The following is a 133,385-nucleotide window of genomic DNA, read 5'->3' as shown; positions in this document are numbered from 1 at the left end:
CCAGAAACCGGGCTCCTTGATATGAGGGTCTCTAGCTGCCCCGATCCAGCCCTAAACGGACCCACGTGCTCTGTCCCCTCCCTTTGTCCCCCATGCAGGGGCCACCCGGAGCCATCTCTCGTCTGACGGAACAGCTCAGGGTCTCCCGTCCACTCTGCACTCCGCCCTCTGCCGTGACTCAGCTCCTCTCTCGGGCCTGGGATCCCAGCCAGAATTAATCCCGGCTTCCTCTCCCGCCAAGGGACAGGGAGCACCCCTTCCCCGCCCGGCTCCTCCTTCCCAAACTCTGTCCTCTTGCAAGACCCCCTCACAGCCCGGCCCCAGGTTGGGAAGGGAAACGGGTAGGCCACCCAAGGTCAGCGTGCGCCTCCCTCCGGCTGCAAACACGTGTGTCGGGCCTTGGCCAACTCTGAGGTAACAGCCCTGCCTTTCCCAGGGCCTCCCCGCGCCCCCGGCACAGGCCTTCGCCCCAACACAGCCCTCGCCACTGTCCTCAAAGGGGAGGCGTCCCAGCAAAGTGTCCTTTCCTACTAGCAATAAAAACAGCAGAGGCCAAGAGCGTATCGTCATAATTACCTGCTCCTAACAAACTTTCTTTGAGAAAGAGAGAAGCGTGTCCGCACGTTTGACTGCACGGCTCGTGGCAGACATTTCTACTGAGCATAGCACTGGCTGCTAATTATATTCACATTAAGTATATTTGTTTCTCACGTTATAGCTGGGTATTGTGGAGGACTGACGTCTCACGCCGTGGGTCACGGTTCTACTCCGTGAGGGCTCTCTGCAGACCTTCTGCTCTAACCCCTTTATTTCACAGCTAGGGAAATCCAGAGAGGGGACGTGGCTTGCTCAGGGTCACACAGCCATTTAGTGGCAGGACCCAGCCTAGGACACCGAGGGCCAGGGCTGTTTCTTTCCACTACCTCATGCAACCTGTCGCTTGGCTAATGGACCACCTCACATCTTGTTAAGGGACAGGAGACCTGCGACCTCTCTCCAGACGTTTCCAAGAACGTGAGAGGTTGGCCTGCATCACCTTCAGGGGCACTGGGGCTCCAGGAGGTGGGAATGGGGTGAAGTTGCTGGGGCCAGGCCTCTGAGCTGACCTGGTGGGGGGGTGCGGGGAGGGGAGCGGAGGCACAGCCGGTGGGTGAAGGCGTCCCGTCCCAGTTGTTCCCCCAGCTGTCCCTGGCTCCAGCCCTGACACTGAACTACTGAATCCCTGGGGGGTAGGACTGAGGCGTGGGCCTATCCTGTGCAAGAGTAAATCTCAGAACGGAGGCCAGGGGAAGTGCCAGCCAGGGGCCTCGATCACAGGAAAGCAGTCAGGGGCTGAGTAGGAATTACCGTCTCTTCTGTTTTCTCTTGGGCTCCCTAAGCGGTGCTCGGTCCCCGAGTTTAGCTGCACCTTCTTTCCCTTTGGATCAGAATGCAGACTTCAGGGCTGGGGGGGGGGGCGTGGCAGGGACAGACAACACCAGGGGCTCCCTCAGGTGAGGACACGAGCCCGGGGACCCTCAAAGGCTCCATCCCTGTCATCCCTAGGTCTCTGCCAAAGGGCACAGCCTTCATCGGAGCCAGGTAGACACTTCCCACGACAGGTCCCAAGACAGTCTCAAGACAGGAATCCCCAGCCTCCCAGAGCTGTGTCTCACGATCCCTGTCTTGGCAGGGTCTTGGGTCTTTCCAGGGACAGGGTACAACAAGGGATGGGTACTAACAGGACAGCAGACCGTTCAGGTATCACTGGTCCCACTGGTCTCAGACCAGAATCTTCAGGCTTTGGGAGCCTCGGCTACCCCATCCTACCCTCAGGACCCTCCAACCTGTCCTCTAAGCTAAAGAAGTAAGGCTTAATGATATAGGCACACAACTGGAAGTCAGAAGGCCCGTGCTCAAGTCCTGACCTGTCGCTCTCTTGCTGTGTGACACAGGACAAGGCTTTGCACCTCTCTGGCCTTTGCGGTTCCTGTCTCAGCGAGAGCTGGGATGAGCCTGGGCCCGCACTTCCCTGTCCTTCCCCACTGGGGCCGCGCAAGGCAGACAATACAGGAAGTCGTCAAGCACCCAGCCTCGTCCGGGGGGGAAGAAGTGCTTCTGCTTTGTGGGCCCAGGATCTCCCCACTTCTGACTCAGGCTTCCTCCACCAGTTCCACATGGGAAGACACAGACCTCGGTCCTACGCTGCAGCCCCGTAACTGGACTCTGCTCTAGAGCCACCTGCCACGTACTGGCCACGCGGGTCCCTGCTCCAGACCACCACCAGAGGTCCCAAGGAGGGAGGCGGGAAAGGCTCCCAGGACGCACTGGGAAGCAGGGGCAGAGGATGCAGATATTCAGGCCCCCATCCCTCCCTTTAAGACATCCGCCCAGTCTCCACCCTGTCTCCTGCTGGCTCTCATAAAGCCACCAGGGTGGAAGGGAGGGGGCAGCATCTGAGTCATCTACCCAGCTGTCATGCCTGGGATGGGGCCCAGCTCCAAGCCTGGACCCCAGTGGGGCCCTGCCTGGTGCTCAGCTCCTCATTCTTGCCACACTTAGGTGTCCAAATGTTTCAGACTCCAGAATAGACAGAGTGTGTGTGTGGGGGGGGGGGGACTTGGGGGTGTTGTTTTTGCTTGGAGCCTATAACCCAGCCCAGTGAGAGGGCACCCCAAGCCCCTGGGTGTGGTCAAGGTACCAGGCTGGGCCAGGGATTGCCACAGGATCTTACAGACAGCTTTGCATCCCAACCGGAAGCCTGGCCCTGAACTCTGAGCTCTAATTAAACATTAATCCAGACAACACCTTCTCTCTCGGCTTTAGTGGGGAGGAGTTAGGACAATGCCTTTCTTCCTCTCCCGAATTCCTCATTCTACTCTCCTCCACTTCACCCTGAGCACAGCAGACACAAAAAGAAGCCACAAATCCTGGGTCCTCCGGCTGGGGACACGGAAGGGGACAGACAGCCCAGCCTGAGCCCCCTCTGACTCCAGCCTGCCTCCCATCAGCCTGAGATCCAGGTGTGCAAGCCCACCCCCCTTTTCCGGAAGCCCAGCCTCCCCAGCCAGGATCAGTGGGGGAGAAAGAGAGGCAGGTGGCTAAATATAACAAGTACACACACCACCCCCGCCCCTGCCCCACGTGTGCGCACACCCGCCTGGTGTCCCAGGCCCGGACAGCTGCACCAGGAGGCAGAGGAGACAGACTGGCGTGGCTGGGTTAGTAAGGGATCACAGACTCTGCTCATCCTGATTCCCGATCAATGTCCTCCCCACAGAAAGGCCTGCTGAGAACGCCCGGCACAAGAATCCACGAGGGGGGCTTTGCTGAGTGGACTAGTTTCGTTCTCTGGCCACCCCCCAGCTTGCCTGTCTGTCCGGCTAGCTAAGTCGGTCGTATCACCAGGAATGACCTCTGTCAACAGTCTCCCCCAGAAGTCAACCTGTCTCTGCAGTTTCCAGTCACCCTTCACCGGGGCATAGCAGAACGAGCACGGGACACAGAGAGGCTCCGAAGAGAGCAGTTGTTCGGAGAATAGGATCAAAAGGGAGGTAAAGAGAGGAAGTCAAGCCAGGGGGGCCCCCGGCCCAGGGACCTCAAGCACCTTTAGGGCCCTTTGGCTCGGGGGTCCTCGGAGAAAAGGGGAGGAAAGCAAGTTCTCAGGGGCTAGGGAAAGAGGGCCTACACTCCCAGGCTCCAAAGGCCTTTTTGGACAGGAGGGTGGAGTCAAGTAGGGTGGGGTAGGGTGGGGCAGTGATGGGTGCGGTAGGAGTGGCCTGCAGCTTCCAACGGCTGGATTTCAAAAATGTCACCGTACTCCAGCAGTCTCATAAGGCAAACATCAAGAAAACGTCAGTGGCCCAGCGGATAGGCCAGAGCAAAGACTACTGGGCTTGGCCGGGAAACGAAAGTGGCTCACCCCAAGCAGGGAGGCAGGGAGGGGCAGAGCCCTGAACCTCCGGGACCCCAGGCAGAGGGCTGAGGCGGGTGTGGCAGACCTGGGCATAGCACGACCTCCTGAGCCCGCGCCGGCGGCCCCTGTCCTCCGTCTCCCTCCCTCTCTTGCATTCCTGGGCCAAGCAGGCCAAGGGCTGTGGGAGCTGCGGGGGAGCTGAGCTCCTGGAGCTGTTCCGTGGGCCTGTCAGGGCCCAGAGAAGGTCCCAGACGTGAGGCGGCGAGGGGAGAGCTTCCCGACTCTTAGAAACAATGCCGCAAAGAGCTGTGCCCGGTGGGGGGGCGGGGGGGGTCACCTCCGTGTCCCTGACTTGGTAACCTCTCTCCAGCACCACGGGATATCTGCCAGCACGGGTGCTCGGTCTTAGTAGGCATCATGTGTCCAGAGCCGGTCTGGGCAGAGTTGGCACAGTGCCAAGCCCGTCAAGAAAGTTCTAACAGGACCCTTTCACCCACTCCAGTGTGTCCTGAGGAGCCCGATTTCTTAGACCAGCAGGGCCAGCTGTCCTTTGCCCAAGCCCCGGCCCCTGGCTCCAAACGGCCGGCAACCCCCAACCGGACTGAACGTGGGCCGGCCGCCCGCCTTTCCTCGGCCCTGACGCCCCCGCCATTCCCTACACACGCCACCCTCTCCCCGAGACCCCTCCCTTCTCTGTCCGGTCCCGACGGTTTCCCTCGGCACTGCCAGTCACCGCTGGGGCAGTTCCGGGGACGGAGGGGGCGGTACAGCCTAGTTACCAGCCGCCCGCCCCCTCGGCTCCCGCCCGCGCGCCGCCACCTGGGCGCACTCACCGCGCTTTGAGCTCCTTGAACTCCTCGCGCACTTTGCTCAGCTCCAGCTGCAGGCGGGCGCGCTCCTTGGCCACCGAGTCGAGGGTCTTGCGGGCATCCCCGAGCTCGGCCTCGTAGGCGGCCTTGATGCCCGACACCTCGCGGCTGACCACCTCCTCGGACTCGGTGATGCGGAGGCGCAGCCCCGCGTTCTCCGTCTCCAGCGAGCGCACACGGTCGATGTATACCGCCAGGCGGTCATTGAGCTCCTGCAGGTCCTCCTTCTCCTGCAGCCGGGTGATGCGCGTAGGCGACAGCGGGGTGGAGCTGGCCTGCGCCCCGCTGCGGGTGGCGCGCCGCTGGGACGGGGTCTCCATGGCCGGCAGGGTGGCAACGCTGCCCGCGGGGCAGAGGTCCCGGGAAGGGCGCGGGGCTCGGGCCGAAGGGCAGAGACTGCTGGGGTCGGAGCGCGCCGGCCGGCTGGCTCGCTCCTGGCAGGCGTGGGGTCTGGGCCGGGTGCTGTCGGACCTCGGAATTCGGGTGCGCGGCTGTGGCTGCGGCGCTCCCGCGGACACTCTGAGTCACCGACGCCGGGCCGAGGCTCTAATAGGTCTAGGGAGTGGGAGGAGGGGCCGCCGCTCTTAAAGGGGCCGCCGCACACCCGCGGCGGGAGGTGAGGGGGCGGCGCGGAGGGGCGAGGGCCGCCGGGCGGTGGCCGAGCGGGGCTCCGCCCGTCTTGATTCTGCCTGCTCAGGGCTCTCGGCTTCAAGCTTGCCCCCACCCCACCGTCTCGGGCCTTCGTGGGTAGGAGGCAGAGCCAAAGGGTGAGAGTGGGTGGGCAAAGAGCAGTGGGGCGGCGGGGGGGGGGGGGGGGGGGGGGAGGGAAAGCGGGTGTAAAGCAGGGGAAGGAACCAGGCAGGCAGATCCAGGAAAGTGGGGGGTGGGGGGGGGTGCTGAGGCTGGTGCCCATCAGGGTGACTCACTCTTCTTCCACAAGTGGCTCCCCCTCTCCTCCCCATAGTAATAGTGAGTCACCCCAACCCCCCCCCCCCCCACGTGGGCAGCCCATTCAAAGCTGCATTTCTGTATGCCAGGGTGGGGTGGGGAAGGAATGCCTGGGTTCCCCGGGGAGCTGGGCTGCAGGGAAGTTCTGGATCCTGAGATCCTTTAACTCTCAACTTTGGGGTCCCTCTTTTCCTATCTTGTGCCCCAACCTCTCCCTTCAAAATCAAGCATTGGGTCTTAGACCCAAGCACCAAGCCACAGGCCCCCTCAGAAAGTCAGAGGAGGACCCAGGCACTACCCCCATCCCCTGCCCCCTTCCTTCGGACCCAAGCAATTGGAAATTGGAAAAAGAGACTGCCTAGCGCCCCGCCCCCCCCCCCCACTTCAGTCCCTTTCTACTCCTTCTATCCCACCCCGCCAACTCCAAGACTGTACTTATTTTTTTTTTTCCAGGACTGTACTTATTTTAACGGATAATTTAAAACAGATACCAGAGCTGTGCATTCGTCACGTTGCCAGGACACCAGGTCCCAGATTTTTGTGGTTCCCAGAGGGGCCTGAAAGGGGGAGCAGGGCAGGGAGCCGGACGGCCAGTGGTGGCTCTCCACCCTGGTTTGAGCCAGAAAGCGGGTAATGGGGGGCAGGACAGCAAAGACGCCACCACCTTCCTGGTGCACCACACTTACCGCTACATCCCTCTCTGACCAGGTCTGCTCCCCCATGGGCTCAGGGAGGGGCCAGGCCCCCTCAGAAAGCAGGACCACCCAGGCCCCCCACCCCAGGTCTCACCAGCCACCCCTCTGATCAGTCTTCTGCTCCCCTCCCCTAATCCTGGCCCCGGCCCCACCGGCCACCTCATCCTCTCTAAGACTTAGGTGGCCGTGCTGAGGCTCCAGAACCCGTGCGCCTCCCTGCCCTGCCCCTGTGCCTCCCACAGTGGAGTCTCTGGTGGAGAACCCAGAAGACTAAATTACGTTGCTAACTCCCGCAGCCCCAGGACATCGGGGTTTCTGTAATGCGAAAGGGAAGCCTGGCTGGACAGGTCCTGTGCCAGGCCTGAGTCCTCGGGGGTTGGACTGGGGTTAAGACAAGGACTCTGAGTGTTTACGGAGGGGAAACCGTGGAGGGGGGATGCTCAGGGCCCTGGGTCTAGGAGGGTGGCTGGGCATTGTGGTGAGAATCCACATGCACCCAGGTGAGGGACCCATGGTATGGCCTCCCCTCCCTGCAGCCCTCTCCCCCAGGGCGTGGCGCCCCACTCTCCGCTTTTCAGACAAAACAAAAAGTCTTGTTCTGCTTCTGCTTCCCAAACTAGAGCAGAGGCGGGGTGGGTTACCCTGAAACGTGAGGGACAGGGCTCATGCTGTTCCCACTGCCTCAGCCCCCCCCCCCCCCCCCCCCCCCCCCGCACTGCCCCACCCGGTCCCAGACAGGCCCCGGCTTCCCTTCCTGGCTGGGGAAACAAAACCACACTTAACCCTTCCTATCCCAGACCTCCCCATCTCTGCAGAAAAGAGGCCGGAGAAGGGAGGGGGGGAACTTAACCACAAATTTCACTCTAGGCTCTTTCCAAAGACCCCCCCCCCCAACCTGCACCACCACCCTCAAAGGCCTCAATCCTAAATCTGAACTTCAAAGTGGGCCTGTATCCTGAATATTCCATCCTCACTCTGGACTCCAAATGCCATCAGTCTGCTCTTCCCCTGCCAGGGCATAGATCCCCAGGCCCAGAAGAAGCTGGAGAAAGCAGAGGAAGCCAGGTCCAGAGGAGGGAGCCTGCTGGGGTTGTGGCCGGAGGTAGCTGGCTGGTGACCAGGTTCCAGTCCTGCCTCTCCCTTGCAGTGTGATGACAGACCTGCTCCTGAAGGCCCTGGGCCTCCGTTCCTCATCTGTAACATGGGCAGAATGCCTAGAAGAGGCACGGGACTGAGCCACCGTGCCTGCCCACAGGGGACTTGCCCACTGTAGGGACACAGAGGGAGAGGCAAAGCCAAGGACAGCGGCTGAAGAGCAGCACAGGACTCTGGACTGGATAATGAGTTCCAGATGGAATCCAGAGGCCCGAGAGCTGGAGCATGAATGAGTCATGTCAGAATATAGGGGTTCAGTCCGAGGGTTGGTTTGGACAGTGGAAGTGCCACTTGCCTTGATGACTAATGACCCCAGAGGGGGGAGCAAAGCATCCTGGGCCTGCCTCCATGACCCTTCCTCCCCAAAGTGCTGTTAGAGGCAGGAGGGACCAGGTCTCGGTCATCTGTGTCCCTAACAAATGCATCTGGCCCTGCCACTTTTCAGGGGAGTGACCCCGGGCAAGCGCCTCAGTTTCCTTAGCTATAAAATAAGGGTGCTGCGGTGATTAAGTAATATGCACGTGGGTGCACTGGGCTGGCTCAGTCGGCGGAGCACGTGACTTGCTCTCGGGGCCCTGAGTTTGAGCCCCACGTTGGCGTAGGACTTACTTTAAAAAAAATCTGGGGCGCCTGGGTGGCTCAGTTGGTTAAGTGTCCAACTCTTGCTTCTGGCTCAGGTCATGGTCTCATAGTTCGTGAGATCAAGCCCTGTGTCAGGCGCTGTGCTGACAGTGTGGAGCCTGCCTGGGATTCTCTCTTTCTTTTCTTTCTGCCCCGTGCACTCTCTGTCATAAATAAATCAACTTAAAAAAAAAAAATCTATGCATTTGAAGGGAGACTTCTTGAAGGAGGTAGATTTAGGAGCTTTAGAGAAATACCCTCTACATAAATAGTGAAGTCACTCACCCAATAAATATTTAGTGGACAACTACGATGGGCCAGGCACTGCTATAGACACTAGGGATACAGCAGTGAATAAAACAGAGAAAAATCCCAGCCCTTACGAAGCTGACATTCTAGAGGAGGGAGACAGTTAATAAACAAAAGAGAAAATTATGGTTTGTCAGAAGGTGGTAAGCGCTATGGAAATAAAGTTATAAAGAGAGACAACGCTCCACAGTGAATCGCTTCTATGTTTCCACACGATTTCATAGCTGTGCGTTTTCACACACCTTCTCAGCTTGGTCCAGAGAACCACCTCACAGCTGGAAGACTATTTCCCTGTTTTACAGGTGAGACTGGCTTCCCTCAAACTAGATAGTAATAGGCTGAGCTCAGGATTGGACCAAGCAGCCAGGACATGCTTCACTCTCTTATGCCGCTTTGACGGGACGCGTGGGAGGTACGCCGTGGCCTGGTGCCCGAGAGGAAGTGTGTGCAGAGGTGCTGGAGTACGAAAGAGCAGAGGAGGGTTGCAGCCTGGCCCGCTGGCCCGAGCAGGGCCACCAGATGCAAAGAGGGAAAGGGTGGGCCAAGAGGGGCACGGAGGCAGGGGCCTGCCGTGGGAATAAGGCTGGGGTCAAGAGGGACAGCAGGGAGGCACTGAGCCCGGCAAGGGAAGAAAGAGGTGGTGGCCCCGGCCTCGACACCAGGTAAGCCAGAGGGAGTGGGCTCAGAAGCATGAAGCCAGGAGGAATTCCGGAGGCATCCAATAATGAGCCGGGTGGGGATGTTTATGGAGTACTTGCTATTATGAGGCACTGAGCATCCGCGCTACCTTGTTGAACCACCACAATAGCTCTATAAGGGCTATCATTAGCCTATTTTACAGATGAGGAAACTGAGGCCCTGTAAGGTAAACTTATTCACTTAAGGCAGGGTCTCTGAACCGTGGCACCGTTGGCATTTGGGGCCAGTTATTTCTCTGTCTTGGGTGGGGTTCTGTGCCCTGTGGGGTGTCTGGCCTCTACCCACTAAATGCCAGGGGCATCTCCACTGCCAGCTGTGACAAGCAAAAATGTCTTTGACATTGCCAAATGTTCCCCGTGAGGCAAAATCTCCCCCACTTGAGAACTACTTGTCTAAGGTCATGTGGTTAGTAGCACAACTGGAATTTTAACACAGGTTAAAATGTGAAAAGCTAGGGAGTGGCGAAGGGTGGGGGGAATGATTTGGAGATTCAAGGCCATGGTCTGGGAATCCTTTAGTGAGTTCTTCATGGAAGGCCGGGGTCCTGCAACCTTGGCTCACAGGGGCTGGTACTCAACCCCCGTTGAAGTGCTGAATCAATCGTGCACAGGTGATCAGTGTAACCTTGAGACTGGAAGGACTCCAGGCGCTGGACTAGGGGCTGTGTGGAGGGGGTCCCATTTAAACAATTTTTTTTTTTAATTTTTTTTTTAACGTTTATTTATTTATTTTGGGACAGAGAGAGACAGAGCTTGAACGGGGGAGGGGCAGAGAGAGAGGGAGACACAGAATCGGAAACAGGCTCCAGGCTCTGAGCCATCAGCCCAGAGCCTGACGCGGGGCTCGAACTCACGGACCGCGAGATCGTGACCTGGCTGAAGTCGGCCGCTTAACCGACTGCGCCACCCAGGCGCCCCGAGGGGGTCCCATTTAATCTTCAGCTCAGCTTTAGGAGGAGTGGGGCCAGGGCTCAGCCATCCTCCCTCACCGCTCCAGCCAGGCCAGGGGGGTGGCGGGTAAATGAGTAGAGAGCCAACCCCTCACTCTCGCACCCAAGCGATGTCTCTGGGGTGACAAGCCTTTCACAACGAAGATGGCTATCGTAACCCTCCACATCTCCTGGAGGTGCACAGAGCAAGCACCATGATCCCCACCATACAGATGAGGAGACTGAGGTTTGGGCAGGTTAACTGACTTGTTCAAGGCTCCATAGCTGAAAGGTGACAGAGGCAGCCCCAAACCCCAGGTGTCTGCCTCCAGGTTAACTACATCCTACTGGACTCCAAGAAGACCAATCCAAAAGCAAGATCCCGGAACCGCCCCGGAGCTCCTTCCCAACATTCCAAACCACTCCCTTCCCCCCACCCCCTGCAAACTGGGCCCAGGTAGTCGTCCCACCCTCGAGTCTCAGGCTCCCGGAACCGTCAAAATACACGCGGCAGTGCACCTTACAGCCACACGCACACCAGACCAGAGCCAGTCCAACAAAAATCCCACACCGCCCTCTCCCTCTCCCCTCCCCACACAGCCCCCGGCCCCGGGCCCCGCCCCTGCTGGAGGTGGGGGAGGTGGGTGGGCGGAGAGGGGCGGGGCCCCGGGACGGGGTTGGGGCTGCAATTGGCCCGGGCGCCTCCGGCCCCGCCCCCCGGCCGCGCCCGGCCCCGCCCCCAGCCCCGAGGCGCGGCCGGCGGGCTGTGCTGACGCAGGGCCTGCGCGTGGGCGGCTGCGCGTGAGGCTGTGTGCGTCTGTGGGCGCGGTTGCCGGGGCCTCCCCGGGCTCGCGAGCGGGGGTTTCCTCTCCCTGTTGCCAAGGAAACAAACAAGCGCCACAAGCCCGGGGCCGGGGCCGGAGCACAGGGTCTCCAGGCCCCGCACCGCTACACGCTTCCGGGAAGTGAGGCAGAAGAGGATTCCCTCTCACCCGCCCCTCGCCCCGCAGCCGGCCAATCGCTGCTGGGGCCCGAAACTGGGGGGGTCAGCGGCCGGCAGCCGTGACTTGGGCGGGGGGCTTTCGGTGCTGGCACCAGGCCGACCGGGCAGTCGGTCTCCCTACATGCTCCTCTTGTTGTTGCGGGGAGGCCCTATTTTGAAAAGTGTGAAAATACCTTTTACAAATTGTCCGCGACTGTGTGACCACCTGGGCAGGCCCCTCCAAGCGTCTTGGAAGCTCCACCTTCCTGCCTGTCCCAGCCCCCAAGCCCCTCCGGGTCCCCTCGGAAGGCTCCCCAGGGCCCTTTAAGTGGGGGAGGGGTGGGGGGGGTCTACTGGTCAAGTTAACTGTGGCAGGGAGGATGCTGGTTAAAGTGCAGATTTCCTTATGGGTGGGGCAGAGCAAGGGGCACTCGCTGCAGAAGCGGTGGGGCTGCAGGGGGGGCAGGTGAACCGGGCGGAGACCAGGAGCGCCAGGAGGGAGGCCCCTAGGGATTGGGAATGGACTGTCTTGGGCCCGTGCTCCCCCACTCACGGCCTAGAAGCCAGAACTTCAGAGCTGGGAGGAGTCTTAGGGCATCATCCAGGCCAACCCCTCTTTTCTAGCCCTGCCTTGGTCCAAGTGCCCAGATTCCCCCATGGCGCTCTCCCTAAGCTAGCCCACGGGCCTGCCGCGCAGCGCAGTACGGGCCTCTATACCCAGTAAGTCCACAGATTTCAGGGCACCCTGAGAGCCCACCTCATTTTGGCCCTGGACCCTCCCCCCAGGGGCTCTTCATCACAGGGACAGGTAATGGGGAAACCACTGGAGGAGGGGGTAGGGCAGCAGGGGGCCGGCTGGGACAGGATGCAAGGGCTCAGGCTGGAGCACTGTCACGCTGCCCAGGGAGGGGCTGAGGGGGCATCTGTTTCCTCTTGGCCATGGTTTTCCCTCAACTCTGTCCCCAGAGGAGGTGAAAATGGTGCTGGCTTCCTGAAGCAGAGCTTCCTGGGGATGGTGGGTGGAGGATGGACAGGTATCCATCAAAACATCCCGCATCCCTTCTCTCTCCCCTTGGAGCCTCGGGGAGCTTAAGCTAAGGCTTGAGGCATGGGGGCATATTCCTGTTGAAGCAGAGAGGTGAGGTCCTGGGACTCAGCACCAAGATCTAGCAGAAGGGAAAGCCAGGCTGGGCTCCCAGTGGGATGTGGCAGGGACCTATTTGGCTCAGGGGTGAGGTCTCCCCCAGGTACCTTTGTGGATCAGGGACAGAAGGTGGATTCAGAGAGGTGAGCACAGACGGCAAGTGGGAATGAAGGGAGAGATCAGAGAGGGTGAAGGGAGGAGCCTGGGAAGAGGTCTGCTGCGAGGGGGGAGGAGGAATGGAGCTTTGGGACAAGGCAGTGGGGGTCACATCTTGAATCCAGGCCAGAGGGCTTTGGAAAGGAGAGCTGGACAGAGGAGAGGCCCAGGAATTGAGGAGAGGGGCCGCTGCCTAGGCTGACACCCACGCTCCAGCCCCAGATCCTGGTGGGGCAAATATTTACCCAGCAACAACGGTTGCTAAGCACGGAGGAAGGAGGAGGGAGGCCAGTAGCTGGAGGGCCTTCCAGGCTCCTCCCTATCCCTCACAAAAGACTGCAGGGAGAGGGTGAGCCAAACCGCTCCCCTCAGCCCTCCCTCCTCCCGCCCAGGCTCACTCCTACCCCTCCATGCACGCAGATCTTGGGGTCACCTCTATCCACCCCCCCACCCCAGGCTGGCCACAGGCCAGGGGGCTGGGCTCAGGGGATTTAATCCCTCGGCTGCAGGCTTTCCCCCACCCTAGGACAGTCCTGGGGGCTCAAACCTTGCAAAAGGCCCCCTTCCCAATGGGCTATTCAGTAGGAGCTGGAAAGGGGGGTGATCCAAGGAGTCAGGATATGTTGAGGGAGGGGTCACTGAAGGATGGAGTCCAGATGTCCAGGACTTAGGAGGTGGAAAGGAGGGGAAGGAGCCAGTCTGCCACTGTGAGGGGGCAGGACAGCAAAGAGGGGTCCTCAGGGGCACTCCCTGCTCAGGCCCCCAGGCAGAGAAGGGGGAGGGACAAAGGCGGGGAGGATGTGCTCAAAGGGAGCCAGATGTGGCCCATGTGATGTGGGCTGTTGCTGGCATGGGCACAGGGGGGCAGGATGTGCTGCCCTGCCAGGAAAGATTAGTCAGACGCCGGGAGGGTGAAGGGAGGGGGACAGCTAGTCCCAGACCCCCGTGAAGCAGACGGGCGCTTTCAGGAAGAGCAGGAGGGCTCAGAACCTGCGAGGAGGCACTGGCAGGGCAGGGCCGCCCTCCTCATCCCTCTGTCCACCACCCTCAGGGCTCCCACCCACTGTCATGGCTGAGTTTAGGAGTCTGTGTGCAGGACAGGAATTGACACCCCTTCCCAGGGCACAAGACCTGTGCTGCGCACAGGACAGACATGCAGCACGTTCTTTCTTACCCACCTCCTTGGGGTGAGGTCTCTGTTCTGCAGGCTTCTCCCTGGGAGTCGGTGGGTTCTTACCCCCAGCCACAGGCCCCGTGGAAACTGGGGTACAGAAGTGGGAGGGGAGGGCACCGACAGGAAGCCGCTGGGGCAGAGAGGAGGTTCCTGGAGCCCACGCTCCCTGGTGCTGATGGTCGCTCCCAAGGGTCGCAGGGCTGGCCAGAGTGACTGCAGGCCCCATGGGTCCGCCCTGAAATGGGGTAGATGGAAGGCTGTTACTGTGCGATGGTGGCAGAGGACAGACTGAAGTCGCCCCAGGAGAGACTTCTCTGGGCCCCTCCAACAGGGACAGCATGGGCCCGGAGGGAGAGAGGGAAGGGATCCCCGGAGATGAAGCAGACCCGAAGGACTGGCCTGGGTGCAGTGGCGGTCAAGGTGAAACCTACAGACACAGAACCAGGAATCCCTGGAGAGCCAGGTCTAAGTTGGCAACCAAAAGGCCGTTGTTTCCCAAACTCCCATCGGAAAGTTTGAAAAATACACATGGAAACATGACTCACTGCCCCCTGCCCAGGCCCCCCTTTCCTGGTTTCTGTGATTTTTCTCCCAGGAGTTAATTCAAATCACATTCTCCCAGAAACCAAGTTTCACGAGGGAGGGCACAGAGCAGGCTGAGGAAGCAGAGAGGCGTGCAGGAGGAGCCTGGAAAGGGAGCGGCCAGGGCTGGGGCAGACAAGGACACAGTGACCGGCCGCTGCAGACCCCCGGACTGGGGCAGAACTCAAGTGCAAGTGGGAACATTCACGTTTCCACCATCGAACTGCCCTTCGGTCCAGAGAGCTTGCCTTCTGGCCTCCCCTTTGCAGCCTGTTCCCCAGGGCCACAACTGAGTTCCCCAGGGCCAGAGGCCGGAAGGTGGGAGTGGAGCTCCCGGGAACTCCCCTGCCCGCACCTCTTTTGGGTCAGAAACACGCATTCCCAGAGCAGGCACCCCGCACATCCTGCCCTGCGGGCTGGGGAGGATCCAGATAGGCCTGCCCCAACGGGGTGTCTCTGGGCCAGGGATTCCCAGCCTGTCCCGGGAAGGCCAGGGAAAAGGCCTTCCCTGCAAGCATCCCCACCCGGGAGTGACCCGAGCCTCCGTACTGGCCATCCCCCCACCCCCTGCATGTACCAGATGGAGTTCTTTGCATCTCCCTTGGCCACTGAGCCCCCACGTCCTGTGGACCCTGCCTCTAGAATCGCTCCCCATTCTAGGCAACTGCTGGAGCCCCCGGGCCAGTCTCCCTGCCTCCACCCCTGCCTCTACACGACCCTTTCTCCTTCCCACACCACAGCCATCTTTCCAAAATGTAAAGCTTGGCATGTTTCCACAAAACTTCAAGTTACAGTGCACCCAACGTATCAGGGATAAAGTCCAAATTCCTTGAACTGGCTCATTAACGCCCTGGGTCCCCAGAGCCTCCTCACTTGCCCTCTAGATTCTAACAATCCTGACCTCTCTGCTGCTTCTAGGCTAACCTGCCTGAACTTGGCACAGGCTTTGCCCTCTGACCAACTCCTCCTCACCCTCTAGGCTCAGCTGAAAGTGCCACTGAGGCCGGGTTAGTTGTCCCCGCTAAGCCCCCAGCATCTCTTGTCACACGTGGTGACACTGTGGATGCCTCTGTTTATCCCCCAATGAGGGGAATTCCTTGAGGGGAGGGCTGGAGGGGTCCTGCCCCCCCCCCCCCCGTACCCTCAGGCCCTGGCACAGTGGCTTACGCATGCTCCACCCACACTTGAGCCCAGCATGTCACCATACTCCTTCCTGAACCTGCACACCCCCCTCTTTACCGCATGCCCTGCAGCGAGGCGCCTCCCCACCCCCAGCCTGGCGGGTGTCGCTGTTTATAGAGCACTCACTGCGTCCGGGCCTGTTCTAGGTTCTTTCTGTTCATTGGCTAATTTGATTCCAAGCAAGAGCTAACGAAAGACATTAGCCTGAGACCCTGACTTGTCCGATGGGTCAGGACCAGTTGCTCTGGGAGCTTAGAACTCAGTAGTCACTGTGTGTAAAGGAGATGGGGTACATGCTGGGTGCTCAATAAATGCCTAGAGCAGGAGGAACAGTATAATTGCCCACCTTTGGACCAGGCTCTATCACTAGTGACGTTATCTCCAGGGAGGTGAACACAGCAGGTTACTATTCTCATTTTATAGAGGAGGACTCTGTCCAAGTGAGCGGGGAGGGACCTGCTTCCGGTGTGGGCAGGTGCACGTCCTGGGGCCTGCGTTGCTGTGGTGCAGGGCGGCAGGTGGGTGGTGGGGGGGCGCATTACTTGAGAGTGAGTGTTCAGGGGTCAGGGCTGCGGGGGAACCTTCCATCCAGTGCTCTCAACCCTCACTGGGCGTCAGAATCACAAGACTGCCAGCACCCGACGTCTCAGATGTTTGGATTCCACACTCTGGGAATGGTCTGGGGTGGGACCTGGGGGCACGTCTCAGTAAACACCACTTCAGTCTGTCATTTTACAGATGAGGAAGCTGAGGTTGGGGACGGGGACTGTGCCAGCGGCTGACAGAGTGCTTTCGTGGCTGGGCCCTGTTCTAAGTAGCACAGGTGCCTTATTTACCTGGCCCTCCGCAGAGCGGGCTCAGTGAGGGGTTGTTATTATCAGCTCCGTTTTAAAGATGAGAAAACAAAGCCCCACGGGTTCAAGGTCACATAACCAGTAAGCGGTGCAGCTGGAATTCGGACCCCAGAGACCCAGTCGAAGCCCACACTCTGAACCGTGACCCCACCGCAGAGGAGCCAGGGGTGGGTCCAGGCCCAGATCCCACATCTCCTCTGGGCAGAAAAATGAGAAAGCCCCCAAGAGTGGGGAAACTGAGGCCAGAGGCACCAGATGGGAGGCCGAGAGGCTCCCGGCCCCCTCCCCCACAGGAGCAGGAAGGCTGGGCACGGGCCCACCCACGGGCCGCCTGCCTCCCTCCCTTCCCCAAGGGGAGCCCTGACCACCCCCGGCTGAGTTGTCACCCTGCCCCTGCTAAGTGATGCAGGGTCTTAAATGCTGAGCACAAGGAGGCAATTAAGTCCAATTAGGGAGGGAGAGCTAATTAGTGCTCAGCTTCCCACAGCCTCTGGGTACCTCCCCGGGTCTGGGGAACCTGCTACCCACCCCCCACCCCCAGGGGAGGAGACTGCTGCTCCTATAGAACACAGCAAAAATCCATACGCCCTCCTTGCTCTCCTGAGGGGCAGGGGGCAGGCACCTTGCTCGTCCCCAGCCTCGGCCCTGCAGGGCGGCTCTGTCTCCCGGTCCCACAGGACATGGCTTGCCTTCCCTGACGACCAAGAACATTCAAGCCACCCCGTAATTCCTAAGTGCTCCCCTGCCACCTCATCCACCCTCCCTGCAACCCTGGAGGTGGGTTAGCCCTGGGGCCCAAGGTCACACAGTCCACTTAGCTCCCCGACACTGACACCCCTGACGTGCACGCGATGATCTCCCCTCCGTCATCTGAGGTAACAAGGTAGAGAGCTGGGGCTAGGTTATGCCAACTAATCTGCCCTCTCTCCCTCTGTTCATCCATCCGCCTGACTCCGTTCTGAGACCCCAGTGCCATGTTCCAGAATATTCTTCCTGGGATCACAGAATGTAGTGTCAGGAGTTAGGGGATCTAGTTTTCTCTTCCAGGGATTCACTCCGTGACCTTGGAAGAACTGCTTTCCTTCTATGGGCCTCCGTTTTCTCATCTGCAAGACAAGAGGAGGCCTGGAATGGAAGAGCCCCAAGGCCCTAACAACCTCTGTCCCTGCCACTGCAGGTGGAGAGATGGGGACTGGCTGGGCTTCCCTCTTGCGTGCCATCAGGGCCTGGGGGCAGGAGAGGATACCCCTTTCATACTGAAATTGTGGGGGCCCCCCGTGGCTTAACAAGAATGAAACTGTCCTGCCAGCAACAGAGAGGCCAGGAACTCCCAGGCTCTAGCAGGGGCCTGGAGGGTAGAATAGGGGACAGATATGACGCCCTCCCAACTGTCCCTCTCGTCCCCAGAACCAGGGAACAGGGAAAGTGATGGGGGACGCTGGCTCGACCAGACCTGGGCACTGCTTTCTGGGGCTTGGAGGAGAGGGAGGGAGGCAGGATGCCCAGTCTCTGGCCCACATCCAGCCAAGCACTGTGCCAGCCTCCCTCCCTATCAGTGTTGGGCTCACACAGGGCAGGGCAGGCAGGAAGGCCAAGGGAGCTGAAGGGCCCTCTCCCGTCTCGTCCTGGGTCTTAGCCACACTCTATCTCCCATGCCTCTGTTCCCTTTTTCTGCTTTCTGGGTCTTCACAAGCACGGTCAGGGTGAGACTAGCCTGGGTTCTAATCCTCATGTCCCACCCATGTCATCCTGGCGCAGGTGACTGCTTCCTTTTCTCTAAAATGGGGTGACAATAGGGGCACCTGGGTGGCTCAGTCAGTTAAGCATCCGACTTCAGCTCAGGTCATGATCTCACAGTTCGTGAGTTCGAGCCCCGTGTCAGGCTCTGTGCTGACAGCTCCGAGCCTGGAACCTGCTTCGGATTCTGTCTCTCCCTGTCTCTCCCTCTCTCTCTGCTCCTCCCCTGCTCACATGCTGTCTCTCTCTCAAAAATAAATAAAGATTTAAAAAAAAATTGTTTTAATGGGGTAACAATAATTCCAGAGGGCCGCTGTGACCACCAGTGAGCTGTGCAAGTGCAGTGAGGAGCAGGGGCTCGGTTCCCCACCTGGCATCTTCCAGAGCCCAGGCCCTGGGGCCGCGCTCGGGGTGCGTGCGCTGAGCACCGAGAAGAAGCCACAGGGCATCCGGGCTGCAGCACCCAGTCCCTCCGAAACCTTCCCTTTCCTGTACTGAATCACTGCTCACAAGCCTGGGGACCCGGGCGTCCCCGGCTTGCCACAAACACTACCGTTGCCATAGAAACCGGGCCTCCCCCTTCCTCTCACTGATTGATTTCACCACATCTTCCCCCACGCTGTGTCTGGTTCCTGGATCTCAGTTTTTGACTCACCGACTGAATGCCCTCTCATTTCACGTCCCCACCGCACGGTCTGTGCCCTGAACCCCTCAGCCAGGCCCCTTTCCCCAGCATCTCCCCCCCCCTCCCCCCCCCCCCCCCCCCCCCCCGGCCAAGTGAGGCTGGACGCCCCGAAGGAAATGTCTGTCCCTGAGCCCGCCAGCCGGGGCTCCTCAGCAAGGGCAGGGAGGTGGCCCCGGGCACAGCCCCGCGGGCGCTGGCGCCACCTGCTGGCCTCCCGACTGGTGCGCCGCGTCCTCCGGGCAGCCGGTGTCCACTCCCTCGCTCGCTCCTTCACCGGCGTTACCACCTGTGCCCCGGCGGGCTCGTGCCCTCGGGGACCACGCACGTGCAGTGAGCACCCCGAGCCAGGCCCCCCCTCCCCCCAGGCTGCATTCGGGAGGAAGGGATGACTAAGGTGAGCCCTGAGCATTTAGGAAGCACCTTCTGTGCACTAGACGCGGTGGGAGTTTACATGCCTCCTCCCACCGACCAGGCAACAACCCCGGGAGGTAACTGCTGCTATTATCTTCATTTTATAGAATGGGGAAACAGGTTGAGAGAGAGAAGGAATTTGCAGAGGGCCCGCAGGCAGTAGGCACCTAGAGCCAGGATCGGGGACAGCCACACCCGGGGCTTCCGCTGGGACAGCTGGGCAGAAAGGGAGCCGGAAGCGTGTGACAGAGGAAGCGACTGCAGGCAGGGGATCCACTGGCCGGTGACACAGGAGGAGAGGTGGGCAGAGGAGACGGGAGAGGGGCACCCAGTGGCGGGGGGAGGGAATAAAGAGTTTGGAGGAGGAGGGTGGGACCAGCAGGGTCAGGGGTTAGAGGTCAAGCGAGAGCAAAACTGAGCCTGGACACAGCCCCTGCTTCCAGGCAGCCTGGGTCAGGTCAGCGCAGTCGGGAAAGTGGGGCACACAAACACGGGGACCCGGCACAGTCTGATGTCAGGGCCTGGGCCAAGCCACCGGCCTTAAATCGTCTGCAAAGGCTGCTGGGGAGAGTCACAGAGAGCTGTCCGCCCGGAGGGCACGGAAGCGCCCTAGGATACTGGCAACAAGGGCACCGGGCGGCCCGGGTGCAAGCGTCCGGATCCCGGGACTGGATCTAAGAGATAATTGGGGGTGCTGGGGTTGGCGACGAGGGCGGGGAGCAGCCTGCCCCCCTCCCCCCAGGCTCCCAACAGGGGCCCTCGTGCAAGGATGCGGACCCAGTGAGTGCCAAGGAGGCTCGGGCCCTTCCAGGTCGGCCTGCAGTGGTGAGCCAGACGCGGCTTGCACCTGCTAGTGAGAGCCCATTCACACCGCAGTCGGCCACGGCGACACAATTTACACCATGGGAATTGGCAGTTGCCACAAACACAGGCTCTTTCTCCCCTTGGTTGTTAAACATGTGCAGGCACGTCCTTGTTCCCTCGTTCTACACTCTCTCGCCCCCACTTTACAGAAAACGGAACTGAGGCCCAAAGATGGAGACTGGCCTGTTCAGTAGCATAAAGTAACGTTCTTCCTTTTATTCGCTCAGTCATTCACTCAACAAACCTTTACTGGGCGCTCCCCCACCCCCCCCCCCCCGCCCCACACTAGGCTTTGGAGAGACGCGTCCCATCCTGGGGGGGGGGGGAGGGGTGGCGCTTTCGGTCCGGGCGGCCTCCAGAACATGCTCTACGCTACGTTAACTAAGCGCTAAGGAAGGTGTAAGTCCTGGGCGCACAGCTGACTCTGGAGGCGAAGCAGTCAGCGTGGTCGGGAAGGCTGACCGGGGCACAACGCCTCGGCTCAGCTCTGAAGGATGAGAGGGAGATCGCCGCAGGGAGTGGGGGAGAGGGGGCCCCAGGCAGAGGGAGCAGCAGCCACAGAGGCCTCGGGGGAGGACAGGAGCCTGGCAGGAGGATACGACCCACGTATACCTGGCACTCTCACAGCCTACTGTGTGCGAGATTCCTTTTACCAGCGGTGACCGAGGAGGTTACGTGATCAGAGGTCCGTCCTGAGCCAGCGTCTGAAGCCACACTGGTGGGTCAGTGCCATGACTGAGCTCCTGCCGTGTGTGAGCTCCGGGCTAGGCGCCAGAGGGGAGACCGGTGAAGGCACATCCCAAAGCCCGTGTAGACAGCACCCCCTTGGAGATCAGATGAGGGAGGGCTGTGAGGGCCCCAGTGTGTGTGTGGCGGTGGGGGGGCGGGGGAAGAGCCGGGTATGGAGGGTGACAGGTAAGACGGAAAAGACGGAGACAGGTCGAATCTTTGGTGGGGGTGGAGGGGCGTGTGAATGAGCATGCCCAGCTTCCAAACAGCAGGCATTGAGAACCTACTGTGTGCCAGGCACGGGGCGCGGAGCTGGGAAACAGGAGTGGGCTCGATGCAGTCCCTGTCCTCAGTGAGCGCCCAGTGGGCTGGGGAGCCATTATAATAGTGTGTGACAGGTGAGGGAGCCCCAAAGGGCCCCGAGGGAGATTCCCCAGGGAAAGTGACACTGCATTCCAGTCCTGCAAGATGAGCCAGCATTAGGGCTGCGAAGGGCCAGGGGATCACAGATGGCTCAGCACAGGCTGGGTGACCAGCAGAACGCCCCTGAAGCAAGGCCAGTCTGTGGCTGGAGCGGAGAATGGACAGAGGGCAGGGCCGGATCGTGAACGGCGTTCTAAACACACGGAGGAGTTTGCTCTTGGATCTAATGGCCGTGCGGAGCTACTTCAGGGTTTAAAGAAGGAGTTTCAGGATCGGATTGGTTTTTAAAACGATCTCTCCGGCCACCATGTGGCGAGCGGTTGGGGGGCACCAAGGAGGCAGGAGTGGAGGAGGGAGAGCAGTGGGAGGCGGCTGCAGGCGGGGGTGAGGGGTTGGCGGGGGGGCGCCAGCTTCGTCAGGAGGGTGGCAGCAGGGAGAGGAAATCAGTGGGCTTGGGAAATGTCCAGAGGTGTCCAGGGAGGTCTGGTTGATGGGCTGGATGGGAGGAAGTCCAGGGAAGGTGGGAATCACAGCCGGCTCCAGATTTCCAGCCTGAACCACCCGGTGGGTTTACCGGTGGGTTTACCGGAAGCAGGGAGCTGGCCGGGAGGGGCAGGTTGGGCCGTGTGGCAGGACCCAGTCCGAACACTCTGGGACTCCCGGCTCCCGGCCGGCACCTGTTTCCCCCACGGGGGCTGCCAGGAGAGGGCACGGAGAACGTGGGCCACAGGAAGGGAGCAGGGGGCAGAACGGGCTGGAGCACGGGGAGCAAAACGATAGCGATGGCTACACAACGTCAGTGTTGATGACGTGCCGCTAAGTTCTCACGACGTGACCACCTCTTCCGAAGGAGCCGCCTCACGCCTTTCTACCCCATCTCCCGCTGGACGTGTCTACGTCTGTCTGTCTCCCTCCCCCGCAGCGTATCCGCTCCGCGAGGGTGAGGCCTCCGTCTGTCTTGCTCAGCGCTGTATCTCCAGTGCCCAGAACAGTGCCTGACACAGCCAGTGTCTGGTATATATTAGCTGGATTAAAATTAATAATAATTAACTCCTTGGTGGCTCAATCGTTTAGGCGTCTGACTCTTGATTTCAGCCCAGGTCACGATCTCACGGTCGTGGGTTCGAGCCCCGCGTCGGGTTCTGTGCTGACAGTGCGGAGCCTGCTTGGGATTCTCTCCTTCTCTCCCTCTCTCTCTGTCCCTCCCTCATGCTCTCTCTCTCAAAAATAAGTATATCAACTTAAAAAGAAAGAAAGAAAACCTCCTTATTAGGTACATATTATTATTATTTTTCCCCTTCAGAGCGAGGCCAGCTGGAGTCAAATGTCGGTTTCCTTGGCCTGTTCCTTGAACCGTGTCTCCCAGGGACTCAGGAGGGCAGGTGGGCACGAGGCCAGTTTTTTAAGCAGCTGGAGGGGGCTCAGGACAACCTGAGGAGCTGGTCTGACCAGCCTCAGCCACCTGGGTTTTCACCTTGAGTCGGGAACAGACTGGTCTCCCCTGTGCTGGATGCCCCGCCAGAAAAGGGCAGAGTGGAAGCCCCAGGTGACACCTGAGGAGGCGGGGCTGGGCGCCGAGCCCCAGCGGGCAGGGAAGAAACATCTGGGCCCCGTGTCCAAGTCTAGACCGGAGCGGCTCCCAGCAGTCGGCCTGCAGCGCCACCTCGTGGTCAAGGTTCAAAGACGCGTCTCCTCCACCTGCGTGCCCCACTCAAGACCCAGGCAAGCTGGCCACCTGCCCAACCAGCAGGCCTCCCTGGGCACCTCCGGCACCAACCTCCGGGCATCCCTCCAGTCCTCTCCCTTCAGATTAACCTCCCTCATCCCTCTGGGACTCTGGATCCTGTTCATCCAGGAAGCCTCTCCAAACTTCTCCAGCTTCAGTGATCACTCCCTGCTCAGTCTCCAGACACTCACTGGGTGTCACTATCTTAGCCCTGGGGTCCTAAGCTCTGGGGTCAGATAGACCCCTCTGAACACCGGAGGGTCCACTTACCAGCTGTGTGACCTGAGCAAATTATTTGACCTCTCTGAGCCTTAGGTCCTAATGTTAGGCAGAGGTGTGTTTCCAGCCTCACAGAGCCGTGAAGAGGGTTGAACGAGATCAAGTCTGCAAAGGCCAAGAAGAGGGCCCAGCAGTAAACAGGCAGTCAGCAAAGGGCAAGTCCATTCCCACCCCTCTCTCTGACTTCCTCTTCCCTTTCCTAAAAAAGAGAGCATGACAGGACAGAAGGCACAAGACAGTCATAGGACCTGGGTTCTCCTTCTCTGTAAAATGAGGCCATCGGATAATTGATGAATCTATTCGAATACTGATTGATTGATTGATTGATTGATTCATTCATTCATTCATTCCACTTCCATTCCACCTGTGACATTCTACAGGATGAGTATGCCTTTTATGTCCATTCATTCATCCGTGCCAAGCTGTGTCTAATGCTCCAGTGTCCCCTGTTAGTATCTAGCACAGTTCCCGGCATGGAGAGGGCACTGGAAAAGTCCTTCCTCGATAACCTACCAAGGGCATGCTTGCTGTCGCCCCCCCCCCCCCCCCGGCCCCAAGAGAGCAATCAGCCCAGCCTGGCACCAGGCGCCCCTCCCCCTCCCTCTCCCCAGCCCGAAACCAGAGCTGGCGCCACTGGGTGAGGAATCTGGGGACCAACTGTCACAGCTCCGGTGTCACCCGCCTCCCGGACGCCGGGGTCCAGCCCTGAGTCCCAGAGGGGCCCTGTCAGCCAGCTGTCCTGGGGGACCCTGGCTCCACCCCGGCCTCTCTGAGTTGCTCTCCCTAGGGAAATCAGAGAGTGCAGGGGACCTGCTGGGGGGTGCTGGAGTGGGTGCTGGGGAAGGGCAGGGGCCTCTGTCCAGGCCAAACCTCAAGCTGGGCATCAGAGCCCTTGGAGACGGGTCCACGACAGCGGACGGACCTGTAGCGGCCGCCTCTCTTCTCCGTCCCCGTAGCCCTCCAAGGCCCAAAGACCGTCCTGCCCTCACATGCAATCCTGTTTGACCATGTTCTCTGAGTCACATAGGCTAGTTTCTGTGTCTTGCTGACAGCAGAGATCAAATCTGGTATTTCTTTTCAGCCCCAACGGCACTCTCTCTCTCTCTCTCTCAAAATAAATAAATACACTTACAAAAAAAAAAAAAAAAAAAGAGAGAGAGAGAGAGAAGAGAAGAGAAGGGACAGAGCTCCACACACAGACAAGCACGGTCTGCATCACCCTACCCCACTGCTCTCCTGAGCCTCCACACAAACCCAGGGCCACTCTGCTGTCCTGCCGTGTTTCGTAGCCAGGCCTGTGTGCACACAGGGAGACACACACAGATATACCTGGACTGAGCCACGCACTGCACACACAGCCAACTCAACAGCTCCACGGGGGCCTTTGTTCCTCAGGCCCGCGGCTAGAAGCCTGCCCGCGCCGGCCACGGAGACAGAATTCGCTTGCATCCCAGCACTCGACAGGAATTATTTTTGGAATTATCTGCTGGTTGTTTGGGATAATCTTTTTTTCTACGAGGCCAGATCTAGAACTGGCTTTGAGTGACTCACAGTGGGTCAGGATCTCCTCCAGGGCCTGGCACATCCTAAGAGCTCAAAAGGAAGTAGTTAGCTGAAAGAAGGAATGAATGAAAATTAATTAACGAAGAGCGCAATCTAGCCAAAGTCCACTGCGAGGAGAGAACAACAGGGCCAGAGCGCTAACACGGGCCGAACACTTATCTTGAGTCAGGCACTGCGCTGGGGGCTTGTTTTTCCATTTCAGAGACGAGGAAACCAAGGCTCGGCAGCACCCGACTACTCAGGAAGCATGTCTGCCTCCAGAGGATTGCTCCTTCCTCTCACACCATGAAACTTCGAATATGCAGTTAACTGGACACCCTCTTACTGAGCTTCTGCTCTGGGCAGGGCTGCGTGCTGGGCACTGGGGGGCCAGGGAGGGGGACAATGACCAAGAGGAAAGACAGCGCTGTCCTTCAAGGCCTTGGAGTGGAGAGATACGCCATGCACACACCTTTCTGGTCACAGGCAGACAGTGAGGGGTGGGGTGGGGTCGGCACGGTCGTCTATTTCCAAGCAAAACTGTTTAAGTTAAGGCCTTCGGCCCGAATTCTGGAGCTGGCAGGCAGGCGGAAAGAGGAAGAGAAGGGCCCTGGACAGAAACCTAGCTTGTCCAATACAAGTGTCAGTGGAAGAGGGGAGTCCCCTGAACAAAGGAGGCCATCAGCCTCTGGAAGCAAGAGAAGGACTCAGCCAAACCCCGCCCCGTGAAAACTCTGCCGCCTGGGCAGTCTGGTGGTCCCCACTGTGGGTGGACATACCCCAGACCATCTGCAGGCACACGGTCCTGCGCGTGACCCAAGTGCCACTCACGCACGCACCCTGCCCTCCAGGGGCACACTGTCACGTTGGCCTCTCCTGCCTCGGTTATCTGTCTGGAGTCTCAGTGGGACCCTCAGGGCGACACGTGGCGCATTAACACACCCAGGGCGGCGGGGGGAGGGGGGAGCTGACTCGTCTTTGTCGGCTCAGTGAGGTGGGTCCAGCAGGGGCCTCCGCCTCCCCTGCCCCCCTCCTTACTCTATCGGCGGCTGCCCCCTCCCCCTCCCCGTGCACACACACACTTGTTTCTGTCCTTTGTTTTCCACCCGGGCCAAATCCCCGGGGCTTCTTTGGTCATTAGCCTCCTGCTTTAATTAGCTTAGTGGGGAAGCAGAGCAAATTCAGGGGTGGGTGTCAAGGGGGAATCTCATTTCGGTGGGGACAGGAAGGCTCGGAGCAGCTGGTGACAAAAATGCCTGGCACACAATAAGTCCTATACAAGTGTGTGCTATTTCTATTAATGTGAAAAACAGTCACCTGGTCCACAGAGCAGGAGCCTCCCCCCACGAGAGGGCCCCACGGGCCCCCAGGAGCACAGGTGGCCCAATCCGCGTTCCTGGGGCAGAAGGAGAGGGGACAAGAGCCTACCTCTCCACTCCCTCTGCCGCTCAAGCCCTAAAGCTTGCTGTTAATGTTCGGTCAAATCCCCAGCGCAGGGGGCACCAACTCTGGGGCCCTCCAGGGGTGCCTGGCCGTGGTTCCCCTCCCTTTGATCTTCTGCTGATCGGGAGCAAGAGCCCTGCCCCTCCTGGGATCCTCCACTCTGGCCCCCAGCCTCCTGCTGTTCAAATCTCCTCTTTCCAAGAACCAGCTGAGGGAACTGGGCTTCACCGCCCCGGCCCTCAAGGCCTCACAGTGGCAGCTCTGTGAGGTCACCTCATCTCTCTGTTCCCCGCCTCCAGGCAGGACTTTACCTCACAACCCAGTTCAGAGTTTGGGTTTCCAAGGCCCTGCAGAAAAGGACACCTTCCCACTGTAGCTCACCCCCACCCATTCTCACGAAACGATTTTGGGAAGTTCTTCTGAAAGTCCAACCTCAAGCCCTCGGGCTGCAGTGCACCGTCTCTCCCCTTGGGAAGGGCCCAGGCATAAGAAGGGAGACAAAAGAAATGCTGGAGAGGCGGCGTAGGGAGGGAAAAGGTCGCAGTACACCCCGACTTGCCCCAACTCCCTCTAGAAGTACCCAGCTGTCCAATTCACGCCTTAAAAACTTATTTTTACTTTCACCGAACGTCCAGAGTGCAAGGAGCCGAATTAACGGGTTCGGGGGTGGGGGTGGGGGCAAGTGCAATGACGGTGGAGGCCCGAGAACAGATCACCCCCAAGGCGTCTGCGGGGCCCGGGCCCGAAGGAAGTTCGGGTCCCGAGCGCACCCCGTCTCTCCTCCCTCCTTGGGTCGCGCCCGAAGCCCGGGGCTCTTCCCCGAAACTGTTAAGTCACTTCTCGCATCCAAGCCTTCGCCTGCCTCCCCGCTCGCTGCCCTCCGCCCCCCCCCCCCCCCCCCCCCCCCCCCCGTCTCCCGCCCCGAGCCCCGCCGCCGCTCGGAAGGACCAGAACTAACTCACCTCCCAGTCGCCGCCGCTCAGATCTCCGAGCCTGGGGGGGGGGGTGGGGGGGGAGGAACGGGAGGGCACGGGGGGGGGGTGGTGGCTGGCCGCTCGGCGGGGCGGGGGTGGGGGGGCGGTGAGCGGACCCCGGCTTTGGCCAGGGGGTCCCGCCCTCCGGCCCATCCCGGCCTCCTCGGCGCGCACGGCCCGGCGGCGCCCGCATCGCGCTGCGGGCTTTGTCTGCTCTGCGGAGAGGCTGTCCCCGCGGCCCGCAGCCGGGACGACTCCGCGGGAGGGAGGGGCGCCGAGGCAGCGCGCGGGGAGGGGGCGCGGCCAGGGAGGGGGCCGCGGCGACCCGGCCGGGCCGCTCCCGCCCCCTCGCCCCCTCATTACCATAAGAAAGGGGGACACCCCCCCCCCCGGCCGGCCCGGACGAGGCGGGGGCGGGTGGCGAGCCCGTCTGGGGAGGGGGCGCTCCGTCAGCCTTTTCCGACCCGCTCCGGTTCCGTCCCCCGCGCGCGCCCCTCCCTCGGGGAAACCAGGGACCTCGACTTCCACCACCCCCACCCCCCACCCCGCTGCGCCCCGGAGCCGGGCTGGAGACCGGAGGCACGTCCCCCCCATCCTCCGCGGGGCGAGGAGCCCGAGCCCGCGCCCCCGAGGGCGGGAAACTACAACTCCCGGCATGCCCCGGGCGCCCCCGCGCCCCCCCGCAGTTCCATGCTGCTCCATCCAGTTCATTTAAAACAAAAGAGTTTGAGCGCTGGAAGGGGCTGGGCTCGACTGGGGGCCACTGGGCGCCGCTCCCGGACCGGGGCTCGGTGCGGGAGCCTGAGGGGGGCGTCTGGACGGCGGGGTCTAGAGCCGCCCGGGTCCGAGGCGGGAGGGGTGGGGGCAGAGATCCCGCAGCCCCCCGCCCCCCGTCACCCCCGGAGCGGAGACGAGAGCGGCTTCCTCGGTTTTGCTTCTCTTTCCCCCCACCCCCACCCCGGGGGCTGGGGCGAGGGGAGTCGGGTTACAGGGTGTTTGGGGAGGGGGGCTTAGGGGGAGGGTCTATCTTTCTATCTCGCTTTCTTCCCCCCTCCCCAGTTCTTTGTTCCCCCCTCCCCACACGCCCCCCTCCTCTCCCCTCCCCTCCTCTCTCCTCTTTTCCCTTCCACCACCTCTCTCCCTCTCTCCCCCAGCTTTTGTTTCGCCATGCCTAGTCTAGTGGTATCTGGAATAATGGAAAGAAATGGGGGCTTTGGAGAACTAGGATGTTTCGGGGGAAGCGCTAAGGACCGAGGGCTGCTGGAAGACGAGCGCGCCCTTCAGCTGGCTCTCGATCAACTCTGCCTCCTGGGTTTGGGGGAGCCCCCCGCCCCCACGGCGGGCGAGGACGGGGGAGGTGGGGGGGGCGGCGCCCCCGCGCAGCCGGCCGCCCCCCCGCAGCCGGCCCCGCCGCCGCCGCCCGCGGCGCCCCCGGCCGCCCCGCCGGCGGCCCCCGCGGCGCAGACGCCCCAGCCCCCCACCGCCCCCAAAGGGGCCAGCGACGCCAAGCTCTGCGCTCTCTACAAAGAGGCCGAGCTGCGCCTGAAGGGCAGCAGCAACACCACCGAGTGTGTCCCCGTGCCCACCTCCGAGCACGTGGCCGAGATCGTGGGCAGGCAAGGTAAGCGGGCGCCGGGACCGCGGAGACGGACTGGAGTGGGGGGCACCCCATCCCAGCACGGAAAGTTCATTTCCTCTCTCCTTGCCCGCCTCTGGCTCTGTCCCTTCCCCACAAAGGGGGACCCGCCCCCTACCCCGATTTCCAAGTGCCACAAAGTTCCCTGCCACCCCCAGTCGGGACTGTTCTTCGGATCCTTCCTTCCCCAGGGCTCTGCCTTTAGACAAAGAAATAGCCTCTCACAGAGAGAGGGAAAAGGGAGGGGGATCGGTCTCCCAATCCTGGGAGGCTGTCCGGAGGGGATGTCCACTCCTAGCCAGAAAACTGGAGGAATGCGCCAAGAGTTGCTCAGAAGCCCCTGCTCCGGGATCTGCTCGTGGGCTGGGGAGGGGGCACCCCTGGGACCCCCTACAGCTGGAGTTACAGACTTTGGGGGAGACCTGGCCCGGGAAGCCAGACTGAGTATCTGTCTCTTTGTTGGGCTGAGTGCAGGAATGGAAGGGGGTGTGGCTCATGGGAGGGTCCCAGCCCAGGGGAGAAGTGGGGAGGGGGGCTGCTGGGAGGAGGGAGTCCTGTGGTCACCCACACACCAGAGTTGAACGATCTGTGGGGTTTTGGAAGGGGTGCCTCCAACGAAGTGCCACGTCCTGGCGTGGACCTGTCCTCATCCCTCTCAGGCTTTTGTTCTGGGCTGGCCACGGCCAGGGGCCAGAGGCCTGGAGAGGGGTCTCTGGTAGTGTGAGAGTAGGACAGGGCAGGAGGGGGCCTGCAGGGGGGGTGGTGAGAAACCTTCGGGCGGAGGTTCGGTTGGAGGGCGTGCGCCTGGGTGTGTTGTTGGGGTGGGGGGTGTAGAATTAATCCAGTGTGGTGTGTCTGATACCACACCCTCCTCAGCTCCAGCATCCCTGGGCGGGTGGGGGTGGGAGTGTTGGTGAGGGTCCAGACTGAGCAGACGGGATCTTGGGGACCCTTCCCTCTCCCGGTTTCCCAAAGGGGAGTGGGGGGGGGGCGGGATTTGGAAATTGCAAGGAGGCTGGGCTGGGAGGTAGGGGTGGGGGAGGAGCAGGGGAGGAGCTGTCCCACAGTGGGGAACAATAGAGGAGCTGCTTTCCGGCCGGGAGTGAGGGAGGAGGCCGGCTGCGGGCAGGGGAGGAGGGGAGACCAGCCTGGGGGGGGGGGGCTGCCTACCGTACACCCCACCTCATCCACCCGAACTGCTTGGGGGTTGGGGGCATTTTGCAGGGCGATCCAGAATGGAGGAGGGAAGATGCCACTCCCCTGCACAGCCCTCACCCCCCCTGGGGCGCTCCATCTCGAGATTCCTGGTTCAAAAAGTTGGATTTCCTCTTGTTGCCAGAAACTAGGGACCCCGAGCCCTGGAATTGGGTGGGGACACTGATAGCTCTCCCTGGATGCGGGGGTGGTCTTGGGAGGGCCCAGGATTTCATGGAGTCATCTGCCTCTGCAGCAGACGGATGGACCTGTCTCTCAGAAAAGTAGGGGGATCTCTCCTATTCGGGGAAGAGAAGCCCCCCTCACCCCTGAAGCACGTGGAAGTCCTCCCTCTTGTCTAGCCCCCCTCCCTGGGCCGCAGCGCCAGGACTCCTCTTTTTGACCTCTAGAAAGGTGAAGCCCCGTGGTCTTCCCTTCCAGAGATGCTTCTTCGGTGTTCCAAAGCCCAGGATCCCGTCCACCAGCTCTGCACCTCTGGGCCCCCAGCTTTTCTTCTTACTCTCCTGCCCTGGCCTGTCTGCCCCACCCCCACCCCCCACCCCCAAAGATACCCCATTGCTTCGGCTAATGGACCTAGAACTCAGAGCCCCCGGGTGCCCAGCAGACGCCATGTGAGTGGAAGCTGTAGGAGAGGGAGTCACCGCTCCTCACACCTCCAGGCCTCACAGAAAGGAGGAGCAGCATTTACTGATATTAGAGCAGCAAGGATGTGGGCTTGACAACAGGTAGGACTTCTCAACTGCCAAGAGGCCTGAAGACAAGAAGGGAGGAGCCAGTTCTCCTTCCTGAGGTCTCTTGAAGGTGAGGAGCACTGCCCTCAACGCACCCCATCCTCCCCCCTGCCCAATCTGGTGGGGCTGGAGAGAAGGGAGGAGAGAAAGCTCCCTCCCCCCCCCCCCCAGCTGCCCTCAGACCCGTGGCTGGAGGGCTGGGGCCCAATGGGAGAGCTAGGACCGCTGGCATGGGTTTTGGGGGGAATAGGGCACGTGGTGGGGGCTAGAAGAAAGAGCACAGTATGTACCTGCAGAGCGGTGGGAACGTGTCTCCATGTGCGCGGGGGGCAAAAGTTGTGGGCGTGCAGAGGAATGTGCTGTTTGAGGGCTGCGGGTGATGGAGATGGGAGAGCAGGGTGTGCGAGAGGTTCAGACACACGCAGTCCGTGTGTGAGTGTGAGTGTGCACTGCATTTGCACCACGAGTCGTGTTTAGATAAAGGCACACGGTGCATCACGGCTCTTAGGTCCATGTGTGTGCAAACTCACACGCGTGTGGCATGTGTGCTTCGAGGAGGCACGTGAGCCTGGCTGCGTGTGAAGCCAGGGGGCAGAGAGACAGAACTTGGGAAAGAGGAGAGAGGCTTGGCCTGTCAGCCATCAGGGGGCTGCGGCCTTCAGAGATGCTGTGTCCACGCCAGCCTCCTGGACCCTTCTCTTCCCCTTTGCTGTCTTTGTCTCTCTTTGTCTCGGCTCTCCTCTTTCTCCTCCTGCCTCTCCCCCCAATCTCCCAGCTTTAACCCCCTCTACTTCAGAGCGTCAATGTGGGTGCAGAATACCTTGTCTGTCACCTCCTCAGCGCCCAGCCCATCTCAGCGCTCCTGCCCCCAGGGGACAGTGTGGCTGGAGTGTCCATGGGCTCGGGTGCTGTCCCTCACACGTCATTATTTTTATCTTCATACTTCTTTCCCTCTTGAAACTGATTCTCAGACCCTTCCCAGTCTCCCACACTCCACTGGTTGCTGCAGACGTGCTATGAATTTGGGACCCTCTGAGACGCACTAATGGGTGGAAGGCACAGGTCCGGGGAGGGGGGGGGGCGGGTGATCATAGATCACAGAGCAAATGGGTGTCAGCGGTCCCTGAGTAGACTGGAGGACACGTTTAATGAATGGAGGTCAAGTCAGGAGATTGTGGGGTTATTGAGCACTTTGGGGCCCTACAAGGTCAGTGTCAGCCTTGGGGCGGGGGGGGGGGGGGGGGCGGCGGTGTGATTAAGTGACCTGGAAGTTTGTGAGCAGTCAGGAATCAGTGGAGACATTGAGGGAACAGTACGTGGTTGGGCGGAGTTAGCAGATTTGAGGTTAGCAGCTTGTTCGGGAGGGTCCGTGATTATCTCCCGGTTTCAAGAAGTGATTGAATTTGGAGGGTCCTGGCTGGAATCCGAGCGAAAGTTGGTACATTTTGAAATCTGTGGTGGATAGAGGCGTTGGGGAGACCCGAGACGGGGGACGGTGGAAGGCAGGGGGCATTCGCACCTGGGGGCCTGGGTCTGAGTAAAGATCAGGAGCCGACTGGCCCCAGCACAGACCTTCTTGCCCTGTGAGTTTCCTTCTCTCTCCCCTCCCCCCCCCCCCACCCCCCATCCCAGGCTGCAAGATTAAGGCTCTGAGGGCCAAGACCAACACGTACATCAAGACCCCGGTGCGCGGCGAAGAGCCCGTGTTCATGGTGACCGGGCGGCGGGAGGACGTGGCCACAGCCCGACGGGAAATCATCTCGGCGGCCGAGCACTTCTCCATGATCCGCGCCTCCCGCAACAAGTCGGGCGCCGCCTTCGGCGTGGCGCCGGCCCTGCCGGGCCAGGTGACCATTCGCGTGCGGGTGCCCTACCGCGTGGTGGGGCTGGTGGTGGGCCCCAAGGGGGCAACCATCAAGCGCATCCAGCAGCAGACCAACACGTACATCATCACGCCGAGCCGCGACCGCGACCCGGTGTTCGAGATCACGGGCGCCCCGGGGAACGTGGAGCGCGCGCGCGAGGAGATCGAGACGCACATCGCGGTGCGCACGGGCAAGATCCTCGAGTACAACAACGAGAACGACTTCCTGGCGGGGAGCCCCGACGCCGGCCTGGACAGCCGCTACTCCGAGGCCTGGCGGGTGCACCCGCCCGGCTGCAAGCCGCTCTCCACCTTCCGCCAGAACAGCCTGGGCTGCATCGGCGAGTGCGCGGTGGACTCCGGCTTCGAGGCCCCGCGCCTGGGCGAGCAGGGCGGGGACTTCGGCTACGGCGGCTACCTGTTCCCGGGCTACGGCGTGGGCAAGCAGGACGTGTACTACGGCGTGGCCGAGACCAGCCCCCCGCTCTGGGCGGGCCAGGAGAACGCCACGCCCACCTCGGTGCTCTTCTCCTCCGCCTCCTCGTCGTCGTCGTCGTCCGCCAAGGCCCGCGCCGCGCCGCCGGGGGCGCACCGCTCGCCCGCCGCCTCCTCCGCGGGGCCCGAGCTGGCCGGACTGCCCAGACGCCCGCCGGGAGAGCCGCTGCAGGGCTTCTCCAAACTGGGGGGCGGCCTGCGGAGCCCCGGCGGCGGGCGGGACTGCATGGTGTGCTTCGAGAGCGAGGTGACTGCCGCCCTCGTGCCCTGCGGACACAACCTGTTCTGCATGGAGTGTGCAGTACGCATCTGCGAGAGGACGGACCCGGAGTGTCCCGTCTGCCACATCACGGCCACGCAAGCCATCCGAATATTCTCCTAAGCCCCCTGCCCCAGGCCTCCTGCGTCCCTCCCCAGGGGCCCGCCCTGGATCTGTTTTCCACCGGGGCCTTTTGGAAATCAGTGGTCTGAGGGGCAAGGTGCTTAGAGATACTCGCTCCGTGGGGAGGGGGAGGGGAGGCGATGGTGGCTGAGGAGGGGTAGGCCACTTTCAGAGCCTCTGGTCACCCCAGTCCTGGAATGGTGGGGAGGGGGCCAGGCAGGAGATTTTACGAGAGTTACAACTCTGATACCTCAACACACCCTTCAATCTGGAAGCAGCTAAGAGAAACTTTTGTTTTGCCAGAGGTGACCGTTAAGGCACCCTGACCCCCTCTGTCCACCTCCCCATCTGCATCACACTGCCCCTCCCTCTGCGGAGGGGATGGGGAAAGGGAGGGGGACAGGTTCCATCTGTATCTAGAGGTGCTCTTTCCAGTCCTCAAGCCCTCTCTGGCCCTGACCTTTGACCTCCCAACATGACCCTTTAGACCCTCCGCTGCCATATCCTGTTTGGGAATCTGTTCCTGGGTTTCCAGTGGTACAAGGGGATTGGGGCCCTTTCAGAAGTCTGCACAGATATTCCGGGCGGGGGGTGGGGGGAAGCATGTCAATCTATAAAGGGCTCAGAGCTCATCTCCCCGACAGAGCTGGGTGCAGGGGTCTGGAGAGAGAGCTCCTCTCTGCCCCTCCGGCTCCCCGCCCCCATCTTCCCTCCATTGGGCTCTCCCTTCCCTTTAATGTTTCCACCGGCTCCCCTCTTTGCTTCCCCTTGATGGCTGCCCTTCCCAGCCCTGTCCTCCTCCCCTCTCTTCCCTTCTCCCCCTCCCTCCTGCCCTTCTAGCCCAGCTTTGGGTTCACCACCTCCCCTGGGGAGAAATAGGGGAGAAGAGCATTTGGATGGACCCCCCCCCCCCCATTTAATTCCTCTTCTGGCATTCGGAGGCCCTCCCCACTCCAAAGAAACACCTCTCATTCTTGATGGAATGTATCCCCATTCTCAGTGACAATTTGAGGAGGGAACGAATACTGGGGTACATCAAGGGTCGAACCCCCGCCTCTACCGTCTTTGGGCATTGCATTTGGGGAGCGGTTCTCGGGCTGGATTTTCTAGCGGCCGGCAGTGGTGGAGAGCCAGGGTCGTGTGTGTGTCTGCTGTTCAAGGGGACAGGAAGGAGCCTGAGGCTGGTGGATGGAAGGGCCCCCCCTCCCCCTGCAGCTCCCACCCCTGTGCCCCTCTCTGGGCCTTACCCAAACCCCTATCAGCGGGCGAATCATGAAGTCTGTCCCACCCATTGTGGCTGAGGAGAGAGGCTGGGTCTTCAGAGAGAGCTCAGTCCCAGGCCGGTCGGGATCGTGGTGCCGCAGGGCCCCATATTGCTAACAGGCCTTGCATCCCCCCTCCACTGCTTCCCTGAGGCTCACTTGGGGCTGCCACCAGCCTGCCACCCTCCTGGTTCCGCTGGCCGGGCCAGGAGAGGGTGGGGGATGGGAGTCCCAGGAGATTCTTGTATATAGTGGGGTGGGACTCTTCCAAGTGATCTCTGAGCACTTAGCTCGGGAATCCCATTCTATCTGATGGAGAGGGAGTGCAGGGATGGAGGTACAGGGGGGATTTCCTCCTCTCCTTCCTCCTGTTGTGAATTAACTCACCTCTCCTCGGCCTACCCCTCCAGACCACCAGCCAGGGAGGGGAGAGGAAGGAGGTCACAGTCAGGAAAACTGGCCGCTGACAACTTCCCTCCTTCCCGCCAATGTGAGCCATCCTGAGATGTCTGTACAATAGAAACCAAACCAAATGGGCACCCCCGGTCGCCGAGGGGGGGTGGGGAGGGGGGTGGGAAGAAGGGGTGTCTGTCTGTCGATCCCCCTCCCCCTCTCCACCTCTTACCCACAAAGGCAGAAGACTGTTACTCTAGGGGGCTCGGAAAATTCAATCCCACCCTTACTAATTGAGCCAAACCTAGAAACCAACGCAAAAACACATAGTGAGAGACAAAACAGAGGAGAGAAAGCGTGAGAGGGAGCGAGATAGGCGACCAACGCAAAGGAGAGAAAACAAAAATAGCAAAAAAAAAAAAAAAAAAAAAAGCAGTTCTTTATAATTTAATATTCTATTTTAATAAAGGCGTTTATTACCGTATAAATGTAGCAAAGAACCTGGGCTAATATGAAAAAAAAAGACTTTTTATTAGGTAATTTATTATATGAAAAGGATATTTTATTTTATGATAAAGTGATCCTTAAAAAAATAAAAAAACTTTAGAAGGTTTAGAATATATGTAGGGAGAGAAGAAGAAAAAAAATACATTTGTATTCAGAGTTAAATCTTAAAAAAAAAAGTGTTTTTAATATATGTTCGGGTTTACGTTCCTTTTTTCCCCCACTTTTTTTTGGGGAGGAATGTCATTTGCTTTTCGTGGGGAGCATCCTGGGATGCGTGGTGGAGACAGGGGCTGGGGGAACCTGGTCCTTCTGGGGCCCCACAAGTAGATTGGATTTCACTCCATGGGCCCCCTCCCCGCTCCCCTCCCCCTCGGGGGAGCTGGCAGAGCCAAACAAAGAAAGGGATTAACAAGAAAGGAAGACGCACTAGGACTGAGGATCCTGGGCTGCCCCCCCCCCCCACTTCCCCTGCCCTGTCCCAGGGGCGAGTGAGGAGGGGGAAGTCCAGAGCTGAGGCCTTGCAGGCCTGCGGGAACCCTCAGAGAGGTACAAGATTTAAGAGAAATAGTTTTGTTTTGTTTTGTTTAACCAAAAATGAGAGAGAGAGAGAGAGAGAGAGAGAGAAGAAAAAGAAAGAAACCGAGGGGTTTAAAAGAAAAGAATACTACAAAATAATAATTATTAATAATAATAATTCAAATTTATTTCATATAATCCTAGAGAAAAAGAAAGAATTACTAGTTACTTAGTAGACAATATTCAGATAGCTTAAAGTTTAGTAGCATTGAGGGCCCCTGGGTCCAGTAGAATGTATAAAAGTTGTAACGAAAAAGGAAAGTAGGTGAGGGAAGCGGTCAATTCCACCCTGCATGTGAGAACTCGCCCATGTCCAGGTATCCGGGTGCGAGCAGGTTGCTAGTTCAGGTGGGGAGCTTCCAGTCTGCTGGGGTTGATTCTGAGAATCCTTGGATTTTTAAATTGTAGGACAAATAGATGAGGGGCTCGGTCCCCAGGGTCTTTGAAAGATGGCATTGATCATTTCAACCGCATGGGAGCTGGGCGGGGCGGCAGAGAAGGTGAGCACATTTCTCCTGCTCTGTGCCCTTGCACCTGGGGGCCTGCCATCAGGCGCATCCCTGGTCTCTGCAGAGCAGCCCTTACTCCAAAGTGGGGTGTCCTCTCGGGGTCTCAGGGAGGGTGGAGCCTGCTTCTCCCAGGCCCAAGGAAGTCCTTCTTGAAGAGTAGCCTCCATCCACCCCGCTACGGATTGATTCAAGAGCCTGGTAGGTCATTCTAGAAACAGATTCGCACACGCTTCCCACGGTCGTAGAGCTTCGAGAGGACTGAGGGGGTCGGCACCCCCGTCCTCGTTCCTATCCAATATTCCACGTAGCTTTTGGCCTCCGAGGCGGTGGTGGAGGTCGCAGTCTCGGTAATGGTTCTTTACAGCTGCACTGTGCCCCTTCTCTCCACAGGTTTGCTGTATTGTCTCAAAGAAGTTAGACTCCAAGAAGGACTTCCCACCACTGGGGTATAGGGGAGATGCTGTCCTTGAAGGCCTGGGAGAACAGGGCTCCCAGGGGTACGAAGGCAGGGGGAGGGCAGCAGGGACTTCGGGGGACCCTGCCTCTACCCCTGTGTTTCAGCCCACCCCCAGCTGTGAGCGGTCAGGTAGAGGCCACCCGCCGAGGGGACAGCACCCTCCCCACAGAAGACTGGGGAGCTTGGCTTTTGCATGTAAGAAACCCGCGAATCTTTCTTAGCACTTGCCTTCTAGCGGCCCCAGCTCAGGGTGGGCCCTCCTGTCCAAGGGGGTGGCGGGGGCCCCTCGGCTCTGCTTTGGGCACGTGGAGGCTGCTCCTTGACACCAGTGACTCCGTCATGCCCCTCCCTGGCCCTAGGCCCCCCCCATCACATCTCCCTCTCCCCAATTTACTCTTCTCACCCCACCTAGGGAGATTCCCCCCCCCCTGCTCTTTTTGTCCTAGAAACCCCGCTAGTTCGGGAAGGTAGTCTGGGGTGGGGAGGGTTTCCCCTTCCCACTGGAGGGTGCGGGTGGGGTAGGGTGGGGGGGGAGACGGCCCTGGGGCAGGGGGACAGTCTCTCCACTGTAGAAAGTAGCGTAGGATTGTGGTCAGACTTAATTTGAGGCATCTAGCGAAGACACATACAAACCCACCGAGGAAAAAGATTTCAAAAGCAAAATAAAGGCGGGAAATGAAACGGACCCATGAATAATCAAGTCAAAGTAATGTTGCACAAAATGCAGAGAAACCAAGAAGGGGGAGGGTTAATGTATTAAATGTGCTATTAAGAACTTAATTTTATTAAAAGTATTATTAATTAAGGCTCTGGCCTCTTTCTCTGCATCAGAGTCTGACCCACTGTGGGCTGGGTGAGGGGGTTTTCTCAGGGGTGACTGGGTGCCCTGCCCCCCCGCCCCCCTGCAGTGCAGGGGAGGGACAGCTCCCACTGCTGTTCACAGCTCCCTGCTTGAGTCTCCAGGTGCTCAGTCCCCTCCTGGGGGGTGGGTAGGGGTGGAGGGGTGCATGCACCCTGTCCTGCAGAACAGGGGAAGGTGAGGCTGGGTGACACAGACCCTGCTTGGACAGCTTGGACTCCCCCTCCCACCCTGCCAGGTTGGACACCCCCTTTCCTCTGTGGGTCTGGGGGGCGGTCAGGCGGCAAGCTGGATGTGAGACTTGGACCTTCCACCTCCCAGGCTTCAATCTTGCCCAGCACACGCAGGCTGGCCCTGCCTCTCCCTTCCCTCCAACCCCTCCCCTGCCTCCTCCCCTCACCCCTGGCATTGGAGCGACCTCAGTTCTTGGCATCAGGGCCCTGGGCACCAGATGGTACCTGCCGGTGATTTCCTTTGTCTCTCCTTCCAGATACCCCATCTTGGCCCTGCTGTCCTCCCTCCCCCACCTGCCCTGGGGGTTGGCACAGGGAAGGCTGGGCACCTCCCGCCCCCTTGGCACTGTCCCCAGACCACAGGACTCTAGAGGCAGCTGGCCCCGGGGGGGGGGGGGGGGCAGTGGGTGTGGTGGGGAGGGGAAGGAGGGGGAGGGAAGCCCAGAGGGGCCAGAGGTGAAGGGGAGTCAGGGATGGGAGCAGCAGGATGGCCAGACGTTGGTACAAAACACAGCTTTATTGGAAGACTGAGTGTGTGTGGTGGGGGAGCAGGCAGTGGAGACATGGCAGGTGGGGGGACCGTGCTGACCTCAGGGCCCTGTGGTCTGTGGGGCTGGGAGCAGGGAAGCATCTGCTCTGACATCTGGAACCACCACGGGGCAGGGGCAGGTCCCCGAGGCGGGTGGCGGTGGGGTAAGCCTTGGGGGCAGGGTTGGTGTGAGCCCAGGTCAGAGGCTAATGCAGCAGGCCCTCTTCTCACCAGGGCCCGGCTCCTGCCCAGCCTGGGCACCGCCCAGGGTGATGGCGTTGGTCCGGGTGCTGTTCTGCCTCTGCTTGGACACTTTTGCGAAGATCTCTGAGGGGGCGGAGGACAGTGATCGGGTCAGAAGACTGAGAACCCCTGCTACACACACACACACACACACACACACACACACACACACACACACTCCACACTGGCCTTACTGAGCACTGGGTGTGGCCACACAAGGAGGTTTTGCTGGAAGGAAATGGAGTTTGGGCACCTGGGTCCCTTCTACTTACCTGGGTGAAGGGCTAATGCTTAGCTCCCTACGAAGTGTAGCGTTCTGGTTCCTTCCCCAAGCCTCAGGCTTGGAGAGGAGAGGGCGCTAGGGAGGCTCTGAGGAGGCTGGGGGGCCCCCAGAGGGGCTGAGGGATCATCTGGGGTGGGCAAGGGCTGGGTGTCTGCGTTCCCACTCCTGCCCACAGGAGCCTCAGGGACGGGATGGGGGGGGGGGGACGCGTTGCCAAATGCAGGCAGGGGCTCTAACCTTTGAGGACAGTCTCAAACGCCAGCTCAACATTGGTGGAGTCCAGGGCTGAGGTCTCCAGGAATAGCAGTCCATTGTTTTCTGGCAGAAAAAGAAACACAATAATAATAATATTTACTTAATGTTTACTATGTACATTCGCAATGTGCTAAACCCTTGGCACGTGTTGCTGATTTAACACTTAAAACAACCTGTGAGGTGGGTTTGAATATCATCCCTTTTTTACAGAAGAGGACGGAAGACCAGAAACACCGAGAGCGTCAACAAAGGACTTGCTCACTGTCCCCTATCTAGTGAAGCTGCGCCATGGGACGCCAGAGCCTGCACCCTTAACCGCTGTGTCCTGCTGCCTCTGACCCCATAAGACTCCTGGGGAGGGCGTGACTGGAGATGGCCATGGAGCTCTGGATCCCTGAGTGGCCTGGCCTTTAACACCAATGACAAAATTATTGCCCATAAAGACAATCTTGTGGGGGGTGGGGGGGCGGGCTCATGGGGAGCTCAGTTGGTTAAGCATCCAACTCATGGTTCGTGAGTCCGAGCCCAGAGTCAGGCTCTGTGCTGACGGCTCGGAGCCTGGAGCCTGCTTCAGATTCTGTGTCTCCCTCGCTCTCTCTGCCCCTCCCCCACTTGTGTCCTGTCTGTCTCTCTCTCAAAAAATAAATAAATAAATAAAGACAACGTTGGGGCAAGCGGTGAAGCATAATGAGGGACGCAGGGTCCAGAGAAGGGAAGTGCTGAGAGACTGGGAGAGAGGTGATGGAGGTAGGGGAGCCCACGGAGGAAGTCCAGGCTGGGGCCCTAGAGTGGGAGCAGGGGCCGGGAGGCAGGAGCTGGATGGCACGGGCCAGGCTGGGGGGGCCGGACTGGGTGGTGGAGGGCTCTCACCAGCGAACATTCGGGCCTCTTCAGTGGGCACCTCCCGGGCCTGGCTGAGGTCACTCTTGTTGCCCACGAGCATGACGACGATGGTGGCCTCGGCGTGGTCATAGAGCTCCTTCAGCCAGCGCTCCACCACGGCATAGGTCTGGTGCTTGGTCAGGTCAAACACCAGTAGGGCCCCCACCGCACCTCGATAGTACCTGCGTGGGGGGCGGCAGGAGCGACGGAGGCAAGGTCAGAGCACAGCCCTCAAGCCGAAAGGTCAGACACGAGACCAGAGGTGGGGTCATATGAAAGCTGAGGTCCAGGGACCCAAACCTAGACGGGGCAACTCCAGGGTCCTGCGTCTGATGCCGAGAGCCCTCCGGGTCACCAGTATTGCAGCCTCCAGAGTCACCTTCCTTCCTTCCTCCCGCTTTTTCTAGCCCACTGTTTCCTTGGGTCCTCTGTTCTTTTTTAAAAGTTTATTTATTTATTGGGGGGGGAGGGGCAGGGAGAGAGAGGGAGACCGAGAATCCCAAGAAGGCTCGGCACGATCAGGACGGAGCCCCGTGTAAGCTCGAACTTACGAATTGTGAGATCATCATGACCTGAGCCACCCAGGCGCCCCTTGGGTCCTTCGTTCTGATGTTAGCCCTGGATGGCCACCAAAGAGCACCTGCGCCCCACTCGGCCTCCTGGATGCCCCTTTCGGTGGGCACGTTCCTCACATGGCTCCTGCATGCGCACCGTCCTCTTCTCGCTCACGGCCACCTTTCTAGGACCAGCTACAAGCCCACCCCATGCAGCAGTCCCTGAGGTGACCATCTGAGACACCCCTGCAGGCATCCAGCCTCACTCCTGGGGTGAGATGGGGCTTTTTCAGGCTATGATATCTAATTCTTCCGTTTTACTCATGTGTCAACCGAGGCTCAGGAGAGGCCAGGGGACCAGCCCAGGAGTGGCGAGCGTGCGTGTGACCGAAGCCCTGGACTCCTGCTTCCTGCCTCTTGGCAGGTGCTGTCCTCCGTCACACCCACAGACCACCCCCCTCACGTCCAGCCGGACACTGGCAAATGTCCTGCATGGGTGTCCGGAGGCGGAAGGTCCTCTGTACCCCGAATGTTTGTAAAATGCAGCTGAAGGGTCCAGCCCTTCAGGTCTGTGATGAAATGGCAGCGGTTGCTGAGTGTGAAGCAGAAGGGAGTCAGGAAGGGCTCAGGGGCGGCTGCTTCCCCTGCCACTAGCAGCCGGGGTCGCTGCGTCCTGCCTCCGGCTGCGTGGCTCACGGCACCCATCCGTGTCTCGCCGGGGCCACGGCGTCCCGGGGTCCCCCCAGTGCGCACGGGGCCCGTGGCCTCTGCTCCACAGGCCCTCCCTGACTTCCCCAGCGCCCCCCTCCCCCCCCCCCCCCCAGCCCCCAGGCTCACGCGGAGGTGATGGCCCGGTACCGCTCCAGGCCGGCCGTGTCCCAGATCTGAGCCTTAATGGCAGCGGTGCCCAGCATGACCGTGCGGGTGGAGAACTCAACCCCGATGGTGGTGCGGCTGTCGTGGCTGAACTCATTCCGTGTGAATCGGGACAGCAGATTGGTCTTCCCCACGCCTGACTCACCGATCAGCACCACTGAGGGGGCAGAGAGACAAGGGCTGAGCTCGGGGGTCTGTCCATCCAGAAAGGGAGCTGAGCTCGGGAAACTGAGGGGGACCCAGGGGACTGCAACTCTGCAGGATCCATCCTCCCCGGGTGAAGGGCCGAGAGTCTGAAATGGGCCGCGGGCCCGTAAGGCTTCTTGGCCTGGTCCGTGGAGACAGGACCGCGCGGTCAGCCCCCATTTCTGTGATGGGGTGCCGTCTGTCTGTGGGAGTCAGTGTTCAGGGGCCGTGAGGCTGGCAGGGTGTGTGAATGCGGACAGAGACCGTAGGCAGTCTGGGGAGCGTGACAGCGCCGTGCCTGTGTCTGTGTGTGAGCTGTGAGGACGAGGAGGAGGCTGGGCGTGCACGTGCGCACACGCGTGTGGGGAGCCGTCGTGTGAACGGAAATGTGGGGAGAAGAGTGTTCGGCGGGTGATCCTCACGGAGGGGCACGGGTAAGGACACGATGGGCCGGGTGTCGGACCGGCCCACCCTGACCTCTGTCGTACGACAACTGGGAATAGTGATACTATCTATTTTACTGGTTGTTGCAAGAAATAAGTGAGATATCGCCCAGGCTGGAGTGAGCGTGCAAAAACCCGCTACCATCGTGATCGTTGTCGGCAGGCCGGTGTTATCACCGTCAGGTTTCCAGGGCCCAGGATCCACCGGTGGGGCCACAAAGAGCCTCGGGGCCGGTGGAAAGCGTCCAGGGCCCAGGTTTACCCACCGCGGGTGAGCGAGGGGCTGGAGGAGGGCGAGGGGGCCGATGCAAGCATGACCCGCTAGTTGCGCAACACCGAGCACGCATCCAGGGTGACGGGAGGCCCCCCAGGTTCTGGAAAAGCAGGCTGGCGCCTTGGGAGCCACGCGCTCTGGGCGCCGCTGCCCACTCGGCCTCTCACTAGCTAGTGACCTCGAACAGGTGGCTCAGTCCTTCTGGCTTTCAGTTTCCTTGTTTATAAAATGCGTCAAAGCCCCTCAGACTCATCTCCCCCCTCCCGGTGGGAGGGGCTCAGCCTGTCCTCAGGCCCAAGAGGTGCTCAGGGCAAGGGCTTTGGGGTCCGACAGACCCGGCTTCGCGTACGGGCTGGGTGACCATTTGTCTCGTCCTCGGCTGTGAAACGGAGACGCTGACAGTTCACACGGACTGAGTGCCTACTATGTGCCGGACGCCATCGTAAAAGCTTTACACACGTTCACTCGTGTAATTCTCGCATTGGTGCCACGAGGCAAGGCCAGTATTATTATCACCCCATGTTTACAGACGAGGAAACGGAGGCACTTGGGCTTCGGTGGCTGGCACCAGATGCCACCGCTGGTGTGGCAAACGCAGAGGTGCCCTGCGGGGGGCGCTGGTTGGCCTCGCTTGAGGCCCTGGCGGTCCTGGGCCGCCTGCACCCAGCGTCCGGGCAAGGCCAGGGGCACAGCGCTCCCCGCCCTCGGCCGAGGCTTTGTGACCCTGGGCCGCACAAAGCTTCTCCCCGCTGCTCAGTCTTGCTTCCTCTCCCTTCCTTGCACCGGTGTTGATCCACAATAGACGTCTTATACCCCAGACTTCTTAGAGTCAGCTTCCGGAGACCCCAACCCACACTAACTAGTGACCGACAGAGCTGCCCTCTCACAGTCGATCTGGCCCCTGACCGCTTTCAGAAAGAGAGATGCATTTTGGGGTTGTTACGGTGGCCAACGAGCCAGAGCGGGCACACGCTGAGGGCTCAGTAAAGGGCAGTTTCTAGTAGCACCGTTTGTCCCAGCCTCCCCTTCCTGGGAGAGAGGCCGGGACAGCACGGGTCCCCCGGCCCCAGCAGCCCGAGTCCCAGCTTGAGCGAGGGCGGGGTTGAGGCCGGGAGAGGCGGCGGGGTGGGGTGGCTGGGCCGGGAACGAAACGACGGCTCTGCCAGTGAACCCCGCCCTGGAGGAGGGGTGCGTGGGGGCTGGGGACACCAGAGGGTCCAACGTAGGGGCTGAGGTAAAGGAGCGGGAAAGGTCATGCTCCCGGGGCCAGCCAGGTTGAACCCAGGCGCCTGCTATTGGGCCCACGGGGGCTGCCGAGGGACGACCGACGGGGCCCCAGCCCTCAGTCTTCCAGGTTCTATCAGACCCTGCTCTCACTTTATGAGATCTTCCCTGTTTTCACCCCAAAATGGACAAAGCTCTCCTTTTCTTTTCTTTCCTGCACATGCACCCAGAGAGAGGACTTTCTTCCTCTGGAGGTTGTTTCCTCTTTCTCAGGAGGTAAGTCCTCCCTGAAATCTGACCTCCACCTCCTACGCTGTGGTGGCTGACGACTCTTAGGGACGTGGGCTTCCTCTACGAAGGGAGCAGAGGGGCCTAACTCGGCCCTACGCAGGCTTGCTCAACATCCTTATTTACAGCAGCAGAGCCTTCCCGAAGCCCCAGGACTTTTGCCCTAGTAATCGGACCCTCCCCAACTCCCTGCAGCTTTCTTTCTAATCCAACACGAATGAGGAGCCCTCAGGGGTCCAGGTGAGAGATTAAAAAAAACAAAAACAACAGAACGGGCGGGCGCTTTCAGGCTCTGCTGGTCTCTTTTTTTATAGACCCCAACTCACCCTTGAAGACAAAGTTATAATCTTCCTCGGTTCTGTTCCCCATCTTGGCTCCACATGGAGGGTACGAGTGTCTTCAGGGACAGAGGTGACGGGACTATGCGTTGGCGCAGTGCCCTCAACCCTCAGCTCTCCAGAGACCTGGGTCCGCGCCTCCTCTCATTGGGGGTGAAGAAACTTCTGCAGGCAGAGGGACTGAGGGCGACTTCAGGCTGGGCAGGGCCCTGGAGGCTCAGCGCTGGCAGGTGGGGTGCTGCGAGGAAGCCAAGGGGACGGAAGCTGAGAACAGGAAGAGCAGGCGGCAGGAGACCTGGGGCCCAGGTGGGTGGAGAGACGATGACGTCAGACAGGTTAGGCAGGTTGGGTGTCTGCTCCCAGTATGGGCTCCGGCAGCGGGGCGGGCCGGCAGGGGGGCTGGGGTTGGGGGAGGGGAAGCTGGGGCCCGCACGGCACCTGCAGAGAGCCATGCTGCTAGGCTCCTGGGACCGGGGACCCACCTGGGTGGCCACCAATGAGTGAGAAATAGCCTCTCAGGGAACGGAAACCTATTGGCCTCCTGCATTTCCTTCGGACCTTCCGGGAGGGGTAACTGGGGGCACGAGGGGAAGGGCTGTTGGGGCGAGGGGCTGGGGCTGACGGGTGCCCAGCGCTCCCAGAGTTCTGGCAGCTGCTCCTCCCGAAGGCCCAGGGCCTGGGATGGGCGGTGTTCCCCACCCTGGGTGGAGCTGAAACTCGCCACCTACCTCTCCCCTGGGATGGGTCCCTTCCTGAGGCCCTGGGCTAGGGGCTGGTGGTTCCCTGTCCACGCCTGCTCTAGAGACCCAGGGTAGGGGGGAGACCCGAAGTACACGGAGCGAGGAGTTTGAGTGCCGGGCAGGATCTGGAGATGAAGGGCTTTGAGAGCTTCTGGATTGCTTATACTCCCGCCCCGGGATCTCAGGCCTCACGAGGAAGCCATGCCGTCTGCAAAGGGCCCTGATGTCTGGAGGGTCTGTGTGAGCCCTTGCAGGTGGCTAGCAAGCACTCTTCCAACTCCAAGAGCAGAAAAGGCATTCCACCCCCCACCCCCCACCGCCAAGGTGGGACTGGAGGACACTGGATCTGCAGGGCCCCATAATCTTGCTGACAAGACCCCCACCGGCGCCCCGCTCCTCCAAGATCACTTGCAACGGTGTGACAGTCGGGATGGGTAAACTCACTCCCAGCGGCAGGGCCGATGATACGTCCTGTTGCTGGAAAGGCCAAGGCGGCTAAGGCATCACTGCGGGAGCCACTTGGCTGCCAGAGGGCAAGGTGAGGGGCCGGCAGGAGTCGCAGGCCCTCAGGGGTCTCCAGAGCACTCCGTGCTCCTTCCCACCTCTTTGGACTCCTCCCATTCAAGAAAGCAGCCATCACGCAAGATAGATAGGAGTTCAAGTTTATTCTTGGAAAAAAGTCTCAGCCTCCGGAACCGTCCAGAAAGGTTTCCCCAGGGAGCCCCGCCCCTCCAAATGATCACTGATCTTTTCTGACCCCAGCTCCAACCGAGGCTCGCTATGATGCCGCCACTTGGGTAAGGGGCTCCTCCAGGTACTGCACCAAAGCCTGGGCCTGCAAGAGGGCAGGAGTGATCAGGCCCGCACAGGTCTGCCACCAGAGGGGTCCCAGTCTACGTGGGCTCTTCCGCTAGGCGCCCCGCCCCCACCACACACAGGCTGGGTGACAGGAGGACTCCAGGAAGGCGATGGGGTGGGAGCGGACAGTGAAAAGCCCAGGCCTGGGCCCAGGGCTGCAGACAGAGGGGCACGTACACACCTTGGCCTTGAGCATCCCGAAGCCCACGGTCTCCTTGGCGTACATACACAGCAGGAGGTTGGCCACCCGCGTGATGGCTACACGGCCCTCCTGGTGGGGCGAGATCACGGGATGTAATGTTCTGCCTGGCACCTTTAGCCCTTTCCCCAAGGGCTCCTCTTCAGAAAGGTTATCTTCCTTCCACGCCCTGGGCATGGCAGGAGCTCCAGACCAAGGGCTCTGGCCACAGCCCTGGACGTGGGATCCTGAGTTCAGATTCCAGCTTCAGCACAGCTTTCTACGACTTACTATGGGAAACTCAATCTCCCAGCCGCTTGGTTTCTCTTTCTGCGACCCGCCCCCCGCCCCCCCTCATCCCAGCTGGTAAGGGTACACAGGAGGGGGTTTTGAATCTGCAAAGGGCTGTCCACATGGGTGATGTTTTTACTGTGGGTTCACCCCAACCAAAGACACTGAGAGGAGCTAGGGAGCAGTAGCCTAAGGTAGAGTTCTCTTTTCCCGTGGTAATGTTTCTCAAATAGCAGGTCTGACTCTAGGGTTAGATCAGTTAAGGAGGTGGATTAGCATTTAAAAGAAGAGAAATGGAGTGCGTTGCATGCGGTAAGGGAAGTACTGTTTGGTGAAACTTTTGTTTTAGTGTGGGGGTGGGGGCGTGCATTGGGCTCTGACTTAAAAGGCATTTCTTACAGCTGGGGTGTGGACAAGATGTTGGAAAACCACTGCTCGACAGCACCAACCCCAGGTTAGGGACGAACAAGGAGTCATCAGCTGAACTGAAATGGCGTCCTTAGTTGGGCATGGGGCAAGGATGAGGCAGACAGCCCGGTTACAGTAGGTTACAGCCCAAATCCTTTGGGGAGACTTCACTCTTGGGCCTTTTCGGTTTGGTTCGCGAACTTTCCCTGGCCATCTGCTGTGTGCTGGGAGCCAGGTGCTTCACTTCCTGCCTCTCTGGCCTCACCTCTACTCACCTCCCCCACTCCCATGCTGTACCAGCTACATCAACCTTGTCCATCCTTGACCAGATGCTACTCTGCCTCAGGGCCTTTACGCTTGCCTTTGTCAAAAATGTTCTTCCCCCAGACAGCCACAGGGCTTGCCAACTTCCTTCAGATCTCTAGTGAAATGTCACTTTTCCAGTGAGATGGTCCCTGACATACGCCCCACCTCACTTCCTTTCCCATTGCATTTTCAATACCTAACATCCTAGTTTTTTAACTTAGACGCGTTTTACAGCACACACAAAACCGTGAGCTTCTGTGAGGAGTTAGAGCTGCAGTGTTTTGTTCCATTTGCTACTTTTTCCCTAGTCCTTAGAACACTGCAGGGACGTAAACATTTGTTGGCCCAACAAACACAAAGGTGAGCGAAACAGTTTCTGTCTCCCGGAAATTCGCCGTCTAATGGCTACTTCCCCTTTCTAGACTGCAGCTCTGTTTTCTGTAAACGGAAGGAACAGGCCCAGGGTCTGGAGACTCTGCTGTGCTACTGTGCTTCTGTGAGTCTGCGAATCTGGGATGACTGACGACACTGCACAGCTTACGTCCTTTCTTTTGGTCTTCACGACAACCTGTGTGCATGTGTGCACAGGTAATCGGTAATCGGACGGATTACCGCTTCCACCTTAGAGATGTGCTAGGGAAGCTTAGAGAGGTTGAGTGCCTTACCCGAGGTTCCACAAACGACAGGTGGCTGGCTGACACCAGACGCCCAGTCAGACCCTGGGTCCCTGGCTCCTTCCTCACCACCACTTGAGGCACAGGGTCCTGCCCTACCATAATGCAGCAGCAGACCAACTCTTAGCCCTCAGAGATCCTGTCCCTGCCCCTCCAACCATCCAGGATGGGGTCCAGGTCGCCCCATGGGGATCCCCTTGGGGGACAGAGGAAGTGGCTCTCCTCTCCATACCATGCAGTCCATGAGGATGAATTTGAGATTGTCTTCATTAAACGCTTGGTTCCCGTTCCGGTCGTAGGCGGCCCAGATGTTGCTGGCGATGGCCGCGGTGACCCGGGCGTCCGTATCCCCGTAACCGGAGTAAGCCAGCAGAGAGCCCTCGTTATTCAGCAGCCTGGCGAGTGGCGGCAAGGGGTTCGGACGTGCCCGCGGCGGCGACAAAAACGTCCCAGCTCCCGCCGGGGCGCTTGCAGAAAGCAGGGGTCTGGGCAGAGCCTGTCCAGAACGTGCCCCGGGATCCACGCTCCGGTCTCCCCCCACCCCCATCCCTCCGGCCGCGGCCCCCCCGCCTTCCTCCCCTCCCCGAGATCCTTCCCCAGCGCGCCCCGGGCTCGCCGCTCGCCTGCTCCGTCCGCACTCACAGCGTGCTCTGGACACCGCCGGTGTTGGCTTGGCTTAACACCTGGGTCAAAGCCTTGGGACGCAGCATGCCTGCGGCTCCCAAGCCCCCGCTTCCGCGCCAGCCCCCGAGCCGTCTCCCGCGGGCCTCCGCGGGCACCTCCCCGAGCTCCGGGCCGCTCCGGAACGCCGCGCGACCCGGAGGTCCCGGCCGCGCTCCGCGGTGACGACGCAACACCGCCCCCGCCGCAGGGGGCGCCGGGAGTTGTAGTTCCGTGCGGCTTTGCGGCGCACCCTGGGAACTGTAGTTCGCCTTTCCCCGGGGACCACGCGGTGGAGGGGGGCGGAAAGAGCGGGAGCGAAAAGGACAGTGGCAGTACTGGAAGGACGTTTAACCCCTCCCCGGGGGCAGAAGCGTCATCATGCCCGCTTGACAATCCACGACCAGTAACTGAAAACAGCAATCCCCGTATTTGTCAGGCACACGTTTGTTACTTTTGAAAGCAGTTTCCTACGTTATGCACGGCCCTGTGGGATGAGACCAAGGCTCAGAAAGGCCGCGCCTGCCGAACCCAGGCCCCTGGAGCCGTACTTAGTAACGTCGTGCAGGCCACGACCTTCGGGGGCATAGTCAGTCCTAGAGGTGAGATCTTGGGTGGACGTCCAGAAGTGGGCGAACTCAGCCTCCGAGGCGGGAGGGCCCCGGGAACGGAGCCAACGCGGTGACGGGGACAGCGTTTGGTCCGCGAGCGGGAGTCCCCGCGGAGGCGGCCGGCCTGGGCTGGCTGCCGGCTGTCGTGGGGAGCCCGCCCCGCCCCGTGAGGCCCGGTGCGGCGGCGCGGCCCCGGCTGCAGTGCCCCCCCAGGCCGCCCGGGGCGCTGTGGGCGCCGCTGGTCCGGAGGGCGGCGCGGCCGCGGGGAGGGGAGGGCAGGGCAGGGGGGGTGCGGAGGGGCGGAGGCCGGAGCCGAGCCGGCCGGCCGGGCGGGGAGGAGGAGGAGGAGGAGGAGGAGCCGGGGCGGGCTGGCGGGCGGCCGGGTGGCGGCGGCGGCATGGCGGAGCCGAGCGGGGCCGAGGCCAGGCCCCCCATTCGGGTCACCGTCAAGACCCCCAAGGACAAGGAGGAAATCGTGATCTGCGATCGAGCCTCCGTCAAGGAGGTAGTACGCGCGGCGAGGGTCGCGGAGGAGGGGTCTGCGAAGAGAGGGGTGGCCCCGAGGCGCTGGGGCGGCGGGCGGGGGCCCCGCAGGCTCTCGGAGGGGCGGGAGGCGCGGAGCGGGGCTGGGGGCGTCCGGCGAGAGGGAGCGGGCGAGCGCGACGCGTGCGGCGGACGCGAGGCCGGGGCGCGCCTTGTGGCCTGGGCTGGGGGCGTGGCGGAGAGTGGGGAGGGGGCACCTGGCACCGCGCAGGGGAAGGACCAGGGCCTTGAGGGCAGCGTGCGCCGCGGGGAATGGCCGGGGGGCCGGGGCGCCGAGGCCGGGCGGGCTCCGGGCACGGCGCTGCGCCAGGAGAGCGGGCGGGGGGCGCCTCCGGGTTCTGGGACGCGGGGCGCCGGGGGAGCATTTCCCCGGGCCCGTATCCTTCCGACGCTCCCAAATCGAGGGGGTTACGGTGGGCCCTCGGCCTCTCTGGGACTTACGGTGTGCAGTAGGTGCTCAATAAAAGTGTGTTGAATGAGTGAATGAGGGAGCTTTTCCTGTGTTCGCACCTCCTGTGGCTGCTCCACAATTTCACGCAGGCGGGGCTTAACACAGGCCATCTGGTTGGAAGGAAGGGCTCTGGAAGCTGCGTTTGCTTAGCAAGTGCACTCTTTACTGAGAGTGTCTGTTTTGGTTTAAGTTTGTTTTGGAGGGGAGAGCTGATAGATTTGGGGAGTCTCACTCTCCCAAGCCAGTCTTTAGTGCCATCACTGCTCCCTCTCCCCCCTTATAAAGTGACTGCATTCCAGAACTTACATTCTCTGCCCTGCAAAGCTGAATTTGAAGTCAGCTTGAATTGAGAGACAGTGTGTTTGGTCAAGAGCTGGGGCTTTGGGGTCAAGTCCTGCGTTCCAGTGCAGTTACATAACTGCTCTGAGCCTCAGTTTTCTCATCTTTAAAATGGAGATAATGATTCATACGTATCTCATGGGACTGAGACTCTTAACTCCTGAGGAGTCACTGCTGGGATGCGTTTGTCCTAGTTGTTGCAAGATGGCTGGGCGTGAGGAAAGTTGGGGTCTGAGAAGGAGGCGCGGCGGGGGGGGGGGTGGTGGACAGGGCCTGGGTGGAAGGCTGTTGCAGGAGTTGGGATGGGCAGGGGCCAGCAGGGCAGGGCCCTCACAGGGAGCTGGGCAGAGGGACTGCGGAGGGGGTGGCAGGAAGCAGCAAGGGCCTTCTGGGGTGGGAGACCCCAGGAGTTGAGCTGAGAGGGGACGTCACCGGTTCTTCTCTTTGGTTAACAAAGGGGCCTGCTTATCGCAGCAGGCTGGATGGAGTTGAGACTACGGAAGGGACTTCCCCGGGGGGGCTAGAGGCAGGGTCCCTGGTGGGTGGAGCCCAGGAGCCTCCGCAGTGACTTCTGCCTCCTGACCACAGTTCAAAGAGGAGATCTCCAGGAGGTTTAAGGCTCAGCAGGATCAGCTGGTCCTGATCTTCGCAGGCAAGATCCTCAAGGATGGGGACACCCTGAACCAGCATGGGATCAAGGATGGGCTCACTGTCCATCTGGTCATCAAGACCCCTCAGAAGTAAGTCCAGGAGAGGAGCACATCCAACTTCTGATCAGGCCTCTTTTCCCCCGGTGTCTCACCCGTCACCCACCTGTACCTGGAGGGCCCTGCCGAGGTCCGGGAAGAATTGGCAAGCCCTACCAGGGGAGGGGATGGGACTCGCTTCTCCCAGAATGCCCCGGAGGCAGCTGGTGCTAGCTTCTCCCTCGGCCTGAACTACTAACTGCCCCCAGCATTACCGCACCCCCGCCTGAGGGCTGCTCAGGAGGTGGCTTGTGATAGGGTAGTAGAGGCACCGAAAGTCCTCCTCTGAGATCACCGTCTTCCCTCTGGGGCTCACCTCAGCTGGGACTTCATTTCTCTGTCCTCAGGGCTCCAGATCCAGCTGCCACCACTGCTTCTTCCCCCTCCACTCCAGACCCTGCCTCGGCACCCTCCACCACGCCCGCTTCACCCGCCGCCCCGGCCCAGCCCTCCACCTCTGGCAGCGCCACTTCGGATGCTGGCAGCGGAAGCCGGAGGAGCAGTGGGGGGGGGCCCTCCCCAGGGGCTGGGGAGGGACCCCCCAGCGCTACTGCATCCATACTCTGTAAGCCCTGAGGGAGGAGGTCACAGTCCTGCTTTGGGCTAGGGCGCAGGGGGAGCCAAGAGGAGGCAGAAACATGGTCCCTGCTCCTGGTCTGATGGGGACAGGGAACCCCTGGACATAGGGTTCCAGACATTGCTGCTTGAGCGGAGCAGGGGAGGACATCCGTCTATGAGGGCCTCCCGGAGGAGGGGAGCATGGGTGAACGTTAAGGGGACGGGAGAAATGAGGTTGCGGACGTGGCGAATGCGGGGTGAGGATATTGGAGTTTGGGGACGGAGTGGGTCCAGCAGCAGCCAGCTGGGGAGTGTTTCGGCTCATTCAGCAGGCCATCGCTGGTCGCCGTCTCTTTGCTCAGTGCCGTGCCCGGCTCTCGGCCTCGGCTTCCAGAGAGGTCTCGGTCTGCTGGGCTCCTGTCTCTGCCGGCAGCGGGCCAGGGCTTGGGCCCGGGGAAGGGTTGGAAAGGGGAGATGCCAGAAACAGACAGGGCCCATGGCGGGGAGGCCTGCATTCGGCGGCCGTGGCCAGGTGGGGGCAGGGTTTTGCGGCCGGCCGTGACCCTGGCCCCTCCCCGCAGCTGGCTTTGGGGGCCTCCTGGGCCTGGGCAGCCTGGGCCTGGGCTCCGCCAACTTCATGGAGCTGCAGCAGCAAATGCAGAGACAGCTGATGTCCAACCCCGAGATGCTGTCGCAGATCATGGAGAACCCCCTGGTCCAGGACATGATGTCTAACCCCGACCTGATGCGCCACATGATCATGGCCAACCCCCAGATGCAGCAGTTGATGGAGCGGAACCCTGAGATCAGCCACATGCTCAACAACCCGGAGCTCATGAGGCAGGTGGGTGTGAGAGAAGGTTGGGGTGGGGACGGACAAGACACCGGTGGGACTTTTCCCACCTCGCCCTGCCTTGGCTTATTTGGTGACTTACTCATCCAGCAGCCCTGTTTGGAGCACTGGGGGTGTAGTGACGACAAGGCACAGGCCTAGCTTTCCAGGAACTTCTGGTCTCAAAAGGAAATGGGACAAGCAAGCGCGCAGTAGTAACGTGGTGTGGTTGGTGATGTCATAGTCGCGGGATCCCCTAAGAGAAGGGCTCCTGGCCCTACCCGGGGAGGAGGGGGGGAGCGCTCAGAAGAGGCTCTGGAGGAAGTGTCAGCCACGCTGAGACCCAGAGGAGGAATCATGAGCCAGAGGAAGAAAAAGAGGAGAGTGTTCAGGCCTGAGGGACAGCACGTGCAAAGGCCTGGGTGTAGGGCGTTCGGGGAGCGTCGTGGCTGGGCCGGGCAGGGCTGGTGGCCGAAGGACGCCCGGCAGCGGCGGCGTGTCAGGCTTCGGGAGCCCTGTCTCATGGCCCAGTCCCCCGGGGGAAGAGGAGAGATGACGTCAGCGGAGCCGTGGGCACCGGTGCTGGGTTCCCCTGGAGATAAGTGCCTTCGGAGCAAGGACTTGCGGGTGTTTTCTTCCCTGCCTAGAATGGCTCCTGGTGCGTGGAAGTCACTCCGGAAACACTTAGAGAATGAGTGAATTATGGGGTAAGGAGTCAGGGTCCCGTCTTAGACGTAAAGGTGCTTTAGTGAGCACTTGTGGAGGGACTTGGGAGTAGGGACAGGGAAGGCATCCCAGGCAGGGTGCCCTTTGTCCCCCGTCATGCACTGCTGTCCCCTGGAGTTGACACAGGCCAGCCCTTATTGAGAGTAAGCCCCCATCCCGTCCACGGGTTTCTCAAGGTTTGGCCAGGCCGGAGACCTGGGGGTGGGGTTAGAGAGTGCTGGTCGTGTCGCCCCAACGTGAACCCTTTCCGTCCCCAACTTATGGTCATCTTCCAGGAACCGCAGCGTGGTCTTGGACAGACGGAGTGATCTGGCCTCAAAACCTGGCCCCACCACTAACCGGCTGTGTGTCCCCAGTGAATCTCAGCCTATTTCCTCATCTGCAGAATAGGGACAGAAATATCTCCTTGGGACAATTATCGTGGGGAGCACGTGACTTCCGCTGTGTGAATTACTTAGCTGGGTGCCTGTGTAGCATAGGTGCTCAGATGTGACTCTCCTCTGCTTCCTCCTCCTCATGTCCTTTCCTACCAGTTTCCTTTTGCTCCCTGTACTTCCGAGGGCCTCGGGTTCGAGGGCCTCCTGAACCTGAGGAAGAGAAGCTGCTGACCTCGCCCCCCCACCCCTGGGTCGTTGTACCGCGGCACAAAGCCCCGCAGACTACCCTTGCAGGCAGGGACAGAGCCAAGATGACAGTGGTAGAGGGAGGAAGTTACCTGCCACCCTGCCGCTGTGGGGCAGTTCCCGGGCCCTGGACCCTGGTCCTGGGACAGACCTCCTCCTCAGGGCCCACCCCCGGCCAAGCCTGGTGCCCCCCTGGTTCTGGGGTTCTTCCTGTCTCTCTCCCTTCTCCACCAGACCATGGAGCTTGCTCGAAATCCAGCCATGATGCAAGAAATGATGCGGAACCAGGACCGGGCCCTGAGCAACCTGGAGAGCATCCCCGGAGGGTATAACGCCCTCCGCCGCATGTACACAGACATCCAAGAGCCGATGTTCAGTGCTGCCCGGGAACAGGTGGGACCAGGGGCTGGGCTGTGGGAGGGCTGTTGGGGCTCAGGATTCCCTATCCCCGGATCCAAGTCAGCCTCTTTGCCTACGCAGCCCTCCGACAGTGGGCCTTGGCTTGAGAGCCGTTCTCACAGTACAGGCGGGGGTGGTCCAGCCTGGCACGGGGCGGGGCAGCAGGGTGGAAGGTAGCAGAATTCCCCAGGGAAGCGGGCGGGGTGTAGCGTGCAAAGCGTCCGACAACTTCTTGCCCCGGGGGCTCAGGGGCCCTGGGGCCAGCAGCGTGTCTCAAGTGTGGTCCTTGGATCACCTGCATCAGAATCACCCAGGGGGGCTCGCCGATCATCAGATTCCTGGTTCCCACCTTCGAGCCTCTTCCTGACTCAGTCTCTGGAATCAGGCCCTGGGAATATGCACTTTGAAAAGTACCTTATGGATTCTTCCAAATACGTGAGAAGTGTAGACCAAAGTACAGCATCCTTTCACGTCCCTGTATGTAGGGTCAGTGCCTTTTGGGTTCTTTTTTTTTTTTCTTTTTTAAGTTTAATTTACACTAAGTACGTGATACAAATATTTACACACTTCAAAGTTCCGAAGTTCTACAAAGTAAACAATAGGGGATCCTTCCTTCTGGTTCCATCTCCCAGCCACCTCTTTTCTACCTCAGAGGTGACTGAGTGTTTTCTATAATTTCCTGGGCGTATTTTATACTTGCAAGTAAGGCTTTACAGAAAGAAGTGTAGCTTCATGCAGCCCTGCCCCAGTTTATAGCTCCTTCCCTCTCCAGAGCTGACTGCCACTGAGAAGCTGGTGTTGACCGCCTTGATTCTTTTATGGCCCATGTTTGTATCCGTAAATAATGTAGAGTATTGTCTTGCATATTTTTAAACCTCCTAGAAGTGGCGTCCTGCTGTTCATATAATTTTAACCTGCTTTTTAAAAACATTTCTTACGAATACCTTTCTTGGAGAATAACATGGCTTCAGAAAGGGACACATATCACAAGCGTGCAGCTTGATGCAGTTTCACGAACCGAACACACACACACCCCAAACCAGGCCCAGGCGGGAGGGTGGGCTCTCCTGTTCCTTTTTCCTCGTGGACGAGAGCACCACGTCCTGCGTGGTCTGTGCTGTCCCAGCAGATTTCCTTGTTCATGCCGCCTCCGTCCTACACCAAATCTCCACATATAGGTGTGAGTCTAGCTGACTGTGCGCGGGCCCACTGGTCGGTCTGTCTGTCCTTGCGGTGATACCACATTGTCCTAATTAAGCCTGGGCATCTGGTAGAGCAAACCCCTCACCTTGCTCTCCTGCGTCTTCTTGGTTATTCTTGGCAATGCTGTTGCAAATCTTAGAACGTGCTTGTCGGGATCAACTATGAGTTTTTAACGGAATTTGTTTAAGTTTTATTTAAGTATTTAATTAAAAACGTATATCCAAGTAATGCATGCATCTGGTTAAAAAAAAAAAAAAACAAAAAAACAAGGAGCTGAGAAAGGCTTATAACAAGCCCTCCGGCTAACTCTGATGCAGGCTAAATCGTAAGAACCGTTGGAACAACTAAAAGAACAGACTTTTGGCGTCGGCAAACCTGGGTTCAAATACCTAACGCCCATTTTTAGTGGCGCAGTTTTAAGTTAGCTGCTTAACTTTTCTGAGTCTTAGCGTCCGTGTTTTCAAAATGGAAGTGATATAATAAAGCGGTGATGCTTGACTCTTTTGGCCTCAGGACCCCTTTATACCCTTAAGAATTATTGAAGACCTCAAAAAGGTTTTCTTTTTGTGGGTTGGGTCTCTTGATAGCCACTGTATCTGAAATGAAGACCGGGAAACTTACAGAAGGTTGATTAATTCGTTTTAAAACGACAGTAAATACCCTACACGTTAATATAAAAAGCACATTCGCTTAAAAAATAACTTAATTTTCCAAAACAAAACTTGAGAGGAGAGCGGCCTTGTTCTAACTTTTGCAGACTCCCTTGCCGTCTGGCTTGCTGTGGGACCCAATTCTGCTTCCGCGCTCGGTCTGGTGCAGTATCACATGTCACATAGCCTCATGAAAACAAGAGTGAAAAAAGGCAAATAGCGTCTCAGAATTCTAAAACCAGGGTTAAGCCTTGCAAGGGTCCCAGGACCACACTTTGAGAACTGGTACATTGGAGGGCTACTGTAAACATTAGAAGAAACATGCCTGGTACATAGTAGGTGCTCAATAAATGGCAGCTGTGCTTGCCCGAGGGTGGTCAGAAAGAGATTCAGTCCATAGAGAGCACGGGGAAAACTAGGGGGCCCAGAACTCAGCGGTGGTGGGTGCCAGGCGAGTTACCAGGACGGGAAGTGTGAAACAGGGACAAAGCCTGAGGCTGGGGTACACAGACCCCGGCCTGCTGGCTGTCATCCCAGCAGGCATCTGGTAAGGCGGAGGAAGCCCGGCTCAGAGCTGGAGGGCCTTGGCTGGCTCTGGTCCCCACGACCTGCTCTGAATGAGCAGGAGACCCCGCGGTGACAAGGGGCTGAAGCTGTGCAACTGAGGACCACCCAGGACCTCAGGATGGGGGGCTGGAGCAGGGAAATAGGGCACAGACTCCCTCAGCGAGCACAGTGCTGGACAGAGCTCTTGCCTGGGTGCCGGGGGATCCAGAGGAAGTTCCATTGCCACCTTGGGCAGCACGCCATGTGATGGGGTGCCGACCCTGAGGCCATCCTGGGGGACAGCAGGCAGCCTGGTGCTGAGGGGGCCTATGTAGCTGAAGGAAGGAGGCCGAGGAGAAAGCTGTGCGGGGGAAGCAGCGGAAGGAGGGCATGCTCAGCCGGAGATAAGTGCCCCTGAGGGGCTCCCCTGCGTGTGCTTGGAGGGACAGAATGCCATGAAGAGGACCTGGGCTTCTGGGGAGGTCTTATTGGACCAAGACGGCTGGACAGGGGGACGCCTAGAGGCAGCCCAGGGCTGACGTAGAGAGCCAGCTCCCCTCAAGCCAACAATTATTTATTGAGCACCTACTAGTGTCAGGGGAAAGGTGGGGTGCAAAGGTGACCTTGCCTGTGCCCCTGAAGACCCGAGGAAGACATATGTGTCCTTACGCGATGAGAAGGTGTGTGTAAAGTACCACAGGGCACAAAGGAGACTAGAGACCAAGTCTTTGGAGCCCTCGGGGAAGGTGGGAAGTTTCCAGTTACCTGAGGGGTTTTGTCATCCCCTGGCTGCTCCTGCACTGGCCACCTCCCACCCTGCAAGGTGAGGGTGTGGCTGCCCCGTCTCTAGGCCAGAACTGGAGCTGAGGGCCTCCGGGACCTCCCACCCCCTCCCTCTCCCAGGGAGGGGAGGCTGCTAGGTGAGAGGCGCGGGGGGCCTAGCCCTCACCCTGGTTTGTTTCGGTCCTTAACCCAGAACCTTTCCCTCCTCCCAGTTTGGCAACAACCCCTTCTCTTCCCTGGCCGGGAACTCCGACAGCTCGTCCTCCCAGCCTCTGCGGACTGAGAACCGAGAGCCCCTCCCTAACCCCTGGAGCCCCTCGCCCCCCACCTCCCAGGCCCCCGGGTCCGGGGGGGAGGGCACCGGAGGATCGGGGACCAGCCAGGTGCACCCGACAGTCTCCAACCCCTTTGGGATCAATGCGGCTAGCCTGGGGTCAGGTATGTCCTGGGCTGGAAGGAGCTTAGTGGGGTCACCAGGGTAGTCCCTCTGCCCCAGGACTGAATGGGGCTCGCACTGCTGCAGCCTCCTGAAGACAGGTGAGCCTGTACTGAAGCCCCGGAGGGGGGGTGGTCTGCAGCCTGGGGCAGAAGCTCTGCCCCCTTGGGATGAGGGGTGGTTTGGGCTGTGTCCTGACGTCCCTGGAGCAGCCTGAGTGACGGCACAGAGTAAAGCAGGCCCCACTCCGAAGCGCTCAGCACTGCTGGTACCATCCAGGCAAATGGGTCAACCTGGGGAAGTGGGTGTGGGAGGAAGCGGGCGCTCCCAGGGACAGGCAGGTGTGAGGCCGGGGGAGAAGGATGTGTGGACTTGCCATGGACAGACAGGGGCGGGCTGTGCACAACCCTTGGGGAGGCCCCACTATCTGGACTGTGACCGTACATGTGACCCCGGGGACGTCTCTGGTAGATGCCCCGGTCGGGGAGGGGGGGGGGGAGGGGGCGGCACCTTGATCAGGAGAGTCCCTTCCCCTCTGTGTGCTCCAGTCCCCTTATGACCTGTGGCTTTCAAATTGTACTCCTGAGTCCGGAGGTCCGGACTTTCCCCAGAAGGAGAAAGGACTGAGTGGGAGGGGTTCCAGCCAGTCCGTTGTCACACTTGGTTCGGAGTGACATCTGGTTTAAGGAAAGGGCCTCTGCCACTAAGAAAGACTGCCAACCACGAGCCTATGTGACCTCCGTCAGACCCTTTCCTGGAACGGCCCCGGGGAGGGCGGGGGGGGGGGGCGCAAATGAGACCCAGTTTCCAACCTGCTTGTCCGTAGAGCAGCTGGGAGAGGGGCCGGGCCGAAGCAAGGCCAGAGCTGGGGCCCACACCCCTGAACTGGGGGTGGCTTTTCGTCGCCCCTCTGAGCTCCCTAACGGCTCAACGTTGGAAGTAAGGGAGATGGAAGAGGGGCAGGCATCTGGTTTCCATCTGGACCCTTTTGTCCTTGTCGTCTTCCTCCTCGTGCTAGGAGTGTTCAACAGCCCCGAGATGCAGGCTCTCCTCCAGCAGATCTCTGAAAACCCGCAGCTGATGCAGAACGTTATCTCTGCCCCCTACATGCGCAGCATGATGCAGACGCTGGCCCAGAACCCCGACTTTGCTGCTCAGGTACGCAGTGTGGGGGCAGGTCCTGCGCAGTGGGCGGGAGGCGCGGGAGCCAGACGGCCTGGGCTAGTGTCTCCGGTCCCGGCCCCCAAGCTGCGTGAGCTCAGCCGTCCCGAGCCTCCCAGTTTGCTCACCTGTACGTGGCCGTGGCCGTGGCCCCTCCCTCACGGCGTCCCGGGGGGCGCAGTGAGCTCATACGAGTAGAGCGCCCGGAATGTGGTGTGGTGCCCAGTGCGCCCTGTACTTGGGGACACCGTCAACGCCAGGCGCGGGGCTGCGAGCCCTGGCCCGAGGCCCGGAGCGCGGTTCCGTCTCCTCTCACTGCCCCCGGGAGGCCTTCGGGATGCACGGGGACCCAGATCTCCCACGGCGGTGGGGGTGCCGAGGGAGACAGGCCGCCGGGATTCTGAGGGCGGGTGGGCCCAGGCCTCCCTCCCGCCTTCACCCCGCAGATGATGGTGAACGTGCCGCTCTTTGCGGGGAACCCCCAGCTGCAGGAGCAGCTCCGCCTCCAGCTCCCCGTCTTCCTGCAGCAGGTGGGTGAGGCTCTTGGGGGCCAGGGACACGGGGAATGGGGGGGGGGGGGCAGAGCAGAGCTCCGGGTGGCCGCCTGCGTCCTGCCACAACTGCCTTCCTTTGCCTGTTTCCCGCCAGATGCAGAACCCGGAGTCCCTGTCCGTGCTCACCAACCCCCGCGCCATGCAGGCCCTGCTGCAGATCCAGCAGGGCCTGCAGACCCTGCAGACCGAGGCCCCTGGGCTGGTACCCAGGTGAGGGCGGGGCCGGGGGCGGGGGGGAGGGGCACAAGGCTCTGGCTCCGCCTCCGCGCCAGGCCCCGCCCCACAGCTCTGAGGGTCTGCTCTCCTGCTTGTGCGCTCCGCCTTCTGGACCTCACGTTGCCATCCCTTTCTCAGAGGCTGCCTCCCACCTCTTGGTCTCTCCTGCCTGCAGCCTTGGCTCCTTCGGGATGTCCCGGACCCCGGCGGCCCCGGCAGGCAGCGACACTGGGTCTGCGCCCGAGGCCCCCACCTCCTCGCCAGCGCCCCCCGCCACGCCTTCTCCCAATGCTCCCCAGCACCTCATGCAGCAGATGGTCCAGCTGTTGGCAGGGGGCGGGAACTCCCAGGTACGCGGGGCTGCGGGGCCGGTGTGGGGGGTGGCGGCAGCCTGGAAAGGCAGAGCGGGTTTGGAGCCAGCCGGACCGCCGCCCGCAGGGCTTGGTCTGCCCCTTGCTGGCCTTGGGCCGGTTGCCGCCTTCTCCACGTTGGCTTTTGCGGCTGTGCGATGGAGACGAGAGTAATGATAGAACTTAATCGGGCTCTGGGGGCCGTTCTCATGCCTCGTGTGCGAGAGCACATTCGCTCCACTGCTCACAACGGCCTTGGAAAGAAGCTGCTATCTCTGTGTTATAAAAGGGGGAAACTGAGGCCCAGAGAGGGTAAGTGGCTTGCTCAGAGTCACGCAGCCAGTAAGTAATGAGGCCAAGGTATGCTGGCTCCTGAGTTTACACACCTTAACCACCACGTCCTACAGCTGCTTCCTTCTATCACAGGGTCCTTTGGTGATTAAATCAGCCTCCGCCTCCAAGACTAGCGCGGAGGGTTCTGGGGGATGAGGTAACTAGAACCCTGTGTTGCAAAGTCAAGGCTAGGGGATTGGGTGAGGAGTAGGGTTGACCTCAGGTGAGGCCCTTAACTTTTCTCTGGCTTCCCTAACTCGTCTGGAAGGACCCTTTTGACAGAAACGTAAGCGTGCCTAGCTCTGCAGAAGGCTCTGTTCTACAGAACCCTGTAGAAGGGTTGGACCAAGAGTCACCAAGGAAGGTCCAGTCCGGCTTAGATCCTGCGGACCGTGAGGAGAAGCAGCACCCAACCCTGGAGAAGGCTCTCGTGCTGCACATTAGGGGGCTTCTGTGACCCTCGGCACATCCTTTCCTTCTGGGAACAGTGCGTTCACCCTATCAGAGGCCGGGCGGCCTGTCACTGCTGGGCTCCTTCATGACCAAGGCTAGTGCTTCCTGCACATCCTTTGGGAAAGCATTTCCAGGAGATGTATATAGGAGTGTCAGACACGAAAAGCCTTCTCTTCTGTAAATAATGGTGTTTGTTGATTGGCTAACCGTGATCAAACAGTTTCCTTCTTTCCTGGGGCCCTTCCCTGGCCTTTCCCCTGGCTCCCTGCTTGAAGACTGCCGGGGGCAGGGCTGGGGGTGGACTTTGTGCAGACCGTGCGTCTTACCGAGCACACACCATTTGGCTTCTGGAGCGCCGTTAACCTCTCCAGGGACAGAAAGTGGTTAGGAATATAGGCTGCTCTGGGCCCGTCTGTTACTTCGAAATGTTCAGAAAGACACCCCCCACCTTCTGTTACACAGTCGTTGACCGATGTGGGGTGCAGGCTCCGTGACCCCTGTCTGAGGCTCACCCTTCCCTGCCCACTGGTTGGGTCTGAGGATGCCGGAGAAGACCTACTGGTCATCTGCTCTGCACCGTAAACCTCAGACTCAGAGAGGCCCGTCCTCTGCAGGTGCAGACGCCAGAAGGGGGTGGCCCTGCGCCCCCTTCACAAGGCCCGTCCTCTGCAGGTGCAGACGACGCCGGAAGTACGGTTCCAGCAGCAGCTGGAGCAGCTCAACTCCATGGGCTTCATCAACCGTGAAGCTAACCTGCAGGCCCTGATCGCCACAGGAGGGGACGTCAACGCAGCCATCGAGAGACTCCTGGGCTCGCAACTCTCCTAACCCCCCCGGCCGCGCCTCCTGCCTCTCCCTTCCCTGGGCGCCAGCGCCTGGCTCCTCTGTCGGCCCCTGCCCTTTGCCTGCCGCCCCATCTCCCCGCCCCGTCCTCTCCAGACAGCAGGGTGACTTTAGGGGCACGGGCCTCGCCCCAGTGCCCTGCGCATTTTGGGTTTACTTGTACATCTCTTATGGAGTCTTTGCTCTGGGCCCTGCTCCAGCAGGGCCGTTCAAGTGGTTTTCACAGTGTCGCCGGTCGGCCCCAGCTACTGGCCCCACCGCCTCCTGGCACAGCCTGTAGACCTCTGGTGGCGGTGGCCTGGCCATGCTGGGTGGGAGGAGGGACTGGGGCGGGGTCTTCGTGTGTGCCTCTAGGGCTCTGCTTGTTGTCTGGTTACTTGTGGCGACTCCTCTGTCTCTCCACCTGCAGCCTCACCCCTGCTGGGACCACACACTGAAGCAGGGCTGGCGGTTGGGGGGGTGGGGACAGGCTCTCTTTTCCACCCCCCCGCCCCCCCCATCCTGGTCCCTTCATCCAGGCTTTGTTGGGATGTCCCGTCCGAAGGGGGAGAACAGACATCACCCTCTGTGTGAGGAACCGAGCCCTGGACCGGCCCGATGGAGTTGGGTGCAAAGGAGGGAGGAGATTTTCTGGAGGAGGGGGATGGGAAAACGAACTGAGTCACAGGCTCAGCGGCTGGAACCCGGAATGGACACTTTGGGAGTGGAGGCCCCACGGAGCTCCCTTAGGCGGGGTCCAGGCTCAGGCCTGGCAGAGGGCCCTGGAGATGCTAACGGGGTCTGAGCCGCAGGAAGGGCTCAGGGAAGCCAAGCGACACGGTTCACGGGGGCTCCTGCCGGCTCCGTTTCCAGGACTCGCCTGCATCCCCAGGTACCGGGGTCTCAGTCCCCCTCACGAGACACGAAGGGATTGGGGTCTGTCTCAGCAGCGGGTGTGTATGCGGTGGGTACTCACTCACACACACACACACACACACACACACACACACACACACTCGAGTGGCACAGGACGGCGGATTCCTGGTTGGTTTCTGGTTCCGAGCTGTCTCCCACCAGAGAGAGGTAGGCAGGAGGGCTGGTCCAGGGCAGGAGTGCACACAGTCCAGGGAGCTAGGTCCTGGGCCTCTGGGCACCGGGCACCCCAAGGGCAGTGTGGTCCTGGAGCTGTCGGGGAACAGTAGAGGGGTCTCTACCCCTGCAGCCCCGGCCTTTGGATCCTTCACCGTTTCCTTCCAGGCCAGAGAGTTCTATCTGAGGAAGGGAAGGAGAGGGCAGCGGCGACGCCTTTGGTGTGGAATCGGACGTTGCTGTATCGAGCGCAGGGGAGGCTCCTGTCGCCTCTTCTCTCTGCGGCTTCGCGCAGCTGCTCGGAGGACCCGTGGCCGAGAATATGGAGGCGCGAGGGGCACAGTTGTCTCCCGAGTGGGAAAGCGTCCTGAGCAATCCGGAGAGGGTGTGTGTGGCTCTCCCTCCTGACCTCCCCAACCTCCACACTGGCCTTTGTAAATAAACGACGTGGTCTTTGTTGTCGGGATGTCTTGGTGCTTGCTTTTTGGGGGAGAGGAGGCCGGCCGAAGAAAACTCGGTTTTAGGGGGTTTAATAAAGCAGGACCCGAGGACGTTGAAGGGGGTTCAGTTGCCACAGGTGTTTAAGGATGCCGCCACCCCCACCCCCACCCCGTCAGGGCTGGGAGGCGGGGCATAGGAAGGTCATTACTGCCGATACAGCAAGACTCTTACCTCAGGTAAAAAGGCCAAGACAAAGCGAACTGTTGCATCCAGACCTTCTGCAAGTGAAGTCAGGAGATTTAGCCTTGAACTCCGAGACTAAGCCCGGCCGGTTCTCCCGCCGGAAGCCACAAGAACAGACCTGGCACGATCGGAAAGGGGCCGAGTGGAGTGAGCGGCGTTAGGGTGTCCGCGGGCGACTCGCCGGGCTGGCAGATCCCACGGCGGGGGGAGGGGAGGACGCGGCGGGGGGTGGGGGGCAAGTGGTGGAAACTGCAGGCAGAAGCACGCGGGTCCACACGAAGAAGCGGGCGGCCGGCCGACCGGAGTCCTGGGAGGGGAGAGACGCCGAAGGACAACCTGGAGGAACCAGGTCACCATTACGTTTGGAAGCAACCAGAAAATCAAGACAGCGGGCTCTCGAGGGAGCGGCAGACCAGCGCCCACGTCCCACCCGCGACGCGGAAGCCCACGGGGTGGATGCTGCCTCCCCGCCAGTCTGGGATGCGGCGCCCGGCGAGAGCGTCTTTCCAACATGAAGGTAAGATAAAGGTGTCTTCAGACAAAGCCAAACTGAGACCACCACCGGCCGACTCACGTGTGGGGTGATCTTGGGTCATAAGAAAAAGAAAAAACAAGAACAGAACAAAGAACAACGGTAAACGTGTGTGTAAACTCCATAAAACAAAAGTGATGATGTCTCATGGTGGGGTGTTTTGTTTTGTTTTAGAGAGAGAGCGCGAGCGTGCGCACAAGCTGGGGAGAAGCGTGCGGAGGGAGGGAGAGGGAGAGAATCTTAAGCGGGCTCCACACGCAGCACAGAGCCCAATGCAGGGCTCGAGCCCACGACTCTAGGATCATGACCTCAGCTGAAATCAAGACTCCGACGCCAACCGACTGAGCCGCCCCGGGGCTTCTTTCTCGTGGTGTTTAAAATGCGGGAATTGGGACTTGTGACTCGGCGGCTCCAGAGTCAGAGACGGTGGGGTTGGGGTTAGCCTGCACGCGCGCGGCCTTCGCGTTGTGCTGGTAAAGGACAGAGCGCCAGCTCGTGGTAGCTGCCGCTAAGTCAAGGACAAATGTTTTCTAAGCCACCAAAGAGAAAAACCGTGTAACAACTGCCAAGTGACCGGAAGGACAAAACGAAACGAAGGCGACGACTCCAAACCAAGGCAAGAGAGAAGACACGCGGTCAAGAAGTTACAGGAGGCGTTTCGGGGTGTGAACCGATGCTGCGTGGCACTGTAATGGTGGACGCGTGACACTTAGAGCAGAGCGAACCTTCGTGCAGGCAAACTGAAAACCACGTGTCATCTCGGAGGTCAGGACGGGATGAGGAACGTAACCAGAGACTGTAACTACATTTTGAATGTATGAAATCACTGCACTTGCAGGACGGGGGTAGATGCCGACACAAGTAACTCGGAAACTAGCGGGATCTTTACAACTAAAGGCAGAAGAAACAAAGCGCCACGTTCTTGTTGATTGCGTCCCACGGATGTACTGTTAACAGTTCCGAGACCACCGTGCACGTCTGCTACAATTGACAATTTAAGCAAGTGGGGGACGGCCAGGGGGGTGCGGTTTCTCTCTGTTGGGGTGGGGAGTGGGCAGATGAGCGGGAGAGTGAGGCCGGAATGATTCATGTGGTCACGGATTAGAACACGAACCCATGTTCAGCTTAATACGGATCCGGCTAAAAGTATTTTGTAGATGTGTGTGAGTTAGCACACACGCCTGTGTCCTTGCTGTCCGTGGAGAGGACCCAGGGGTCATGACACCCAGTGGCAGCAAGCACCCTGGTGCCCAGAGATTGCTCATCTGTAGACTCCCCACTCCCACAGTGAGCAAGCAACCATGCCGGGAGCAGCCTTCCAGGGGCCGTGCTGGTGACTCCCAGGCCAGCTGCCCCGTGGGGACGATCGGCCTCCCCGCCGCCTGGACCACATCCCTGCCTGCAGAGCAGTTGGGGAGGAGGGGTAGGGCGAAGACTCCAGGAGAAGCTGGTGTCCCAGAGAGTCATGGCAAGGGGCTGGTTTTAATCACTCCCTTTTAAGCAAAACATTCCGAATTCCCTGCGGGAGGGGCTGGGGGTGACCACAAGACATTTATAGAACATAAGAAAACAGAAAGATTGAAAGTAAAAGTCTGGGAAAAGATAAACTACAAACGCAAGCCAGGAGAAAACGAGGGTACTGTACTAATACTAGATCAGACAGAATTTCAGGCCGAAAGAAACACTAAGAGGTAAAGGGAGGGGGTTCGTTCATAATGATAAAAGGTAACATTCACTGGGAAAACAGACTAATCCTAAGTATTTATGCATCTAATGACCTGCCCTCAATATATAAAAAGAAAAAAAAATTGAGAGCGCTACAAAGAGCATCAGAAAAGTGCTCAGTCATAGATCTGAATACCCCTCTGTCTGTAATTGGGAGGCTAGGCAGGGAGACAATAGCCATAGGGACCAACATATATCATTAATTCTAAGATAGAGATTTTTTGGGGGGTGCCAGGCTGGCTCAGTCAGTGGAGCATGTGACTCCTGATCTCAGGGTTGTGAATTTGAGCCCTGCATTGGGTGTAGAGATTACCTAAAAATAAAATCTTAACAAAAAAATAAGATACATGGGACACCTGGGTGGCTCAGTTGATTAAGCATCCGACTTCAGCTCAGGTCATGACCTGAGGGTTGGTGAGTTCCAGCCCCGTGTCGAGCTCTGCTTAGGAGTCTCTCTCTCTCTCTCTCTCTCTCTCTGCCCCTCCCCAACTTGTGCATGCACAGCACACTCGCTCTCCCTCTCAGATTAAAACAGAGAGACAACATTTTGAATTTATAAAATATTTTAAAACCAAACTATAACAAAGAGTTACCTATCAACACTGATGGAATGCAGTTAAAGCTGTATGTAGAAGAAAGTTCATAGCCTTAAATATATACATTAGAAAAGAAGAAAAATTGAAAAGCAATGAGTTAAGTAGCCATCTGAAGGAGTTAAAAAAAAAAAAAAGAATAGCAAAATATACCCAAAGAATGGAGAAGGGTAGAAAAATCAAGAGTAGAGCAAAAATTAATGAAATAAAAAAATAAACAATAAATGATATATCTGATAAGGGGTTAATATATATCGAAACTACAGTGAGGGATACCTGGCTGGCTGGGTGGGCGGAACATGTGACTCTTGATCTCGAGATTGTGAGTTCGAGCCCCGCGGTAGGTGCAGAGAGGGCTTAAAAATAAAATCTGAATAAAAAAAGAACGTTCATGGGAATGCAAGCTGGTGCAGCCACTCTGGAAAACACTATGGAGGTTCCTCAAAAAACTAAAAACAGAACTACCCCAGGACCCAGCAATTACACTACCACGGGATACAGGTGGGCTGTTTCGAAGGGACACATGCACCCCCATGTTTACAGCAGCGCTGTCGACAATAGCCAAAGGATGGAAAGAGCCCAAATGTCCATCGATGGATGAATGGATAAAGGAGATGTGGTACATATATTCAATGGAGTATTACTCGGCAATCAAAAAGAATGAAATCTTGCCATTTGCAGCTACGTGGATGGAACTGGAGGGTATGATGCTAAGTGATATTAGTCAGAGAAAGACAAAAATCATATGACTTCACTCATAGGAGGACTTTAAGAGCCAAAACAGATGAACATAGGGAAGGAAAACAAAAATAATATAAAACAGGGAGGGGGACAAAACAGAAGAGACTCTTGAATATGGAGAACAAACTGTGGGTTACGGGAGGGGTGGTGGGAGGGGGATGGGCTAAATGGGGGAGGGGCACTAAGGAATCTACTCCTGAAATCATTGTTTCGCTATAGGCTAACTAATTTGGATGTAAATTGTAAAAAATCAAAAATAAAAATAAAAAAATAAAAATAAAAAAAGAACGTGCAGCGAGATTTTCCTCACACCGATTATAAGGGCTACTATTAGGGAAAAAAAACCAGAAAACAAGAAGTGTTGGTGAAGATGTGAAGAAATTGGAACTGTGTACTATTGGTGAAGATGTGAAATGGGAGAGCGTCTGTGGAAAACAGTGTGGTTGGTGGCAGTTTCTCAAAAAATGAAAAATAGAGTTATCACATGATTTAGCAATTCCACGTGTGGGTACAGACTCAAAGGACTGAAAGCAGGGTGTTACGGAGATATCTGTAGACCCATGTTCATAGCATCATTACTCACAGGACCTAAAACATGGAAGCAACCCAGCCGCCCACTGATGGACGGACAGATAAGCAGCCTGCGGTATAGACGCACAGTGGGATATTACTCAGCTTTGAAAAGGTGCTATAACACAGACGGACCCTGAGGACATCGTACTAAGTGAAATAAGCCAGTCACAACAAAGACAAATACTATATGATTACATGAGATACTTAGCGTGGTCAAGATCACAGAGACAGAAAGTAGGTGGTGATCACCAGGGTTGGGAGGAGGGGAACGGAGAGTTAGCATTTAATGGGGACAGAGTTTCAGTTTTGCGGGATGAAGGGTTCTGGAGACGGAGGGTGGTAGTCGTACAACAACGTGAATGTATTTTTCTTTTATGTTTATTTATTTTGAAAGAGAGAGAGCAAGGGAGGGGCGGAGAGAGAGGGACACACAGAATCCGAAGCAGGCTCCAGGCTCTGAGCTGTCAGCACAGAGCCCGACGTGGGGCTCGCTCGAACTCACGGACCGCGAGATCATGACCTGAGCTGCAGTGAGACGCTTAATGGACTGAGCCTCCAGGCGCCCCTACTGGTCAATTATTTTAGACAGGGTCCCTCAGTCTGGGTTTGTGGGAAGTTTCTTGTGCCCGGATGGTTATGCCTTCTGATGAGCCTGCCACAGAAGCCACAGGCTTTCTCTGCACATCACGGCAGGTTGCGTGATGTCGGAGCGTCTTACTGTTGGTCTCGGTAGCCTTGACAACTTAATTGAAAGGGTGTGGTTCCCGCTGGGTTTCCCTCTGTAAAGTTACTATTTTACCTATGTAATTAATAAACATCGTGAGGCAGGGGTGCCTGGGTGGCTCAGTCAGTTGAGCGTACGACTTCAGTTCAGGTCATGATCTTACGGTTTGTGGGTTCGAGCCCCACGTCGGGCTCTGCGCTGACAGCTGGGAGCCTGGAGCCTGCTTCGGATTCTGCGTCACCCTCTCTCTCTGCCCCTAACCCCCTCGCATTCTGTCTCTGTCTCTCACAAATATAAATATTCAAACTTTTTTAAATACAAAATAAAAAAATAGCTATTGTGAGGAAGAGACTTTGAAACTATGCAAATTTCCTGTTTCTCCTCAAATTCGCATCCGTAATTTCACCTCGATTGCCGGTCCCGCTGCAGCAGTGATCGCTCTGGTTTGAGCGCCGGTTTCCGACTTGTTCGTTGGTTGGTTGGTTGCAGTTTTTCTGGACGGAGGGCCGTCCTTTCTCCCTTATTTGTGTTTTTATTTTATGCACTTCGCCATAATGCACTTTGCTGTAATGCACGCGTGCGGCATTTACTGAAGGTAAATCTGTACTGGGAAATACCACAGAGCTCAGTGATTGCTAGAGGTCGCTGTCTGGTCCCCGGGCAGATCCCGCGGCCGGCCAGCACCCACTCTGGGCTCCTTCGGGGCTGCCTGCTCACAGCTCGCAGCCAGTGACCCTGCATCAACCCAGAGCTGCCTTGCTGGGGAAGGTACACACCCCCCCCCCCCAACCTCGGGCAGCCCGCAGTGCTGATATGCCCCAAAAATGCTGCCAATCTTGTGGGCTGACTCTCGCGCCACAGCTCCCTAGACCCCGGCGGGCGGCGAGGAAGACTGAGAAGGCCATAGCCCTGCTCTGCCCCCTTCCTGCCCCGTCCTGCTTCCTCACGGCCTCCGCTTCTAGGGAACCTAACCGAGACGGGCTGTGTCTCCCCCACCGCAGACATGCCCTCTGGACCCTCAGCCTGCTGGGCAGGGGCAAGGTGGGGGGCTCTGGAGGGCCAGGCCCCTCTCCTGTTACTCGGGCGAGGAAGGAAGCCTGAGAGGCCAGGCTTGTTTAGCAGACGGCTGTTGTTAAGGTAGTCTTGTTTGCGAAATGCGAAGCCCAAAGCGTTGCTTTGAGCTGAGGGTCACTAGAAGAAAAGCAGAACTCTGGAGGGGAAACCCTGTAGCAAGAGGACTCCAGGTCAGTCCCCTCAGGCCTCCGGCCCCTTGCTGTCCTCCTTCTTGGAGCTCCAGTCCTTCCAGGGTTTCAAAAGCCTGTCACCTCTCCCGAGGCCTCTGCATTAGAGACAGAAATTCAGACGGAGCTGGAAAGGGTGAGAAAGTGTTCAGAGACACGGGGTTGGGGGGGGGGGGAGGTGGGGAGGAAGAAAGAGGATGCGCGTTCTCCCCAGTCCGTCCATCCATGCGTCCATCCGTCCGTTCATCCATCATGCAGTCCATCTAGAGACAAACCTGCAATCATCAGGCTAGGACCTTCCGGGCCCCAAAATAAACTCTGCTTTATTTACACGGGAGCCGGATGATCCTGTCCGTCCTCCTGGTCCCTGGGCGCGCTCCCGGGAGCCTCTTGCGTGCGGTGCTCGCTGGCGGGGCCGGGCCGAGCCCTCCCCGGGGGGCTCGCCCGCGCCCCCGGCCTCCCCCGCCGCCTCGGCCTCGGCGCCCGCCCCCTACCGCCGCCGCCGGTCGCAGCAGCTGCACAGGTACCGGCGGAAGCCGGCCAGGCTCCAGCGGGACGACTTGGTCTTGGACGTGAGCGTGCTCGGGCTGCTTTCCGAGCTGCCCGGGTGCTCCTGCCGCAGCGGGCGCGTCCGCGAGGACGGGTGGCGCTTCCGCCGCACCCTCGGGGACCGCGCGGCCCGGGGCGGCCCCTCGTTCTCGGCGTCCTCGTCCTCCTCGTCCGCGTCCTCGTCCTTCGCCTTGTCCCTCCTCGGCCGGACGGTGGCGACCTTGCTGCGCTTCCGCCTCTTGGACCGAGCGAGGCCGGGGTCTTCCTCCTTGGGGAATCCGAGAGCAGGGGATGAAGCGCGCTCTCCACTGACCCGTCCCGTTACATACGGGGCTTCGTGTCTGAGGGGGGAAGGGAGGCAGAGAAGCCCTGAGGTCAGAGGCGAGCCTGGGCCGCGGGCGTCGGCGGAAGCCTGCCCCCCGGTGGACGCTCCCGGGCCTCACCGCAGGCTTATCCCAGCGCGCGGTGGACAGCTGGCCTCTTTCCAAGGGTCCCAGGGCAGGTGCCTTCGTTACATACAGACCCACTATGGAAGGCAGATACCAGCCGTCTAAGGACTCTGCTCTGGACCCCCTGGCTGCTCACACTTGGGGCGGGGGGGACGGATACGTCTATTATCTTGATTGTGGCTATGGTTTCATGAGTACGTACACGTCCGCACACCAAACGGTGCACTTTCAATGTGAGCAGCTTGGGGCGCCTGGGTGGTTCGGTCGGTGAAGTGTCCCACTCTTGATTGCGGCTCAGGTCATGGTCTCAGGGTTAGTGAGATCAAGCCCCACGTGGGCTCTGCGCTGACAAACTGCTTGGGATTCTCTCCGTCTCTGCCCCTCTCCCCACTCTCTCTCTTAAAAATTAGCATTTAAATATGAGCGATGTATTGTGTCAGTGACTGCTAACAGAAACAGAGCTGGCATTTAAAGCCTCTCTCAAATAAACCAAGAGCTAAGTTCCTATACCGAGTGCGTTGCGCGCCACGTAAATGTTGGCCGCCAGCGGGGGAGGCGGTTCTGTGTGATACCTCGGCTCAGACACACAGCTCAGACGCTAGCGTCTCTGCCTCCTGCTTATCCGATCTTGGGAGGGTCACTTAACTTGACTTTGCCTCAGTTTCCTCGTCTGAAAAATAGGGATGATAATAATAATATCTACCTGATAGGGAGGCAGTGGTAAGTTCTCAGTAAGTAGAAGCTGCAGTTACTCTCAGTGTTGGTGTTTTGTTCTGGAAGGAGTAAATCTGAGCCGTGTTTAGTAAAGATGTGAATTGGAAGGGTGTCGAGAAGATATGGGAGGTTGCCGCAAGACCTCCTAGAGGAGGTCAGTGAGGTAAATTGCCCGTGTGGTAGCGGGGTAAGGGGTGCGGGACCCCAGGGGAGGGGGCCCGGGGTGGGGTACTCACGCTGGTCAGCTCCTGGCTCCCTTGGTAGCCCACATCATCTGTGAGGTTGTAGATGGATGTCAAGGATACATCAAAGGTGCTTAAGGAGGGATCTTCTGCCCCTGCAGCCCCCCAAGCTTCTCTGGTCTCCTGAGGAGAGAAGGAGAAGCCAGTTAGGAGGCCGAAGCTCTCGGGGCGCCTGGGGGGCCCAGTCGGTTAAGCGTCCACCTCTTGGTTTCCGCTAAGGTCGTGACCTCACGGTTGGTGAGTTTGAGCCCCGAGTCTGGCTCAGCTGACGGCTCAGAGCCTGAATGGGATTCTCTCTCTCTCTCTCTCTGCCCCCCACCTTTTTTTTTTTTTTTTTTTACAAAAAAGAGGGAGGAGCTCACAGCAGGCAGGATCAGCCGTCCTGGCTCCTGCCTCTGCCCCAGCCTGCCCCTTACTTTGGGGTTGGGAGATAAGGACACGTGTTCGTGTTCTTTCTTCTTCATGATCATAAAGTTCTGCGATCACTGATGTGATGAGGCTCTGGCGTGTCCGCCCCCCCCCCCCCCCACAATTCTTTAGTGTTCATGTCCTCACAGAAGTGGTTGTCATGGTAATGGGAGGGTGGGGTCCGGGCCCCTGGGGGTCCCGGGAGGGCTCCTGTGAGGTGCTGAGACAGCACCCTTGCACACACACAGACCCCTACTTCACTTCTCAGCGGGAGGGGGCTGCAGGCCTCACTCCCCAACCCCCACCACGGTGAGCAGGAGGAGGACTGGCCTTAGGGAGGGAGACCGCGGTCGAAACCTGAAAATAGGATAGAACCTCAAAGGGCATCAAGACGCGGCTCATGTAGACTCTGGAATCCACCCTGGACTCCGCCTTTGCTGGAGAGAACTTTAACAAGAGGCAGAAAATAGTCCACCCAAAACTTCGGTGGCCAGGTGCATCTGAGACTTCCAAGGGATCCAAGGACTTAGAAGGGCCCCTTGGTGTTCGTAGGATCCTAGATTCTTCCGAAAGTCATACAGGGCATTTTGGAGAAAACTGATTACGGACTCCACATCAGAAACTAGTATATTATGTCAATGTCAAACTTCGTGGGCGTGATAATGTTACTGTGGTTATGGAAGACAATGTTCTTGTTCTTGGCCGGCACTGGGGTGTGCTCAGAGAGGGGGTCTAAGACACCCTTCAGGATTTCTGCTCACCCAGTGCCAACCTGGCTTGCAGAACCAAGAACTGACGTTGAGTAGCTAGGAAGAAGTGATTGGCCTCACAGAGCCCAGCCAAGTCCCCTGTGGCTCCAGAGGCGGGAAGGTAGAGGGAGGGAAAGGGGGAGGGGCACTACGGGGGGGAGGGAGGAGCCTCTGGATAAGGCTGAGGGTGTGGCCTTGCTAGGGGTGTGGCTATGCTTCTAGGAACCCACAGCCTGAGAGAGCATCGAACGTCTTAGTGGATGCCAAGGAGGAAAAGTTTTGATACCCAAGCACCGTGCCTCTGGCACAACAGGAGACCTCCAGAAAATTAGAGACACCTCTGGAGACAATGGCTGGGGAGCCCCTACACTAACAGAGATTAAGGGCCTGCTACTGTGTAGAAAAAAGGACTGGAAATAGAAACTAGGTTTGATTACAGAAAAATAAGGTAGTTAACATTTCTTGGACATCTCAGTATTTATCCTGACATTTATACTCGTTATTTCAGAATTTGATTTTTTTTCTATGAGAATATAAACATGTATTACTTATGTAAACTAAAAATGAGTTTATTGGGGCACCTGGGTGGTTCAATCGGTTGACTTGGGCTCAGGGCATGATCTCATGGCTCATGAGTTCGAGCCCCACGTCGGACTCTGTGCTGACAGCTCAGAGCCTGGAGCCTGCTTCGGATTCTGTGTCTCCTCTCTCTGCACCTCCCCTGCTCACACTCTGTCTCTCTCTCTCAAAATAAATAAACATCAAAAATATGAATTTATCGCACGATTCCATTTAGATGGGGTACGTAGAGTAGTCGGATTCATGGAAATAGAAAGCAGTGATGGTTGTCAGGGGGTGGTGGGAGATAGGAATGGGCATTATTGTTAAATGGGTACAGATTTCAGTTTGAGACGTTGAAAAATTTCTGGGGACGGATGATGATGTGGTCACATAACAACGTGAATGTGTTTAAAGCTAGTGAACTGTTGGGGCGCCTGCGTGGCGCAGTCGGTTAAGCGTCCGACTTCAGCCAGGTCACGATCTCGCGGTCCGGGAGTTCGAGCCCCGCGTCAGGCTCTGGGCTGATGGCTCAGAGCCTGGAGCCTGTTTCCGGTTCTGTGTCTCCCTCTCTCTCTGCCCCTCCCCCGTTCATGCGCTGTCTCTCTCTGTCCCAAAAATAAAAATAAAACGCTGAAAAAAAAAATTAAAAAAAAAAAAAAAAGCTAGTGAACTGTACACTTTAAGTGGTTAAAAACGGCAAGTTCCATGTTGGATATATATTTACCGCAATAAAAAATGAACCCGGAAAAAGAGAAATGTGGCAGAATTACGGTCGTAGCTGTGATTCTGGATGCTTCTTGAAAACTGGCATGGCTCGCTCACAGAAGGCCCCTCCCGCCAGTTTATGAGCTCCCGGGTTGGGCAGCAAGGCTCTATTTCTGGACACCTGCCTGGCCACCAGCCAAAAAGCAGCTTGCCACTTCCTCCTCAGCTTCGCCACACACTACCTTGGTCGCCCTCTTGTTACAGATCCCAAAAGAGAGGTCGGTGGGCAGCTTGGGCTCTGTCTTGCACATCGGGAAACAGAGCATGAAACCCGTGACCCAGAGGAGACACCTAGGCAGCCTCACGTGGGCTCTGCAAGCCTCTCCGTTCTGGGCACCCGGGTCCCTGCACGTCTAACAAGGCTCTACGTTGGTTTGGTCTTCCTTCGAGGAGGGCAGGCAGCAACTGTATTCTTCCGGAAGTCTTTCAACAGAAACGTTTCCCTCAGCAACTGATTGCCAGAGTCTTCTAGTCAGAATAGATTCTAATGAGGAGAAGTAGACAGAGATGATGTGTCTTCACCAACCCACGCCTTGTCTTGAGACTTTCCATCCACAGTGGGATGTGCCAGGGTCCCGGGGGGTGAAATGGTCCGTTCACACAATTTCCCAGGTTTTCTCTGGTCCTAGAGAAAGAAAGGACATGGGGTGTGCAATTCCAAGGGGGCTGCGAAGCAGAGTCACTGGACGTAGGTCCCTGTGGTAACCAGTGGATGGGAGTATCCTATTCTGTCACAAGCCGGGTGTCTATTTCCTTCTCAAATGTCCACAGTCCAAAGCACCAAGAGGCGGGATTTCTGAGGCAGAGTCAACTGCCTTTTTAGAGAACATTAGAATTAAAACAAAGCAACGTATTCATCAAAAAGACGCAGTGAGGGGCACCTGGGTGGCTCAGTCGGTTGAGTCTGACTGCAGCTCAGGTCACGATCTCACGGGTCGTGGGTTCGAGCCCCGCGTCGGGCTCTGTGCTGACAGCTGGGAGCCTGGAGCCTGCTTCGGACTCTGTGTCTCCCTCTCTCTCTCCCCCTCCCCGCCCTCCCCGCATCTCTCTCTCTCAAAAATAACCCCCCCCCCAAAAAAAAGACACAATGAAGAGAATGAAAAGACAAACCAAGGACCGGGAAGTCCCACGCTAATCTCTTTCAGAGCACCGAGGACAGCGCCACGAACCTGTCCTCCTCCCTGCCAACCCCCTGCAGTTTCAAACTCTTCCACATCAAGTGTGCCTTGTGTCTTATACATGTTTGTTCACCCAGAAACTCGCATAGGGCTGGTGATCGTAAGTGGTCAATAAAAGTGATTTTTTGGGGGGGGCAAAAACTTGCACTGATCAAAAGCCTGAAAGTGAGAAAGTGGACAAGTGAGAGCGGTCTGTGTGGCTAAGAAGAGAGGGTGGTGGGTAGTGGCGACAGTGAAAGGTCTTGACTGTCAGACAAGGGAATTTCATTCCACGGACAATGGGAAGCCACTGATTTGTTGTTTTGTTTGTTTATTCTTTCGTTTGGGTGCTTGACATTGAATTTGCCGTCTCATTCCAGCCTTGGGTATATTTCACCCCATAGCTAGGTTCCAACCTCTTTGGGGGCAGACACCAGGCCCTAACTCTGTACTTCCCACCATGGCCGTCACAGTGCTTGACTGACGTATGACAGGTGCTCAGTAAATGAGTGCCCGGTGTATCGGTGAAGGACCCAGTGGCTCAGCTGGAGGGGCAGAGGCCGAAGGGGCCACATAAACATGGAGCCTTTTCTCTTGTGAACCCAGAGCGGCCCTTCGGCAGGGTATCTAGACTGCGCATGGGGAAGATATACTCCTTCTGTGTGCAGCTGAGTCTGAGAAACAAAAGCACCCACACTTCCCATGACTCCAATCCTGGAGAAATGCTCTGGGAAGGAATAAGAATTCCCGCAATCAGCAATCGGCACCTCCTTTGTGCTCGGCGTCGCTGCAGGACCTTTGGATAAGTGTACCCCGGAGAAATAGCACCTACGACTAAGGCAGCTTTTCCGGGCCAGAAACAATTGGGGGGAAACATTAAACTGGGGTACTGTGAAAAAGCAGTGTAGTCTGGCAAAGTCAAGGGAGGCTTCTGGGGCGGAGGGGGGGGGGGATGGGAGGGTGAGGGGGGCGGAGGGTGAGGGGGGCGGGGACTGGAACATGGCCCTGACCGATAGGTTGGATATGGATAAGACAAGAGCGGATTGGCCTTACAGACAACACCGCCCGGGAACCGCCCATGCCCCCCGGCTATAGTCAACGCCACCTTGTTCTTCAACATCGCCATGGACTGCGAGCCCTTGGGCCGTGTCTCCTTTGAGCTGTTTGCAGACAAATTTCCCAAAACAGCAGAGAACTTTCATGCTCTGAGCACCACGGAGAAGGGATTTGGTTTCAAAGCTTCCTGCTCTCACAGGATTATTCTGGGATCTATGTGCCAGGGTGGTGACGTCACACGCCATAATGGCACTGGCGGCCAGTCCATCTATGGGGAGAAATTTGATGATGAGAATTTCATCCCGAAGCACACAGGTCCTGGCATCCTGTCCGTGGCACATGCTGGACCCAACATGACCGGTTCCGTCTTTCATCCGCACCGCCAAGTCCGAGTGGCTGGACGGCAAGCAAACACGGCTGGACGTGTTTGGCAATGTGACCGAGGGCATGAACGTCGTGGAAGCCATGAGTGCTTTGGGTCCAGGAGCCGCAAGAAGATGACCAGTGCTGACTGGGGACAAATCGAATACATTTGACTTGTATTTGGTCTTAACTACAGGAACATTCCTGTGTAGCTCTGGAGAGCACTTCTCTGCCCCCATCTGCTTGCATATATAATCTTTGTGCTTCCCCTGCAGTTCCCGGGTCCCGGGTTTTCCTTGCCCCCCCCCCCCCCACTAGCTGGATTGCAGAGTGAAGTTTATGATCATGAAATAAAAGTGAAACAACAACAAAGAGCAGATTGGAGGGTGTGTGTAGAGAAGTTGTCATTCATTCCTGGAGTCCCCACTGTGCTCAGGCATCCCGCTAAGCAGTGGAAAACAGAAACCTGTCCTCAAGGAGCTCTAGTGTGGGAGGTGGAAGTGGAGGGGAGGCTAAAACAAACACAGGAAATGTGTATTATTCCACAAGAGTGTTAAGTCCCAGAAAGTAGAAATCTCAGTCCTGTTTGTCACTGTATCCTCGGTACCTAGAACAATGCAGGCACGAATCTGGGGCTCAATAAATGCATGCTGAATGAAGAAACGCTGCCGTGGAGATACGGAATAATAGCAATGTTGACAGTTACCATTTACTAACCACATACTTGTGCTAGAAAACGTGCTCAGATACATAATCTTATTGGACCTCCAGCATTTGGAGAGTGCTGGAGTTATCTCATTTTACAGATCTGAGAACCAAGGCTTCACAGAAATGACGCCTGCCTCCAGGTTACGTAGCCCGTGAGCGGCAGACACCGAATTCACGACTGCAGAACCCCACAGGCTGCCTTGTCCAGAACGCTGTTTGGGGGCGTCTGTCTGGCAGCTGATGGAAAAGTGCAGGGAGAGACCCGAGACAGGGCGGCCACCGCAAGGACACAGCGAACAGTAAGGCGCACGAGCCGAAGCGGTCGCGGTGGCGCCGGCGAAGAAAGGATTGCTGTTCTAGCACCTCGAAGCTCGGGGCTTGGCGACTTCCTGGATGCAGGACCTCGTTTGTCGCCTGGAAGTAGAAAGGATGCCGGTAGCCCCTAGAGAAAGAGCTTTCCCCTGGCTCCTAGCTCGCCGGTGCGCCGACCCCGCCTCCAGCACTGCGGGGTCCGCAGGGCACTGGCCGCCGCGGCCCCTGGAGGTACCGCAGCCCGGCTCGCGTTCCGGGCGCTCGCGGGGGCCGCAGAGCCGGGGGCGGGGCCTGGCCGCGAACTACAATTCCCAGGGGGCATCGCGCGGAACACCGCCGTTTTCGGCTGAGCTCACTTCCGGCCTCCGGGCTGCTGACTCTCTCTTCCGGTCTTGGTGGCCCCCCGAGAGGCCCGTGGGGTGCGCACGGTGAGCGCCGAGCCCTGGGGGGCGCGGAGGCGTGGGTGGCGGCGGCCGGGCGCTCGGTCACGGCGGGCACGGGAGAGGCGCGCCGGCGGGAGACGTGGCTTCCTGGCGACAGGGGGCGCACCGAGCGGGCCGGGCCGGAGGGACCCCCGAAAGGGATGTGGGCCAGGAGGAGCGGGGCCCCGGGGAGGGGTGTAAGGAGGACCCCTCGAGCGTGCGCGGAAACCCGTGGGGCCGGGCGGAGGAGGGGGCGGCGGGGTCTCCGGGGCGGACAGGCAGCCTGGCGGCGGGGTCCGCGCTGGTGGCTGATGGGGAAGGGGCTGCGGCCCTGGCGAGCTGGACTTGCCGAGGGACCTCTGCCGGGAAGATCGTGGAGCCCTTACGTGCGTGGGTCGCCCGCCCCGCTCGGCGTTTCTCTCCGCAGATGAGGCTGCTGGCGGCCGTGCTGTTGGCTCTGCTTGCGGTCAGTCGGGCGGAGGAAGGAGCCCGGCTGCTGGCCTCCAAATCGCTGCTGAACAGATACGCCGTGGAAGGGCGAGACCTGACCTTACAGTACAACATCTACAATGTTGGCTCGAGGTGAGGCGGTCCGGGGCGCATGGGGGGACTTCTCGGGGTTCTCAGGCTTCACGGCTGGGACCAGAGACCAGCACAGCGAGCGGATGTTCTGGACCCGCATTCACGTTAGGTACCGGGGCCATCGGCCACTTTGTTGAGTCGGGAGAATTTCTGAGTGGGGAGGAGCAAGAACTAGGGTCAAACCAGGAGAGGAAGATGCGAAGGCAGAACGAACCCACATGATCCTTTGCTACCTTGGGGGCGTTCAGGGTTCAGCACGTTGCTCCCTTTCTTTAACTTTATTCGCTGTGGTTTTTTCTTCCTCACGAGCCTTAGCCTTCTTTCCCTGTGTACATACACACAGACACACGGAAATTGGGGCAAGAATGAAGTTAGGCCTGTGCCTTCCCGGATATTTGGTGCTTCTTAGCCATAGAATCCAGTCCTTGACCGAGATTCTTTAGTGCGCCGAAGCCAAGTTTCGATGTGATTCCCATCTGTCTTCTGTATTTCTGATATTTTAGGACAAGCAGGCAGATTTAATTGCTGATCACTTTTTTGGTTAAAGATTTTGTTTTTTATGTTTTTTTTATTCATTTTGAGAGAGACGGAGCGCGAGCAGGGTAGGGGCAGCAAGAGAGGCGGAGAGAGAATCCCAAGCAGGCTCCCTGCTGTCAGTGCAGACACACAGGCTCCATGCCACCCACTGTGAGATCCTGACCTGAGCCGAAACCAAGAGTCAGACACTTAACCAACTGAGCCACCCAGGCACCCCTGATTGCTCCTTTTTTTTTTTTTTACGGTGTTTTTTTTTTAATATGAAATTTATTGTCATATTGGTTTCCATACAACACCCGGTGCTCATCCCAACAGGTGCCCTCCTCAGTGCCCATTACCCACTTTCCTCTCCCTCCACCCCCCCATCAATCCTCAGTGTATTCTCAGTATTTAAGAGTCTCTTATGGTTTGCCTTTAAGGTTTTGTTTTTAAGTAATCTCTCCACCCAACATGGAGGTTCAAACTCACAACCCTAAGATCAGGAGTCTCAGGCTCTACCAACTGAGCCAGCCAAGCACCCTAATTATTGATTAACTTTGTATCTGTTACATACTAACCACTTTTGTTCCTCCACTTACAGCGCTGCGTTAGATGTGGAGTTATCCGACGACTCTTTCCCTCCAGAGGACTTTGGCATTGTCTCTGGAATGCTCAATGTCAAATGGGACCGGATTGCCCCGTATCCTCTTGGCGCCGGGTGACAAAGGCTGGGGGCAGGGGTGGGGGCTGCGGGTGTTGGGGATGACACGAACACATTGCCGCAATGAGGTCCCTTCAAACGGTCTGTCTGGCTGTGTGTGGCCATTTGTCCATCACCTCCCTGGATAGGATGGGACGAGAGGAAACTGAGTGTGAGTTAGTGTGGACTTGAGAAAGGAGCTTCCTAAAGTTTGGGTTATGAGGCCCTATGATATACAATACGGGAAGGCGTAGACACTTAGATTTTCTGGTCAGGGTGAGTGTTCTCCTTGGGGTTTTCTTGTTCTTACTCTGTGCTTTCAGCCTTCCTTCGGTTAGTCACTGGAGGTTTCTGTGAGAGTGGCTGCTGTCCCATCCGTAGTACATATTCCTTCAGAAACCTCTGTGCTGGGTACTCGTGAAGAAGCTGGATGTTGAGTGTGCCAGGGACCCGTATGACCCCACACGTTTCGGGCTTAGGAAGAGGTCTGCATAAGTGTCATCGCGGGGTATTGCGGGCGGAAATCGCCATGTGTTGACCGCTCCCTTTGTGAAGGATGCATTTAGTCCGCAGGCGGAAAGGATGTTAGGACACCAGCCTCATTTTCTTCCTTCCTTAACTGTCCGCCCAGCGCTAGCAACGTCTCCCACACGGTGGTCCTGCGTCCTCTCAAGGCCGGCTACTTCAACTTCACCTCGGCAACCGTTACTTACCTGGCCCAGGAGGACGGGCCTGTCGTGGTGAGTGGCCCGGACCTTAGCTGATGCGGCCTAGGTCTGCTTCCCTTTGAAAACTCTTGCAGGAAACCTCCAGGGCGTTTCCTCACTAAATTCTGAGGAAGGTAAGAAGGACCAGAAGCTGGGGCACCTGGGTGGCTCAGTCGGTTGAGCGTCCTCATGATCTCACAGTTCATGGGTTTGAGCCCTGCGTTGGGCTCTGTGCTGACAGCTCAGAGCCTGGAGCCTGCTTGGGATTCTGTGTCTCCCTCTCTCTCTGCCCCTCCCCTGCTTGCACTCTGCCTCTCTCTCTCTCTCTCTCTCAAAAATAAGTTCATTAAAAAAGAAAAAAAAAAAAAGAAGGACCAGAAGCTGGGCATGTTGTCCTTAGGAAAGAATGTGTTTCAAGTTATAAAGATCCAGAATAGAGCGGTTGAAATGGTGGGAGGGGAGCCCCGTAGCCTTCCCTCCGCTCCACACCTACTGCTTGGCTTTAACCTGGGACATGTCATTTGACGCCCAGTTTATCGTCGTCCTCGTCCTTCCCATCCGGGTCCTAGGGCACCGGCAGATCACTCCTGGTCTCTGCCGTTGCCGGCCCTTTCCCTTGCTTGGAAGATGCCTGCCGCATGCGCCCTGGTGGTGTAGCTAGATGCTCTCTGCCTCCGGCTTTCCTTCTGGCACGTTCTGCCCACAGACCCTTCGCCCTAATGAGACCAAGCTCCTCCCCGCCCTCCCTGCCCTCTCTCATTCTTTCTGTTTGAAGTGTCCCCCCTCCCCCACTTCAGCATCCACCCTCCCCAGGCCCAGCCGTGGGCCGCAGCCCTGGTGTCTGTCTCCTTTTACGCCTCGTGCTTTTTTCCTCCTCGCTCTTCGAGCAGACGTTCGCCGACCGCGTGTAAACTTCAGTAGCTCGCACAGTCTGGGCCACCGGAAGGAACGTCTATCTCTGCCATCTCAGTACTTCTTACTTGTTGGTCTCAAGCCATGCCCCACCCCCAGCTTACTCAGTGGCCCCTTGCGGGCCACGGACCTCGTCTTAGATGTCTCTCCGTTTCTCCCATGTAATAGGAAGTCAGTAGTAAACATTCCTTCGATGGGTTGATGAAAAGGTCAGCAGACATTTATTGTGCCCTGGTGGTGCGCTAAGACCTGGGGACACCGAGAAGATTGGGACACTGTCCTGGTCCTCAGAATGCTCAGGCCTTGAATTTATGAAGGCCTCTGACAAGACCGTACAAGCGGCCCATAGGCTACGTGGTGAGTGCACAGTAGGACGGAGACTTCACGGAGTCAGCTGTGGAATAAAACCTAAGATTCTCTGAGCCTCGCTGCGCTTTTTTGAATTTTTTTAATAAACCACGTGGAACCAGGCTCTTGTAACCATGGCTCAGCTCTCACATCTTGTGTCCTTTCTGTTTTCAGAGCCTACTGTGGGACTCTGGTTCTACCTGGTATTTGACAGGTTAAAAGACATGAGATCAAAGGCTCGGCTGCCCCTGTAGAGCGAGCTTGTTTGCAGGGCTCGGCCTGCTTTCCAGGCAGGAATGCGGGCAGCCCCAGCCCCCCTTCCAGCGTGCCCTTGGGTGGGGCCTCATGCTTTTCAGAGTCCTTCTCGTTATTTCGTTTGAGCCTCGTATCACTTGTGAGTATGGAAGCGTATTTCCACTTGAGGAACGGGGGAGCGGTTGCCAAGGGCAAGCCGTTCCATCACCCGCCTCGCCCTGCAGGGGGCTGGTGGGCCTCTCTTTCCGAGTTGGAGACGCCTGAGGAGGGAGGACTGGCTCCGATCGCGGCCGCACAGCTGGCCCCTGTTTAGAAAAGGCCCCTCGGGTGTCTCCTGGCTCCTGATTTACTCCTCTTTGCGACACACTAAGAATCCTCCAACTCTGTCCAGTCCGGAAGCTTTTCCGCGTCTTCTTGAAGCTGTCTTGAGCCTCCGCGCCCCGAGAGTCTCTCCGCTGAGGATTGGGGTGGGCGGGACTGCTCCCCCCTCACGTGAGAAGGACTGGATCTGCCCTGATGCCCTTCTTTTCTCCTTTCAGGTTGGCTTCACCAGCGCCCCTGGACAGGGGGGCATCCTGGCTCAGCGGGAGTTTGATAGAAGATTCTCCCCCCATTTTGTAAGCTCTGCCGAGTCCCCGTACCATTCCCCAGGGACAGGGACGCCCCCTGGTTCTGGGAGCTGTTGGTCTCCTTAGAAGATTTGTGTAGTTTGTGGGTTCTCATCATACCTGTGTTTTTTGGTGTCTGACGCAGCCAGCCAGCAAACGTCCTATGTCCCCGTGGTGCCGGCAGTGAGATCGCAATTGCCCGAGCCGCATGCCTGCCCTTTTTCTCTACTCAGCCTCGAGTGGAGTCCCCTCTTGGAGTCCTGGGTCTCTTTTGAGGCTTAAAAGAGTATCTTAGATTCAGAGAGTTGCAGCGCACTGGGCAGGTCAAGAAGCACTGTTGTGGTCTGGTCTCAGCGTTCTTTGAAGACAGGCCAACTGAGGAAATTCACGTGTGTATTTATTCAGTGAATAGTCGTGAAGTTCCTAATTCTGCGCTCAGTTCTGTGCTTTGCCTTCAGAAGACGGAGGTGATGGAGACACGCGCTCGCTTCCCAGGGGGTAGAGGGCCGTGGGGGACTCAGAACAAGTCCCGGGAGAAACGGGCTGAGACCGAGACCGCAGACAGGGTGTCGGAGCATCTGACCTAGTCTTCCAGAGTCGGGGAGGGCTTTCAGGGGGAGGTGGTGTTCGACCAGCCAGAGGAGGGAGAGAAGGGCAGGCATCTTGTGTTGGGGGAGTAGCTCATAGGAAAGAAGAAGGCCTGACAAGCGGGTGTGCAAGGCTGGAGGGCAGAAGGCAAGGGAGAGGAGTGGAAGAGGGGGCTGGAGGTGTGGGCTTGACTGTCCGTGCAGGGCTGGGCATCACCTCTTGAGACTGTCTGGAAGAGAGAAGCTTCTCTTCGGTCTGGGTCAGGTCAGGTGAGGCCTTGGGCTCCACAGCTCGGAAGACAGGTGGTCCTGTGGTCAGACGAGCCTTTCCGCTAAGGTTCTGTTGAAAGTTTGGGCGGGACTGCTGCCTCTCCCCGTCTCGTCATTCGCCACCCCTCCCCTCCCCTCCCCGGCCCTCCTGTGCCCTGATCCAGACTTGTAAGCAAGGCCCGTGTTGTCCTCCACAGCTGGACTGGGCAGCCTTTGGAGTCATGACGCTTCCGTCCATCGGCATCCCCCTGCTGCTGTGGTACTCCAGCAAGAGGAAATACGACACTCCCAAGACCAAGAAGAACTGAGTGGGGCGGCCACGACCCTCCCTCCCCAGGAGACCCAGGTGCTTTCCGGATTCCGAAGCGGATCTCGAATGCAGTCTCTTCTCCCCTCGCCCCTGCCACCCTCTCCTGGATCCTGTCTGCTCTCAAGCAGAGTGAAGGGCGGGGCCTCCCCTCCATCCTGAAGCCGTACCGACAGGGACGCCTCCTTTGCCTCTGGCCTCAAAGGCCCTCGGGTGCCCACCGTCGAGCCGGGCAGGCGGGCGGGGAGAACTCCGAGGGGTCCAGGAGGGACGCTCAGGAGACTGCGTGGTGCTGCCCACCCAGAAGAGGCTGGAAGACGACGTGAAGGCCGAGGGACTCTCGAAGGCATGCCCGGTCTCTGCTCTGGGTCAGGGAAGCTCTGACCAAATGGGGTTTTCTAATAAAAACTGATGCCACACTGCCATGTCTGCTCTTCCGTCCCCGGGGTGAGCTTGGGCCCTGGAAGTCCCCGCTCCCGGGTAGGTGAGCCGGGCTCTGCTCCTTGCTGGAGGGGCTGTGGTCCTGTTCCCACAGGGGTGTCTGTCCCCTTTGAACACCTTTGCTTTCGTCCCTTGCTTCCGTCTCTGCTCTCACCAGGCCCCACGTGCCGCCCGTAACCTTCCTTGCCTGTGAGCTCCTCTCCGCGGCCGGAGGACGGGGTGAGGGGCGAGCTGAAGGGCGGTCTGCGCGCCAGCGGCTGTTCTCGGGCCCCGGAAGGCATGCTGGTCTCATTTACTCACTGACCGGTCTTGGAAGAGCTTGTTTAATGCCTGGTTCTAGTCCTTTCTCTGTTTAAGAACTAGCTTGCCTTTTCTGTTTAATTATTTAAGTAATCTCCACCCAACACGGGGCTTGAACTCGGGACCCTGAGGTCGAGAGTCCCACGTTCCACCGACTTAGCCGGGCACCCCAAGAACTGGCTTTCCTTCACTCGAATTGCTTTCAATGTCAGCGGAGCCGCAGCCCTGAGGTGTCCGGAGGCCCGGCCTGAGGAAGGACTCTGGTGTCTGCTGCAGCAGCACAGGGAGAAGCCGCTGTGAGCTGACTCGGGCCAACCCAGGAATGCCGTGGTCCGAGAACAGCCTCCCAGGCAGGAGGGAAACCCAACAAACACCCGCTTTGTTCCCGCCACCAAGTTTCCCAGTTTAGATTCTGCTGGGGCTTGCGGGGTGGGGAGCAGGGGGACTGCCCAACCGATTTAACCTTTCCCAGGCCGGTGCGCGCGGGGCCTCTGGGCCCCAGGAAGGATGAAAAGGACGTGGAGACAACGGGAGGCTCCAGATGGGGTAGCCCTCCGGCAGCTCCCCTCCCTCCTGCAGGGGCTGCGGCTCGGACACCCCGGGACTGGCCAGGTCAGAGGGCGAGGAGGCTATATTTGCTTTTGTTCATTGTGTCCCCCCGGGAGAGACCTGGGACTTGCTCAGGAGAGAGGGGAGAAGCTTGGGGTGAGAACGCGGGTAGGAAGGGAGTGGGGCTGGGTGGCCAGGCATCATCTTGCTCCCTGGGGCTGCAAACTGTTAAGTCTTAGGAGGAGGGAGCACTGCTTTCTGTCCTGTGGTCTCTGCTGAAGGCAGTGAGGAGCCCACCTGTAGGGGGAGCGGTTCTGGGTCAGAGGAGGGGACTCCCAACTCCTGCAGGTACTGCCTTCCCAGAGGCTGGGGCCCTCTTCCTGCGGACCTGTCCCGGGCCCTTGGCCCTCCTTGTGGAGGAGGCTGGGTAGGGGACCCAGGTCTGACGCAGATGACAAGAGCAGCATTGTGAGGGCAGTTAGTGTCACAGGCACCTTGAATGAAGGCCAAAGCCAGACACTTCATCTGGAGAGATCGGGTTCCCTGGAGTCGGGATGGAATGTGAGCCTCCTGTAAGTGGTGGAATGTTGGAGAAAACGAGAGCCTCTGAAACCTGCAGAGACTTAGCTGGACCTGCTGGCTTTGGGCTTGAGCCCTCTGAGCTTGAGGAAATGTACGGGGAGATGAGTAGCAGACAGCCCTTCTCCACCCCATGGAGACCACCCCGGGGAGGCGTGACCCCGACCCGACTGACCGACCCAGTCAGTGCAGGCACTTGCAAGGGGGAGGGAGAGGAAGCACGTCTTTCCTGAAGACTGGGTACCAGCCGGAGGGGCTCCTCCCGAAAAGACAACACAGATAGTGACCCAGCTGTCAGCCTGTTCCAGATCCTCTCCACCCCGCTGAGACCCGCCCTCTGTCCGCCCACGTCCTGCAGACTTCCGGCTGGCCCCGGCCCACCCGCACACCCCGCCCTGGTGCCAGGAGGAGCCAGGTGCCCAGATTTCCACCCACGTTACACACTAGGCCTCGGGACTCCGGCTGAAGAAAGTCCGCGGGGAGCAGGTGTAAGAATGGCCAAGAAGCTGGGAGTAACAGCTGTTCCCAGACAGGATGGGTCGAGTCCTCGCCCCCGCCCCCTGGGAGCCAGGCGGCAGCCCCGTGCCCTCTGGGACTTACTGTGTGACAGCCTGTGTCCTCCAGATGTCACGAGATTGTTTACTTAGAGGACCTCCGAGGACCCCACGCGGTAAAATGAGGCAGTGTCCTGTCCCCCCTGTGTTCTCGGGATTTGGGGCCCAGCCCGGAGGACAGGCCGCCCTCTCACCTAGAGGAATTTAGAGCAGGGATCCACTGACTGGATCCCCTAAGTAATCCCCTCATTTCATAGATCAGGGAGGGACGCGGAGTGCGGGGCCCCACGGCAGGAGGCCTCTAGCGCATCTGAGGTTCGCACCGTACAGATGAGGACTCCAGGCCGACAGGTGGCTCTGAGGCTCCGATGGTGAGACTTTTCCACCAGGCCACAGGGCCCAGAGGAGTAGGGCCGGAGTGTCCCCTGCCCTGGGGAAGTCAGCCCGCAGAAGCCGGGATGGGGAAGGGGAGTGGAGCCCAGCGGGTAGCCCGGGAAGCCCGCCCTCGGGCCCTAGTAATCGCCCCTCCCCCCGCTGTAACCTGCCTCTTAAAGGCACCGGCAGCGGCAGCAGCAGTTTGGAAGCCAAATTCCAGAGAGGGCAAAGGACCTCCCTGACCCCAGGAGGCCCCCACTGTCAAGTAGGTTTCCAGCCGACTTCCCTGGGATGCCCTCCTTCTCCCCTCCTCAGCTCACACCCTCTCACACCCTGCCCCACCTGAGAGAGGGTGAAGGTTCCCGGGACCTGGGGCTCCCACATAGTGCCCCTTCAGGGGGACCCCAACTCGGCCCCTTGTACCCGTTTCCACCCGAGCCCCAGTCCAGCGGCCGTGCTTTGTTCCGGAAGTGCTGAGGACCCCCAGACCCACGATGGCACCCAAGGGGTTAAACAGGTCTGGGCACAGCAAGGTCTAGGGTGTTTGAAGTAGGGCGGGGAAGGGAAGGGCTGGGGCAGTTGAAGAGGCGGCTGGTCTGGACTGGACTGGAGGGCCCCCTGTCTCCTATGCAAACTTCTGGACCACGAGCAGTGCCCTTAAAAGGACCAAGAGAGGCGTCCCCACTGAGGTGCTAGACTGGGTTCTTAGAGGGGCTCCCTGAGGAGGGGTTCTTCCCTGTACCGAAGTCACCAGCCGGGAGCAGGAGCAGGGCCCGGTCTTTGGGAAATCTCCCAGGTCTGGTGAGTTCCCCCCTCCCTCCCCGGGGTCCTCGCCCCCACGAGTGGGCGTCCCCCTGGAAGCAGAGCCCCTCAAGAACCGTCCTCACCCAGGAAGGCGCAGAACCCTTCGCAGCTTCCCCACCAGCCTGCTGCAGCCGTTTTTAATTAGCACTGGGGGAGGGTGCCAGTGTGTAAATCGGGAATCACAAGCGCGGCCAAGAGTAATTTACCCCACTCGTGGGACAGATGATACTAAACCCTCTATATACGTTCCTAATCCTTACGATCGCATGGGGTTGACATACCATAATCCCTACGTTAAGGATGAGGTTTAGAGAAGTTAAATAACTAACCCCAGACAATTAAGTACATTGTAGCGCTGGGGGTTCAGACCTCTGTCCATCTGACACCAAAGTCCATTGCGTCATCGTGTTATCTTGTTCTTACTCGGGAGGTATGGGAGGCAGGATGGCTCTGTGAGTCTAAAACCTTGAGACCCTCATTCATTTAGAGCCTCCTTCCTCTAGGGCCTCACCCAGTTCCCTTTGTCCTTGGGAATTACTTGTGAGATTTAAGGGGCCACCAGTTCACGCCTGAGAGCTAGGGACGCCCAGATTCCAGACCACTCCATCCGCCAGCCGAAGGCTTCCCTGTTCTACCTGCCGCGCTCGGCCGTCCCTGAGACCTGATGGGTTAATTCCCTGGGACGCTTTGAGTGGCCAAAGTCTTCTCAGGCGTGTCCCTTTGAACCTCAGACCCTCTCCTGCCCCGCCCGCTGGCAGGAGCCCTGAACCCCTGAATGCAGGCCAACAAGCAGACGGGCAGGAGGCGGAAGAGGGCTGCGGGGCGCTGTCCCGCGGACGCTGGAGCCAGACCAGCCCCTGGCGGGATGAGCTGCCCCGGGGCCCAGTGGGAAGGAAGAGGGAGCTGCCCCAGCTTCAGTCCGCAAACCAGTGAAACAAAAAAAGTCCGCACACGCGGGAGCCTAGCACAATTCCTGACTGATTTGTGAGCCCGGCCTAGCGAAGAGGAAGGGGCGACTGAGGGTGGGGGTTGGAGATGGACGCCTGACCACTGTCTTAAGTAGAAGGAGGTGTGGTTACATTAGAAGCCGGGGTGTGGGGGGTGTGGGGGGGGGTGGGGGGGGGAGCCTGGCTGGCTTTGGACTTCCCGAATGAAGTGCGAACAGTAAAATCGATAATGCTGCCCTGTGGCTCCTGTAGGCTGGTGGGTGCCTCTCAGAAGTCAACCTGGAAGCTGATGTGGGCACATAGGTGGCTTTCGTCCGTGCAGGCCCCTGCCCCACTAAGGGGTGGTCGCGTCCTGTCATTGTATGTGTGCGTAGAGCCTTCTGGGTCCTCTTCTCCGTGCCTGGCACCCGGTGGCTGCTAAAGCAACAACGTCTGCTGAACGAATGAAAACCCTCTGTGTATACCCTGGGCTTTTCTTTGGATCGTGACCCTCCTCCCCGGCAGTCGACGGGAAAGTCAGGGGAGGACAGTGAGTTTCAGGACACGGGTGTTCAGCACGGGGCGAAGTCTCGCGTGCCTCACACTGAGGAACCAAGCAGCTACAGACGAGTCGGAGTCGGGTGAGGTGGGGGGGGGGGGGGCACGGCCGGCCGGAGGCGGGGTGTGATGAGGGCCTTCTCGATCCCAGGCTAACAGAAGCCCCACTCTAGCCCTATCTGCGGGACAACCGTTGGATTAATGGTTTACTCTCTAGTGGAGAAGAAGCGGGCAGATTACATTTTGAACCATCAAAGGGTTTTCCGTGACCCTGTCCCCGCAGGGCCGGGAGAAGCCCCCAGACAGTGACATCTGGCTCTCCCTTCCTTGCCATTCTTTATCGTCTGGTCGTTTTAGGATCTTCCTCACGAATGCCCCCCTTTGGGAGAGTTTGGACCCCAGAGCCAGGCCCAGGAAGCCCCCCCAGGCTGTGACAGGGCCCGCCAGCATCGTGCGTAGGGTCACTATCCCTGGTGGGGTGGTTACCCTCAGCGGGTCCTCCCTCTGCGCTTGCCTCAGCACGTTAGCAGGGCCCCGCCTGCCCCCACCCCTCACTCAGATCTCTAAGATCACAGCCGGCCGGCCGGACGAGTAGAAAGGGCGAATGCGACTTCTCTGGGACTCCCATCTAACTGCTCCCTTTCTTTGGCTGGGTTGGTGAAGGGACAGACCTGGGGGTGCTGAATGGCAGTATTGCCTGATTTCTCTCAAAGCCGGCCACTCGCTGTCTTTGGGAGCTTGTTTTCCAGGGGAGAGGAGAACTCGTCTCTGCAGTGTGCTGGGTCTGCTTCGAAAACTCAGCTCCGCCTTCCTACAGCCCTGTGACCTTGAGCAAATGACTTTACCTCTCTGTGCTGCCTGTTTCTTCATGTGTAAAATGGGGATACTGCGTTTCTAGAGATGGCTGTGAGGATCCCACTACATAACGTAGGCCCTTGGGGCGCCTGCGTGGCTCGGTTGTCTGAGGGTCCGACTCTCGATTTTGGCTCAGGTCATTATCTCACAGGTCGTGGAATCAAGCCCTGCATCAGGCTCTGCGCTCTCATCACGGGATTTTCTCTCTCCGTCTGTCTCTCTGCCCCTGCCCTGTGCTGTCTCAAAATAAATAAAAACTTAAAAAAAAAAGATACCGTAGGCACCCATTATGGGCTAACTCTTCCCCTGTGGGCTCCAGATGCTACTTAGGAAATTGGCATGTTGGGATCTCAGCACCCCGACCCCAGGCTGGTTGCTGAACGCCTGCCTGGTAATGCACTGAGCCTTAACATCTCTCTCTGGTCTCTTTTTCATCCTTCCTCAGATTTTGAGACCCGGTTGCTCTAAATCAGGAGTCTGCAAACTTTTTCTGCAAAGACCCAGATAATAAATATTTTAGGCTCTGTGGGCCATATGGTCTCTGTCGCAGTTACAACTTTGCTGACGTAATGCAGAAACAGCCACAGACCATGTGTAAGTGAACAGGCATGGCCGGATTCCAAAATAACCTTTATTTATGAACACTGAAATTTGAATTTCATATGATTTTTCTGTGTCACAAAGTAGTGTTCTTTTTTTTATGTTTTTTTAAAAATTTTATTTTTGAGAGAGGGAGAGAGACAGAGACAGAGCACAAGCAGGGGAGAGGCAGAGAGAGAGGGAGACCCAGAATCCGAAGCAGGTTCCAGGCTCCCAGCTGTCAGCACAGAGCCCGACGCGGGGCTGGAACCCACGGACCGTGAGATCATGACCTGAGCCGAAGTCGTGCGCTCAACTGACTGAACCACCCAGGCGCCCCAGTAGTGTTCTTCTTTTGATTTTCCCCCCAACCATTTATACACGATAGCAGGACAGATTTGGGCCGCCTTAAACGACCAGTGCCCCTCCTCTTCTCTTCAGGACGACGGGTTCGGGCCCTTCGTGCTTCCTATGTTGCTGTCGTCCCCACTGGAGCTTGTTCACGGCCACGAGTGCCATCACAGTTGTGTTCTTCCTGCTGTCCTTTTCCTGAGAGAGAGGCGTGGGGCAGCCGCCACACAATGTCTATTTCTGCTCTTGTCCCGGGCCTTCCTGTCCCCAGCTCTCCGATCCTGCAGGCCTGGCCTCCACTCTGCCTCTAAATTAAAACAACAGCCGTTGTTAAGTACCTCGGCCGTGCTGAGCACAGTGTTGGTCACGTGATGTACGACGTTGTCACCCAGTCTCTCAGCAGCCCTGCAAAGGAGGGCTGTAAGGTCCCCACTGCATAGATGGCTCTGAAGCTCAGAACCGGGGAGCCAGCTCCCAGGGTCACGCGGCCAGAGTGCTGGAGCTCGCAGGTAGGACCGGCTTCAGGGCCAGCGTCGCACCCGGAGGAAACCATGGTCTCAGACTTTTGAATAGCAGATGTCCCTCTGTCCCGGACAAGTAGTGCTCCCGCCTCGGTACCCAGGCGTGCCTAGCGCATCACCGACGACCAGCGCAGGGGCAGGAGACGCCGATGGTGTGTGTTGGTGGGAAAACCATGCGGTCCAGATAAAATGACTCCTTAGGGCCCCTTCCTGCTTTCCTCCTGTGCGTTCATCTCAGGCCTCTGACCCCAGACCTGTTTCAGAATCTCCGATCTCTGCTCAGCGGAAGCGCTGATGTGACATGATGGAATCTCATTTGGGGGCTAAATAAACCCATTGTGTGCGAGCCAGCCCTGACCCCTGCCCTGCGCCATTTCCTGAGCTCAGGAGGCTGGGGGAGACGGGGGGGGGGGGGGGGGGGGGGGGGCCCCGGCGGGAGCTGGCGGAGGAGAAGCCGGGGGGGTGGACACGACCGTGGGGCCAGCCTGCACGTCAGGATGGCGGGCGGGCGAGTCTGGGAAGAGCTATCGTGTCTCTTCCAAGGACATAATAGAAATTAGCGGCCCTGCAGCATGGAGGGTGGGGTTAGGAAACAGGAGAAGTGGAGGCAGACGGATGAAGCCATGAGGGGAGAAAGAGCCCCATGGGCGGGGTCTGCACAGAGGGCAGAGGCCGGGATGGACGACAGAGGTGCTGGGAAAGGGTAGGCGCCCCAGAAGAGGCCAGGTGCTAGTTGGTCTGAGCTGGAGACAGAAGGGTGAGGTTTGGGGATCAGAGATGTCTGTCTACCAGGCCAGGGCAGCAAGAACCGTCTCCGGCGGGTGGCGTCCCCGGGGATGGAGAAGAAGGAAAGGCTCCCGTTCACGCACCTCACCCAGCCCCACGGACCCAGCCCCACGGGCCCAGGTGGGGCAGGAGGGTAGAAGCCGGAGGCGGGTAACTCCACAACGCTGGCTTCTTTGGTGAGGTCTCTGGCCCGTCTCGTTAGCGAGCACCCCGGGCGCCCTGACTCCCCTTCCTCCCACTCGGCTCACAACGCCCCCTCCCTGCCCCTGAAGCCCAGCTTGGGAGACCACTGGTTGGCAGGCAGCTTGGACTGAGTCGCGCTCCCTGTGGGGCTGCCCCTCCCACTTCTAGGCAGCGCAGAGCCTGGGTACAGGGCACAGGGCGCAGGGCCGCGCTTGAGAGAGAGAGAGGGGGCCTGTCCTGGCTTCCGGGTGTGATGAGCAGGGATCAGTCTCCAGGCCTCTCCTTTTCTGTCCTCGGAGCCACTGGCGGGGCCGCAGGGTGCCCTCTGCGTTGGCCCCGCGCTCACCCCTTCCTTCCCTGCCGGGACAGGCCTCAGGCAGCGGGCCTGGGTGGAGCAGGGGCTGTGGACGGGGTGCGGTGACAGAGGAACAGTAGCTTGAAGGAACAACTTTCCAACAACCTGGACTTTTGGTGTGTGCACGGGGGAGTGAGATAACCTGGGGAGGAGGGGGAGGACTCTGGCCCATGGCTTCCTGATCCTGCCGGGTCCTCTCAACACGTCATGGCTGGGGGTGGCCCCGGAGAAGGGGAGCCTCGGAGACTCGTGCGGAGGCAGGGCCTGCAGTGAAGGGAAGGTTGCAGCCCGTCCTGGTACTTCCTCCCGGGCTGGGGCTCAGCTCTGGAGCTCGGCGGTGTTCCTAACCCCAAGACACGTGGGGCAGGAACGATGCTCACATGGGGGGGGGGCGAAGGGGTTTCCACGCCACGCGGCTGGTGTGGGTGCCTCTCGCTCTGTCACTGGGGAGACGTCGTAGGGCTCTGTGACTTCCCATTGACTGGCCTTGGAAGGACAAAGCAGAATACTTTCTTTTTTTAATGTTTATTTATTTGAGAGAGAGAGAGACAGACAGAGTGTGAGCAGGGGAGGGGCAGAGAGAGAGGGAGACACAGAATCCGAAGCAGGCTCCGGGCTCTGAGCTGTCAGCACGGGGCCCGATGTGGGGCTCAAACTCACGAACCACGAGATCATGACCCGAGCCGAAGTCTGACGCTCAACCGACTGAGCCCCCCAGGCGCCCCCAGAATACTTTCTTATGAACTTTCCTCCCTGCTGCTCTACCTGCCTAGACTCCTCCCTCCCCAACTTGGCCAGACCCTAACTCCTCACCCCTGCAGACCCCCTCAAGGCCCACCCACTTCCTCTCTTCACCGAGCTTTCCAAGCAGCTACAAAGCGTTTCGCTGCGTCTTCTCCATGGCGTTCGGCACTCTGGCCACTGAGTCGTTTGTGATCTGGGCTTCTGTCTGTGCACACACACACACACACACTGTGAGTCCCTCGAAGGACAGGTATCTGTTTCTCTCTGCTTGGCTGGGTTTTCTGCCATACTGGTGCTCGGCAAATGTAATCACAAGTGAGCGAGGATGTCCTATCCCCCAGAGAGAGGACCAGATGACAGTCAGAAGGCCCGGTCCCGGATGTGGTCCTGCAGTCATTCCTGGTCGTCCCAAGCCAGCCACTCCGCACTTCCGCGCCCCCGTGAAGGGAGGGGGGCCCGGCTGACTGTGATGCCCTCCCAGCTCCGAGGTTCCAGAATTCTAGAACTCTGCTCACCCTGCTGTCTTCTTGACGCAGACCGGCCTGCGCGTGCCTCCCATGAGCGGAGACTTCCCGAAGGAGTTCCTCGCAGGTGGAGACCTGGTGTCGCGAGGCCACAGTCGCCGCTGCCTGTCTGTGGACGAGTCCAGAGCCCAGCTGGAGGAGGAGGAGGAGGAGGAGGAGGAGCAGGAGCAGGAGCAGGAGGGGAAAAGGAAGGAGGGAGATGGCTTCCACGCTGTGCCCCTCCGAAGGTCAGGGGCTTTCCGTGCCCACAGCCACCACCCCTTCAAAAGACATAGTTGGGGGCCAGACAGGGACCTCCAGGACCCACTGAGCAGGTAACCCCCAGGGGACCTCCTGCCCCTCCTTCCCTCAAGTCCTAGACCTAGGAGAGAGTAGTTGGGGAGGATGACGGGGGCCCAGGACACCTGCGTCCTGGGCACTCCCTGGAGAGTCCAAACCCAGCCTCCCTCAGGCCTTTGGGGAGGAGGGACCTTGCCTTTCTTCCTAGTGGTCTCAGCTCCTCCCCAGCTAGTCTCAGGGGCTGGGGGGAGGCGGGAGGGGGAGGCACAGAGCAGGGACCCGTACTGCCAACACTCCTGCTTTGGGTTTCATGCAAGGATGTCAGAACTGGAAGGGACTTGGGGATCATGTGGCCCAGGTTCCTCGGGAAGTGTTCTGGGGGGTGGGCAATGCCCACCTGCTGGCTCCGGGCTGATGTGGACCCAGGTATTTGGACATCACAGCACCGCCCTGCGGGGGGGGGGCGGGTAGCCGCTCCTGCTCAGAAGTCTGTATGCCTGTGCTTGTCTCTGTGCACGTCTCTCCCCGTGTCCCCTGGAAAGTCCCCAAGGACAGGAGGTCAAAAGAGAAGGCCCGGGGGTCAGGCTGGAGAGCTCAGTGAGTGGTCATCGTGGGGGCCTACCAGCCACGGAAGGGCACTGCTTTGGCAGCGGTCCCCACGGACAGGTTCCCTCGGCTCAGTGAGCGGGCCCACCTCTAGCTCCTGGGCACAGCTGGCTAAGCTGGCTGAAAGGAGAGGACGCTGTGCCGTGTCCCTGACCCGGCTTGGGTGGCAACTCCGGTGGGAAGCCCTGCCCGCGGGGCTCCTGGCGCCTTCCCAAGAGCACCCAGTTGGAGGCAGAGACGCCCTGGGCGCCCCTCGCGTGGTGCCAGCTTCATCTCAGAGTCTCCGAGGGGTCGCCTCTCACCATCAGGCACTAGCTCTGCCCCTTGGCAGCCCTGGGCTGAGGAGGGGCAGAGCTTGGCCTCGGGAACCAGGCAAGGGGTGAGCTTGCCACTCGCCCTTGGCCTCCCCCCGAGCGCTGGCTTCCTTTGGCGGGACAGTACTGCCCAGTGGCCGGCAGGGGCCGCCCCTGTCCGCCGCTCTGCCAAAGCAGGGCTCCCGAGGCGGGTCGTTTGGGTCTGGGCTGCAGGTGTGCCTACAGGAAGGACTGGGGCCGGGTTCCCCCCTGGTGCCCGGCACTGGCCACCAGCCACAGAGGGCAGTGGTGGCTACGTGTGTTTCAGGAGCAAACTGCAGACATCGGGATGCACGTGCCCTCAGGAGCCCCCCTTACTGCGGAGCCGAGAGGAGCTGGATGCCTTCCTGGAATTGCAGCACCAAGGTGGCCGGCCCTCCCGCGTGGTATGGACAAGAGTCCCCCTGGAGGCCAGCTCCTCCCTCCCGCTGTGCTGCCCCACTCTGTGCCTCTTCTGTCCTGCCGGCTGCTGGGTCTGTCAGCCCAGGCGTCGCTCTGACTCTGTCTGACCGAGGCTGTGTCTGTGTGGCCTGTCCCCCCCCACTCGGTGTCCTGCCTCTTTCTCTAAGACTCTCTGTCCCCCCCTTTCTGTGTCTGAGCTCTGCGTTGATGTGGGCATCTCTGTTCCTCTCATCAAAAGGCCCCTGTTCCCCTAACTGTGATAACTGCTTCTTTCTGTGGACCCCACATTTCTCAGTTTGGGAGCCGAAATTATAATTTGTGGGAAGAAACGAAGACAGCGGTTCTCTCACAAGATAATCATAGAATTATGGAACGAGAAAGTCTATATAGAGTGTGCCCAGCCTTCTGGCTTAAGGGGGCATGTGTGGGGGATCTCCAGCCAGGACCTAGGGACCTGGAGGGTACACAGGGGCTTTAGAGGTACCCCTGGGTCTGCTACGTCGCACTGGGTAACTGATCCTCTAACTGGCCGGGGCCACCGACACCGGCCTCCTCGGCCCAGCCTGCGGTTTGGAAGAGAGGTTGAGGGAAGCGGGCTGCTGTGGCCTGCAGGCAGCAGCCCAGCTGGGTCCATCTCATCCCGCCAGCCCCTCCCCCCAGCATCCCTGCTGCCCCCTCCCCGCCGCCCCCCACCATCCCAGCACGGTGATGCCACAGGAAGACCAGGACTGGGGAATCAGACCGACTCCCAGATCCTTCATTTACTGGCTGAGCGATTTATTTCATCTCTCTGAAAATCAGGATAATAAAAACTATGTTTCTAATGTTTATTTATTTTGAGAGGCGGGGGGAGGGAAAGAATCTTAAGCAGACTCTGCACTGTCAGTGTGGAGCCCGAAGCGGGGCTCGAACTCACAGACCGTGAGATCATGACCTGAGTAGGAATCAAGAGTCAGACGCTTAACCGACTGAGCCACCAGGTGCCCCTAAAACCTGTCTTTTAAAGTTGTGAATATTTCGGGGGAAAAATGCTGTTAAGGTGCCCAGGACTGTGCTGGCACACAGGCTGAGCACTGGAGACCACGGTTTCTTTCCCCTCCTCTCCCTCCCTGCCCCTGCTTCTCTCCTGCTCCTGCCCCTTCCCGTGAGGCGTTCCCTCCCCCCTTTCTCTGCTGTGTTTTCTCCTTCCTACCTTCCTGCTCTGCTTCCTCTCTCTTCTCATCTTTAAGCACTCTCCTAAATCTCTCCCTGTCTACATGTTGGCCTGTTTGTTTCTCCCTCCAGAACAAGTGAGTATAAACTCCACCAAGGTCCACAGCCAAAAAAGGCCTGAGACTCATCAGGCCGGCCCTCAGGGTGTAGACTGATGGTGTGTGAGCCCATTCCAGTTCCGGAACTTACTCTGTTTGGCCATCACAGAGCCAACAGTTTAAGATCCGGATTTTTTTTTTTTTTTTAATGCACTCCATGCTCGGTGTGGTACTTGAACTTGCAACCTTGAGATCAAGGGCTGTATCTCCACTAACTGAGCCAGCCAGGCACCCCCCTCCGCCTTGGCCTTTTAAATATGATGTTTGAAATTGAATGCCCAATAAATCAGCTACCCATCTCAAGACCTAGCTTACACCACCAATGCCTGGGGTGTCTTCACCGTGTAGTTCTCTCCTCTCCTATTACCCCCTTGCCTGCCCCACCCCCAGAGATAATCACTGTCTTGACTTTTATCACTCATTTACATTTTTACAGTTTTAATACAAATATATACATTACCTAAATAATACGTTTTTTGTGACTGAGTTTAAAAACAATGATGTCATATTGTACACAGTTGCCTGTAACTTGCACGTTCATTCACCATTCTGTTTCTAATTTTTATGGATGTGCTGCGGATGGTTAGACCTCTGTTATCCCATTCTTCTGTTGATGAACGTTCAGATCATGTCCACTCTTTGCTACCATGAAGAGTGTCACTATGAACATCCTTTTATCTCTCTTCGGTGCACATTTGTAAGAGTTTCTCCAGGGTGTAGACCTTGGAGTGGCATTGTTAGGTCACAGAGTGCCTGTCCATTCTTATGAGGTCATAGCAGACTGTTACCACCTCCATCAGCAGTAACGGAGAGTTCCTGTTGAACCAAATCACTTCCAACATTCGGAGTCATCAGACTTCTTTTTTTTTTTTTTTTTTTTTTTTTTTTTTTTACATTTATTTATTTTTGAGACAGAGAGAGACAGAGCATGAACAGGGGAGGGGCAGAGAGAGGGGGGGACACAGAATGGGAAGCAGGCTTCAGGCTCTGAGCCATCAGCCCAGAGCCTGACGCGGGGCTCGAACTCACGGACCGCGAGATCGTGACCTGAGCTGAAGTCGGACGCTTAACCGACTGAGCCACCCAGGCGCCCCGTCATCAGACTTCTTAATTTTGCCAGTCTAGTGGTTACAAATCTCATTGAGGTATTCATTTGAATTATCTTTATTACAAATGCGATTGAGCATCTTTTCATATGTATGCAGGACTGTTGTCTTTCCTCTTCTGTGAAATTCCTCTTCCTGTCTTTTGCCCAAATTCCTCCCCTGTCTTTTGTCTATCCTTTGTCGTGATAGGTGTTACAATGAACTTTTCACAAAATGGAGAAAAGTGGTTTGTCTTTTCCTTCTCCCATGGTGACTTTACATAAACAGAATTTCTTAATTTTTATATTTTATTTATTCATTTTTTAAAGACTGTATTTTTAAGTAATCTCCATACCCAACATGGGGCTCGAACTTACAGGCCTGAGATCAAGAGTCACACATTCCACAGACAGAAACAGCCAGGCACTCCTGAATTTCTTGTGTTTGCTTTTTAAATTTTTTAAAAAGTTTATTTATTTATTTTGAAAGAGAGAGAGGCAGAGAGGGGCAGAGAGAGAGGGAGAGAGAGAGAGAGAGAGAATCCCAAGCAGGCTCCACACTGTCAGAGTAGAGCCCAATGCAGGGCTCAAACTCACGAACTGTGGGATCATGACCTGAGCTGAAATCAAGAGTCAGACACTTAATCAACTGAACCATCCAGGTACCCCTGCCCCAAATTTCTTAATTAAAAAAAAAAAAATTATTGAAGCATAACATGTATGCAAAACATGCATTAAAACATGTTTAATGGGTGCCTGGGTGGCTCACTTGGTTAAGCTTCTGACTACAGCTCAGGTCATGATCTCACGGTTCATGAGTTGGAACCCCACATCAGGCTTTCCACTCTCAGAGTAGAACCCATTTCGGATCCTCTGTCTCCCTCTCTCTCTCTGACCTTCCCTTGCTCACGCTCTTTCTCTCTCTCTCTCAAAAACAAATGAACATTTAAAAAAGTGTTTAAGATTTTAATTGGAGTTGCAATGAATCTAGAGAGTAATTTAGGAAAAGTTGACATCTGTACAAAATTGCTTCTTCCTATCCATGAAAATAGTACACCTCTGCAATATCATTTTTTTCTGTGTAGATCTTGTGGATATAGGTTTATTCTTAGGTATATTATACTTCTGTTTTCAAGTTTTAAATTTTAGTCATTCTGGTGGGTGTCTTAGAGGTATCTCATTCTTTAAAAATATTTTTTAATGTTTTATTTATTTTTGAGAGAGAGAGAAAGAGTGTGAGCAGGGGAGGGGCAGAAAGAGAGGGAGACACAGAATCCAAAGCTCCAGGCTCCAAGCTGTCAGCACAGAGCCCGATGTGGGGCTCAAATTCATGAACAGTGAGATCATGCTGAGCTGAAATCAAGAGTTGCATGATTAACTGACTAAGCCACCCAGGCACCCCTCCTATTCCTTTTTAAAAAATGTTTGTTTGTTTGTATATTTATTTATTTATTTTAATGTTTAATTTTTTTTGAGAGAGAGACAGAACATGAGGAGGGGAGGGGCAGAGAGAGAGGGAGACGCAGAATCCAAAGAAGTCTCCAGGCTCCAAGCTGTCAATGCAGAGCCCCATGTGGGGCTCGAACCCATGAACTGTGAGATCATGACCTGAACTGAAGTTGGACGCTTAACCAACTGAGCCACCCAGGTACCCCACAATTTGTACCCATTTAAAATCGACTTCAGTTTGCTAATATTTTGTTTGGGATTTTTGTACTTATGTTGATAAGAGAGATTGGCCCCAAATCTCCCTTTGTCAGACTGCCTGTGTGCAGTTTAAGAATTAAGGTTATATTTGCATTAGAGAAAGAGTTGGAGGGTTTTCGTTTCTATTCTTTGGAAGATTGCATAAGATTTCAGTGACCTATTCCTCGAGACACCCGTCCCTTGCCTATAAAACTGTTTGGCTCAGTGTGTTTTACTTAGAGAAAGATTGACTACCAATTCCATTTCTTTAATAGGACTATTCAGACTTTCTATTTCTTCTAGATTCAGTTTTGGTGAGTTATATGGATATAGATATAGATACAAACACACACATTTTTTTAAAAGGAATTTTCCTGTCTTGCTTGCATCTTCCAAATTGCTGCCAGCAAGTCGTGGGCAGCCTTCTCCTGCCTTTCCAGTCACTGCACTGCCATCGCTATTCTCCCATTCTCCCTCAATTCATGCCTGCCCTCTGTCCATCACTCTTCTGCAGCCTTGTCTGTTTTATTTACCTGTTCCTAAAAACAACTCTTGGCTTTTATTGATCCTATTTTATGTTTATTGCTCCAGTGATTCCTGATTTTTATTTTTTAATTAATTAATTAATTAATTATTTATTTTAATGTTTTTATTTATTTTTGAGAGAGAGAAACAGAGGACTAGCAAGGAAGGGGCACAGAGAGAGGGAAACACAGAATCCGAAGCAGGCTCCAGGCTCTGAGCTGTCAACACAGAGCCCGACATGGGGCTCAAACCCACCAACCGTGAGATCGTGACCTGAGCTGAAGTCAGACGCTTAACTAACTGAACCACCCAGGTGCCCCTTAAGTTTTAAATTTTTAAACTAATCTGTCCATCCCGCCTGAGGCTCAAACTTACCACCCCAAGATCCTGAGTCAAATGCTCTACTGACTAGGTCAGCCAGGGGCCCTGATGTCTGTTTTATCTTTATTATATCTTTCCTGTTTTCTTTGAGTTTGTTCTGTTGTTCCTTTTCCAATTTTAAAGTGGGCATAGTTTGGGGCGCCTGGGTGGCTCGGTCGGTTAAGCGACCGACTTCAGCTCAGGTCACGATCTCGCGGTCCGTGGGTTCGAGCCCCGCGTCGGGCTCTGGGCTGATGGCTCAGAACGTGGAGCCTGCTTCCGATTCTGTGTCTCCCTCTCTCTCTGCCCCTCCCCCGTTCATGCTCTGTCTCTCTCTGTCTCAAAAATAAATAAACGTTAAAAAAATTTTTTTTTAAAAAGTGGGCATAGTTCATTTATTTTACAATTTTTTTTTCAAATAAGGCTATAAATTATCCTTGAAATACCACCTTGGCCATCTCCCACAAGTTTTGTGCTGTAGCTCTTTGGTATTTTCATTAAATATAGCATGTCATAAACTATCTTTAAATTTCCATTATGATTTCTTTCTTGTTTGTCCAGTAAGTCTATTTAGAAGAGTGTTTTAAATTTTGTAAATCTATAGAGACTTTTTAAAACTGAAAACATTTTTGAGACAGAACAAATATATAGCAAAAATAAAAAATAAAACTTACCTGTAGAATGTAATGAACCATTAGGAAGCAAATAGCCACGTAACCACCCAGCTTACACAAGAAACACTAGAGTGTCACTAAAACCTACATGGTCCTTGTGTCCCTCTGCATCCATAGCCCTCTTTTTCCCGTCAGAGATGACCACTTTCTTGACTCTTTTTTTTTTTAAGATTTTATGTTTAAGTAATCTCTGCACCCAACATGGGGCTCGAACTCATGACCTCAAGATCAACAGTCCCACACTCCACCAAATGAGCCAGCCAGGCACCCCACTTTACTTTTAAGCTCAATTTTCCTAATAGATTTACCCCCTTTATATGCAAGTCTAAACAATATTAACTAGTTTTGCTTATTTTAAACTTTATGAGTATAACCATACAGCATATACATTTTGTGTTCTTGATTCTTTCACTCAATATTATGTTTGTGAGATTCATCCATATTGTAGGGTGGGCTGTGGTTTGTTCATTTTCATTTTTGTTAAAGTTTTATTTATTAAAAAAATTTTTGTTAACATTTATTTATTTTTGAGAGACAGAGAGAGGCAGAGCATGAGCAGGGGAGGGGGAGAGAGAGAGAGACACAGAATCTGAAGCAGGCTCCAGGCTCTGAGCTCTTTGTTAGCACAGAGCCCAATGTGGGGCTTGAACTCAGGAACTTCGAGACCATGACCTGAGCCAAAGCCAGACGCTCAACTGACTGAGCCACCCAGGCGCCCCCATTTTCACTTTTGGTTAGTATTTTGATATGTGAATACATCTCAGATCCCTCATCCGATCCACTGGAAGGGGATTTCTGGCTTGTTTCTTATGATCTCTATGATACAGATTATTTGAAATGTGTTAAAACTTGCCTTCTGGGGCGCCCGGGTGGCTCAGTCAGTTAAGTGTCCGACTTTGGCTCAGGTCATGATCTCAGGGTTCATGGGTTCGGGCCCCGCGTCAGGCTCTGTGCTGACAGCTCAGAGCCTGGAGCCTGGTTCGGATTTTGGGTCTCCCTCTCTCTCTGCCCCTCCCCCACGCACGCTCTGTTTCTTTCTCTCTCAAAAATAAATAAACATTAAAAAAATAAAAAAATAATTTGCCTTCTGGCCTGATATGTGGCCAGTTTTTGAAGTGCTTCGTATAGGCTTGAGAAAAATATTTATTTCCTAATTGTTGGGTGTGTGGTTCATGAATATTCCTACTCCCTTTTGTCTTAAATCCAGACTGTCTCTATTGTTTCATTTCATTTTGTTTGTTTGTTTTTATTACCTGCCTGGCCTCCATAGTTTGAGTCTGTCATCTCTGGAAACCCTTCAGTGTAAATTTTTTCTAAGACGTTTCCTGCTTTGGGCTCGAATTGCAGCAGAGTGCTGAACGCCGAACAGTGGGATTAACTTCCCAAGGATTTCAGGTGGAACGTGGCAGGTGTGGAGGACAGGGAAGAAGAGCACGGGGAGCGGGAGGGGTGAGGCCTGACTTTGAGTGAGGGTTCTTGATGCGATTCTAGGGTCAGAGCTGCTGTCATCCATCCGTTGGCCCTTTGGACCGCTCGGCCACGGGCATGCTTTCCAAGTCTGCGTCCATGAGTGGCATCAGTTGTCTCTTGGGCTGTTCCGACCCGGCTGGTGAGTGGAGGTGGGAGGCAAGGCAGTGGTGGCCCCTTCCCCTGTCTGTCTCACCACCGTCCCTCACCGCCCACCGCCAGCTGTTTAGAGTCTGGGTGTCCTGGGTTCTGCTTAACCACACACCCTTGGAAACACCAACATGCCTCTATTCAAATGAGAGGTCTGAATTCAGAACTCTCCTTCCAATGAAGGAGGACATAGGACAGAGTGCGGCTCTCCAGTCCCCCTCCCCTGCCCCCCCTCCCCGTCACAGGAGATGAAGGGCAGTTACCTGCCATGTACCTTGTCCTCAAGATGAGGCACTGGAGGCTCAGTGCGAGACCTCTGCTGTCTCCATTAGGTTCTGCAGAGACGGAGCTGAGACTCAGGCTCCCACCCCCTGCTCTACAGGGTCCCGTGCTCTGCTCCCTGGCCTCTCAGTTCTTCAGCTCTGCGCCGCTCAGACACACCCCCCCCCACTCCAGTGCCAGTCACATGCACCTGCAGCATGGGAACCTGATCCAGGTGGAGGGGGTGGGGGAGGCAGCCCCGGGCGTCTTTGTCTGGCTTTAGCCGGACACTTCTCGTCTCCTTTTGTGTTGGCAGGGAATTTATGCCAGCCCTCCTCCACTGACCTCAGCCGAAGGTGAGTTTGGGAGACCCAGAGCCCTTCAGAGGCCCCGATGGAAGAGGGGCAGTGGGACTGGTCCACGGATCTTGTAGCACCAAGGGTCTCTGCTTCCTGAAACATCGCTCCCTTTAACATTTCTGATCCTAGGCCTCCAAAAGGCCCTGTCCCCGAGCTTTACAGAATTCACCCTCTCCTCATTCAGTGGCCAGGGAGGGTTACAGGGCTCCCAGTAGCCTCATGGGAGAGTGAAGCAATTAGGGAAAGGAAAGTAGTATCCAGACCCCAGGCGGTCAGATGAAGAGAAGAGAGGGAGTTGTCAAGGCCAGGAAGGGGGGTGGGCAGATCAGCTACTGGACAGTCTTAGGGAGACACGGTGACTAAGGACCCCATGCATCAGACTTGGAGGTTCAGATCATAACCAGAGGGGAGTGGCTCTACGGAGAGCTGGGCAGGGGCTGTGGAGCCCTGGGTGGGAGGGCAGGGGCTGAGGCCCAGCCCTGGAGCTGCGGGAGCCTGGGAGATTTCGGTGCCCAGAAAAATCAGCACACAAAATCGGCACCTGTTTATTTGGCCCCTGCAGCTGAAGCCTGGTTAGAGCGGCCGGGCCCTCCCAGACAGTGCGGCTGGATGAGCTAGCCAGGGCCCTTTAAGATGCCAAGCTCTGATTTGTGACCCTGAAAATCTCTAGCTGACACATCCTCCTGGCTCTGGGTTTGGGATTAGCTCATGGGATGGGGCTGATGAAATCCCAGGAAATCCACTCCTTATTGGCTTTGGGCCCAGAGGCCCTTTCCACACAGCAGAGAGGGTCGTACACAGGGCTCTTGTGTTTTGAGGGGAACATGCCCCACTGGGGGGCCCTCACCCCGCAGCTTTGGTCGGGAAGCAGTGCCGGCAGAGGCCGGGCCTGAGTTAGGTAGGAAGGGGGAGGGTCTGCACTTATCTGGGAGGAGCCTGGAGTTTTCCTCACACACTGAGGTGCCTGGGCAGCAGCCGTGCACATCCGGGAGGTGGGGGTGGGGCGAGGGGCTTTCTCAGTCCTTTCTCGGACCTCCTTTCTCCCCTCCGGGCATGGCGCCTCCGTCCACCATCTCTCCGGGAACATCTTGCTTTTCTTTTCCAGCTCAGCCTCCAGCCCTTCACCTCTCCTTTTTCTCTGTGCAGCTGTAGCCACCTGGAAGGGGGCTCAGGTACCTGGGCGGACTCCCCCCTGCGCCGGACCCTCAGTTTCCTCCTGGGCATGACCGGAAAGGCCAAGGTAGGAGTCAGCGGGGAAGCAGGAGGCCTGGCCCCCCTGCCCTCCTCAGTTCCCCTCCTCTGCACCCCACCTTCTGCTCTGTCCCCAGCTTCCCCGGGAGACAGACGCCCAGGGCAATGGTTCAGGCTTGGAGGAAGCACGTGGTATTTCTCCCAGACTCCCTCCCTGCATGGGGGGAGGGTCACCTTTCCTCTGCGCCCCCCTGCCCCCCTGCCTCCAGCTCCGCAGCCAGCTGTGGACAGCTGGGAGAGGGGAAGAGTGGCTGAGCCCTACCTCTCTTCCGGCCTCACGTGGCTGAGAGGTGGGCAGCAGGGATCGGAACCACTGGGGAAGAAGGATAATGATCATAATTACGGCCCTACTTTTTACTTCTTCGGAGCGTCTATAAGGGTTTGCAAAGTGCCTTTCCACTCGGAATTGTATGGGTGGGTGCAGCAGCTGCCGGAGTTGCAGTTAGACCCCAGGCAGCGTGGGAACCAGGAAAGTAGACGTTGTGGAAACGCACGCACAGCCACGCGTGTAGGGCCACGTCCAGTTCTGACCCCGGGAAGGTGAAACTATCCTCCCGGGTCCCTTATTACCGACCCCGGCGCTGCGAGACCAGGAGCTCTGGCTGCTGCTCCAATGCCTTTCCGCGTTCTCCATTTCCTGGCAGAATGAGCACCCCCCTTTCCCTCCCGGGGCCTCCCCAAGTGTGCATGCACCTTCCAACCTGGGGCGGCTGCTGAGCATGGAGAAAGACTGCAGAGAAAACCTCCATATTCACCTGGAAGAGCCCCGGGATTCTCACCCCTCGCCCCCCCGGGGCCGGGCCGGGCTTGCTCCCCCGCCAGCCTTTTGGCCTTCCAACGGGTCAGGCAGAGGAGAAACCCGCTGGTTAGCACCCTCTCACCACAGGCCGGAGGGGGTGGGGGTGGGGGTTGAGGCAGGGGACCAGGCAGTCTGAGCAGGAGCGGCTGGAATCTTAAAGCCGGGGGGTGGGGAGGGCAGTGGGGCAGTGAGGCTTCTTTTCTCCCACGGGGGACTTAGCTCTCCAGGGACCTGGGGTCTCCGGCCAGCGTCCTCAGGAGCTCTCTTAGCTCAGGGTAGGAGAGTGTGCTGGGGGAGCTGCCTTCTTTCCCCGCAGGGGGAGTCTGTGCTGCCCGGAGTGGGGGGCATCCCGATCCCCAGGGGTCTTCTGCGTTTGCCCACCCTTGGCCCAAGTTCGGTGAGAAGTAAAGTAACCAGGTGAAGGGGGGTGTGGGCAGCGTGGGACCCGGATAGGCAGCGGGAAAGAGCCCGAGCGAGTCAGCGTCTGGCCAGACTCGCCCTTCCCCACCAGGGTCTCCGGCCCAGCGCTCTTCCACACTCACGAGTGCGTGTGCCTGCCTCACTAAACCCCTTCCCCTCCTCCCAGCTCGGGACTGCGCCTGGCAGGTCAACATCAGGGGGCGGGGCTGGAGAGAGGAAGTGGCTTATTCCTTCCTATTTGACTAGAGTCATCGAGGTGGACAAAACACTTTTCCAGAGGTCATCCCATTTCATTTTCATAGCACTCTGACAAAGAGAAGTATTTTAATCTCCATTTTGTAGACAAGACAACGAACGCAGCGGCTCAATTACTTCCCCGAGATCCTACGGTTACCAGGAGGCAGGGCGGTATTGCAGACCCAAAGCTTTTTTGTTGTTGCTTTGTAAAAAGATTTTCATTTCTCTTTTATTTTATTAAAAAACTGTTTTTTAATGTTGAGAGAGACAGAAGAGACAGAGTGTGAGTGGGGGAAGGGCAGAGAGAGAGGGAGACACAGAATCCAAAGCAGGCTCCAGGCTCTGAGCTGTCGGCACAGAGCCTGACACGGGGCCGGAACCCACGAACTGTGAGGTCGTGACCTGAGCCGAAGCTGGATGCTTAACCGACTGAGCCACCCCTGACGATTCTTATTTTAAAGTAATCTCCACACCAAATGTGGGGCTTGAACTCACGATCCCAAGGTCAAGAGTTTCGGGCTCTGGTGGTGGCTACTTTTAGGTTCTGGCAGAAATTCGGGTTGCCTTTTGTTATGGGGTATCTAAAAAATAATTTCTGAAAATAACGGGAAGTATCAGTGGATACGAGTGGGGCGGGGATAGGGAGATGACGACGCAAGGGTTTGGTTTTGGAAGTGTTCCCGGGATGCATAAGATGAAAATTAAGTCAGGCAGCAGGCTTAGCTCTCTAAAAGCCCAGCTGTTCCTCAAGGTAGACGGGTTTCCCGTACCCACTCCCAAACCCCCTTCCTGGCCACTCATCTCCTAAGCGGAAGAGGTGGGCATTGAGCGAGGGCCGGGCTGGGACACAGAGCTCACTGAAGATGGGGGTGGAGGCAGAAAAGGGCTGGAGCCTTAGGTCTGCTTCCTTCACAGAGACCTGAGTCTGAGGCCGGCCTGAGAGTTCCCTCAAACCCTGCGATTCGGGTCCTGGCCTCATGGCTCCGCCCACTGGGTGCCCACACTACAGTGTGGCCCTTTAAGAGTCCACCCTTTGCTTGTGGCACTCTCCCACCCTAGGCCTGGGAGAAAAGTTCAGGTCCTGGCCCACCCCTGGTCTCTGGGCCCCCAGTGGGTGGAGCCACCAGGCCAAGATTCTGGCTTCTGGTTGTCTGTTCTGTTTTTATATTTAGTACATTCCTCAGCCCTGCCTGCTCACTGTGGGGAGGTCAAGTCTGGGGTTCTGGGCCAGGATTTCTGGTTTGGGGGAGTTCCTAGGGCCTTCCCATAAGGTCTTCCCCGCAGGTGCAAGCCTGGGGGAACCAGCCTGCCTCCTGGCCCTGGGAAAGTCCTTTTTGCTTTCTAATTTCCATCCGGCCTGAAATGGGCTTATCCCCTCTCCTGTTTTCTGGTCTTTGCGGTACATGGATTCTTAAACAGTGGAATGGGTGAGGAAGGAGGTGATGAAAGAGTTGTTAGGCAGGAGGGAGGCTAGGGGAGCAGTGTGGAGGTGGTGCTGGGGGTGAGGAGCCCAACGGGCTCAGCCAGTGGTGAGGCAGCGAAGCCCAAAATAGTGGCAGAGGCTAAAATTGGCACCTAAGGGGAGTGCTGAGCTGGGCTGGAAACACTGGCTGGAGCTGCCTCTGAGCCGGGCCGGGAGCTGCGGCATCTGGGTTGGGCCTCCTCTCCCTCCTTCCCCTACACTTTTTGCAGGCAGGACCGTGCAGACACAGGATGCTCTGCCCCAAGGCTCTGCAGAGAAATGCGAGAGCCTGAGAGGCAGAAATGAACTGCAGTGTGAAGGATTATAGTTAGATTGGGGGAGGAAGTTTGCAGCAGCAGGAAACTCGGCAAAGGTGGAGGGTGGCTCAGGCTGCGGCAGAGGGCCCCGAAACAATGCCCCACTGCACGCCGCCGCTTGTGGGGAGACTGGCCAGGCCCTGAGTGCCCCCCGGAGCGGGGGCGGGCCGGTGTCCAGCCTTTCGGCTCCGGCCTAACAGCCAACGGAGGGAAGCGGGGTTAGACACCAGGAAGGACTTCCCCGGCCTCCCGAGAGGGGGCGGGGCCCGCGCCCGGGCCGGGGGCGGGGCCGGGGCGGGGCTCGGGCCGGGGGCGGGGCCGGGGGCGGCCGCCGCTCGGGGCGGGGCGGGGCGGGGCGGGGCTGGGGGCTCGCGGGAGAGTCCTCGGGCGCGCACCCTCGCCTCCACGCCCGGTAAAGACCGGCCTCTCGCTTCCCCTCGCTTCCCCCGCCCTCCCCCTGCCCTGCCCCCAGCGGCGCGCGGGGCCTGGCGGCGCGGGCGGCGGGGCTCCCTGCAGAGCGCGCGGGGCGGGGGGCCGCGGGGCTCCCGGGTAGAGGTCGGCGCGGGCAGGGCGCGGGCAGGGCGCGCAGGGCCGGCGGGGCGAGCGGCGGCCAGCGCCCCGGGCCCGGCCCGGCGGCCCCCGCCCCCGGCCCGCGGGGAGGCTCGCGTTTGAGGAACTGCGCGGGGCCGCGCGCGCGAGCCGCCTTCCTGTCCCGGGACCGCCCGCCGCCGCCGCCGCCCCGACCATGTCTCGGATCGAGTCGCTCACGCGCGCGCGGACCGAGCGGAGCCGGGAGCTGGCGAGCAAGGTGGGCTCTGGGGGCGCGGGGCGGCGGGGCCGGGAGGGAGCGCCGGGCCCCGGGGGGCGTCCCGCGCCGCCCCCCACCCCCACCCCCTCCCGGCCCGACCGCCCGGAAGAAAGTTGCTCCGGGAAGGGACCGCGCGGGAGGAGGGAGGTGCGCGTGTCGGCGGGGCTCCCCTCGGCCCGGGGGCCCCTGCGCCCCGCGGTCGCCGGCGTGCTCATCCCCCTTTGTCCCCGCCATCCGGCGCAGGGGCCTGGAGGGGTGGTTTCCCGGTTCCTCCCGCCCGCGCCGCCGCCCCCCCACCCCCCAGACAAAAGTCAGCCCCTCCTCCCCCCGCAGATGGACTTTCCAGCTGTGATTCACTTCTCCCCTCTGGTAGGCGGGTGGCTGGGGTCGGGACGGCGTACTTCCCCCCAGGAGCCATCACCCTCAGGCGCCGGGAGCAGAGGTCTTTGTGTAGTTGGGATCCTTTCCTCCGTCCTCCGGGGCCCTGGGCACACCTGTTTCTGGACACACAGGGCCTCGGGTCGCCGTCCCTGTGTGACCCGCCAGCTTCCAAGCCCCCTGTTCTCCCTGCGTGAAACCCCGAGGGTGACCGGCTGGCCGGCTCTGTGCCCCTGTCGCCCCTCCTCCCTCCTCTCCCTAGCCCTTCCTTCACTCTTCATCCTGGGACCCATTCACCTTCCATTTCCAGAGTCTGGGGTATAATTATCCTTGGCCCTCGCTCCTTCCCAAGTATCCTTTATCCCTGTCTTTGTAGCCAGGCCCACTCTCCAAGGCCATGACCTCTGCACACCCCAGACCCCGGGAAATGAGGTGTCCGTGAACAGGTTAGAGCCGGCAGCCCGTGGCATGCAGACAGCGCCTCCCAGCAGCCAGGTCGCCCGCACTGTACCCATTATCAGGAGGGCCAGGCCCCCGCCAATAGCTGGTTTAATCTCTGGCTTCCCTCTGCCGCCAGTGCCCATCACCCCCACGGTGCTTGCAGCAAGGGGGCAGTGCCCTCTGGGAGCCCTGGAAAATGGTGGAAAGCCCTCCCACACTCCTCCTAACTCCTAGCCTGGCTACCTGTCTCCGGGCTAAGTTGGGAGAGGTTCCATCCTGGAACTTTCCCTTCGGGGGGCCGGGATGAGATTCTGCCAACAGGAAGGCAACTGGGGATTTTAGCAGAGCCTAGGACAGGAAGTGTGCTGGAGCCGTGGGGTGGCAGACGGGCTCTGCTCAACCCCGGCCCGGCCAGGCCCCAGCCCTGAGTGTCTGTTTATTTTTCAACCGTTTGAGCTGAGACCCTGGAGTAGAGCCAAAGGGGGGCGGAGAGGTTTTTTTGAAACCACGGAAATTTGGTTCCACCCTAAAAAGGAAAGCCAAGAGGGAGCCGTGGGGGGCAGACCTGGAGAGGGGTGTAGACAGGGCCTCTGGAAGGGTAGATACTGGAGTCCTTCTTCATCGGAAAGAGCTGGGGGGCCAGATACCTGGGTCCTCATGCCTTGGTCTTTCTAGTAGCGGGGGGACTGGGGCGCCTTCTGTCCTGGGGCCTGCTGTGGTTTGGGGAGTGGGGGCTTGGGGGGGGACTGAGTGGGTGGATCTGAGGGCAGAGCGCCGCAGGAGGAGGGTGGTTGTCGGTTTGGGTTGGTCGGAAGGGGAGGGCCGCCTCCGGAAAGCTGTGGTTACAGAAGGGGGGAGTTGGTGCTTGGCCAACAAACCCTGGATCCCCTCTTCCCCCTCCCCCAGCGCACCAGCTGTCTCCTTTCTTTTTATACTGTGGTGGGAAGTAGAGGGGCCCTGCTGGAAATGAGATTATTTGAGGAAGATGGTCTCCCCTGCCACCTATGTGGAGGGATGGGTCAGACCAAGCCCTGAGCCCACACCCCTGCCCCCTTCCCTGCCTGACACCCGGGACTTCTCAGAGAAGGAGAAACTGTGAGGGAGAAGACCCTGTTCCTCCCAGCTTCACAGAGGCTGACTGCGGCCCCTCCCCACGTGTCTGTTCCCGTCACCCCTTGCTCCCCACTCCCCATTCTTTCTACTTCCTACCTTCCCTGGCTCCAGACCCCACAGGCCCCTTTCCCTCTGGCCCCCTGCTCTTCCCCCACCCAAATCCTAACCTTCGTGTGTCAGAACAAAGGGTCCTTTCCTGTCTAGGGGCCAGCAGGGGCCTCCAGGACGGCCCTGGAGGCTGGGGTTCCCTTGGAGTCTCCAGGCCCCCAGCATTGGCGTGTGTGGGGCAGGTGGAGTGGGAGAGAGGGAGAGGCGATTTCTTTGTTCTGGGTAAGGAGAGGTGGCTGGCTTTGTGTGCAGGATGGACTGGGAGAGGAGCTGGGCCCGGGGAGGAGGGCTGGGTGAGCAGGGAGGGGCTGACCCGGCTGGCTGGCAGTTTTGTAAGGAAGTTTTGCAGGAACTGAGGGTCCCGGGGAGGTTGAAGCTTTTAGGGGCAAAGGAAGAGGTTCTAGGGTCATGGAGGTTCAGGACCGAGCCGAGGAAGGGAAGTCACTGCTGCAGGGGTTGCTGGTGCCTGGGGAAGGGCCGGCTGGGCTCAGCAAAGGACAGAGAGAGGGGCCTGAGCTCAGTCCTGGCTTCCCTGGAACCGACCTTGGATCCTGGAGGGGACAGATCTGAATGTGTGAGTCCCATGCAAGCGTGTGACCTGTGTTGAGTGTGTGTGTGTGTGTGTGTGTGTGTGTGTGTGTGTGTGTGTGTGTGCGTGTGTGGCTGTCTGTCCCCAGATGCTTTGGGTTACTGTCTTGAGCCGCGGTCACCAGATTAGGGGGCTCGAGCTTTCTGGAAGTAGTTCCATTTTTAGCTTCCGTCTCTGGTTTGAGGGCCGTCTAGTAGCCTGAGTGAGCAGATTGGCCAGGGCTCCTGGAGCTGGTGAGAGATATGGCTGAGGGAAGCTGGCTGGACCCTCCTGGGTTTGTTTGTGTGTCTTGGGGGAGGGGGTGCAGGCAGCAGCTGCCCCCTCCCAGCCCAGCCGGCCTGCCCTGTGCCAGGAGGGCAGGGAGTCCTGGCACGGCTATTGTTCGCCTGCACAAATGCCCGTCTGTTTGCCTCTCCCCCCCGCCCTCCCCTCTGCTGTCTCTCTCCTGACCTGACAGGTGTGGCCGGGCAGGGGGCAGGCTGGGGTCCAGGAGGCCTGAGTTGCAGGGTCCCCGGCCTGATTTTATTCCCTATGGCCCTTAGCGCCCCTCTGCTGCTCCGCCAGTGTGCCCCCTCCGCCCCCGTTGTCTGGCGTGTCATTCTCATTCATCGAGCAAGCATTTATTAAGTGCCTTTGTGTGTCCGGTGATGTCTTTCTGTGTTATGTTTCCGGCTTTGGCCACCTTCTCCTCGGGCTGCTGCCTTTATCTTGTCGCCGGGAAGCTCACAAAGGAGCAGAGCCTGGCCTTCCTCTCAGTCCTGTGGCCAGGCACCCTCTGTCTGCTCATTTCCCAGCCCAAAGCCCCCATCCCCACGACCCCGTGCACTCCACAGCCTATGACTCTGCGCCCCGGCTGGTCAGGCGCCGAGCCGCAGGTGACTTGGATCCCAGCGGGACCCTCGGGTGCCTTCTGGTCACCCTGCGGGGGCCTCACCATCTTGAGGAAGGGGCTGTGGCTCTGAGCACCACATGAGTGCCCCGGAGGTCGCGGCGTGGACGCCCGGTGGAAGAATCAGCGCCGGGGCCTTGCTGGGAGAGGCGCCCACCTGCCTGGGGGGCTCTGCCACCCACTGCTGCCCACCAGGGAGCCCAGCTCCCAGTGCCTTCCTCACACACGGCACCATTTTCCTCATTTCGCCGCCGAGGGAGGCACAGTGGGGAGAAGGGGGAAGACGGGGACACTGCCCTCGTCCCCTCGCCTTTCTTGCCCCCAAGTGACCACGATCTGGAGGGACAACGGAGGGGAGCTTTGGGTCGGCCTCTCCGGGCCCCCAGAGGAAACCCTCAGGGTCTAGGCTCAAAGGAAGTGGAGTAGAAAGAAGGGTGGGTGCTCCAGTGAGGACTGAGGGGTCCCCGGAGCGGGGTGAGGGTGCTGCTGGACCCCGGGCCTCAGTGTCCGCCGTCCCTCCTCGCAATCGTCCTCCCTTCCCTTGCAAATGTGCGCCCAGTGCCTGTTGGACAGGCCGCCGAGCCGGGGGACCGACCCAGTGCGCCTTCCTCCCTGCCTCCCGATGCCAGGCTTCCGTGGGGCGGATGAGCAGGGCTGACCAGTCGGAGGACTGAGCCCCGAAGCAAGGGCTTCTGCACGTTCGGCGCGGCCAGTGTAGATCAGGGGTCGTGGCCCAGTGCTCGCCCCACAGGCTGTCCTGCGGGTGGGTTGGAGCCCAGCGGGACCGTCCTCAGAATACCTGGAAAAGAGTAGGATGGAGAGGCGGGCACCACTCACTGTGTCTCAGGGACAGCCTCCCCCCAGTGGTGGGTCCTGGGTCCTTCCGTCCCCCTGGCCGAGCCCTGGGGCGGGCACAGGCTGGGCCAGGACAATAGCACTAGGCGGTGCCAGGGCCGCTAGCTGCCCGAGGTGGGATGTGCTGCTGTGGCTGCTGCCCGCTGCTGGCTCACCTACAGAGGGGGCCCCTCGGAGAGAGGGTGAGTGTGGGGAGCAGAGGGGCTGGGTCCTCTGTGGGGCGTCGATGGCAGGCAGGGAAGGGCCCAGAAGCCCTGTGCTCTGGCTGCGCGTCCTCGCCCTCCCTCCCCTGCCTCTGTACAGGGGGAGCCTCCAGGTGGCGGAGGGCGCAGGGGGTGGGGAGGGGACTTGCACGGGGTGGACCCGCCCCGCTACCCCTTCCAGATGTGGTTTTTCCCGTGTGGTTTTCATGTTTGCTGGTTTGCTGCTTTCAGTTCAAGCCCAGTGAGCGTTCAGACTTCTCATCGGTGTCCTAGAGGAGGCCAGGAGTGCAGGGGAGAGAGGGTGTGCGGCAAGGGGAGAGATGCAGGCACTTGGTCTTTGAGGTCCTATGCGGTTGTGATTCCGAGGAGGATTTGATCTTCTAAGGAGCTATAATTTGGGGCAAGACAGGTGAAGTTAGCCCAAAGGGAGAATTTTCTAGAGGTCCAGATGGGTAGGTACCAGCGTAGAAAATTGGAGGCCAGGACCACAGGAGTCAGCTTCCCTAACCAGGCCTGGGAGCAGGGCGGTGGGGGGGGTGGGGGGGGTGGGGAAGGCTGGGGGTGGGGAGATGACCCGGAGGAGGGAGGAGAGGAGGAAATGGGAAGAGGAGGAGGAGGGGGGAAAGTGGGTGATCGGAAGTGGGGAACAGACCCTGAGACCCCCAGGCTGTGCTTGTTGGCTTACAGACCTGGAGCGTGAGTCGGGGGTGAGGGGAGGACCCTGGACCCCAGAGGCCTTAGGCACTGTGGCCACTGTGCTGTTGACTCAGCTCCTACACACTTCCCTTTTCTGTCCCGAGCCCGGAGCACCAGCCCCACACCAGCGCGGTGTGGTTCCCCCCCAGCCTCCCAGCTGCTGTGTGCAGGGGCCGAGAGGGCCCAGGCCAAGGGCTGTCCCCTGGCTTTCCATCCTCTGTCCCAAGGCCCTGGGCAGTGTCCTCCACTTTAGGTCGCCTGCCCTCAGCTTCAGCAATCTGAGCCCCACTCTGGTTCCTGAGAGCTTGGAAATCTGGCGGGGCGGGTGGGGCGGATCTTGCCAGCCCCTGTCCTGTGTGCTACCCTCTCTGTACAGGGACTCCAGGGGTCTGAGGTGACCACTGGGGAAGGTCCTGGAACAGGCAGGAAGAAAGGCAGCGCATTTTCCCACCGTCTCGGGCTCTTGGGGAAGCTTAGGGACTTGAGGGGCAGAGGAGAGGAGACTTGACCTGCAGAGGCTGGGGCTGCAGGGGGAGGGAAGGCCGGGACAGGGATGCCAGCCTCCGGGACCCCAAGGAAGGTACTCTGTGCCCCGTGTTGCCGGAGCCGGAAGACCGGTGTCGTGGCCGGAGGGTGGAGGGTGGAGCCAGAAGGGGCTCGGGATGGGAGTGGGCAGTGGCCTCGGGCACTAGCCTAGGTTTTGGAGGGCAGCATGAGGAATAAAAGTCCGGCTTCCTGCCGGAAGGAAGGAGACCCGTGGGCTGAGTTTCCTTCCTCAAAGAGCCCAGGGAGGAGGAGTGACCAGGCTCTGGCCTCCCACGGGGACCCTCGAGTGGGGTCCTGACCTCTGGGTGGGGGCGACAGTGGAGGCATTCTGCCCTCCAGCCAATCTGAGAAGGGGCTCTCCTGCCCCCCACCGTGACTGCCTAGCCCGCGACACCCGTTGTCATGGTTATCAGAGCAGCTAACTCCCATGGATTGGAACGCGCTGGTGAGCTGGCACCCTCTGCTTCGCCCGCTCTCCCTCCTCTGCGCATCTTCCCCGCTCGCAGGAGAGCGCACAGCAGCCCGGGGGCGAGTGCAGCAGGGCTGGGAGGTGCGGTGAGGACGCAGGGGCTGGAGCCGGGGAGATGAGCGGCCACCGGAGGCAGCCCAGCCGCAGGGGCCAGGTAGGCCGGGGGGCCGGCAAGGTCGAGGCCGGTCGCTCCCGACGGCTGCCGCTGACCCCGCGGTGGACCCTCCCGTGGGAAGCGCTATGTCTCCGGCAGCCCCACGCGGGCTCTGCTCCCTCGACCTGCCTCGACCTGCCTGTCTCTGGACGCCTCGGGCGCCGGCTGTCTCCCGGCCTCACTTCCCGTCTCTCGCCCCTTCCGCAGACCCGCGAGAAGGAGAAGATGAAGGAAGCCAAGGACGCCCGCTACACCAACGGGCACCTCTTCACCACCATCTCCGTGTCGGGCATGACCATGTGCTATGCCTGCAACAAAAGCATCACGGCCAAGGAAGCCCTCATCTGTCCAAGTGAGTCATTTGCACCCTGGATGTCGCTCTGACCCCAGCCTTGCCCTCCGTCCTTTCTGCCCTGGATGCACAGGGTCACTCTCCCGGAGTCCCAGCCGGGCCCAGTGCTTCCCTTGCTTCCCTTCCCTCCCTGCGAGGGATGGTGGCCGGGGGCACGGGGGAGGGGAGGCCGGTGGCTCCCTTTGCAGCTGTTGTCCGCTGGGTGTCCCCTGGCTCCCCGAGCAGCTGCTGAGGGTTAGGGGGACTACTTGGAGAAGGATCAGGAATGTCCTGGGGGCGGGGGGCGGTGAGGGGAGCCGGGTGGCCGGCTGGGCCTTGCACCTGGTCCTGCCGGTCTTCCTGGGCAGGACTGGACATTCAGGGCATCAGGGTCCCTTTTTGCTCCTCCCTTTCTATCGACTGGGTGGAGCCTGAAATTTTTTTAGCCTCTGCAGTTTGAAGCAGAGGACAGGATCAGGACCATCCGTCTCAAATTTCTGGTGTGACTGATAGAAAGAGGGAGAAGAGCAGGGATGTGTGTGTGGGGGGTAGAGGTCGAAGTCCTGACCTTCGCCCGCATCTGAGGGTTGCCCTGCAAGCAGGAGGTATAAGGCGGGTGCCGTCCTTCCCCGCACGCCTGCGCGCCCGCCCAGAAGGCTCCTGCTCCCCCCAGTGTACAGCAGAGCGGCCTCTGGCTGCAGCGCCTCTGAGATCTTCCCCTGCTGCCACGGCAGGACCGGGGCTCTAGCCTCTCAGCCCCCGTGGAATGGGGGCAGGAGCCCCTGGAAGAACCAGTGAGGCCTCCCCGCTTCCTCAGTCCCCGACGTAGAGTGAGGAGGGCGAGGAGGGAACCCCAGTCTAGACCCCGCAGAGGCCTGACAGAGGTCCCCATCGGGAAGCTTGTTGCCAGGGGAACCGGGGAGGCAGGCAGCAAGTGCTATTTTGAGAGCAGGTGGAGAGCGGAGGTTTGATCCAGAGACACTGGGTGCTGGGGGTAGAAGAAGGGAGCTCCGGGGGAGTGGGGCAGCCCCAGCCCCCTCCCGCCCTCCCCTCCACCCCACCCTGCTGGCCTTGTATTTGTGGAAGTGAGCCTGGGGCTGGGTATTGTCTGAAGGAGTCGGCAGAGTTTCCTGTGTTGGACAAGGCGGAGGAAGCGGGAGAGGGCAGAGGGCTGAGGCGTGTTGGGGACAGGGACAGCCTCACTGCCAAGGCCAGGCCACTCTTCCTTTCCTTTCCTCCTCTTTTACCCCATGGCAGGGTGGGTGATGGGAGAGGAGCAGGTGGAGTGTGGGGGCTGTGGGTCGGCCCTGGGTGGGGGACAGGCCCCGGGCCTGGAAGGGGCAGGCAGGAGTCAGAGCCGAGCGGTGGGGAGGGCCGACGGGCTTTGGAGAGGGACCGGGCAGAGCCTGTCCCCGCTCCAGCACCGGCTCCACTCGCCTGCGGAGTGCTTAGGCCTGGCTACAGTTGGTGGGTGAACATGTGGTTCATCGGAAAGAACACGACCAGGGTTTCAATCCCGGCTCTGCCACTGGGGGGCTGACCTCTGGCAGGCGACTTGACCTCTGCGGGAGGCAGGCTCCTCGTCTATGAAATGAGGATAATTGAATCTGCCCCAAAGGGTTGTTAGGATCAAGTAAATGCGGACCACATGCTGGGCGCTCCGGGGACGCTGGCCGCCCCCCTGCCCCTGGCCCCCACCCAGCTGCTCCGTGCCTTCTCCTGTCCCGTGGGCGTCCTCTGCCATCTGCCACTCTCAGCCACCCCTGTGCTCCTTGAGCTCAGCTCTGGCAGCCATAACCCCTCCTTCCCTCTGGTCCACCCCTCAGATCACCTTTGAGTCGGGATTGCTTAGTTGCGGCGGCCCCCTCCGCCCCCTCACCCGATTTCCTGCTGGAAGGAAGGGGGAGGCGGAGGGGAGGGGAGAGGAGGGACGGGTGTGGTAGTGGCTGAGAGGTCGGGGACGAGGGGAGTCTCAGAGTGCGTGGCCAGGGGGAGACGGGTGTCTGCGTGTGGGTGCGTCCCCTCCCGTACCACCCGGCCCTCCCTTCACCCTCTCTACCCCACCCCACCCCCCCAGCCTGCAATGTGACTATCCACAACCGCTGTAAAGACACCCTCGCCAACTGCACCAAGGTCAAGCAGAAGGTGAGACGGCCGGGAGGGCAGCGGGCTGGGGGAGAGGGTAGTGAGCGTGCCTCTTCCTTCATTCCTTACCCTGTGTTCCTCCACCCCTCTCCTCGCCGTGGGGCGGTCCACACCGTGAGCCCCAGGCCTCGGGCCCCGTGCGGCCAGCCTCCTGCTCTGGGCACGGCCCCCTAGTGCTGGGCTCAGCCGCCCTGTGCCCTTGACCGTGCTGCCGGCCTTCTCCCAAGGGGTCAGCCGCCCAGCGCCTGCCCGTGCCTGTGGGGGTGACCCTTGGTGACGGCTGTCCTCGGTGTCTCTCTTTTGCTCTGTCCCACAGCAACAGAAAGCTGCCTTACTAAAGAACAGCACTGCCCTCCAGTCTGTTTCACTGCGCAGTAAGAGTGAGTCGTGAGGGCACGCAGGCGGCCCCTCCCCAGAGTACCCCGGCTCCGCTGCCCCCTTGATTGGAAGTGGATGCTGGGGCTGTCGGGGCAGAATTTAGATGGGGGTGAGGGCCCCGGGTTGGCTGGCCTCTCGAGCATGGACGCTGCCCTGGGGGTGTCGGAGGCAGCTGTCACGAGCCGGTTCAGACGGCTCTGGTGTAACAGAAGGAGCAGGTGCTTAGTCAGAAACACCAGAGTCTGAGTCCCCACTCGGCCACCAGCCGAGTCGCCCTGGACAAGTCTGTTAACCTTTCTGAGCTTCAGTTTGCTCATAGGCTTGTTTGGGGGAAGAAATGAGACAAGACAGATGTTACTGCACACGTGTAAGCTGGCACCGCTGTGATCCTTCCTTGACTGGGGGCAGGGCTGAGGGTGGGAGAGGAGCCTGGGAGGCCTGGGCCCGGGGAAGCTGCAGCTTTGACACCTGCTCGGTCTCCCCTCCAGCCGCCCCCCGGGAGCGGCCGAGCTCCGCCATCTACCCCTCCGACAGCTTCCGGCAGTCTCTGCTCGGCTCTCGCCGCGGCCGCTCCTCCCTGTCTTTAGCCAAGAGCGTCTCCACCACCAACATCGCTGGGTGAGCCTCTGCTCGGGGAGGGGACAGCCAGGCGGGCAGAGAGTGGCAGTGGGGAGCAGGAAGCCTGCGGGGCCCTTCCCGCCCTAGGTTCAGAACTGTAGATGGACAGGGAAGGAGGAGGACTCAGGGTGAGTGCCCCTCAGACCCCAGCCTCAGTTCCCCACCTGGGGAGGGCTCTCTTGCCCGAGTCTAGGTGACACAGACCCTCTTCCGTCAGACACTTCAGTGACGAGTCCCCCCTGGGGCTGCGCCGAATCCTGTCCCAGTCCACAGACTCCCTCAACATGCGGAACAGGGCCCTGTCCGTGGAGTCCCTCATCGATGAAGGTGAGCGAGCGCTTGGCCCGGGAGGCCTGCGGGTGGCCAGGCGGGAAGGGTCTCAGGGGCCCGGACCCGGGGAGGAGCATCAGGCTCTGAGTCGCGGGCCCCGCTGGCATCCAGGTGCAGAGGTGATCTACAGTGAGCTGATGAGTGATTTTGAGACGGACGAGAGGGACTTTGCGGCCGACTCCTGGAGCCTAGCCGTGGACAGCAGCTTCTTGCAGCAGCAGAAGAAGGAGGTGATGAAACAGCAGGACGTCATCTATGGTGAGCCTCCTCCTCCTTGACCTTGACCGGGCCTCTTATCTGTCCTTCCCCCTGCCAGCCCCCTGACCCTGCCAGCCCCCCCCAGACCCTGTCAGCCCCTCGACCCTGCCAGCCCCCCCTTACCCTGCCAGCCACCCCCCGACCTTGCTAGCCCCCCCAGACCCTGCCAGCCCCCCCAGACCCTGCTAGCCCCCCATACCCTATTAGCCACCCCCAGACCCTGCCAGCCCCCCGACCCTGCCAGCCCCCTGACCCTGCTAGCCCCCCTAGACCCGGCTAGCCCACTGCCCCCCCAGACCCTGCCAGCCACCCCAGACCTTGCCAGCCCCCCGACCCTGCCAGCCCCCTGACCCTGCTAGCCCCCTGACCCTGCCAGCCACCCCCAGACCTTGCCAGCCACCCCCAGACCCTGCCAGCCACCCCCAGACCCTGCCAGCCCCCCAGACCCTGCTAGCCCCCCCAGACCCTGCCAGCCCCCCGACCCTGCCAGCCCCGCCGACCCTGCCAGCCCCCCTCCAGCCCTGCTAGCCCACCGCCCCCCCAGACCCTGCCAGCCACCCCCAGACCCTGCCAGTCCCCCCGACCCTGCTAACCCACTGCCCCCCCCAGACCCTGCCAGCACCCCCAACCCTGCTAGCCCACCAGCCCCCCAGACCTTGACCTCCAGCCCACAAGTTGCCGTTATGCCTCCACCTCTTGGGCTATTGGTGTCCCAGGTCCTGTCTTTACCCCATCCTTCTCCACCTTGACTCCCTGCGTGTTCCGTGCGGGGCATCACACTGGGGGCTGTGGGAAACCTGGACGTGACAGGGCACGTGCTTCTTGGCCTCCAGCAGCTTACAGCTTGAGGTAGCAAAGCAGAAAGCCACAAGATGATTAGAAAATCCTGAGTCCATAACGGTGCAGAATGGCAACCTGGAAGAGACCTTAAAAACCTCACATGAGCCCCGAGGCCCCCAGCCTAGGCCGTATCAACTGTGGCCACGCTAAGGTAGAGTCCACATGACCTGTGTCCCCACAGAGCTCATCCAGACGGAGCTGCACCACGTGCGGACGCTGAAGATCATGACGCGCCTCTTCCGCACGGGGATGCTGGAAGAGCTGCAGCTGGAGCCCGGAGTGGTCCAGGGCCTGTTCCCTTGCGTGGACGAGCTCAGTGACATCCACACACGCTTCCTGGGCCAGCTGTTGGAGCGTCGGCGCCAAGCCCTGTGCCCCGGCAGCACCAGGAACTTCGTCATCCACCGCCTGGGGGACCTGCTCATCAGCCAGGTGAGAAGGGGCGGGGCCCATACGCAGAGGTGTGATCGGACTCTCAGATTCTGGCGGGGTGGAGCCAGGAGAGCTGGAGAGGCCCGCGGGCGTCCGGGGCGGGGCTTACGTCCGGGGGGGCGGGGCTCATTGCTGACCCAGCCCCGCCCTCCAGTTCTCAGGTGCCAGCGCAGAGCAGATGCGGAAGACCTACTCCGAGTTCTGCAGCCGCCACACCAAGGCCTTAAAGCTCTATAAGGAGCTGTATGCTCGGGACAAACGCTTCCAGCAGTTCATTCGGGTGAGCAGACCTCTCCAGGACCTGCGTGCAGGGCCTGCAGGCCCTTTCCTGGGGGGCATCGTGTGCTTTCCCAGCCCCGTGGAGCCCGTCCACCATAAGCCCTCATGGTGGTAGAGCAAATGCCCAACGTGGGGCTCGAACTCACGGCCCCGAGATCAGGAGTCACACGCCCCACTGACTGAGCCGGCCGGGCTCTCCTAGAGCAAGTGCTTTCCGCTGCTTTGGTTGGTCCTTGTAGGAAATCCGTGGCGTGTGGTCCCCGTTTTCCAGGTGCAGCCCCCTAAGCCAGCGGAGGGAAACGGCCCAGTTAGGGCCCGCACCACAGCTCAGGCTCCAAATCCAGTGTTCTTTCTCCCCTTCTCCCCACTCCGGCCCTGAGCTCTGCCCATGCCCTTGTAGAAGGTGACGCGTTCGGCCGTGCTGAAGCGGCATGGGGTGCAGGAGTGCGTCCTGCTGGTGACCCAGCGCATCACCAAGTACCCGGTGCTCATCAATCGGATCCTCCAGCACTCCCACGGTGAGGGAGTGGGCCCGGGGAGGGGCGTGTAGGGAGTCTGTCGGGTGAGAAAAGGCTCCGTGACCAGGGAAAGGGCGGGATCAGATGCAGAGCCCCTGGCAACATCCGAAGACGGGGTCAGGATACCGTGGGACCTGGGGCCGGACTGAAGCGGACTGGCCGTCCCTCATGCCAACCCTGGGCACCAGGGACTGAGGAGGAGCGCCAGGACCTGAGCACAGCACTGGGGCTGGTGAAGGAGCTGCTATCCAATGTGGACCAGGACGTGCACGAGCTGGAGAAGGGAGCCCGCCTACAGGAGATCTATCACCGTATGGACCCCCGGGCCCAGACCCCCGTGCCTGGCAAGGGCCCGTTTGGCCGAGAGGAGCTTCTGAGGCGCAGGCTCATCCATGATGGTTGCTTGCTCTGGAAGACGGCGACGGGCCGCTTCAAAGGTCAGTGGTCAGCGCGGCAGGCCGGGCAAGAGCCTGGAGCCAGATGTATAGAGAGAGAAGCATCCAGCCCCTAGGATCTCTCTCTGCGGCCCTATGTCTGGGGGGCCCCGTGGGAGGGAAAATGTGGTCTCTGTTGCAGCCAAAGTCCGAGTTCTGTATTTAACTTCACGGACCGCACAGGGGCTTCCTGGTCAGGATTTACCCCTTTCTTTGGTCCTTGCCTGCCCAGAGAGCCAGCAGTCTTGGTGAGAAAGACGGAGCAACTCTAGGACCAGGGGCAGCTGGTGGGGCTGCAGAATGGGCGGGGGCTTTGGGAGCACAGGCAGGGAAGGCACAGAGCAGGGAGCAGAGCCCAGTGAGGGACAGGCGGGAGGGGGAAGACACAAGAGAGCGGGGGTGGGGGGGGGGGTGCCGTCCCAGCCTCTCTTCCCAGACCACACAGGCCAAGCCTTTCCTACCTAAAGCAAGGCAGAGAGAGTAGCAGGCCTCGGCTTTGGGGGTGAGGAATGAGGGAACCTGCTCCCTGGGCCTGAGTCTGTGTCTCATGTCATGAAGTCCCCACTGCACAGGCTGGGGGACTGCTGTGCCTACCGCGCCTGTCTTCATCCCTTTCCCTCTTTTCCATCCCTCCCACGCAGCAGCTAAGAATATAAACCGTGGGGGTTAAAAATAGCAAGGCTGGAGAGCTTTATTTCTGAAGCATTTAGCAAAAGCCCTCCCCTCTGTGTGCCCACAGTTTAGTAAGATCTCCAAGGGCAAAGGGTGAGCGTGTGTTTTTTTGACTGTGACATCTGAGTTCTGGAGACTTGACCTTTTGTTTCCCCGTCATTGCTAAAGTCTAGGACTCAGGATCTGAGTGGCTGGAAGGTGGGACAGAGAAGGACAAAGAAGGAGGCCTCTGGGGTGGAGGGAGATGGGATTATTCAGCTGTGGGAGAGGTGGATGTGACGTCCTCCTGCGCCCTGCCCCTCGAGCACTGGGAATGTGCCAGGCAGGGGGATTTGAGGTCAGATAGCCTAAAAACCCTTATGTTGGTTGCTAGGCATAGAATTTAAATATATGTACTTTTTTAACTTTTATTTGTTTTGAGAGAGAGAGAGCAGGGAAGGGGCAGAGAGAGAGAGAATCCCAGGCAGGCTCCGCACTGACAGTATGGAACCAGATACGCGGGGCTCGAACTCACGAATAGCGAGATCACGACCTGAGCCGAGATCAAGAATCAGACACTCGACCGACTGAGCCACCCAGGTGCCCCAAGGCGTGGAGTTTAAAGGCTGAAAAAGGGTGGCCCGTCCTGCTCTGGGGATGCTTTTTGCCCTCCCCCAAAAGTCTGGACTCTTTCACCCAGAAAATACACATCTGTGTTGTATTAACACGTAAAATTGCTTTTGCGACTTCAGAAGGTTTGCAGAACCCCTTAAAGACCAGCAGCAGACATCCTGGGGTCTGTCATCCCTGGGTTAAGAAACCAGCATCAGTTTCCTTCAGAGGCACTGGTGACCCCCTGTAGTCTTCCCTAGCCGGGAGGCTGTTTGATCTGGTGGCACGTGCCTCTTCTCCCCTGGCGTTTCTTTTTTCTTTTTTTTATTTTAACATTTTATTTATTTTTGCAAGACAGAGAGAGAGAGACAGAGCATGAGCAGGGGAGGGGCAGAGAGAGAAGGAGACACAGAATTCGAAGGAGGCTCCTGGCTCTGAGCTGCCAGCGCAGAGCCCGATGCGGGGCTCGAACTCCTGAACCGCGAGATCACGACCTGAGCCGAAGTCAGATACTTAACTGACTGAACCACCCAGGCGTCCCTCCCCTGGCATTTCTGAGGTGTAAGAATGGGCGGGTGGGAGGCCGCAAAGGTAAGAGGAAGCAACCGGAAGGAACAGAGGCAGGAGCCCTGAGTGGACACGTTGGGCCTGGTTCCTGAGAAGGAGGCAAGCGGCCGCCCAGGCCTCTGAGGCTGGCCGCTCTCCCACCTCTCCCCTGCCTCTGAGGCTGGCCGCTCTCCCACCTCTCTCCCTGCCCAGATGTGCTAATGCTGCTGATGACAGACGTACTGGTGTTCCTCCAGGAGAAGGACCAGAAGTACATCTTCCCTGCCCTGGTGAGAACTTGCTCCTTCCCCTTCCTCAGCACAGACTAGTGCTATGGGTTCTTCTTCCTTTTCTATGCGACCCGGAAAGAACCCTAGAATCTTCCGGAGTCAAATGGCTATTACTGTAACCATTACTGTAATATCTCATAAGGCATAAAAACAGCTAACATGTATGGTCACTGCGTGCAGGCTCTTTTACACTGTCAGGAGGTCCATTATTAATCCCCTTGTTGCAGATGGGGAAAGTAAGCCTTTAAGGTGTTTTTTTATGTGTTTTTTCTCTTAAGTTTATTTATTTATCAGTAATCTCTGCACCCAGCATGGGCAGGGCTTGGACCCACAACCCTGATCTCAAGAGTAGCTCACTCTTCTGACTGAGCCATCCGGGCCCCCAATAAACATTAAAGTTAACTGACTTGTCAGAAGTCATGTGCGCTCCTAAAGTCCCCTCTGGCTGCACCACAGCTTTGTGCCCTGTACTGCAGGCTGGCCCCTCAATCCTTTGGCTATTCCGGAAAGATTGAAGACCGAGATACCCTTATTTGCCCCTTTCTGACTGGCAGGACAAGCCCTCGGTGGTATCACTGCAGAATTTGATTGTACGGGACATCGCCAACCAGGAGAAAGGGATGTTTCTGATCAGCGCGGCACCCCCTGAGATGTATGAGGTCCACACAGCATCCCGGGATGACCGCAGCACCTGGATCCGAGTTATTCAGCAGAGCGTGCGCGTGTGAGTGTGTGCACGTCCGCGGGAAACCTGCAGCCGAAGGACCTGGGCCACAGCACACCCTCCCTGGGGGAAAGAACCCGGGGTTGAGGGGTGGAGGCACAGGCTGGGGGGAGAAACACGATGGCCCAAAGCCAGAATGGTCACCCGTGTTCACGTATCCTGTACAGTTGTATTTTCTATTAAGACAACCTGGGACACCTTGCAGCAACGTGAGCTGACAAAGCACCACTTGGAGCTGAAGCTGTGACTTAACCCTGACCCCTAACCCCTGAGCCCTGACCCTGGACACTAACCCCTGCCCCTAAACTGAACCCAGACCCGAAACCCCGATGATGAGCGGACCCTACCCAACCCCCATCCCCTAACTCTAACCCTGACCATACCCCAACCCCCAGCCCCTAGCCCTAACCCCTGACCCCTACCCCAACCACTAACCCCTAACCCTAACTCCTAACCCCTACCCCAGTCACTAACCCCGAACCCTAACCCCTAACCGCAACCCCAATGCCTAACCCCTAATTCTAACCCTAACCCCAAACCCTAACTGCTAACCGCAACCCCTAACCCCTCACCCTTAACCCTAACCCCTAACCCTATGGTGGCCTGTCTGATGGCCCACAGTACAGTTTAAGCTGCATGAACACCCCGGTCTGTAGGCAGTGAACTGTTACTTGGATTGGATTGCATTTTATTTTTATTTTCTAAAACTGAATGAAAAAGGGAACGAAACCATTGATCCTGGAGGTGAGAGGAGTAAGTCTCATGCACGCACCTCGTACGGGCCGGGCAAGAAGGAAATTGCTCAGTGTGCTACCTCAGCCAACCTCCAGCTTCCATTAGACACACGTTAGAGTTGATGTCCTCAGCAGTGCCGTGTCTTTTATGATGACAAAAAACAAAACGCATGTAAAATTTCAGAATGGGTCCTTGAAGATGATGCCAAAAGATAAACCCAATAAGGATATTTGTAAATTTTTTTTGCTTTTAGAACCGGATTTTCTTTACTTTGTAATATATAACCTTTTGTTTACTTCGGCAATTTAGACTTTTGAACAAATTTTTCAAAAACGTGCAAAAGTAGGACATTGCCTGTTCTGGGAAAAGTGCAAAACACCTGAGCCATTGACAGTAGATCCCTGGGGGCCTCTTTATTAACAGCATTCGTATTTGTAGTTGTGAAAATTAGAATTAATGTTACTTTTTGTAATCGATTTATTGAGCTTTTGCCTTGTTCAAAGCACTGTTACGTTATCTCATTTAATTCTATCAAAAAACCTGTGAAGAAGATAGACCCATTTTTCAGAGGAGAAATGGAGAGATTACCACCCGGTAAATAGTGGGACCAGGATCTGGGCCCAGTTTGCTTAACGCCAAAGCCTGTGTTTGCCCGTGCTCATGGCGCCCCCCTGCAGGTGGCCTGTGGAGAGGTAACACACACACCAGTACAGACAGATGATGGGTGTGAAGGAAAGCAGGGGGTCAGGAGTGACTAAAGCCAGGGCCTGGGGCTGGTGACTCTTACCGGAGAAGCAGAGAGCATGGAAAGGCGGCCGATTCCTGATCCCTCAACCCCACCCGACCTGTTACCCCTCTAGATGCCCATCCAGAGAGGACTTCCCACTGATTGAGACAGAGGATGAGGCCTACCTACGTCGAATCAAGAGTAAGTCCATCCACAGAGCTCGTTAAGTAATTACCATACATCCACACGATGGAATACTATGGAACTATTTAAAAAGGGACGTGGCTCTTGAGGGCTGAGGTAGATCCGTAACCAGACTGTCTCGTTAAGTAAGAGGGCAAGGTTTAAAACCACGCCAAGCGTCTGCCACCACGGGTGTAAAAATGATGGGGAAAGGAGTGAGTCGCGTGCCCCGTGTGTGCACCTAGTACACTCAGAACGGTATTCTTACTGTGTGGCCGATGAAGGGGAACCAGGAAGACCAGGGTTGAGACATTAAGTTACGTTTTTTGCTTTTATCGGTTAGATGGTGAACTGTTCTACAAAAAGACCGACAAAAATCAGTTTCCTAAACAAGGTAGAAGGTGATTTCTCTCCGGTCCAGAGGTGGGAAGTGCCGGGTAGTCAGTACAGCTGTGCTGTCTGTCTTTACCCAGCGATCCCTTGTCTCCCTGTCCAAAGTGGCTACTCCAGCTCCCGCTGGTACATGTACATCCCAGCTAGCAGGGAGGTGGAAAGGAACAGGGAGAGGTTTCTGTTTTAAGATTAAAAAAAAAAAAAAGTTTATGTATTTATTTTTGAGAGCGTGAGTTCAAGCACGAGTGGGGGAGGGGCAGAGAGAAAATCCCAAGCAGGCGCCACGCTGTCAGCGCAGAGCCTGACACAGGGCTCGAACTCATGAGATCGTGAGATCATGACCTGAGCTGAAACCAAGAGACGCTTAACTGACTGAGCCGCCCAAGTGCCTCTATTTTATTTTTCAATGTTAGTTTATTTTTGATCATTTATTTTTGAGGGAGGGGGATGGGAGGGGGACGGGAAGGGGAGGAGCAGAGAGAGAGGGATACGGATGATCCAAAGCTGGCTCTGCACTGAGAGCACAGAGCCCGACACGGGGCTGGAACTCCTGAACTGCGAGGTCATGACCTGAGCCAGAGTTGGACGCGTAACAGACTGAGCCACGCAGGCACCAGGCACCTCCGTCACTCCTTTCTTGGAAGGGCTGATCCGGAGAGACAGTCCTGTCCGCTGGCCAGAATTCAGTCCGTGGCAATGTTAGGCTGTCGGGTGTAGTCTAACTGGCAGCCATGTGCCCAGATGAAATGTGTATACATTCTCCAGTTATAGGAAGATGGGAGGATGAAACCTGGGGACACCTGCAGTCCCTGCCACAGGTCGTCTCAGTTTTGTTTTTAAAACAGAAGTGCAGGGGCTCCGGGCTGTCTCAGTCGGTAGAGCCTGCACCTCTTGATCTCCGGGTCGTGAGTAGGGTCATGAGTTCGAGCCCCACGTTGAGCATGGAGCCTACTTTAAATTTTTTTTTTTTTAATGTTTATTTTTGAGAGAGAGAGAGAGAGAGAGAGAGAGCGTGCGCTAGTGGGGGAGGGGCAGAGAGAGAGGGAGACACAGAATCGGAAGCAGGTGCCAGGCTCTGAGCTGTCGGCACAGAGCCTGATGCAGGGCTTGAACTCATGGATTGCGAGATCATGAGCTGAAGTCGGACACGTAACTGACTGAGCCACGCAGGCGCTGCATGGAGCCTACTTTAGAAAACAATAAGTGAATGTATTACTTTTCCCTGAAGAAGTGGCTTTTTTTTTTTTTTTTGCATAAATGCCAAAAATTCCGAATTAAGTCCTACCACTGAGCCCAGGCCTGGCCTCTGAGCCCTCGGGCAGCCTTTCTGCTGCTGGCTCCCAGGCCTCCGTGTGCTCATCCGTCCCTCGTCCACAGCGGAGCTGCGACAGAAAGACCGGGCGCTGGTAGAGCTGCTACAAGAGAAGGTTGGGCTGTTCGCCGAGATGACCCATTTCCAGGTGGAAGATGATGGTGGCGGGGTGACCCTGCCCACCCTGCCCAGGGGCCTTTTCCGCTCCGAGTCCCTGGAGTGCCCTCGCGGGGAGCGGCTGCTGCAGGACGCCATCCGTGAGGGTGAGGGGGCCCCCCCACGTGACCTCACAGAGCGTGGGCACACAGACAAGGGGAAGCCCCATGGGAGTGCCCGCTGGTGCCCGGTGCGGGAAGGAGGCCTGGTCCTTGCTGAAGTAAGCTCTGCCTCGTGGGTGGTGGTACGATGGAGCCCACCTGTGCAGGGGGCTCCCCCAGGTGCCTGAACGTTGCCGGCGCCGTGGGAGGAGGGTGCCCCCTACCACTACCTCCGCCCCCCCTCCCCTCCCCCCGCCGCCCCGCCCCTACCAAAGGTTCCGCGGCTCCTGTCCTCACGTCCTCCCTTCCCTGTAGTGGAGGGCCTGAAGGACCTCCTGGTGGGGCCCGGCGTGGAGCTGCTCCTCACGCCCCGGGAACCAGCCTTGCCCGTGGACCCGGACAGCGGCGGGAGCACGAGTCCTGGGGTCACCGCCAGTGAGTGCGGGCTGGGGCCGCGGTGGGGTGGGGGGGGGGGGGCGGTAGGAGGGGCCAAACCGCAGGGCCCTGAAGTCGGAGCTCAGCCTGCCCTTTTCCATCTTTGCAGATGGTGAGGCCAGAACCTTCAATGGCTCGATTGAGCTCTGCAGAGCTGACTCCGACTCCAGCCAGAAGGTGGGTCCGCAGGAGGTGCCGGAACTGGCAGAGGGTGGGAAGGGGGTGGCCGGGCTGTCGGCCCCTGACACAGAGCTGTCAGGGACACGCTCCAGGGACCTGGTGCCTATGAGTGCCCATCCTTGCCTGTCTCTGCAGGATCGGAACGGAAATCAGCTGAGGGCTCCCCAGGAGGTGAGAGGGATGTGAGGAGGTATGGCGGACTGGAGGGAGGGTGTCGTGTCTGAGAAACTGGAGCCCAGCTCGGAGTGGTGTCGGGGAGAGGCTACATCGGAAAGTGTCCAAAGGTTGACTGTCCCCAAACCCACATTAGTCGCCTTCTGGGCAGCTCTCCCACCCTGAAGCTTGGGCCCTGTCCCCACCCTCTCCTCTGTCCTCAGGAAGCGTTACAGCGATTGGTCAATCTCTATGGACTTCTGCACGGTCTCCAGGTCGGTGGGGGCAGGGAGGAGCCGGAGGCCGGGTGGGGCAGGGGTGGGGGCCAGTCAACCTGGCCTAGGCACGCTCCCCTTCCCCCCCCCCCCCACCGGGTTCCCCTACACCTGACTGTCCCCGTGCGCCCCCAGGCGGCTGTGGCCCAGCAGGACACCTTGATGGAAGCCCGCTTCCCCGAGGGCCCCGAGCGGCGGGAGAAGCTCACCCGAGCCAACTCCCGCGACGGGGAGCTCGGCCGCAGCGGGCCGGCCCCCGCGGCCCCCGACAAGCAGGCCACCGAGCTGGCCCTGCTGCAGCGTCAGCACGCGCTGCTGCAGGAGGAGCTGCGGCGCTGCCGGCGGCTGGGCGAGGAGCGCGCCACGGAGGCGGGCAGCCTGGAGGCCCGGCTCCGTGAGAGCGAGCAGGCCCGGGCCCTGCTGGAGCGCGAGGCCGAGGAGGCGCGCAGGCAGCTGGCCGCCTTGGGCCATAGCGAGCCCCCTCAGGCCGAGGCCCCCTGGGCCCGCAGGCCCCTGGACCCTCGGCGCCGGAGCCTCCCGGCCGGAGACGCCCTCTACCTGAGTTTCACGCCCCCGCAGGTAAGGAGGCCCTGAGCCAACCGGGGACTCGAGCCCGAAGGCGATCGGCCGCGGCCAGAAGCACTGGGCGCCGGCTGGGGGGCCGGCACGGGCCGTCTGGGCGGCTGGGATAGGCAGTGGGGCACAGAACTGGGCAACTGGGGGGCTGGGACGGGCGGTCAGGGGCACAAGGCGCTCAGCGGTGCTGCCCTGGCTGAGCTCATTCCTCGGCCTGCTGCCTTTCCTGCCGGCCCGTCACAGCCCAGCCGAGGCCACGACCGCCTGGATTTGTCTGTGACCATTCGCTCTATCCATCGACCCTTTGAGGACCGAGAGAGGCAGGACCTGGGCAGCCCCGAGGAACGGCTGCAGGACAGCAGTGACCCCGACACGGGCAGCGAGGAGGAGGGGGGCAGCCGCCTGTCCCCTCCCCATAGTCCGCGAGGTGAGGCGCAGAAAGGAAGTGGGGTGCCGCCCTTGGCTGTGTGTCCTGGGGACATTTGAGGTGACCCCTAGTTAACCTCCCAGGGCTATGGTGACTCCTGGGAGGGACACAGAGGACACACCTGCAGCCTCTTTTGATGGTGAGCGGGTGGCGGAGCTCTAGGAAGCACATGTAGGAGCCTCTGTCTCCTCCAGTGAGTGTGATCTCAGCCTCTTCAAATAGAAATAGGTTTCTAAGAAAAAAAAAATTCTAAGACCTTCCAAGTTCTCATAGTTTGTTCAGGAAACACAAAATAACCAAAAGCTAGTGTGCCTTTATGTAACCATCTTAAAATACTTTGTATCTTATTTGTTTATGTTTTTAGTTTTATTTGTTTTGAGAGTGAGAGAGATGTGGGCTGGAGGGGCGGGGGCGGACTCCAAGCAGGCTCTGCATTGTCAGCACAGAGCCTGATGTGGGGCTTGAACCCACAAACTGTGAGATCACGACCTGAGCCAAAACCAAGAGTCAGATGCTTAACTGAACCCCCTGCCCCCGGAACCCCATTTAAGATTTTTTTTTTTTAATTTTTTTTTTTTCAACATTTATTTATTTTTGGGACAGAGAGAGAGCATGAATGGGGGAGGGGCAGAGAGAGAGGGAGACACAGAATCGGAAACAGGCTCCAGGCTCCGAGCCATCAGCCCAGAGCCTGACGCGGGGCTCGAACTCACAGACCGCGAGATCGTGACCTGGCTGAAGCCGGACGCTTAACCAACTGCGCCACCCAGGCGCCCCTAAGATTTTATTTTTAAGTGATCTCTGCACCCAGCGTGGGGCCACTTGAACTCACACCCCTGAGATCGAGTCCCATGCTCCACTACTCAGCCAGCCAGGCGCCCTTATTTGTTTATCTTATTTTATTTTTAATTTTAGAGAGACAGAGGACAAGCAGGGGAGGAGCAGAGAGAGAGGGAGAGAGAGGGTCCCGAGCCGGCTCCACGCTGTCATTGGCAGAGGCCAATGTGGGGCAAAAGCTAGTCGGATGCTCAACTGACTGAGCCACCCAGGCGCCCCAGAATATTTTGTATTTTATTGGCCAAGCCGTATCCTCCTATCCTCAGGAAGGGAAGCAGCACACAGGTGTGGGAACGTTACTTTGCTGACATGGGGCGGCGTCAGTGTAGGGGTGCAGCTGCTCGCAGAGCGGGTGCCCTCTCACTAACGCTGCCCCGTCCCCCTTTAGACTTCACCCGAATGCAGGACATCCCGGAAGAGACAGAGACTCGCGACGGGGAGCCTGTGGCTTCAGAGAGCTAAGGGGGCCCCTCCCCCGTCCTGTGCCCCCATGAAGAACACACCGAGGGAGGCAAACTCTGGGGACTCCAATCCGCCAATGATGAGGGAACATTAGAACTGCTGATTGTCCTTGCCAGCTCTTGGGCTCCTTGGACACCTGGGGCCGCTTAGGAAGCTGGAGGAATTGGGCCGCAGTGCCCCCTGGTGGCATCCAGAAGCTACACCACAGATGCCAGTTTTTCATGCCTTCTTCCCTCTACTTTAGGAAAATTTATTTATTTATTGTTTATTAGTGACGCAGGGAGTGGGGAGATTTAGAGCACCAGGGACATGGGAACCAAGCCATAGGGATCAGGGGGCCTTGTCCTGTAACACTACTGGGGTTTATTCAGGCTTAACCGTGCCGCTGCTGGGTTCTAACCCTGACGCCCCTCCTGGGCAACACCGTCTGTGAGGAGGGGCTGCACCGCAGGACCCTGCTGACCCCCCCCCCCCCAAGAGGGGCTGTGGGCAGGGCCACGCCCCTCTCCCTCCCCCTCAGCCTCGCACTGCTCTTCTCCCTTGTCCATCCTCCCCGGGAGCCCCAGGGAGACCGCCTGGCTTCCGGAGCTGATGGAGGAGGGGCTGAGGTGGCCCTAACGGCTTTGTTGGGGGGTGAGGGGAAAACCCACGGGACCAGAATGTTTTTTTGTTGTCGTTGTTTTCTTTTTTGTACCAAAGCCAACTGCACGTGTTTTCTATTTTTAAGAGATGATTTTAGGCAATTAGAAACCACAGCCTTCTATCTCCGATTATCAGAAGAGCTTGAGGGGTGGGGGGACCATATCCTCATCTACAGTAATGGGGGACCTATTCTGACCTCTTCTCCAGCCGTTTGGGAAAAATGTTCTAGGGTGAGTTGGGAAATCTCCGTGAAGCCTGACCTCATCCCCACCTCAGCAACGGGGACTGAAACCTCAGTGTGAATTTTGGGGATTTTTCAGTGGACCCCCAGTGCCCACCAGCCCCAGCCATTTTCTGCCAATTTGATTGTTAAAAAAAGAAAAAAGAAAAAAAAAGATAAAGCAGGGAAAATTAAAGACCTGGAACCCCACAAAGTGCTGTCTCTAGGTGTCTTCTGCCCCCCTCTTCCCCTGCCCCGGGGCACTGCTGGGGGTGGGGGGAGGGGCAGGCACCAGCTCCTTCCCCCCCAACCCCCGAAGGGGCCTTTCCTCTCACAGGAAGCGGGCGTCTCACTGAAGACAGGCCACTGACAGGAGAAGCTGCCCCAGCCCGTTTTGTCATCGTGGATGTCCCCAAGCAGCAGGGTGGGGTGAGGGGCACTTGGGTTCTGGTGAAGCACCTGCCCTCCCCCCCCCCCCGCCCCCTTTGTGTGTCCTGCTCAGAAATGACGTCAGCCTGTTGCCCCCACGCCTCCCTTCCGGACACAGTTCCTGGTCGGCCTGTCCCTAGAGTCACTGTGCCCCAGTTCTGTGTTGTGTCACAGCCCCCGCGCGACCTCTTCCAGAGGCAACGAGAGATTACGTCGGTTTCAGTTCTCGGTTTCGGTTAATTTTACTTCCTGTTTCTGGTCAGTACCTGGGGTGGTGGTGGGGAGGAGGGAGGGCGGCCGGTGGCCACGCGCTGGTGCGCACGCTCACTGGTACTCACAGGCACAAGCACTCGTGGTGCCCTGGCTGGCACAGCGGAAGGCCTCCGCTGAGGACAGGAACTGAAATCAGCTGGGGGGCCGGC

The 133,385-nt window shown here is 58.5% G+C and overlaps 8 protein-coding genes, 2 long non-coding RNA genes and 1 pseudogene across 22 annotated transcripts in view; 6 read left to right on the top strand and 5 right to left on the bottom strand.

Moving 5' to 3' along the window:
• The window catches only part of LOC112851759 (uncharacterized), a 1,730-nt gene extending 1,174 nt beyond the window's left edge, over nucleotides 1-556 (top strand). The window contains exon 2 of the long non-coding RNA XR_003222813.2: nucleotides 99-556. This is a non-coding gene — a long non-coding RNA (uncharacterized LOC112851759). The remainder of the gene's footprint in view (nucleotides 1-98) is intronic.
• Nucleotides 1-13,801, bottom strand: part of LMNA (lamin A/C) — a 25,860-nt gene extending 12,059 nt beyond the window's left edge. Inside the window, exons 1-2 of the mRNA XM_086694794.1 lie at nucleotides 13,580-13,801; nucleotides 4,729-5,319 (exon numbers count right to left, since the gene is read on the bottom strand). Coding sequence (XP_086550920.1) covers nucleotides 4,729-5,084 — 356 coding nt within the window. The 5' untranslated portion in view covers nucleotides 5,085-5,319; nucleotides 13,580-13,801. The remainder of the gene's footprint in view (nucleotides 1-4,728; nucleotides 5,320-13,579) is intronic.
• Nucleotides 13,802-27,805: 14,004 nt separating this feature from the next.
• MEX3A (mex-3 RNA binding family member A) lies at nucleotides 27,806-33,830 on the top strand. The gene is made up of 2 exons (XM_086694796.1): nucleotides 27,806-28,627; nucleotides 32,221-33,830. The coding sequence occupies exons 1-2, from the start codon at nucleotides 28,174-28,176 to the stop codon at nucleotides 33,327-33,329; spliced, it is 1,563 nt and encodes a 520-aa protein (XP_086550922.1). The 5' UTR covers nucleotides 27,806-28,173; the 3' UTR covers nucleotides 33,330-33,830.
• Nucleotides 33,831-38,623: 4,793 nt separating this feature from the next.
• On the bottom strand, nucleotides 38,624-44,806 carry RAB25 (RAB25, member RAS oncogene family). The gene is made up of 5 exons (XM_086694798.1): nucleotides 44,489-44,806; nucleotides 41,709-41,904; nucleotides 40,306-40,499; nucleotides 39,418-39,498; nucleotides 38,624-38,981 (listed from the first exon to the last, which is right to left on the bottom strand). The coding sequence occupies exons 1-5, from the start codon at nucleotides 44,529-44,531 to the stop codon at nucleotides 38,854-38,856; spliced, it is 642 nt and encodes a 213-aa protein (XP_086550924.1). The 5' UTR covers nucleotides 44,532-44,806; the 3' UTR covers nucleotides 38,624-38,853.
• A 1,080-nt stretch (nucleotides 44,807-45,886) lies between these two features.
• On the bottom strand, nucleotides 45,887-48,815 carry LAMTOR2 (late endosomal/lysosomal adaptor, MAPK and MTOR activator 2). The gene is made up of 4 exons (XM_086694452.1): nucleotides 48,598-48,815; nucleotides 48,188-48,350; nucleotides 46,280-46,369; nucleotides 45,887-46,075 (listed from the first exon to the last, which is right to left on the bottom strand). Exons 1-4 carry the CDS (start codon nucleotides 48,663-48,665, stop codon nucleotides 46,019-46,021), a joined length of 378 nt encoding a protein of 125 aa, XP_086550578.1. The 5' UTR covers nucleotides 48,666-48,815; the 3' UTR covers nucleotides 45,887-46,018.
• Nucleotides 48,816-49,573: 758 nt separating this feature from the next.
• UBQLN4 (ubiquilin 4) lies at nucleotides 49,574-63,505 on the top strand. 5 transcript variants are annotated; one of them, XR_015246328.1, is made up of 12 exons: nucleotides 49,574-49,731; nucleotides 51,148-51,299; nucleotides 51,653-51,870; nucleotides 52,445-52,707; nucleotides 54,279-54,437; nucleotides 57,838-58,063; nucleotides 59,080-59,219; nucleotides 59,669-59,752; nucleotides 59,871-59,986; nucleotides 60,131-60,342; nucleotides 61,743-62,842; nucleotides 63,208-63,505. XR_015246328.1 is itself a non-coding variant. In XM_086694448.1 (11 exons), exons 1-11 carry the CDS (start codon nucleotides 49,624-49,626, stop codon nucleotides 61,892-61,894), a joined length of 1,830 nt encoding a protein of 609 aa, XP_086550574.1. In that variant the 5' UTR covers nucleotides 49,574-49,623; the 3' UTR covers nucleotides 61,895-63,505. The 5 variants fall into 5 exon arrangements, 4 of the variants coding, with proteins under 4 accessions (XP_086550574.1, XP_086550575.1, XP_086550576.1 ...); XM_086694448.1 differs by having other exon boundaries at nucleotides 61,743-63,505; XM_086694449.1 differs by having other exon boundaries at nucleotides 49,575-49,731; nucleotides 60,168-60,342; nucleotides 61,801-63,505.
• A 6,631-nt stretch (nucleotides 63,506-70,136) lies between these two features.
• On the bottom strand, nucleotides 70,137-72,301 carry LOC147572197 (uncharacterized). Of its 2 annotated transcripts, none has more exons than XM_086694027.1 (3): nucleotides 72,223-72,301; nucleotides 71,801-71,929; nucleotides 70,137-70,742 (listed from the first exon to the last, which is right to left on the bottom strand). In XM_086694027.1, the coding sequence occupies exons 1-3, from the start codon at nucleotides 72,274-72,276 to the stop codon at nucleotides 70,176-70,178; spliced, it is 750 nt and encodes a 249-aa protein (XP_086550153.1). In that variant the 5' UTR covers nucleotides 72,277-72,301; the 3' UTR covers nucleotides 70,137-70,175. The 2 variants fall into 2 exon arrangements, with proteins under 2 accessions (XP_086550153.1, XP_086550154.1); XM_086694028.1 differs by having other exon boundaries at nucleotides 70,270-70,669.
• Nucleotides 72,302-76,084: 3,783 nt separating this feature from the next.
• On the top strand, nucleotides 76,085-77,160 carry LOC112851697 (peptidyl-prolyl cis-trans isomerase A pseudogene; annotated as a pseudogene).
• Nucleotides 77,161-78,203: 1,043 nt separating this feature from the next.
• On the top strand, nucleotides 78,204-84,518 carry SSR2 (signal sequence receptor subunit 2). The gene is made up of 6 exons (XM_086693585.1): nucleotides 78,204-78,313; nucleotides 78,735-78,889; nucleotides 80,007-80,105; nucleotides 80,737-80,845; nucleotides 82,867-82,944; nucleotides 83,990-84,518. The coding sequence occupies exons 2-6, from the start codon at nucleotides 78,735-78,737 to the stop codon at nucleotides 84,098-84,100; spliced, it is 552 nt and encodes a 183-aa protein (XP_086549711.1). The 5' UTR covers nucleotides 78,204-78,313; the 3' UTR covers nucleotides 84,101-84,518.
• Nucleotides 79,654-87,907, bottom strand: LOC147572196 (uncharacterized). The gene is made up of 2 exons (XR_015245940.1): nucleotides 86,569-87,907; nucleotides 79,654-80,246 (listed from the first exon to the last, which is right to left on the bottom strand). It is a non-coding gene; the product is annotated as an uncharacterized LOC147572196 (long non-coding RNA).
• On the top strand, nucleotides 87,485-132,748 carry ARHGEF2 (Rho/Rac guanine nucleotide exchange factor 2). Of its 8 annotated transcripts, none has more exons than XM_086693578.1 (27): nucleotides 87,485-87,698; nucleotides 94,096-94,397; nucleotides 95,590-95,707; nucleotides 102,854-102,971; nucleotides 103,557-103,596; nucleotides 104,746-104,839; nucleotides 115,542-115,686; nucleotides 117,743-117,810; nucleotides 118,127-118,190; nucleotides 118,677-118,806; nucleotides 119,024-119,133; nucleotides 119,248-119,394; nucleotides 120,416-120,666; nucleotides 120,821-120,946; nucleotides 121,346-121,463; nucleotides 121,652-121,900; nucleotides 123,920-123,996; nucleotides 124,551-124,720; nucleotides 126,316-126,383; nucleotides 128,136-128,333; nucleotides 128,643-128,762; nucleotides 128,872-128,939; nucleotides 129,078-129,113; nucleotides 129,320-129,370; nucleotides 129,506-129,949; nucleotides 130,256-130,373; nucleotides 131,599-132,748. In XM_086693578.1, the coding sequence occupies exons 2-27, from the start codon at nucleotides 94,117-94,119 to the stop codon at nucleotides 131,670-131,672; spliced, it is 3,483 nt and encodes a 1,160-aa protein (XP_086549704.1). In that variant the 5' UTR covers nucleotides 87,485-87,698; nucleotides 94,096-94,116; the 3' UTR covers nucleotides 131,673-132,748. The 8 variants fall into 8 exon arrangements, with proteins under 8 accessions (XP_086549704.1, XP_086549703.1, XP_086549708.1 ...); XM_086693577.1 differs by having other exon boundaries at nucleotides 130,190-130,373; XM_086693582.1 differs by lacking the exons at nucleotides 87,485-87,698; nucleotides 94,096-94,397; nucleotides 95,590-95,707; nucleotides 102,854-102,971; nucleotides 103,557-103,596 and adding an exon at nucleotides 104,361-104,497 and having other exon boundaries at nucleotides 130,190-130,373.
• The last annotated feature ends 637 nt before the right edge of the window (nucleotides 132,749-133,385 follow it).

Source organism: Puma concolor, chromosome E4 (assembly GCF_028749965.1).
Source record: "Puma concolor isolate L17-30 chromosome E4, mPumCon1.1.hap2, whole genome shotgun sequence".
Taxonomy (NCBI): Eukaryota; Metazoa; Chordata; class Mammalia; order Carnivora; family Felidae; genus Puma; species Puma concolor.
This window is presented reverse-complemented; position numbering and strand designations above follow the sequence as displayed.

What these genes read in the sequence shown, in the direction of transcription:
- MEX3A (XM_086694796.1), top strand. Translation starts at nt 28,174, where the DNA reads ATGCCTAGTCTAGTGGTATCTGGAATAATGGAAAGAAATGGGGGCTTT. An exon ending in CGAGATCGTGGGCAGGCAAG is followed by an intron (nt 28,628 to 32,220) that starts GTAAGCGGGCGC and finishes CCCCCATCCCAG; the next exon opens with GCTGCAAGATTAAGGCTCTG.
- ARHGEF2 (XM_086693577.1), top strand. Translation starts at nt 94,117, where the DNA reads ATGAGCGGAGACTTCCCGAAGGAGTTCCTCGCAGGTGGAGACCTGGTG. An exon ending in ACAGCAGGACGTCATCTATG is followed by an intron (nt 119,395 to 120,415) that starts GTGAGCCTCCTC and finishes GTGTCCCCACAG; the next exon opens with AGCTCATCCAGACGGAGCTG. An exon ending in GACTTCTGCACGGTCTCCAG is followed by an intron (nt 129,371 to 129,505) that starts GTCGGTGGGGGC and finishes GTGCGCCCCCAG; the next exon opens with GCGGCTGTGGCCCAGCAGGA.
- UBQLN4 (XM_086694448.1), top strand. Translation starts at nt 49,624, where the DNA reads ATGGCGGAGCCGAGCGGGGCCGAGGCCAGGCCCCCCATTCGGGTCACC. An exon ending in GTCATCAAGACCCCTCAGAA is followed by an intron (nt 51,300 to 51,652) that starts GTAAGTCCAGGA and finishes CTCTGTCCTCAG; the next exon opens with GGCTCCAGATCCAGCTGCCA. An exon ending in GCCCCTGGGCTGGTACCCAG is followed by an intron (nt 59,987 to 60,130) that starts GTGAGGGCGGGG and finishes TCCCTTTCTCAG; the next exon opens with AGGCTGCCTCCCACCTCTTG.
- RAB25 (XM_086694798.1), bottom strand. Translation starts at nt 44,531, where the DNA reads ATGGGGAACAGAACCGAGGAAGATTATAACTTTGTCTTCAAGG. An exon ending in TTATAACTTTGTCTTCAAGG is followed by an intron (nt 41,905 to 44,488) that starts GTGAGTTGGGGT and finishes CTGCCCCCTCAG; the next exon opens with TGGTGCTGATCGGTGAGTCA. An exon ending in AGAGGCCCGAATGTTCGCTG is followed by an intron (nt 39,499 to 40,305) that starts GTGAGAGCCCTC and finishes TTTTTCTGCCAG; the next exon opens with AAAACAATGGACTGCTATTC.
- LOC147572197 (XM_086694027.1), bottom strand. Translation starts at nt 72,276, where the DNA reads ATGATCATGAAGAAGAAAGAACACGAACACGTGTCCTTATCTCCCAAC. An exon ending in CCTTATCTCCCAACCCCAAA is followed by an intron (nt 71,930 to 72,222) that starts GTAAGGGGCAGG and finishes TTCTCTCCTCAG; the next exon opens with GAGACCAGAGAAGCTTGGGG. An exon ending in GGAGCCAGGAGCTGACCAGC is followed by an intron (nt 70,743 to 71,800) that starts GTGAGTACCCCA and finishes TTCCCCCCTCAG; the next exon opens with ACACGAAGCCCCGTATGTAA.
- SSR2 (XM_086693585.1), top strand. Translation starts at nt 78,735, where the DNA reads ATGAGGCTGCTGGCGGCCGTGCTGTTGGCTCTGCTTGCGGTCAGTCGG. An exon ending in ATCTACAATGTTGGCTCGAG is followed by an intron (nt 78,890 to 80,006) that starts GTGAGGCGGTCC and finishes CTCCACTTACAG; the next exon opens with CGCTGCGTTAGATGTGGAGT. An exon ending in AGGAGGACGGGCCTGTCGTG is followed by an intron (nt 80,846 to 82,866) that starts GTGAGTGGCCCG and finishes TTCTCCTTTCAG; the next exon opens with GTTGGCTTCACCAGCGCCCC.
- LAMTOR2 (XM_086694452.1), bottom strand. Translation starts at nt 48,665, where the DNA reads ATGCTGCGTCCCAAGGCTTTGACCCAGGTGTTAAGCCAAGCCAACACC. An exon ending in GGCGGTGTCCAGAGCACGCT is followed by an intron (nt 48,351 to 48,597) that starts GTGAGTGCGGAC and finishes GCCACTCGCCAG; the next exon opens with GCTGCTGAATAACGAGGGCT. An exon ending in TCATCCTCATGGACTGCATG is followed by an intron (nt 46,370 to 48,187) that starts GTATGGAGAGGA and finishes TCGCCCCACCAG; the next exon opens with GAGGGCCGTGTAGCCATCAC.